At 35.9% G+C, this 121369-nt stretch overlaps 1 protein-coding gene across 1 annotated transcript; it reads right to left on the reverse strand.

The window, feature by feature from the left end:
* Positions 1-36161: 36161 nt before the first annotated feature.
* Positions 36162-111944, reverse strand: LOC112043835 (homeobox protein 10). Its single transcript, XM_024079453.2, has 4 exons — positions 111680-111944; positions 101496-102456; positions 87400-87632; positions 36162-39979 (listed from the first exon to the last, which is right to left on the reverse strand). Exons 2-4 carry the CDS (start codon positions 102319-102321, stop codon positions 39563-39565), a joined length of 1476 nt encoding a protein of 491 aa, XP_023935221.2. The 5' UTR covers positions 102322-102456; positions 111680-111944; the 3' UTR covers positions 36162-39562.
* Positions 111945-121369: the final 9425 nt, after the last annotated feature.

Consider the following 121369-nt stretch of genomic DNA (forward strand, 5'->3'; position numbering starts at 1 on the left):
GTTGTGTTGGTCGACCCCCTGCTAAGTGGAATGAGGACATAAAGCGGGTTGCAGGGAGCCGATGGATGCTGGCGACTAGCGAAGTCCATGCTAGAGGCCTATGTCCAGCAGTGGACGTCCATCGGCTGATAATGATGTTGAGCCGACGTAGCTTATTACTGTACCTTGACCGGATTTACAACTGGCAGCCTTTGCCTAGTTCGTTATCGATAAGAGTAAAAACCGAATATTTACTTGGATAAAATAAATTGAATTGGACGTTGGAAAAGGGCAGCAGAACACAAAAATATCTGTGTAAACTCTTATGTGTTTGAGCTAATCTCCGTAACCCTTCTGACAGATTTTCCTGCGATTTTCACATACTTTATGAAATGGGAATTTAAAGATCCACCATATCACTCCAATGAGGTTGGCGGGTAGGCTAATGTATAATTAAGAAACAGTAGTTGAGAATCGATATGTTATTGATAATCATCGGAAACAACTCTTAACGTCTCTTCGTATCTCAATATCACTTCTTTTCCTTGCAACTTCTCAATCTTCTGAGAATCGAATAAAAAATGGTGTATTTCGTAAGAGTGGAAGCAAAACATTTTACCTAGACTGCTATGGAGAATATTTTAGAATGAGGAGAAAACTGTAAGTATTTAAGTAGATTACCTCTGGAATAGATAAAGAGAAAATTGTCAAGTTCTAAAATGCTAAAGTTTCGTGTGTGCTAGAACAATGACATATAATTTTGATGCATTAGTAGGTTATACGTAGGTACTCGTATCAGTAAGGTGAACCATTACATTTCGTTATTGGAATATTTTACAAATATTTTAATTGTTTATTCATTTATTTGTAAATATTAGCCAATTAGATCATATCGTCATCACTATCAGCCGAGGGACGTCCACTGCTGGACATGGGCCTCTTGCATGAACTTCTAAACACTACGGTCTCGAGCCGCCAGCATCCAGCGGTGCAACCCGATTAATGTCGTAGGTCAAACCAGTGGGGGTTCGACCAACACTTCGCTTTGTTAGATCATATAAAAAGTAATACAAATAAATAAACATTTTATCATTAAAGCTTATCACTTCTAGCAAACCCGTATCACCAAAGCTCCATATAAATCAGTTCCCGCCCTACACCTACTCGTATATAAACATATTGGCTTTATTTCCCGAATCCCACTTCGGTAAGAAATCACATTCCGCCGAATTGCCTAACACACTTGCCCCCAGTTTAAAATGGAGTCATAAATAAAAGGTAGACGCCTTATCGCCGCAACAAATGAAACACCCTGCGCTAGGGCGGGCGGCGACGGCGTCAACTAGATCGGTGTGATCGAAGAATGTAAGTAAAATATTTTCATTCTAAAATATAAAAAAAGTAGAGTCAGCTGTCAACTTCTTCTGTAAGTGTCCAGATGAATACCCATCCATCATGAATCCTACGCAATAAAAAACGTGAAGTACTTATTTCAGCCTCACAACATGTTGGTATCAATCCGAAGGTGATTACTGATGATTCTACAGATATGGGATACCTGAGCCTATGCGTTGACGTGTGCAGTTATTATGTATTCTGTGCTTAAGTCAAAACTTCAGTAAAAACCGGATAACACAGACAACAACCTTAATTCCTTAACCTAAAAATAAAAAGTAGGTAACATAGAATCACCAGAATCTAGTGGATTAGCACTTCTCGTATCGCGGCCTTTACGCTTCTCCATTTCAGATTATGACGCTGAAACTACAGTATATAATATAATAAGTAATAATTATTTATACTTCTAGCGTACGCCCGCGACTTCTTCCGCGTGGAATTTAGTTTTTCACAAATCCCTTGGGAACCATGGATTTTTGCGGGATAAAAAGTAAAAGCCTATGTGTTAATCCATGTTATAATATATTTCAATGCCAAATTTCAGCTAATTCGGCTCAGTAGTCGAGGCGTGAAAGAGTAACAAACATTCATATCATCAAAATCATCAGTTTTTCCAAATCACGGGGAAACCATGATTTTTTTCGGGATAAAAAGTAGCCTATGTGTTAATCAAGAGTAAAATCTATTTCCATTCCAAATTCCAGTCAAATAACCTCAGTAGTAGCGGCGTTAAAGAGTAACAAACATCCAAACAACCATACAAACTTTCGCGTTTATAATATTAGTAGGATGTACTATTATAAATAATTATATACTTTTACTTAAACGCAATTTAGTCTCAATGCATATTTTGGTTCCCGTAAAACAAAAGATCTTCCTAAGTAATGATACAAAAATTATCTCAATAGATAGACTAGGTACATATTATCTTTTCCTCTCCTTGCTGCACATCCCTAGTCACAACAAACGTAAGAACACCCCCGCGCTCACACCAACAACTCACCCCTTCCTTTTCTTACCTACCAGAAAAATTGCCCATCTCTTTTCAACATGAAATAGTAAAACTCTGTTTTACATTTATAAGTACACGCCGCACCGCGTCTTAGGCTGTGAACACACTAGCGATATGTCGCTAGACAAAAAATCACTTTTTTAATGTCCACCAAAGCAACATTTCGCAGTTTATTTAAAGATCCACATCCTAAAATACGCTACTTTTACGTCCGTTTATCTATGGCATATTATGTGAACTAGTCGTAAAAAGTTTAGTTTTGATAGCCTTCTTACTTAGTATATAGAGTGGTCGTTTGTTCTATCAACTATGTATGTAGGTATGTTTAGTATTTATTTCAAAAATATGAAGTCTTTTGCCGTTGCCCTGTAGTGCTAACATGCGATCAACGAGATAATCTCGTGAAGAGAAATAGCAGTGCAACCGGAACTTCCGCTTTCTTTCATTGCGTTGGGATGAAAGAGATGGGACTGGGACAACTCCGCCACCATTGGACGACATTTTGTCTATTTCTCTTCACTTGGTCGCATGTTAGTACTACGCGTGAAGTGAAATCGATTTTGAGAGTACTGTCAAAGTAATATTGACATTGTAAGCGATTAAATTACGTGAAAAACACCGATGCTCTCGCGGCCGAGTTTATTTCAATCCAGTACGTTAATAGTAAATGCCTCGTTGGTTCAGTAGTTAGCCAATGATGTTTCGGATCACAGGGTTTGGTGTTCGAATCTCGGGTCGTGCTTTAAAATAATGGGTTTTACTTTCTTTTAAGAAATTTTTAGTCAAAATTCTCAACGCGGATTTGGGAAATTGGGTGGTTTTACACACCCGTGCTTCGGAGAGGACTTAAAGTCGATTCCGGTCATTATCATTTACATCTGGTAGTGTCTTTTTTTAATATTATCACCTTAAGCCCACCAACCTAAATTGGAGCAGCCACCCCATATTTCTTCTCCTATAAGAAGGGAGGCTTGGTCGTTGAATGGGCAGATTTTTTGAAAATAATAAAATAGGTAATGCTTTTCACCTCACCTCTTCATGAGAACACCGACCCCTATAATTTATTGCTTCCTCAGTTTGACTTTGATATTACAGTAAAATGAATGAAGTGAAGGAATTACATCCAATATCACTACATTCTTCACTACTCATGAACCTCCGAAGGAAGAAGATCTGATTGATTTTATAGTATACTAACGAACGGTAGAGTTATCGATTATATAATAAATGGTACATAATCGAAGAGGACAACACAGCAAACATAGTTCACGTTCGAATTTTTTTTTTTTCTGATGAACGTCAATAAGTTTTAAGACAAAAAGTCGTTAAGCTGTTTTAGTTCTTATAACAATGCTGAAAATTTTCGCGACTGTGATGGAAAATGAACGCAATTTCCATGGTCATGCGGTAAGTTTTCCACTGCACCGTAGACGAGTGGTGCGTCGGTTGCCATGGCAACGGGTTCGCGTCGCGATGTTTGGCGGCGCCTCCTTCGATTGCTTCAAAGGTCTTTCTGATCACTTGCAGTGGAGAGTGGCTGGGTTATGTACTTGTAGGGTTGTCAAAACAAGTATTTTCTAGAAATTTGATTACTTAGATAGATCTATTTTATGAAGAGTCAGGTGTTGTACGAGTAAGATACAAGCAAGTTAGTGTGTAAGAAACATAATATTAGTTTTCTTCATGTGTGCTATTACTTCATGTGTGAAGACGAAAGCGTCAAAATGACTTTTGTTAAAGATATTAAACAGTTATGAGACATTGCGCTTGGCAGATCGAACACTACTTTAGATATCGTGATATACAATAGTAAACTCACCTTAAAAAGGAATCCAGTGCTTTCGGTGTCTACGTCAGTAATACTGCACAGCGTCAAAAATAAATATTGTAGTTAAATGATATTTTCCAAGTAGACTTGTCAAAAGAAGCTTTACTTTTACTAAAATATTGTTGTTCTCGTATTGCCAACCCTGAGCAGGTTCGATAAACGGCGCTAGTGAGACAAATGACGCGACTGTTGGAGTTGGAGATAGCACACACACTAACACACACACTCCGCTTGTAAGACTATCTCACCTGTAGTGTCCTAGGATCTGTTTGGTCGAGTTCCTTTTAAAATTGAAACTCAACTCAAAGTTATTGTTAAGGTTTCGTAAACAAGACAACCTGCCAACCAGCATTAGAGCAGTGTGGCAAATCTGTGTTTTCTCCTCTCTTCTATAAGGAAAGAGCCTGGCTTTGTGGATCGTTCGAATAGACCCGAATAACCGGGTCCGATAAAACTCGAACCTACACTCTCCGGACTCGGAGGCAGAGCTCATATCCACTGGGCTATCACGGCTTTTTTACAATGGTTGAAAACTGAAAATTAAAGTTGCGAGGGTTCCAAATGCGCCTTGGTCCGAGAAGAGCCTACAACTTCACTTAACGTCAGGTGAGACTGTAGGGCTAACTTGTAAGAATAAAAAACTACACATAATAAAAATAAAAATATTTAGACTAATCACACTAACTTTGCGTGATAACAAAAAAAGCATAATACTACGTTTCAAGTCGAGGTAAAATTTAAATGAATTCCTGATTAAATCAATCGTGGTTCACATCCTCGTGTCACTGTGCCAATGGTTTTTGAATTTATTATAATCTCGGACTTCGAAGTTTCGAGTTGATCACCTACAGCCTAATTATGTTAACTTAATGATTAACATCGAAAATATCCGAGTTAATGACTCTACCATCCTCATAAATGTAATTCGATCCTTTTTGAGCCGTAAAGTATTTATGACAACATTTTATGGCATCGATACAAAAACAAAATATTTAGTCATCAATTTTGAATTAACGTTTCGCTTTACGACCCTTCTGACTTAGTTGTGCGATTAGTACTGTGTCCGTGAACAGTCGTGGGTTCAATTGTCAGTACTGGAATAAAATTAAGGCTATTAATAGATATAGCTTATAACAAGCCAAGGTATTTGAATACCTTTGTAGGTTTTTTTTATTGAGAAAGAATACAATGAGGAATTTAAACTAACTAATCCTAATAACTATACAAATCATGCCCACGTGGAATGGTGGCAAGAATACTGGCTGCATTTCCGCGCTGGACAGCCAGGCTGATCCTTTGCGCAGATGAAAATGAGCCAGCCCTTCTGTCACCAGTCGAGGCAACTAGCCGCGGTGAAGATTGCATGTGAAAAAGTATCAAACATCTATAAATCCATACAAATTTTAGCGTATAATATTATGATATCTATACTAATATTATAATTAGGAAAGATTTGATTGTTTGTTTGTTTGCATTGAATAGGCTTTGAAACTACTGAACGGAGCTACACTGTCCCCGAGTGCCATAGGCTATATTTTATCCCCTTACTTCTACGGGAACAGGAACCGCGCGGGTGAAACTGTGTGACGTCTGCTAGTACCTAATAATATACATTATTACTAAACAAAATTCATCTAGGCGAATGCAGCCGCGGAGTACAACTAGTCAAACTAATATTATAAAAAGGCGAAAGTTTGTGTGTAAGTGTGTAAGTATGTTTGTTCCTCTTTTACGCTACGGCTACTGAAGCGATTTGGCTCAAATTTGGAATGGAAATAGATTTTACTCTGGGTTAACACATAGGCTACTTTTTATCCCGGAAAAATCCATGGTTCCCGCGGTATTTGGGCAAAAACTGAATTCCACGCGAACAAAGCGGCGGGCGTCCGCTAGTATCTAATAAACTAAAGGGCTCATCAATCGGATGAGTATTTACGAGGCTTTGTTTCAGTCCGTCACTTTTATAGCGCCTTATACGACGGACATTAACCTATTTGATCTCATACCGTGGGCTTGTGGACTTTTTGTTGTAGACAAATCGATGGGCAGTTAAGAATGTGTCCCCATGTCAGGGGAGTTTATTAAACCTTAACGGCTCCATGGTTATGAAGCCGGCATTCATAACGAGAGGTCGTAAGTTCAATTCTCATGTCGCTGGACTTCTGTAGGTAACTCGTAGAAAAAGCTTTTCGCATATAGAGAAGATTTAAGTCAAGGTACAGTTATGAAGCTGGCCTAAGAAAAGGTCTTTAGCTCGATTCCCCATGTTGGACTATTGACGTACTCCTGTAAGCTTTTCGTTAAATAGAAAAGGACAAATCGAATCAAAATTAAATTCGTTTGTATTAAGTTGTTACAAGAGCTAAGAGTAAGTACTTTTAAAACAAGATTGACTATTTGTAGTGAATCTATCACCGGCTCGGAAGGCTTTTAACACATAAGCTACTTTTTTCCCGAAAAAATCCATGGTTTCCCGAGATTTGTGAAAACTGATGATTTTGATTATATGAATGTTTGTTACTCTTTCACGCCTCAACTACTGAACTGAGTTAGCTGAAATTTGGTATTAAGATATATTATAGACTACTTTTTATCCCGGGAAATCCATGGTCTCCGAGGGATTTGTGAAAAACTAAATTCCACGCGGACGAAGTCGCGGGCGTCCTCTAGTTACATTATAATGCGTGGTTTTACATTACAATTAATGGGTAAATAATCAATCATCTAAAATGTAACACAGCTCAAAAAAGCGTCGTATTTTAAAAACCCTATCGTGTGAACATATACTTGGAAATGCATTTGTTGTATTTGAACCATTTTTTAACGTCCATTAAAAAGATCTCGTGCGAATGAGGGCTTAGGGTTGGATCTTTTTTCTAACTTAATATGGGGCGAACCTCGAAATACCCTTTCCAATAAAAAAAAAATCAAAATCGCACCACTCAGTAAAAAGTTACGCGTTCATACATAAAAAATATACGCGTCCAATTGAGAACCTACTTCCGTTTTTTCGTTGGTTGAAAATCTATATCGCTATTTATCTATAACACCTAAAATCATTGTACAGATTTCAGTATTTTTCTCTCGTCGTTTAACTAACCAAATATTGTTTTAATAACCCTGATTTATTGTGTCAAAGCGTCAATATTTACGACACACGGGCCGACATCGAACCCACGACCCGCTCTATCGCTAAGCTCGACATAAAGAATCTGATTTTAATTAGCTGCGAGTGGGTGCGCGCGTAAATCACTGACGGACAGTCGGACGGATGGACGCAGTAAATCTGTTGCGACGGAGATCACTCACCGGCAGGTAGGTCGACTGGCGAGTGGGCTATTCTACAGTTACGAGTTTGTTAACAAAACATTTCCATGACTGATTTTGTTAATTAACAATGAAATTAAAAAAAAAAACTGCATAGCCCGCAGAGCTAGGCTTTCAACTTTAAAAGAGAGATCTGTAATTATCAAAATGTTTTTTTAGGTTATTGGTGGATGTTGTGTATTTTCTTTTTTCTATTACTTCTGTACACCATAATCTCTATAATAATATTATAAAGAGATTAGAGAAGAAAAGATAATTTGATTGTTTGTTTGTTTGCTCAATGCAAAAATTGGCTCAAAAACTACTAAGTTGAGCCAATTATCACAGAGTACTAAGTAAGGAAGTGGAAAAAAATAGACTTTGATCTCAGGTACCCTAAATATTAACCACCCTTGGTAAAGCCAGTCTTCATGAGAGTCCTCAATCATATACAAAAATGTTTTTTTACAATCCGACTTGTAATCTTGGCTTGATCCAAAGATCCGTTTAACCAGACAAACTGTTCCGCTGTATAATCACACTAATATTATTATCAATGCGAAAGTTTGTGTGTAAGTAATGTATGTAAATGTGTGTGTAAGCGTGTATCTTTGTTCCTCCTTTACACTGCGGCTACTGAAACGATTTGTAATGGAAATAGATTTTACACTGGATTAACACATTACTTTTCATCCCGGAAAAGTCCATGGTTCCCGCTGGATTTGTGAAAAATTTAATTCCACGCAGACGAAGTCGCGGGAGTCCACCAATATAAGTATAGATACGAGTAGATGAACAGATTTGTCAAATAGTTATAGAATGAGCCGTGTAACCGCAGTGTGTGGTCAACGAGTAGGTCGGTGAACATAGAGATGTTTTTATTTTATTGGCCGCAAACTTTATTGAGATTTCACCACAATATCAAAATTTTGCTTTCTGCATTTCCTTATATTCTTAGATAAGCTTTAGACTGAGTGTAATGTAAGATTTGCATAGTTTTAAGTTACCAGGTCCTGGGTCCGAGTCCTGGGCCGGCTAAAAAAAAACTGAGCTGTAAATATTTTTAGTGACAATTCTCAGCCCGGATTTGGGAAGTTGGTGATGTTTCCCATGTGCCTCGGAAAGCACTTAATGCCTGGTGACACATCAATCTCCCTCTCTACATATGTACCCAAAAAATAGGTGTCTGTAAGCATACCTACTGTTAAATTCTCTTTTTCAACAAGAAGAACATCACCAAGCGACTATCTGGAATCGCACTTATACAGATACTAAACTATTATGTCGATTTATAATGAGTCGATGGAAGGGCACTGCTGGACATAGACTTGAAAGGTTTTTTTTTCATTATTATTATTATTTACAAGTTAGTCCTTGACCAATCTCACCTGATGGTAAGTGATGATGCAATCTGAGATGGAAGCGATCTAACTTCTTAGGAGGAGGATAAAAATCCACACCCCTTTCGTTTTCTACACGACATCGTATCGGAACGATAAATCGCTTGGCGGTACCTCTTTGTCGGTATAGTGGAAACCACGGCCGACATCTCCCACCAGCCAGACCTGGACCATTTCAGAAAACCTCAATTGGCTCAGACGAGGATCGTCTTGTATATCCACCGCGCATCTAACTGCGCCACGGAGGCTGTCAAGACGCCATACGCCAGTGTTTTCCGGCCGTTGCAGCACCATATCATACCATGCCATATCTCATACCATAGTTCTAAAGCCACTGAAATAAGCACCCACAAGATGGCAGCTGTAAACAACAGTCGTTGTGCGATGTTTCAATCAATCAATCAGAAGATAAGGCGGCGAGTTTTTACTGGCGCAATCAAATTGAAGACGCCGGACGAATTTATTGTAACCGATGCGTTTGCTTGTAAAGCGATATCGCAATAAACACCCAGCGTACTCGCTGGTCACTACTAACAACATGATTGTCTGTCCGTGCTTAGATTTACACTACGTAATGGAAAGTTGAAAGAACGAGACGTCTTATATACAGGACCATAACCAGGTTATTGGTTTTGGTCCAGAACAAATATTAAAAACCCGATAGTTTACGAGTAATTTCTTATTTTATGAACCCAGGACTGGAGCTTATAAATTATTTTATCTCTGAATTATTGTAGTGCAAAGGTAGTAATTAAATTCTACATGAATTTAATTACTACCTACCTTAAAATTAAAACTTCCTACAATAGAATTCATGATGGTTTTAAAATAAAATAAGAAAATTTTTAGGTTTACTAAGGTATTGTCGCAAATCGCACATTATGATAAAGTTTAAATGCAATAACGGCACATCAATCTTGTCGTTTAACATTATAGTTGATACAGATTGTATTGCTCTTCATAACAACAAATAATTATTTATTTATCATTGTTGGAATTGAATTTATTGATCGTTAATGTTTTACGCACCTAATTTTTATGCTTTGTATCACAATTATAATGAGAATAAAAACATTTTATGAAGAATTAAACTAATTTTGTAAAATGAAGGCCTTGATCACGATCTCAAGATAAAGGATGAAGATTAAGATTAAGAAGATTAATTATGGCCAATTATAGACCCAAGTTCACACTGCCTGCCTAAAATATTTACCTGTAATGCATATACGGCCTATTATTGTAATGTGAACAATCAACACCTAGGTATACCTAGCAACATGTTTTGTGATAACAACGGAGCCGTTCTATATTTTACCTTGAATCCGTCAAAGGGTTAACCTCCTAGAACACATTTTTTGTTTAAATAAAATGTCAAAATATACTGCGTGCGGAAGTAAACACAGAAGCAGAAGAAGACGGGTTACTTGCTAGTATAGTGCAGGCGCAGTTGATTGGCAGTAAAGCGAGGAGCTGCAATAATACGCATAATTGACAATTAGCACACACTCGCGAAGCGGCCGCGGCAGTGCGTTATTACTGCACTATATTATGAACTGAACCACCCTATACCTATAAAATTGCTTTTTAGGGCCCTCTGTCTTGTAACGGGACCTCGCGTGTTGAGGCCCTTATTCGCGTTCTCATATCAAGTTGTAAGTCTGAAGACTTCTGTAGGCGATTATGTTTTGATGTGAATCATCACAGCTTATGATGTGTCAGTCGTCAGAATGACGACGTTTTGCCATATCAATCAGTAAAGTAAAATAAATGTATAGAGGATTATGATTGGAAATGAGTGAGAGTTTTGGGTACTTAGAGAGGATGAATGAAGACTAACAAAATTGATTTAGGGATAAGGCGAAGGGATAAGGGAAGTATTGGAGGGAGAAGGCAAAGGCAAACGTTTCTGGATCCAGGATAATCTTATTAAATACTAGATCAAGAGCATTTTGAACTGATGAACTTGTGTGATAGGATTGACGAGAATAGAATGGAGACGAGTTTCAAGGGAGAAATACAAGGATTGTAGCAATTTGAAGGCCTTTCTCTCTCTCTCTGCCTACCCCTACGGGAATAAGGTATGATGATGTGATATGTGTGTGAGGGAATGAGGAATGCAGTGGCGGATTAGTAGTATTGGCTGTAGGCCCCAAAAAAATTCAAAATGTATTTATTTCAATTAGGCTTAGTTTACAAGCACTTTTGAAAGTTCAGGATTATGTCATAATTTAATTTAATTTAATAGAAATCGAACTTAAAATTAAAATTACGAGGGTTCCGAATGTGCTTTAATCTTTGTGCGTCAAGGTATGAATGTACGTCATTATGTATTCTGCCTATATTAATATGGATATTTTTCGAGGTTTAATAAAACTTGATAACGCCTTTTTAAATCTAATTAACAATTAAACATTACAACATTAATTGATCCACTTGTTGATTGGATGTCTGTGTAAATATAACTGGTCACGGTTTATTCGTGCAATAAAACATATTTATTGCTCTAAAGTTTGATTAAAAGTTAAATTTATTATATTTGCATAACCTCATCACCTGCCTAGCAATAATATAAAACTTAATTAATTGTGTAATTAATTAGTTGTCGTACAGCTGTAAGATGTAAATGAATAGCTACTGTTGTATGACTATAGTCTGGCAAGTTCGTTAATAACACTTCCATGATATGCGGGCGACAGGAGGAAAGACTGCGCAATCTGGTGTGAAAATCGTGCATGTGGGGAAGTGACGTGCATCAGTCGTGGGTTTTCATTCATCGCTACACGCCCCCCGGCCCGCGCGCATCATCGGGAGTGTTACGAACGAAGTTACGAAGCTGTAGTTAACAACGTTACACAGAGGCTTACCGAGGACTAATCGAGACAGTGGCGAAGTCGTATTACCAGCTAGATCCAAAAATCTATCTAGACTTCGCGCCACGAAAGAAGTCCCACGGCTAAAACCTGAACAAAAATTAACAGCGCCTTACACAAATGACAATAAGACCATCATTAAGACATTAGTGCCGCGTCTACGTGACTTGTATGTGGCGCGGAGTCTAACAAATCAATTCTACCAAGTTCTTACCTACTACAACACATGCCTTATTAGTCGATTTTCCATAGTCCCTCTCTTCGGCTCACTGTTGAGCACGAATCTCCTCTCAGAATGAGAGGTTTAGTAGACCAATCACTAAGAAGACAATTCACCCACGCAGAGAATTAAGAAAATTCTCTGGTATTATGCAAGTGATATGTAATTTTTTAAAATGCACTTATCTGAAAAGTTGGAGGTGCACGTCCTGGACCGAATCGAACCTACGCCCTCCGAATCGAAGGCTGAGATCATTCCACCAGGCTATCATAGATCAGAAGAAATATAACATAGCAGTAATATTTTTCTGTACTTAAGCACTTATTTATTTATAAACACATTTAAACTTCGATTTTCTTCAACGTAAAGTGGGCCTAATCATCATCAATGTCCACTGCTGGACATAGGCCTCTTTCATAGACTTCTAAGTTCTAACCGTATCTAACGATCTCGAGCCGCCAGCATCCAGCGGCTCCCTGGAACCCGCTTGATGTCTTTGGATCATCTAGTGGGGGACCTAATCTCTTTAAAGAAACTTTTGAAGTTTAATTTGAAGGAAATTGAAGTTTAAATCTTAATCCATGTTTATAAATATGGCCGAAGTTTATCGTCGTGTTTCGCAAATGTGTTAGTTTAGCCACATTTGCGTTGCGCTACGATTAAAGGTGTCGTCGCACGATAAGCGTTTAACGACCGAGATAGATTTATCGTTTAATTAAGTATTTAAAAATATATTTATATGGGACATTCGTCATAAAAACAACGATAAAACTCGAAAACTTCGACGAGACCACCTTGAGGAGGACATATAAATGAGTGAGTACTTTCTACATATTTGGTGTAGATTGAACTGTGTAGATGTTGACCTATGCTGTTTGTGAGGTTCTAAGCTAATCCTAGGGCGGTTTGTGAATAGACTAGTTGACACTTTTTTTTAAATGGTTTTAAATCTATACTAATATTATAAAGTTGAAGAGTTTGTTTGGTTGAACGCACTAATCTCAGGAACTACTGGTCCGATTTGAAAAATTCTTTCAGTGTTAGATAGACCATTTATCAAGGAAGGCTATAGGCTATAAATTATCCTCGTATTCCTACGGAAACGGGAATCACGCGGGTGAAACAGCGCGGCATCAGCTAGTTGTTCATAAGTGATATCCCAGTGGATATGACCTCTGCCTCTGAGTCCGGAGGGTGTGAGTTCGAATACGGTATGGAATACGGTATGATTTTTTTAACGTTTGTATTAAAAAAAATCATACGCGTAGCATCATCATATTTGTGTTTTAAGTACCTCATAAACTTCATCATTTAATAATCAATTTGAGTTATTTTTTGTTAGAAAAAGTATACATCTAGATTGGTCCCATTTCATTTTCATGAAAATCGGTTAGGTAATTTTGTTTTTAAATCAAAATAATTGAAATACGTCATTGAAGTCAGTTCCATTTTTATGGTAAAACAGATTATTACTATACCTACATCTAGATTGGTCCCATTAAATACCAAAGATGATGACAAAATCCACCACCACAATCCAATCCAAATCCAATACCACAGAAAAAAAAATACCTAAAAAGATGCGCCGTGTGGAAATAAAGCATTAATTAGGAAATCGTAGTGTGCAAGACAGAAGAATGGAACTAACTAATTGGAGAGGGCAAAGAAAGATCCATAAAGAGTTGTGGTGCTAAAGGAAATAAGAAGTAATGCATAGTTAACTAGAGTTTCATTAGTTTAGGTAATTATCCAAAATGTATCAACAACGCATCTTTTTATACGTTACGATTTTTATATGAAATATGCTCGCACTTGACCATGGTCTCAACTGTAAGTGTAGACGTGGCTTAATATGAGTGCGTTTGCTTAGAAGATACCTATTCACATGCCTTCTTGACAAAGATACTTTAATTGTAAGAATCAGTAAGTTACAGATTTCGGGAATTTCAGATCTTTTTATTTTTCGCTAGGAAATGCATTACGCCTTTCTCTTGGTCATATAGCAGACATACGGTATCTCCCAAAGGGTATGTGGGAGTTTCAGACACTTTTTTTTTAAAAAATTAAATTATAGTGTTATTTGAAAATAATCAAAATTTAGTTAAAGCTCTCGCAAAAAGCTGTTTATGAGAGAGGTATTTAAATAAAAATAGGTATGTTATAGACATTGTTGCTTGAAAAAAATGTTAACTATCACAGTTAAACACATTTAAATTAACTATAGGCAATCTTTACTATTGCCCAGCACAATAAGTGCCAGCCAACTTGCTCGCAGGTATTCAAAAAAATTTCGTGTGTGCCTTAAGCTGTGAAAACATGTGTGGAACAGAGCGTAATATGTGTAGAATGAAGCTCGTAATAAGATTACAATTTTGCCAGCTTCTAGTTTATAGAATAAGCCGAATAATGGTTATATATTTATAACCATTATTCGGCTTATTTTAATTTTTTGTTAATAAACTGTTTGTCTGTCACAGGTTGTGTTAAATGGTTACAGGTTCGTTATCTTTACACAGAATTTCAAGTGGTTTGGAGCAATTAGATACAATGAATTTCTGCCATGTCTCAGTACACGACATTACGATTTTTTCACAGGTCAAAAAAATCGTAGGATACAATAGAGCTCGCGTACCTAAGGGTACGCGCACACTGCTCATTTACATGTAATAAAAAGTAGCATTAAAGTGAGGTCGTGATTAATAGCGGATCATGTCTCGGCCGTTAAGGGCGTTATTTATAACATTTTAAAATGTTTTAATGCCTGCCTCGCTGCTCGGCCTCGCTGCCTCGGCATAGCTTTATCGTCTCGACTCGAGGCTCTAAAACGGAATTATTATCAATGTTTTTATTGGTGTCGATGCGTTTGGAATGTGAGGATGAGCTATTGTTGTTTTGGGGGTAAAGATTATTTAAGAAGTCGAACCTTAACTAACTCATCAGGTAAGATGGTATCCGACTCGGTTAATTTGACTAGACCTCTTTGATTCAGAGGGCGTAAGTTCGAATCTGGCCTGCGGCATGCACCTTCAACTTTCAGTTGTGTGAATTTAGAAATTAAATATCACGTGTCTCAAACTATGAAGGAAAAACATCGTGAAAAATATTGCATACCTGAGAATTTTCTTAATTTTCTACATGTCTGAAGTCTGACAATTTTCATTGTGCAGCGTAGAGGATTATTAGCCTAACCCCGCTCATTCTGAGAAGAGACTCGTGTTCAACAGTGAACTGAATATTTTTATTGATTTTTTTTTTATTACTTTACAAATTAGCCCTTGACTACAATCTCACCTGATGCTAAGTTATAAAGCAATCTAAGATGGAAACGAACTAACTTGTTGGCTTAGAGGAGTTGGTTGATTAGGAGGAGGATGAAAATCCACACATTCTACACGCTAAATCGCTTGACCGTACGCCTTTGCCGGTAGGGTGATAACTAGTCACGGTCGAAGCCTTCCACCAGCCAGACATGGAACAATTAAGAAAACCTCAATCGGCCCAGCAGGGAATCGATACCAGGACCTCAGAGACCGTCAAATAAATAGCCGAGCTGGTAATGATATGATACAAAAACAATACGCAAAAAAAACTATTAAATTATCATAAAGGGTAAATCACATTGTACTCATACATCAGAAGAAGTGATAAATAAATGGAATTATAATAATTAGAAGTACAGTTTTGTGTATTTCCAAGTGCATCGTTTAGTAATACAAATACATATCACAATAAGATTAATTAAAAATCATTACAATGATGGAAATATACCAATGATTCAAATAATAAAGTTTGACTTTTGACTTGCCCATAGCTTTTTCTATCAGGCCTAATTTTATCTATAATCGAATCAACCAAATTACAATAATTAAAATAATCTCCTCAAACCGTATCTCAACTCCATCTCAACAGAATAGAGCCCAAGAAAATAAAATTAGACAATAAAAAAATTAAAACGACTAATTTTTACAAGCGTAATTAAGATTCTACATTCGACTCTGAGCCCTATGTTGTTGAGACATAATTTAAAATCGTTTGCTCATTAATAAACACCTCCGCTTAGTGAAATACGGTCGGATGGTATGTTTTATTACTAATATCCAAAAGGCTGTGCAGGGCTTATATCAATGGGGAGCTGCTATGGGGTACTACCAAAGAAGATGACCACAGGGTCCAAGCTAATTTTATTGTTGCCCTTGTATTAACAATGTGCTTTTCTTATCTTTTTATGGCTATGTAGCGAATGACTGTGACTATGTCGGCTTGGAATATTTAATAGGTTTAGTAAGAACTGATACCCTATACTATACCTTTATCAATGTTTATCAAACCAATAGAATTTTTTAAAACCAACTAATGCTTCTAAGGTGCGTCTAAAGAAATAAAATCTCTATTTGTTATTTGTGATATTATAAAGTTTAAAAAAGTTATAAAATATAATAGATACGAGTAGATATAATTAACAAATAAAATGCTGGTTTCGGCATCCAATTATTATTTAAACCCCCTAACGTCCTTAAGTGGTCGGACTCAAATTAGTGAAGCAGTGATTGATTCAGTTGGATTGATGCTGACTTTCTTAGCACAATTAGCTTACTTGTGAAATAGAGAAATATTACTTCTGTTGTCTAAAAATATAGGCCGACAATAATGATATAGTTGCTTAAATTAGAGCTTCGTCGTCTCTTAGGCGGGTAGCTTGCGGGTATATTTTATTAGTAATATCACTGACAATAATCCGTCCGGCTGTCTGTCGAGGCGTCATTAAATCGCCATCGCGCGCCACAATGACATAAATAACGAGGGATTTATTCCTATATTTATTTATTTATATGTTCCATTTATTTATTGCCCGCTGTACGCTCGTCTGTGGTCGGCTTTATACGTTTTAGTGTAATTTTTAGTTATCGATGACTAAATCTAAAAATAATCAAAATCTTAAATTTAATTGTTTATTTTAAAATTTGTTACAACAGATAAAAAACAGTTTGAAGTACCTTACCTTTCTTTATAGACTTCGTCATCAATAAATATGTAGGTAGTAATAAATATTAAGTACATGTTTTTTTTTTAATAAAACCAAACAAAGCCATCGTCGTGACAGATGATGCAAAATCAGAAAATATAAATATCTTTTTCAAAGAAGAAGTCTTTCTTTAGACAAGTTAGACAAGACACTACAAAGCCAAAAATGGTGGTGGCACGTCCCCGTGTCTCGGAGAGTAGGTACGTCCAGTCATCAACCTTATCAAGTCTAGAGGAAAAAACCTTAATAGCTCAACAATAATACATCCGGATTTAACCCGTGAAGTCTTAGATGACGTCACTTGCCTCTTGATCTTGGTCTAACCTAATTGGTCTGATAAAGTTACTATCGGGCGAAGTTGGTAGTGCAACGGCACTGTATTAAGCCGTGACTAGTTACCATCAAACCGACAAAGACGTACTGTTAAGCAACTTACGTTCCGGTACGATATCACGTAGAAACCATCGCAGTTACAGGTCGAATAAACTTGTGCCTCTTTCAAGTAACCGTTATTCCATCTTAGACTGCATCTTCTTCTAAATCAAAGCTGGGTAATGCTCCTCCACTTTTGGCGATTGCCTGCATTATGGGAACACTCCACCATGGACGATTGTGTAGCAGCAATGACTAAATTTGTCCCGCGGGTTACAGATCGTTTCCTTTCGACTTGGCCCTACACTACCAACCGCTCAATTGAATCTTGATTTCTGGTGACGTGGCCAAAGAACTTTACACACATAGGGTCATCATAATTATCAGGAGTAATCGCAGTGAAAAAAATAAAAAAGGCAAGATAAAGTATTCATAATTTACATTAGACATATACCGTTCGTAGGTTCCCCACAAGTGTAACATCGCGTAGATGTCAACAGCATAATGTTTTCCTTCGATATCGTTTTTCGGCCGGAAGCGGATATTTGAACTAAAACAACACGACGAGGCACAAAAATACCTACAGACAGACAGACTTGTTGATGTAACAAAAACGACTCGCTTTTTGTCTGCCTTTTTACATATTAAATTGTCAACGAGTGTTATGGAGATGTAACTCAAAAAACTTGAGATGGGTCCTCATAAAATATGTGCGGTACCTACCTGTTGAAATACCCTATGTTTTACTGTGGGGATTGTACCAAGTACTAAATTAGTCAATCATTGATTGACGAATATTGATTGATTTAATAAATAATTGTATCAAGTGCTAAATTAGTCGATCATCGAGATTGACCAATATTGATTGATTTAATAAAATAGTAATTGTATCAAATACTAAATATTACAAGTATTAAAAGTACAATATTAGTCAATCATTGATTGACTAATATTGATAGTTTTACTAAATAGTTCAGCCTTAATATAATATCTCCACTTTTGTAGGGCGATTCAAAACTGAAAATAGTCCATTGGACTATTATCCGGACTTAGAATAAAGAAAATAAATGGAAAAACTAACTTCATTTATTAAACGGAATATGAGACTCTCAGACTCCTCAAGATTACCAGTACCTCAAGATTCATACCTACCCAGACTAATTACTGGACGAACAAGGCGATTAATAGACACATAGAGAAGAATAATAATAGCGTCCATAGAGCGAATCACAAGGTAGGTATAGAAGCGGCAACTGAACCTCATTAACTTGGTATCCCGCGCATCCGGTGCGTTGTGGCCCACTGGACACAATGGCGCACGTAATTTAAATCTCTCCAAAAGACCAATAAATCGACTATTAATAACATCATCCCAAGAAACTCACTGTTAAAATTCAACTAAATACAACTAAGGCCTGCGACAGACGAGCGTTTTTATTTTCGCCCGACAATAGTCTGTCGTTATTGTAAGCTAAGGACTTTCGCTAAGAAGCAAGAAGGGTTATTGAATATTGATAACACATTTAACATGAAAAACATTTCCATTAACGATGTTAATTCATATTAAAGGCAAAAGCAATAAAATTAATTGGTAAATCTATAATTTTTTATGGTAGTGTGTACTATGTGTTACTATAAAGGAATATTGTGACACTGTTACATACTTAACAAAGTCCTCCAATATTTTAGAATAAACCTAGTTATACGATAGACATAAATCGCTAGACTGTGTTAGACCTTTTAGTTACACATTAAAATGCTAACGGCCATAATATCCCTTATTACTATAACTTTAAGAGTTATAAAGGCGGTAAAAATGTATGATTATAGCGGTTTTATAATCCTCCAATAAAAAATGCGGTCAACATAACCGGTAGCCGAAAAGGATTAACTTTAGGTTTTGATTCAATAGCGCTGACGTGTTTGTTAGTGATGTGCAACTTTATTACGTGACTCTATCGATAAAATGTACAATTACCACCTAGAACTCTAGCTCTAGAATAGTCAAGTTAATTAAGAAAGTCCTACCTTAGGTATCTTCCTGATCGTGTCTGTGCTGTAGGCTCCTGAATGGGGCAGCAGTAACATCGGGCGACCGCAGAAGCTCCGTCAGAGTCCGAAAAATAGGGTAAATCTTATCTTGTTAAGTGAATCTCTTGTGAAAATGTTATTTTAAAATGCAAATGTTTCACATTTTTCTGAAAAACTCGTGTTTTACACCATATATCGTGAAACCAAGTGATTAAATAACGTCAAAGCTTATTATCATTCACAATTCATGTAATTTTTATCCAACTACCAAGAAGGATTAATTAATTTACTTGCAGTTATGTAAATATGTAGTTATTTCTGTATCAATATTTTTTATTGTGTATGATCAAAATCATAGCCAAGATTTAATCGATATTGTTAATTTTATCGACGTTTATAGTAAGTATTTATGACACCCCTAAACTACAAAAATAATTATAAATGATTGTAACATCATTAGCGCGGTCAAAGTCGTTCCGTCCCCTTCTATCCTCTCTCCTTGTCCCACACGTCAGTCAAAGTGTAACGTTAGACGGTGTTGTTGTAAGCCGAGAGCGGTGGTATTTTGTATTATTTGTGTAATTTTAGGGGAATTTTTCGGGAACCGGTGATACAGGATGATCCTTTTCCTGACAGATTTTCAGCTGAAATCAGCACCGAGTATTTTACGTGTATATTTTTGCAATCATCATCGTTGTTAGCCTAATTTAAGGCTCACTACTCCTAATAGGAGAGGGGGTGTGGGGCTAAAACCCACCACGCTGCTCCAATCCGAGTTGGTGGGCTTAGGAAGATATTTTTATAATAGATATATATTTTTTTATAGACAAGATATATCCTGGTGACTCGCTTGATGTCGTCAGACTACCTGGTAGAGGGTCGACCAACACTGCGCTTTTTAGTGCGGGGTCGCCATTCACCTTGAGACTCCAACGTTCATCGGCTCTTCAAAGTATGTGCCCCGCCCATTGCCACTTCAGCTTCGTGACTTTTTGAGTTAATGAAAATTTGCAATGCACGTCATTGCTGAGCTGTACCTAGTACCTAAAGTAAAACTAGGTTCATACCTTGGGACCCAGATATAGTTATTTTTATTAAGTAAACTTTTGGTATATCATATCAGAAATTGAAATAAAATGCATTCGTTAGAAGTCGGTTCCGTAATTTTTCACTCGAATAATGGTGTAATAGCCCAGTGGATATGACCTCTGCCTCCGATTCCGGAGAGTGTTGGTTCGAATCCGGTCCGGGGCAAGTACCTCCAACTTTTCAGTTGTGTGCATTTTAAGAAATTAAATATCACGTGTCTCAAACGGTGAAGAAAAACACCGTCAGGAATTCTCCATACCAGAGAATTTTCTTAATTCTCGTCGTGTGTGAAGTCTGCCAATCCAAATTGGGCCAGCTTGGTGGACTATTGGCCTAACCCGTCTCATTCTGAGAGGAGACTCGAGCTCGCAGTGAGCCGAATATGGGTTGATAATAATGAATGGTGTTACAGATACTCGTATACGAGTACATTATGTATAGTAAAATGTACTGATTGTAGCACTATATATGAATAAAAGCATTTCTTTTTTCTTTTCTCTCTTTTTGGCTGGAATACATAAACTAACCTAATTTTTTTTAACTTTACCTACTCGTTTTTACCAGGGTCTTAGAAACACAATAACATAATAATGTATTTTGATTTCATAATAGTGTTTCAGGAGCTACAATGTCTTAAAGGGTAAATAACTGTATTTTATTTTCGTATTCCCAGGGAAATCGCAACTACGCGAGTGAAACCGCAGAGCATATGCTTTGAATAATAACAAATAAATATAGTGATATAAAAATATATTGATTGGCAATAAACCACTCAGCAATAAAACCATTTCCACCTTGACGTATTACATAAAACTTTTACACACCAATTAAACTAAATTACTCGAAGTATCACAAAGGCTCGTACGCCACAAACCACCCTATACTGCTCGCGTCCATTCATCCATGTTTTTTCTGCATACCTGCAACTTCCTTCCTACAACTATCCATTACCATGAATGGAATTCCATGGCTTTTGACAGTTAAATGGCCGTCTTGACACCTTTACAAATTACATAAACTCCCCTTATTTCGATGTAATAAGGTTGAGAATTGCTTTACGAATTTTCTGAACCGACAAATCTGTATTGACGTAACCAACTTATATTTTTCGTCTAATAAAATTCACCTAGCACCCTAAGATAGAAGTAATAAGGTTGTAATTACTATGAATAGTTGTATATTACTGTTTGCAGTTGATTGGGAGGTAAGTGAGGATCATTGTTGATCGGTGCCACGCTGTCTGCGACGGTCGTTTTTGTAAGATTTTTTGCCTCCAAAAATATATCCAATTTGTTTAATGATGCTTGATGACATCTTAGCTCGGTGACTGCAGGACTAATGACTTGAAGAATTTATACAGAGTTTAAAGTTCATTCGAAAATTATAATTTATTATTTTTACATTTAAATGGTAAAGAGGTTTTAAATGGTTAAGGTATAATTATGTTGATTTTAGATATGTTTTCGTCGTACGTAGATACACGGTTTACCGGAAATATAAAAAGCATATTATAAATAGTGAAACAATTACGGTTCTAAGTTACGAGTAGTTATTACTTACCTTCCACTAAATATTTGAAACTTTTAGATAAGGTTTAATAAAATAATTGAAAAATAATATTTATCAATAAGCTTATAAAAAAAATAAGAATTTTTAATAACAGTTCAGTGGTGTAAAATCGTAACATAATTTCATTCGATTTTATAATAATGTGTTAGTTATGATGTAAATACATAATTATGTACTTATAAAAATATAAAAATGGAAAAGTTAACATAAAAATTGTATAGTTAATCATTTGCAATGAGACCCCCTTCACACAAACTTATACGATATACAAAATTAATTTCTCGCGCACACATAATCCAGTTATAATGGCACTCCTTTGAATGGCAATAAAATTAAACGTGTCACGAAACAGACAAAATTAATCCTCGGCTCCATTACAAAATAGAAATCGAAGCTCCATTCAATCGGAAAACATTAAAAGTTAAGCCAGTAATGGCAACAATATCCGTCAATTTGCCGGTTTTTTTCGAAAGCACAACCATCCGCTCGGCAACTAATAGTGCAAAACTCCATCAACCCAAAATGACATATATTAACAGCAGAAATAAAAGCTATAATTCCTTGAACATCTACTATAGTACAATTCAAACTTTAGTGTTCCCTGTACCCCATTTCCTTCGAGACACAATAAGGCTTTATACAAAGCGTTGGACCGGAAACGGTTCTGTGATAAAAGTCATTTTTTTCACTCACTCAATAGAGTAAGTCCATTGACGGTTACTAGTTTAAATGTCGCGTAAAATAAGTTTTTTTTTTAAATCGCAGTTGTTACGTGTTATTGACAGCACTTCGGAGATTCGGGATATTATGGAAAGTATAATGGTAAGAAGATATACTTTTGGCCATTTATTTGGGGCTGTTGTGAGCAATGCTTTGTAACCCGATTTCCTGAGTTCGATTTCCAGTATAATATGATGTTTTCTAAATGAGCCTCTAAATAAGTTACCCAACTTTGTCTTATAGTTTGACGGACCAAGCAGATTTCCCCTTGATGGTAATGGGATAACCATCGCCTTTAAACAACCTTTTACGAGTATAAATGCTGCCTTGTATACATCAACTTAAAACAGCAAACCAGCAAAGCTGACAAATCATATCTCCAGTCACCAGTAGCTTCGTAGCAACCCTTCAAAAAACACAGTTGAATATCCTAAAGCAGGGTTGCCATGGTACTAAGCCATTATATACTATAGAAAATACATACTAAAGTCAATGTCAACCAGTTCACGTGTTGCTGTACGCTTAAAGGTATCACTAACTGACCACATAGACACTGAGCATGCAAACTCCAATTGGAGGCGACCAATATTTGCGGAATAAATAAATACGTTTTATAACAAGGACTAGGACAATAATATTAGCCCTTGCAATATCACCACGGTCCAAAATCCATGATTGGCTACTTACTTAAGGTCAAACTCAATAATTGGCTGCTTACTTATGGCCAAACTCTATAATAGGCTACTTACTTATGGTCAAACTCTATAATTGACTACTTATGGTAGGAGCATGGGTTGACAAACTTTCAACTTAAATGCGGTATATCTGATTATCACAAGCTCTTTTTCTATTCCTATCAAATAAATGTTAAGATAATGTGGTGTATCTAATCATCTTGTCACAAGCAATTAGCGGTAGACGGATACAGTCACGGTATGTATTTTATAAGTAACAGTCGCGGATGACAGACAAACTGCCGTCCTAACTAAACACTGCTTGTTGTGACAGCGCTAATGCGAGTGACGTCATTGTTGCACGTGGGATATTCATGTCAATTATATAGACTACAGGCCCGTGGTAAAAATTGATGGGTCCACGAGGAGATATTTTTAGAAAGCTACAGGGTCATGAAATGGTGCTCCACAAAGCCGGATTTTCTTTTTGTTTTCGATAAGTGTAGATGTGGCCTTGGAAGGAACGCTTGCCAAGATAGCTATTCACTCTCATCTCAAAGATGGTTGTGAGAATTAGGGAATACTGACTTTAGAAGAATGTTCCATACCCTAGCCATGCGTATAAGAAACGAAGAAGCAAATCTCTTCGTATGAGTTTTATGGATGTCAATGACATGGGTATGGAAACCCTGCGTCTTGCAGTGCAATGGTAAAAAGGTGACGGGATCCCAGCTCAAATAGCTCATGTGCAAGTGAAAAAAGACACTCTTCAAAAATAGACTGCCTTCTCTAGGCACCCACTTAAAACATGACTAATTCTCACTCCCAATAATTTTCACCTACAACTTGCATGATAACAGGCGAGACTAATGACCCGGTTCATAGAGGGAGAGAAAACATGAGATAATAACAGAGTGAAAGAGACAAGAGATACGAAAATAATAAAACATCATCAATAAACTGCCGACCAACTTTTAATATTTATACACCACCGCACTAACTCGACTTGTTTTATTTATATGCATTTAGGGTTCCACTGGAAAATACCACTAATAATTAATTAAGCATTTTATTATGTTTTCTAAATATGGTGAAAAAAGTGACTACTATACAAAGTGTTTTACTAAATATTACCGTAACTTACGTAACAATAATAAAAACATTTCGGAACCATCAAAATTTCCAGCACTTTCAGCACTTTTGAACCCCAACGACAATCGGCTCTTCGAACAATGTGCCCTGCCTATTGCCACTTTCGCCAAATTCGCGATTCGTTGAGCTATGTCAGTGACTTTGGTTCTTTTGCGGATCTTCTTTCTGATTCGATCACGCGGAGAAATTCCAAGCATAGCTTGCTCCAACGCTCGCTGAGTGACTTTGACATTGTTACTATTGTACCTACATCACCATTACATTTGATAATTTCCGTCACAGAATCAAACCTTGCTCACCACCTTTCATTGACATTCGAACAGCGATGGAATCCACTCTCCTACAGATTAGAAGGGTTTATTTAGTTAGTTAGTAGTTTAGTTAGAAGGGTGTGAATTTGCCGTAGAATTGAAACACACCCATTTTACTATTCAACCACCACTTTACTATTTAGTATACGGAACCCCGTCGCACGGAGTCAGCTCTCGCTACATCAACACCGGTAGCTGACAATGAAGCTCATTTATCAGCGCGGCTTAGCTCCCGTCTGGCCGCGCCGCTACCTGCGCCGTAATGACTTCACACTTTATGTTTATCTGATGTACCCACATCTCAATAACTCCCATATTAGACACTTTTGACGATAGCCGCAGGCTTCGACATTTGAAATGCCCTAGGCTTGGCGATATGATTTCTATGGTAGGTATTCTGTCTTATTGGACTCCATGTTGAGGTCAATAAGGTCTCAGGGGCCTGGGTTTGAGTTCCTGGGCCGCGCTATGTGGTATTGAGCTTTTCTGTCTTTCAAGAAAAGTAAAAATTCTCAGGCTGGAGAGAAGTTGGTCTTGTTACACCTCGTGCATCGGAAAGCAAGTTAAGCAGTTGGCTCCGGTTATATTTTCAAAAAACTTGAAAAATAATAAAATAAAGTGTACCCTTCCTATTGCAGGGCTTTTAAGTGCAAATTCCAAGCAACAAAAACAACAAACAAAAAGGTGGTCATGGTCTCCAACCGTCAAGCGAAATATTACTGAACCGACTATGGGAACAACAATGGTTGATACAACATTACACTATGACAGTTCTTTATTGCTCACAATCTCGTTAGTAAGGTCCAAGAATTTTGACACTATTTTCTTTCAGCTTTCAGTAGGTTATCGTCAACTGTGTAAGTTGTAAGCAGTGGCGTAGCGTGCCTTAGAGAGGCCCTGTATCAAAATTTGTTGGGGGGCCCAAATAAAAGTTAACGCTTACTCACAAAGAAAGCAAAAATTCTCGGTTAAAATAAATATGACAGTGACTAATCCTATGTAGGATACATTTGTCATTTCTGAAGTGAAAACTCTGCAGTTTTTCATGTTTCTTTTCCCGGGGAGCATCAGATTAAGTGAGATTGTAGATTACATTTTACTAATTATTGCTTTAACACGTAAGGGGCCCCTGTAGTCCGGGGAGCCCGTATCATTGATATGGCTGTTACGGTGGTAACGCCCCTGGTTGTAAGCCCCGGCTATTATCATAAACATCTAATAAGATGATCAAGTGCTAAACATTATATAACCCTATACCCGATAACCCAAATTGAAGTAACGAGGTGAATCTAAGATCCACTCTACTTTAATCCGGACTCTATAAAAAATGTCATTAAGCCACGATCCGTAGCCACTTCAATACACAAAATATAGAATGCAAACTGTGGTCTTATCGCTTAGTTTTCGCGAGTCTATCAAGATTGTTGTCAGCTTCGAAGCATTCAACCTATGGCTTATTAACAATCGTTCATATTTCACGCTCAGTCGCCATAAAACGTTCAATTTAATAGGAATTAAAGCGACAGGTAGCGGGAGGCAACTAAACAAATATCTTTGTGTACGGTTGGTACTCGTATGGTGTAACAATAAGAGGCTGGATGTTAATAAGCTGCTTGCGAGGATCGTTTCATGCAGTTAAGCTGTGTGGGGCGGTTACATGGTGCTGATATAATTTAAAGGACAGCATTAAACTAAAAGGTTTAGATGGGTATCGTGGTGTTGAAAGTTACCATGATCTAAACCATTTAAAGCCTCAACGGTAAGAGTGGTCGGACTCATCACCGAGGGGTGGTGGTTCAATCCCCGCCCCGTTGGTCTATCATCGTACCCATTCTTAGCTAAGTCTTTCCCGACTTATTGGAGGGGTATGGGAATATTGGTCATATTATACAATATATAATATATAACGTGGAAATGACTAAATTCCACTTCTGATTATTGAAGGAAGACTAAATCACACAGGTTGACTACCTGCCCTATGATAGTTAATCCTGGTTTACATATGATAGTATCAGCGCTATATATACTTGATCACAATTGTAAAAAGAGGGTGGTAGACCTGTAGTAATAAGTTATGCGATCGTTCCGGTGATGATTGATAGTATTAATTTGTGTATTTTGCCAACCCTGGCAAAATGCCTATAGAACCTAATTGAGACATACCACGATAGCAATGCACAGTATTCAATATCGTATTCCAACGAGAAAGGGAATAACAGGGTGAAATGGCAGGATTCTGCGAGTAGGTACGAAAGGAAGGTATGTAAAAGTAGGTAAATAATATCAGCAGCATGTAATCCCAAGGCACTGCCAGTAGCCAGTTAGCGATACCTCAATGGCGCGTAAACAAATATATTTATTTAATAAGTTTTTATTGCTCTAAGCCGCTCATAACTTATCCGCGTAAGAAGATCAGCGCAGGCTGCGCGAGCGAGCCTATCTCATGCCTTCTGCTGGTAAACGCTGCTTTATGAACAGACAAATGTGTATGTACCAACTAACTATGAAAAATTCAAAGGTTGTTAGTTATTCATTTTCTTAACAATAGAAGATGAAATGTTGCTTAGAAAATAATTTTCAGTAAGTTTCCCTAATGTATGTAAAAATAAGTAAATATTAGTAATATGAATATTTTTTGATTCGCTCCCTGTATCTCATCCCATTCCTAAAATAAACTATAGATGATTGATAATTCAGTAAATCTTATTATCAGCCTATTTGACTACACTTAAATAATTTGTAACCTAAAGGTCGCCATTGACGGTCAATTATTCTCACGTTTCTGAAAAGCAAACGACAGTACACCAACACACGATCAATTATAGTCGTGGGTGCTACAGACACGTGAGAATAATTGACCGTTTGTAGCTAGCACTAGAAAGATACGTTTCATTTAGGAGAGAAGATTAATTGGATTTTAGACCCAACATATTGCTCCAATACAGTTGACGGGCTCGGCTACATAATGATTCTTTTTGTAATACAGCTTATGTGCAACCAATTATTTTTTCCATGATTTAGGATTTGACACAATTACTCCAAAATCACATATTTTGTGGACAAATAAGTAAATCACCAAAACTGTCACTCACACGCGTCAATCACACATTAGCAAATCGCATTACGTGCAAATATCAATTGTGTAGACTTTACATTATTCAATACCAACTTACCCATTCAGTTGGAACCTTTAAATTTATACCTTAATGCTTTTAAAATAGAGGTGAATACAACTGTTTATTGATATAGTTTTGCAACCATGTTATTTTTGTAACTATGTGTAGAAAAATAGACTTTATTCAATGTTGTTAAAGGTTATACTGAAGGTAAGATAGGTGGTTTTGAGTCTTATGCAGTGACAATGACACAGACGTGAAAAGTGGCGATCTATTACAAATAATCGGCTCCGGGACGTGTTGGGTGAATGGGATCAGCGCAGGAGTCGAACCTGCACTAATCCTGAGCATGCTCTGCGCTCTATTCAGTATAGTGTCAGAGCAATAACATCTGTTAAGATTATTGAAAGTAATAAGTCGCCCATCGGGTTTGCTTGACTTGGGAATTGCTAAAAGTAAAAACGTTTTAACCGATATCTAAATAAGATATACGTTTAATTCCAGTTATATGTTTATGTATGACAACCATGGTGATGGGATACGTTTCCAAGTCAGAGGTTTTTTTTTTAATATTCATTGGATTTTTTGTACTTTAGGATGTGTAGACATTTTTCTGAGATAATTTTAGGGTATTCATAGAATACTATTATTATTTATAATACTAACCCAGTTGACCTATGCCTTCGATTTGGAGGGCGTAGGTTCGAATCCGGTCCGGGGTATGCACCTCAAGCTTTTCAGTGCATTTTAAGAAATTAAATATCACGTATCTCAACCGGTGAAGGAAAAACATCCTGAGTGTGAATTTTCTTAATTCTCTACGTGTGTGAAGTCTGTCAATCCGCATTGGGCCAGCGTGGTGGACTAAGGCCTAACCCCTCTCATTCTGAAAGGCGACTAGTGCTCAACAGTGAGCCGAATGTGGAATGTTAATGATGACAAGTGGATAAGTAGACAGTGCGATCTCCCCAAGTGGAAAACCATAGTGTACAGAATCGCAGAACATACAAGAAACACGACCTAGACTCTGTTTCCTTATGCCTGACACTGTCAATTTGAGGCGTACCCATTTATGTTTGACTATTGACTAGTAATTCTCATGTGCCATTTCACCGACCTCTGCCCTTGGTCAAAGTGACAATCATAGCGGAAGAACCTCATATAATAAAAGGACGCACAATCATGTAGAAAATATCACTAAAAAACTGGCCAATTTTGCTTTGACAGTTATAGAATTATTGATCAAAATATCATACCTAAAGGCCTTTAAATATAGTCCAATATTCAATAAAATCCCAAATTCAGAGCAAATTCAACCTTAAGAATTGAGTGTAAGGTTGAATTTGCAAATGCGACTACTTGAATTGAGTGCCAAGAGAAGAACGATTATATGTGAGTAGTAAGACAAAGAAAATCCCATTATTCAATTACATAAGTAATATACTTACCTAATTTAATCAAAAACATAGTCAATGATCATTTTAAAGTTGTTTTCGCTTTAATAAAAAAAAATATTAATAAATCTAATACCTACATAAAATTCTCGTGTCATAGTCAATTGTCAATAGAGATTTAGTGGCAAGTGATTGCCGCTTTTCTGATCTGACAAAGACTCGAATCTTAGACAATTCAGTTAAAAGTAAAACATACGACTGTTCCAGAAAGGTACAAACCAGACAAGCATGAAACTTTAAATGGTTTTTTTATCAACAATTAGCAAACGACACCATCTGTCGGGTAGCGGGTTCGAATCCGCATTGAAACTGTAACGACGCGGCACAGATTGTGTGACAAATAACGCATTTATGCCTTATTTAATAGTAAAGCGTATTGTCCACGAGAGGCAATCGCTCGAACATCTGTAATTGTAAAGGTGTAAACTCGTTGATCTGGAAAATCTGATTTTATCGTTATGTTATTTGGCTTTGGCATATTGGGGTTTATTTTTGTAGTTTTTTGATTTTGGGGTGATAACTGATATATTACGTCGTTAATGTTACAAATAAGGGTACTATAACTTGAACTTTATTTAAATCTCTGAGGCTCTCTCTCTTTACGGCCTCCGTGGCGCAGTGATATGCGCGATGGATTTACAAGACGAAGGTCCTGGGCTCGAACCCCGGCTGGGCTGATTAAGGTTGCGACACTGCGCCACGGAGGCCGGCATTGGGCTAGCTCGAGTCTCCTCTCATTCTGAGAGGAGACTCGGAGACTTGAGAGGTTATACTTAATCAATTGCACATTTAAATAATCCCTAAAGAGAAATTAAGTTATGTACATATAACATTTGGTACCTAACCAATACTCGCGCATAATCTATTCAAACAATTTTCGCGCACCCAAATCAATACACAAATGTCTTACCTTTTATGGTAACAAAGTGTGGCCGCATTTGAGCCCTTAAGCTAAGGTTTACACGACCCTTATCAGCCTCTCGGCCACATTACCGGCTAATCGACAGGCGAAGGGCCCGTGAGTTATATGGCCGGCTAATGAACACCGCTATTTGTTCTAAGGGCCCTGAAAATGTGCCCTTTTTCAGACCTTGCGATTTGTTTACCACTTCGCTAAGTAGATTAATATTATAAAGAAATGAAATTTGTGCTACGTTATTTGTGAGTTGCTATATTTTATCTAAGAGCAGTGATAGCCCAGTGGATATGACCTCTGCCACCGATTCCGGAGGGTGTGCACCTCCAACTTTTCAGTTGTGTGCATTCTAAGAAATTAAATATCACGTGTCTCAATCGGTGAAGGAAAACATCGTGAGGAAACCTGCACACCAGAGAACTGTCTTAATTATCTGCGTGTGTGAAGTCTGCCAATCCGCAATGGGCCTTACCCCTCTCATTCTGAGAGGAGACTCGAGCTCAGTAGTGAGCCGAATAAGGGTTGATGACGACGACGATATTTTATCCCCGTATTCAAAGGAGTAAAACCACGGGGCGTCAGCGAGTCATGAATAAAGAAAGTTTTAAATGTAGAATATTGAATAGTAGGTACCTACTTATAGATTTACTGTGTGGTAGTTTATTGTGAATCAATTGGATTTATTTTGGTATTAATTTATAACTGTTTTAATCGACGTTATCTACGTTTCACAATTTCTGATAAAAACAGACAAATTAAAAAAAAAACAAAACTATTCAGGTGGGACAAATATACGTACCTATAGAGTACCTCTTCTTCAAAACCGGAGCAACCTCAGGAGATCAAACTGTGACAATATCTACGGGTCAGAAGAGACTTGTCTTTCATTCATCATCATTATCAGCCGATGGAAGTCCACTGCTGGACATAGGCCTCTTACATGGACCTTCAAGCACATCGGTCTCGAGCCACGAGCATCCAGCGGCTCCCAGCAACCCGCTTGATATCCTCGGTCCACCTGATGGGTGACTAATTGTCTTTAGCTTTACTTAATTTAGCAAAATACATCAAAAGACGTTTATTTTGAATCGACATTACATTTGGTTATTTTTTATTAGACTGCAAATTTAATTAACAAAAAATTAAAACTGTGAGGGTTTCCAAAGCGCGGTTAGTAAGTACGAGTGTAAGAAGCATTTTTTTATCAGGATCTCACAGAACACTTATAACATTTTAACGAAATTATATCAAACTTACATCAAATCTACGTTCAATCTAAAATGAGCATCTAAATCTAAATCAAGGCTAAATTCAGTCTAGATTATAATCTAATTGGCAATAACATCTCAGCGCTAGAGCGGGGGTGGGGGTGGTGGAGGAGGCGGGTGCAAAGTAATCAACAATTTAAAATTGGGGCTAATCCTACGCTTGCCGTAATCGTGGACGATCACTCAAGATTCTGAGGACTTGGAGTGTGTGCACACCGCGCTATTTTTATGAGACATGTTGGGTAAGAATCTTCATAGATTAAAATAAAAGTGATAATAAAAGTTTGACGGCCTCCGTGGCGCAGTGGTGTGCGCGGTGGATTTACAAGACGGAGGTACTGGGTTCGATCCCCGGCTGGGCGATTGAAGTTTTCTTAATTAGTCCAGGTCTGGTTGGTGAGAGGCTTCGGCCGGGGCTAGTTACCACCCTATCGACAAAGACGTACCGCCAAGCGATTTAGCGTTTCGGTACGATGTCGTGTAGAATCCGAAAAGATTGTGGATTTCCTACTCCTAACAAGTTAGCCCGCTTCCATCTTAGACTGCATCATCACTTACCATCAGGTGAGATTGTAGTCAAGGGCTAACTTGTGGAGAATAAAAAAAAGATCTTAGAAGAAAAGAAAATGAATGATAGTTTTTTCTTTTCCTGTATGATGACTCTCGTTTAGGCAAGGGTATTCAACCTTTGGCAATAGTTCCAACAGGTTCACTCTCTATCGCAGTTGGTAGTGCTGTGCTCATCAGAGAGGACTTACTCCTGGAGGAGGAGTTATTCCTGCCGTCAAGAAGCAGTGTTGTGACTTGTCTGGAGGGCCTGGTTGGTGACACATGAGGCTCAACACCTTCGCCTCAGGTTGATGGACACAGGGCAGCACTTTGTAGGACGTATTCCTCGCATGCCCTGTGGATTGTCACTCTGTGTATGTAATGGTATACTTACTATTCGGTGGACCACCCGCTTGGCTGGGATAAAGACACAAGTTTTACTGGACTAATATTAGTCCAGTAAAAACTTGCTTCGGTAGGATCTCTACTACACTTTTATAGACTACAAGCCCTTGAACAAAAATTACATGTGAAATAACCCAACGTGAATAACTCTTAGAAGGCTGTCACTATATCAGAAAATAACTCTGAGCCGTCATTTCTGAGCGGTAGTACGCGAGTGAATGGACATTTTCAGGTACAAATGATGAATTACGACTAATTATAATTGTACGGCTTTGTTATAGTGTTAAAGATGATTAAAAATAAACAACGGCATAGTGTTCAGAGTTATTTTCTGATACAGTAAGCCTTCTAAGCGTTATTCACGTTAGTTCATTTTACAGATAATTTTTGTTCAAGGGCTTGTAGTCTGTTATTTTTTTTAAATTTACCAAAATCGCATATGTGTGCAAAACTTCTAAGGTGTTTGTTTTACGAACGCGGGACAAATTGACGCGTCAAAGCGTTTGTCTCTCTCCAACGAGCCTATTTCGTATCTCCCATCTCGTTCCAACTAAATAACGAACAACAAACATAATCCACGAATAATGGCGAGCGCTGCCGATCCCCGGATTATTTCGAATCATTTGTTGGTGAGATTTGTTCAAATTGTTCAAATGTTGTTCAAATTGCCGTAACTGATGTCTCGAGAATTGAATTTATTCATTTGTTAGAACCGTGATAGCCCAGTGGCTCAGAATACAGAAAAACACTTTCTGTATTCTGTGCCCAGTGGATATGACCTTTGCCTCCGATTCCGAAAGATTCGGAATATATACGATACGATACGGCAATGTACCTCCATCTTTTTTTAGATATTTGAGATATTTATTTACTTAGCATCCATGCACTAACAAACTAATACATAAGCTTAGCATGCATGATACATGGGGCCCTGTCAGGGCATTGCTAAAAATAATAATGTTACATGCTATATGAGATAAAGACAAAATTAAAATAAGATAAAAATGAAGTAGAAACTTGAGCGGAACATTTATAGAATTAAATTAGAATGTTCAAGATTTTAAATAATATAAATGTCAGGTATAGTAATGTCATAATAGTAGATTAATTAACGCTAATAAAATTAAATAAACATATCCACTCAATTACAATTGTCAAAATAATGGGATAAATGAGCAATGTCCAAGTTTTAAAATAAAATAATGTCCAAGTTTTAAAATAAAATATCAATAAATTTTTAGTTATTTATAAATTGATAGTTTCAAAATTTGTAGGCTGTCGTGCTCTTGAGGTCTTGGATAAATATAGTCAGGTTTTAAATTGTAAAAACTCATCTAATTTATAGAAACAGTTATTTATAAGCCATTTCTTAAGTTTCTGCTTAAATGTCTTATCATTATTTTCCTCTGTGATATATTTCGGGATTTTATTATAAATTTTTATCGATCGGTGTAATGGTCCACTGTTCGACATTTTAAGTTTATAGTTAGGGTATATCATTTTACTTTTCAGTTGTGTGCATTTTAGAAATTAAATATCACGTGTCTCAAACAGTGAAGGATAACATCGTGAGGAAACCTGCATACCTGATAATTCTTAATTCTCTGGGTATATGTGAAGTCTGCCAATCGTGGTGCGCCAGCGTGGTGGACTGCTAGCCTAACCCATCTCATCGGGCGATGTAGACGTTCATCATGGCAGAGATTCTAGATGACATCACCATGCTCGAAAACCGCAGCAGAGTTTCTCAACAGGTGGGCCTGAAAATGAGCCTCATTCAAAAAAACTTCACTATATCTTTTCGACCGAAATTCCTCAGTGCCTGAAGACTGAAGAAAATGTCTCTGAACAGTGCGTGTTGCCAGTGACGACCTACTTATGATTCCGAGACTTGTCGCTGTGGGCCTCATAAGAAGGCTCAGAGTCACACAGCAGGCGATGGAACGAGCTATGCTTGGAGTATCTCTGTGTAATCGAATCAAAAATTAGGAGATTCGCAGAACAGTGACGGACATAGCTCAACGAAGCTTTTAAGCTTTTTTTCTAGCTTTTTTTTGTTTGTATTTATTAATTATGTTTATCCTATGACATTGTAAAGATTATTATTATATTATTAATTATTATTATTTGACATAAGTACTCGTACCTGCACAGATTGTAATTTTTTACTTGTTCTAATTTTTATTTTTTGATTAATCATCTGCTATTGAATTCATTTTTTTTTCTATATTTTGTTAATAGTATTTGTAATGTAAACTGTTGTATGCCAGAAATGGCTGAATACATTAGAATGTATGTGTTCTCAGCAATAAATAAATAAATAAAATAAATAAACGAGCCGCAAAGCTGAAACAGCCGATGGACGTTGGGATCCCAAGGTGCAATGGCGACCCCGCACTAGAAAGAGCAATGTTGGTCTACTCTCCAGGTGGACTGACGACATCAAGCGATTCGCAGGGATTCGCCGGTTTCAGGCGGCTCAGGATCGTGATGATTGGAAATCCCTACAAAAGGCCTGCAGTGGACGTCCATCGGCTGATCGGATAATGATGATAATGTGTCTATAGATAAATAGCCACAACACCAAAAAAGCTATTCGGTTCCATGCTGACTCGTAATTTGAAAGAGGTTGATTTAGTTCATCCAACCTAGATATCCGGCAAAAGTACCTTTAAGTTATTTCTGTACCTTTAAGTTAACTGAAATTTCTTTCAGTTTTTTTTTTTACCTTAAAATCTGTAAAACATAAATTGCATATTACTAGTGGCGACATCTAGCTTTTCGACAAAGTACTGACACATAACTTGTGGTAAGGTGTATCATAAGCTTTGTAGTTTAATGAAGAATGCATAGATGGCGCGCAACCAAACGTGTCAAATTAATGTTTTATTTATTCAATAGATGGCGTTGCATTAAAATAAAATTCATAGTCCTTGAAAATAGTTTCAAATTAATTTCATGTTTCAGGACTACGATAGAAAGAAAATAAATCTGATTTTTTTTTTCGTTTAAGTAAATTCTCTTGGCCAGAAAGATATTTAATACAGCAGTTAAGTAGTTAAATTAACCTGCCTATTTCCCCCAATGAGAGAGTCAAGTTATTTGATCCAATGATTTTTGGCTACGAGTTACGAGCCACGGCTCGTAATATATGTGGTAATAATGTTTGACTAATTTTATCGATCATTTACAGGTGATAGTGATAATAAACGGGCCGGGACTGACGAATTCGGGAGCTCTCCGAGGCACAGGGGTGTGTAAGGTGTGTTATCACCAATTTCCCAACTCTTGGGTGAAAATTTCTTAGAATATGAAAAAGGAAGATAAGCTCAGTATTTCATAGCTCGACCCAGAACTCGAATCCAGGGCTTTATGATCCAAAACCCTATGGGCTTACCACTGGGCCAACTAGGCTGTTGTTTAATAATTAATAAATAAATAATTAACTGTGTTCAACATCAATCAAAGCAGTACACAAATAAAACACAGAAAATATGAAAAACTATTGTATTTTTCAATCCGTTTTCTCTAACACTAAGCTACAATCTTAATCACTCTCCGAAATCTCCTACTTTCAGCAGTTCAATAAATAATTTACAATTTTTGTCTTATTTCTATAGGAAGCAAAATTATTCTTATTTGATATAGTCGTCACCTTACTGCAGCTTTTGGCCACACCAGACTAAAGACTGTCGTGCGACAAAAATGTCTTAATGTGACTTTTAAAAAAAAATCTTAATGCGAATATTTTTTTTTTAAATATAAATAACACTGATTTGTATACTTTAAAGAACTAATCGGAAGTATGCAAGACAAATAATATTTTCTTAAACCATTCCACAAACTTATAAAGTACCTATACAAATGCAATGTGTAGGTTGAATATGTTGAATTCGGGCGAGCTTAGATAGCGAAGGATATCGATGCTCACCATCATATTATAAGACATTTTATGTACATTTTAATAGCTAAAAGAAATGAAGTTTACATTACATAAAACAATGTAAAAGGTTCCTGAAGTGACGAAGGGCCTCGTATGGTTTTCGAAACGACGTTGTATCACATGATTTTAGCCGTTTTTTTTAATTAATTAATATTATTTAAAGATGAGTATTTTGTCGCGCCACATTATGGATTCTTACATTCAAAAGTCGTCTTCTAGCAGTAAGGTAACGTTTACTCTATTGATATTGTTTTTGTATGAAGATCAGACATATGAAATATTTATAATTGGTAGACCAATTAGCACAAAAACGTTACAATTATGAACATATGTATCTAATAATACTTTAAATAAAAGCTAAATACAATGCCGTTTTTTAACTGGGATCTACATTAGTCAGGAAACTTTAACGCTTTTGTTGTAAAAACAAAATTTGCACTAATGCGACAAAACAGTGCAGTATGAGTTATAGCCACATACTCTAATAGAGGAGTTTATTTTTTGTGCTAATTGGATGACAGACCAAATTAATTAATAAATAAAATGATACACAATTCGAGTAAATAATTAAAGAAAGTTGTGCTTAAACAATGTTCGTAAAATCACTAACAAAATAAAACAACGCATTAATTCACTATGACATTATATTGGACTATAAATCCTTATATTTAAAGATATGTCACAATTGACATGGCTTATTAGGTACGATAATGGCATAGAAAATCAAAGCGCTAATGTTACAACTAAACTATATACAAAGTAAAAAATATTATTACTATTGAAGTCAACACAGACTGACGTTATAATAAAATTATTATATATTATTATATACATTGCTGTCGAAGTTATTTTAAATCACACAAAAATATCGTAACATCTACTAGCAGAGCTACCAATGAGAGAGATACGAAAGCCTAAAGTTATATAGAGGCTATAGTTTATATAACCCTTATACAGCTCTATGAGTCTCTTTGTGCTAGTACAGCTTTATTGGCTCCTATGGCAATAAAAATATTAAAAAAATCTGCTAGTTTCACACATAAAAATAGTATTGCACAAAAATGAAGCTTTTTAATTTGACAAACTAAAAAGCAACGTAAATATTATAGACTTATCTGTTTAATGAGTGTATTGTATGATCTTAATATACTATTCTGAATCTGAAAATACTATTACGTTGGTATTTTAGTTATTTGTCTGAGTCTTAACGACAAATATAATGTCTAATTATTATTTACTTATTATAACAGTATGTTGAAAGGACTTTGCAACTTTAAATGAGAAGAGCCTGCGTATAGCTTTGGCACTATGTAAGAAAAACATAGAGAAGGTATCTTAGCTGGGAATCTTCGTACTTATATTATTTTTGAAGATCAACTTAAAAATATATACAGAAGGTACATAAACTGGTAATATTTGCACACTATTGAAGGTTATGTTGTATAACATAATAAAAAAAGATTTAATTTATTTCTCATAAGTTGGCGCCACTTCTTACCCAACATAAGAGTAAGCCTTTTGATGACCACGCTGGGTCAAATAATCGATTTCCAAAATACTGCCGTACTATGTACCTGTAGGTATACATATATTATTATTAGTAAAAAATAAGCAGTTATAGTAATTAATTCTTCAAGACAAATTGTCGCATGTTTGCTGTGGCATATTGAGTTGTAAGTATCTTGATTATTTTTATCTGGTAATTTTTTTAACCTACTTTTTTGGGTTTGTGTATATAAATGTACGCAAGAAATAGTTCTTTCGTTTCATAGACCGGTACGGGTACAAATATCTACTAGGGAAAAATAGCATACATATATAGATACTCAGTATATTTCTTTTCTCATCAATGAAATCCTCAAAAAAAAGGTTTAGTTTGTCAAGGTAAATTATTTCAAAACCTAGTTTTGTGTTCGACTATCTTTTGCCTTTGAGTTTTTATCTTTGGGTAACTAATGAATATTCATTGGTTACCCATAGATTACTTTAATCTATCTAAGAAGAAAAAAAGTATATTATACTCGTATACATCTCATGTAGTTTTACATTTTAGTAGGTATTAAAATGAATCAATTTATAAACAAAGTGCATAATGAAAATTATGATAATATGCAAAAGTATTTATACAATTGTGTAGTTTAATTGAGTTCTTTTAAAGCTCTATGTCCACCGCCGACAATTATTTTTCATTGTAGGCCAACAGTAGCTTGTACTAAGCAAAGATGCAAAAAATAAACCTAAAGGATATTCCATGCCAAGGTATTAATTGCAAAGGGAAACTTCGTTTTTTCCGGAACTTTGTTAGGCGGTTGACACACAGCTTTACAGTAACATTTGCAATCACACTCACGCTTACAAAAGTAACCTATCAGAGATCGTTCCAGGGGGCGTAACATGTATTCCATATTTGTAGTTATGATCTATCATCAGAGTTGTGGAGGTCATAGCTCGTCATTGCCACTCGGCAACCGACTTGCTTCCTTCGTGATAGCTTGCGAGCGAGTTGATCCGTATAAATTCATAGAGCAGTACAACGCTCGAGACGAAGCGGTGCAAGTTTAGTGTAAGGTTATGGGCTAAATTGACTTTTTACTTTTTTTGAAGAGAAAAAAAACGAAAAAGCCTAAATTTATAGTTAGTCTATACAACGGGCAAATTATATTATATTAAACTAAGAGGTCGCTTATGACTCCGTTCGCTTGTACTTTTGTTTTCACAACTCAGGAACCGTGGATTTTTTCGATGTAAAAAGTAGCATTTGTTTAATTCAGGGTCTAAATCTAAAGCTAAAGGGTCTATTCCTCAGCCAAATCAGTCCTACAGTTGCGGTGTAATGTGAAGGTGTAATAATCTTTCACTTTCGCCTTTTGTTAAAAACCTTTGCTATCTCTTTTAAAAAATACACGCCAGGCCCCCAGACCATCGTACAATATAATTAACAAAAAATAAGTTAAATTTTACATTTCCACCTCTCTGGAGTCATACTTCTCTTTCACCTCTTCGGGAGTGAAACTCTTCACCGACACAGCTTCCGAGAGATCTGTACTCGATAGTTTATTCGTTATCTTCGTAATCGATATCCTACTTTCTATATCATTCGAGTCGCATATCGATTCTAGAACGACCCCCTTCTCTACTTTCCTAGGTTTTGGTATCTGTGGTAGGGGCACTTTTTGTGGAGTGTTTCTTAATTTTTCACTAAGTATTTTATTGCACGTTTTCTTGGACATGTCCAGGGCCAGCGGGTCTTGTACTTCCTCAGTCTTCTCTTCTGCGTTTGGCTTGTTTTGCTGTTTTATTTCTGCTACTTCTGCGTTTGATAAATTGTCCTTCTTCTTCCATTTTGTTCTTCTGTTTTGGAACCATATTTTTACCTGGAATATAGAAATTTTACTGTTAGAAATAGGTTTATAAACATTACTTTATACTTATTCAAATTAAAATAATGAACATCAAACGCATGAATTATGTAGGCTAGTAATACCGAATGTGTTTTGTTATAATTTTGTAAAACATAAAACCTTAATTAGTAATACCGACAAACATTTGTATGTATGTCAACAATATGTGTATTTCAATGTATCAATGTACGAATGATCGATTCCTATAGTGACTAGTGATGTCCAACAAAACCAAATTAAATTCTATCGATGGAAAGCTTGCCTTATAAAAGTAGTGATTATTTACTGTTGTTATTTTTTTGTATACAACATAACAGCATTATGTTGCATGAAAATTTGCTGTTTTAGGGTGATATGTTTGGCTCTGTAACGATCACTGTCTAATATTCATGATAATGACCGGACCGGGAGGTTGAATATACTCATCGACCGCACGGAGGTGTTCTTTACTTGATTAAGCTTATCACAAAATTAAAATTAAAAGTATCGTTATTCTTTTTTGGAATAAAATTACATTCTGACATATGTATTTAGAATATATTTTAATTTATAAAGATATTTCGTGCAAGAACAAAATAATAACATAACATAATGAAAAAACCTAAACAGTTTTTCAGAATTTCTTGTACGACATTGTTTATCCTATTTCCAATTTTCTTTAATTAGTTTCATTCCGTTTTTTTTCCAATACTGCGTATATAACAGATGATCATCAATCATTTTCATCGATAACAATTAATGTCCATCACTATAACGCACCGATACAATTAGCGCGGCTTTGACATGTTGCACACAACCATTGTATCTCCCCTCCCGCTTCCTCCCCGCACAAACATGCGCCGTCTCGCTCTTACACAGCGCTAATGCGCAATCAATAATAATTATCTTCGTGTTTGCGACCAAGTGGATTGCATTGTGTTGTAATTTGAAGGTGTATTGAGTGTGACCATGCAATTGTGTTATGCGAGACAGTCCTGTCATATTTAGTAATGTAAGAGTATTTTTGTGTAAAGTAATGCTTTTTAACCATAATTATATTGGTTATTTTTTTGCATTATTGAAAGTAGCAATGACGTAAACTAAACATAAAGAAATGTATTGTGCTCAGAATAATTACACATTCCAAACACACTTGATAACTTCAGTCTGTAAAGAAAGCCGCAATAATGTCTGCTACACTAGCTTTGATATTGAATTAAAAATGCAGATACATCTACCTGATTGTATGAAAAAAATATATTTGAGGTTTTAATTCATTTAAACTTGAACTTTTAAAGCCACATCAATTTGAGAAAATATTATCATTTCGTTCGTTCGTTTTCACCCCCATTTGTTAGCCGAGATTCATTTTTGATGTAAAACATTTTTTGCGCTAATAATTACAAAATAATATACATTTGCCAGGTATATATGGTTCAAGTTTTTGTCAATTTTTATTTAGCGTTAGTGTTACCCATAAAAGTAATTCAGAAACAAATACCGACTACCTACTGGCGTTATATCTAAATGAAATTAGTTTTTAGAGCGTCTTGTAAGGTAATTTCCACATTCACGTTTTGAATGCTAAAACAAGTTTGAAAATACGTAAAAATGTATGTTGTACGCGGACAGTCCTTTATAACACAAAAACTAGTCCCCCCTACCGCTGTAGCCTCTGACCGCAGCAGGTCACATGTCACATGTTAGCGGATTAATTTGCGAGCCAATTACCCGGAAGTGCGCCATCATGCGTCACGGCGCGTCACTATCTGTCACCGGAAGTAGATGTATTTATTTATTTATTAGGTCATAAGAAAAGATCATCAACATACACTCCCGACTTCAATGCTTCCTATAGAGATAGATGCCCTAAAATGGCCTTTACAATTTGGACAATAACAAAACAATAGACAACGTTTCTTCTGTAACAACCAATATTTGCACAGTATCTTCGTTGGCGAAAACGATTTTCTTGATTTATTAAGTCATCCGTACTCGGATTCTAACTGCGGTCACGGGGATGTCAGGACTAAAGACTCATATACTCAGCTCATCAACTCCATCCGCGTGGAATTCAGTTTTTCACAAATCCCGTAGGAAAAATTGATTTTTCCGGGATTAAAAGTAATTCATGGTATTATTTATCTTCCTTTAAAATTTCAGCCAATTCGGTTCAAAAGTTGCGTCGATAAAGAGTAACAAACATCCATACGAACTTTCGCGTTTACGAGTACAAAATTAGTAAGATCAAACCTTTTAATCCGGATAATAACTATACTAATCACAAAAATATACTGTAGCGGCATTAGGATTTGGTGTACTCCCAACGTCGCTTCAAACTAATTAATTTCCAATCATTAGATATGCAAGAATATCTCAAGCGTCTGCCTCAACGTTATCCGAACACGATGGATGGGTCAGCTACACTAAATATTAGCTCACAGGCATGGGAAATAGATGGATATCGATAAGTCAAAGTCAAAATTCATTTATTTCAATTACAGTTTAGACTTAGATTACAAGCACTTGTGTAATGTCATAAAATATAAATATCGTCATTTTTAATATGATTTAATATCAGATAAAAAAATACGCTCAAAAATAATCTACTTGTAAATATGTTTTCTGTGGCGTAACTAACAAAACAACAACAAACTACGCTGTTTACCAGTACCTATTTAGTCCTACTTGTTTATAGATCTTTCTTATAAAACCTCCGTAACAGCTGTGTTAATTATAATAATAAACGCTTCTAATTATATCTTTACCTTATAGGTACCTAAATATGTTTTTAAAACTTAATATGAATTATTAATAGTTATATTAATTGTTTTGGTATATTTTTATTCTGTATATCTTGTATTAAAACAACGAGACATCTATCAACATACAACATCTTGCGGCTGTGTGAAATGCTTTTCAAATACTTATCTATGATCAAATCATGCGACAGTTTGGTTCACAAAATAATAATTAATAATTCTAAATCAAAATTATTTTAATAATAGTTTACTTAAGATAATGTAATGAATACTTAAGATAGTTTAATTCAAATTCACTTATTTCACGTTACGATAGTGTCTACAAGCATTTTTGAAACCTCAAGTTTGTTGAATTTCTACTAAAGATTCGGAAGGCAGTTTAATCTTTACGAAATAGTTTTAGTTAAGTCACAAATAAACATTCGTCTGAAAAATCGTCACATCGATGAAAGCTTATCGATATAAAATGTCCCATCACTAAGCTTATCTCCATTCCGATCGGAGTCGATGACTAAAGGCTCGTTAATCTAACAATTATTCATTGAAGACCGACTTGGCGTCAAGAGGGCCCAATCGATGTAGCCCGTCCTTGTCTCTCGCACGCTAATCCTTGCAGAGTGACAGGGAGCGATTGTTGAGACTTGTTACAATAAAGGTGGTTAAATCTTCATTGTTTAGTTTTCTTTTATGTCGGGATATAAAGGTGTTACTTTTTGGCTGACATAAAAATTATTGGATTATATAGAAAGGCTCAAGAGCTAAGAAATTGAGTGTTTTCTTATTAAGACTAGCTTAAGCCCGCGGTTTGGCTTGCTGTTATACAGTTCTTGATAATCTTTATGTATAGTGGACGGCCTTCTGAAATTATTTTTCTATTCCTTGGGAATACTATTTTTATTCGAAGGTTTCCCTTTGTTTTACTATATATCTACCTTTGACGTGTATGCTGAACTTCATAGTGATCAGAATGTCTTACTGTTATATACCACCATACCAACATATACTTAAAGTGTTTTTCAGATAGCATGAGTACGGTGACAGTTGCCTTATGACGTTCATAATATGTACTATTATCGTGAATCGCGGCAAACTTTCAAGTGTGAAACGAACTGTCATAATAGAACAAAGGGAAACCTTCGAAAAAAATAGTATTCCGTATAAGGTAACAAACTTTGGTGTTATAGGCACCTAAGTAATATATGAATCACAAGATGATTAAATGATTTACGTTAATGTATATAGGCAAAAATAAACTTATGTGTCTGTAATTTATTGAAAACCTAACCTCTATAGGTCGGAACATAAAGACAAAAATAACTATAAGTACCCACTTTGTAGGTTGAGAAAACGGAAGCTAGAAGGTCATTCCATAACTTCACAATAGAGCCGAAACGTTTCATACCTGATTCGCATTACTGTGTCTGTGATATTATTCGAATAAGCCGAACAATATCAATTGACCGAACCGTCAAAACACAAAATATCGTATAGTAATGCGAATATAATATTAGTGTACCAAAAATAATAGTTTGAACAGCGGTAAATCATCGATAATTTAAATTGGTATTCACATGTAATGCCTATTAACGGCGCGACTAATGAGCTGAAATAATGCTCTGCTGAATATAATGCGCCACCGCTCTATGGCTGCTGGATGTGACACGACACGACACACTATGTTTATTAAACTAGCCACCAACGGTCCGTTATGGTCACGTGCCTGCAGCACTGCTGGCATGACAGCTCGACTTGAAGCAACAATCGCGAACAACATACTATGACTTAGCACGGTAGAGAAGTCTATGTTTTTAGCCAAACTACAAACAAACTAGAGAAGTCTATGTTTTAACAAAAACTCATAATTATATATTCTGAATGATGATATTTTCTGAAGACTATAATATTCAATAAACAAAAATAAAAATAATTAGTCTACGTTAGTCCAGCGGTATTAATTACATATTCCTGCCATCTGAATCGATGGTAGTAGAATTATTCGTCACTACAAACGAATAGATCTGACGTTTTAAAAGTGCTTGTAAACTGAACCTATTCGAATAAATGCATTTTGAATTTGAGTAATATTTTACAAGCGTTTTGACCCGCGTAGTTCCCGATCCTGTTAAATTATAGCTTATGACACTCACAAATAACGTGGCTTCAAAGAATTTTCAAAAACGATTCAGTTGATTATTCGTACAATGCCACTTAATTTTACCTCTTTTTTATTAAAGATTGTTTTTCTGATTGTGTGAGTGCCAAAGCCTCCATAATGGGATAGCAGGGGTTTTGAGCGATCGCAGAAGCATCATCTGATTGGATCCGAAGGCTAAAGAAGAGAAAGGGAACAACTCTCTGAGTGCGTTTCCTGTGAGACTCGGGCCTCGGCTTAGAGAGCCGTTCTTTATAGATATTTTTTTTTGTTTTCTTCAGAAATTATCAGAAGTGGGATGAGTACAGTGTTGTCTCTTCCAGCGGCTGTATGTCGCGCGTTTGATCGCTGAAACGTTATTACGGGCGCAGTTAAACAGACGGATTACCCTCCGCACTCCGCACTCCGCACTCCGCAACAGAGCGAGTTATTATTCATATCTTGTTGAAAATATTCACTTTAATGAAGCTTAATGCGCAGATGTGATACTCTACTGTTCATGGATCCTACAGGGGTCGATGTCGAACAATTTTGATTTTATTGATACTTCTTTTATAATTACCTTTGTTATATATAGATGTAAGTAGGTAAGTGTCATAGCTAAGATATTCTTTAAATAAGCATAATAATGTGTTCGAAATTGGAGCTACATGTATAGTCTATTCTATATCTTTCTTTAACTCTCTGTTACCCTGGTACCTACTTTGACACTGTGCGCGTTTTTTTTTTGTAGAAATTAATATAAGGTCTCTCTGGCGATAGGCTTTGGCCGTCGGCTAGTTACCACCCTACCGGCAAAGACGTACCACCAAGCGACTTAGCATTCTGGCATTCTCGAGCGATGCCGCGTAGAAACCGTCAAAGTTATGGGTAGAATATAATTGTACCTCTTCATAGTTAGGCAAGGCAAGGACTAATTTGACATTAAATAAAAAAAAAATTGCGGGGTACATAAATGAGAAGGCCTTGATTTAGACAGCTGGTTTAGATTATGATTAGGCGGTGGTACTGCAAGTAAACACGGTTAACCGGTGACGTCACGCGGCGCGATCAAAGGCTTACCGTTCGACAAGCTATACGCGGCCGAGAGTTAATTACGATGACAATTATGTGTCGCCGCTGATTACATTGTGTAGCCTGCATGTATTAGCTGCTACAACATGTTACACGAGCTGCGAGGGTCAGACCTTTGGCATGTTACTCACAAATCACAGCAGAAATGCCTACCGAACCTGTACTTTTGTTATTAGTCCAGTGGTAAGCCTATATGGTTTCGGATCTCGAGTTGATGGGTTAGATTTTCGGGTGGGGTATGAAATAATCCTTATAATATTTCTATAGGAGCTTTTGTTTTTGCTGGAAGTTCTCAATCAGTCCAGGGTTTGTAAGTTGGTGGCGCCTCGAAACGCTCGTTAAACTGTCCTTCCCCGTCATTGATATCTGATTATGATCATTCATACCTTACATTAGCCATTACCATTCATTAGCCCACCAAACCGCTTCAGAACAGCGTGGTGTGTTCATCGCCTGTTAGCAGCTTGGCCCTGTAGAGGGTCGTTTAAGTAGGCTGATATTGCATGATTTACGAGTATAGTAGGTCTTTATAGTTATTAAATTATATGTAGGTACACTATGCCACATATTATAGGTTTTCTAGATTAAACTAAAATCTATACTAATATTATAAAGTTGAAGAGTTTGTTTGTCTACTCGAACGCGCTAATCTCAGGAACTACTGGTCGGATTTGAAAAATTCTTTCAGTGTTAGATGCCCATTTATCGAGCAAGGCTATAGGCTATATATTATCCCCGTATTCCTACGGGAACGGGAACCACGCGGGTGAAACCGCGCGGCGTCAGCTAATAAAACATATTAACCATAATGGTTTTTTGGATCAATGAAGAATTACAATATAAAATTCGCTTATCGCTTCAACTGTCGCTCTTGTGACGAGGTCATAGCCCAGCAATCAACTTTGACATATCTTGAACACTGCATTACATAATAATATATTATAAGCCGTGTCATTTAATATGAACATTAAGTGTTTTCAGATTCTTTGATTTGCAGAGTTCGAACAGTGCGTATTGCCAGTGATGACCTATGGTCCTATGGATCTAAGACTTGGTCGCTAACTATGGGCCTAATATGAGGGCTCAGAGTCATTTAGCGGGCGATGAAGCGAGCTATATATTTCTGCTTGATCGAGACAGCGACATAGCTCAGACTCGCAAAGCTGAAATGTATTGCATTTCAGCTTTGCGAGTCAGGGCACATAGTTGGAAGAGTAGTAATTATAATATAGTCGTGTGATTTAATCAATATATAAAATCTTTATGTCAGGTATTAAATTAGTAGCTTTAATTATTAAGATTGGACTGTGTTCATAAATTATCCGAAGAAAACCGAATTCCACGCGTACAAATTTACGATCGTCCAGCATAACATAACAAAACAGCACAGCATAACTTAACAAAGTAAAATTAAAAATTCTGATTAACCCCCACTCGTTTATAATTTTACTAGAATGATTTTGATCCAGAATAGCTTTAATTAGATAATGTTTGTTGTTCCAACCGCACTAACCAAATCGGTCTAACCGCTATGAGCTAATATACAAACATAAATATACACAAGTCAAAAATCGTTGGAGCTTTATAATATTTCAAATCAAATCAAGTTATTACAGGTAGGTATTATAGGTAGGAGACTTTGTCTAATGTACTTTTAAATATATTACAATACTCTCATAAAGGCCTATACTATAAAAGGTATACAGAAGACGGATCTTAGATTCATAACTCCAATGCGTGGTGGTGGGAGTACTAATAATGATTATGGTTGTAGTTATCGATATTACTTACATAAATAATATGCTAGTAGCATACGTCTACGGCTAGCTTGTGAAGAGTAAAAGACATTGTCGACCAATACCGGAGGAGTTGAAATATCGTCCCAACGCAACGAAAGAGATCTATATTTTCGATTGCACCACTATTTTGCGATATTTGCCTCTCTTTTTTCTATTATCTCGTCTCCAGGTATGTTGTGGTGCGGTCTCAACCCTCAGTGATCTTTTCGCATGGCACGAGTTATATTCAATACACAATAATCGCAGTAATACAGTAGAGCAAGTAATTACATCCGCGGTGTATTAGCGTCAGATCAATGGATTACGGGCTGACACGAGCGCCTTAAGAGGCTTAGCAGCAGCTTCATATTATTGTGATTATGTTAACTAACGCTGGACTGGCTGAGTGGTTTGACAGGTGGGAGGCTTCGGCCGTGGCTAGTACCATCAAGTGATTAAGCGTTCCGGTACGATGTCGTGTAGACACCGAAAGGGGTGTGAATTTTAAATCTTACGTCTAACAAGTTAGTCCACTTTCATCTTAGACTGCATCATCACTTACCAGTAGGTGAGATTGTAGTAAAGCGCTAACTTATAAAGAAAAAAAATGATTAGTGGTAGAGCTTTTTGGGACTGAGATTGTCCGAGGAAGTACTAGCATATTGCTTCCAATCTGAAGGCTGTGCTTTCAGTTGAAGTTACAGCTTCATGAAGCTAGGCTGCAAAACCCAAAGATTCTCATACACGGACGTAAGCCCGGGATATGTAAACACAACCAGCGACACAAAAAAAGAAAAAAATATATATAATTTCACCTGTACATTCCATCAAGTGTGTAGGTAACAGTAATAACAAGCACTTTAAATGTAAGTACTTTATAAATTAGATGTGTGACACTTCTAATTGGATGATAATAACAAAATGAAGTGCGAATTGGTTTTTGGAAAGACAAAAAAATTACAGAATATTCTCAATGTTCAATGCAAGTTCAAACATATCGTAAGCCGACGAACTTGTATGAAAGGATTAATGAAAAATGTAGAAAAAAAAATATATAAGGGTCTTAGCAAATGAAAGGACGTGTTTTCTGCCCCTACAGGATTGAGACATGATCTATGTTTATTTGTAAAATGGACTGAAAGTACAGATATTGTATTTGTTTGACCCCTCACATTAGGTACAGTGTATTTAACATAGCGTATACCTACAATGTAACGAGTATGTGTATGCAGTATGTGGTAGGAACAGGTTTTGCTAATTAGCAAAGCATGTTATAAGCGCACGTGGCCGCTAAACGCTTCTGGCGATATTCGAAAAATACATTAATGGCAGACGACGTAGGTACTCTTATCTGTCTGAAAAACCCTTGGTAGGGAATTCGCTGTCACCGGGGACCCGCCCCGACACGAGTGTATAATCAGAAGACCATAATTTTTTTAAATTTTATTAATTGCCATTCCAATACTTTTTGTATATCTTGTATCTTGTGTAGGTGATATTTTTTAAATAAGTAAGTATTCAGAGTTAAATAACAACTTATCGTACACTCGTAAGTAGCTACGATAAGTTGTTATTTAGGAAAGTCAAAAAAAAAGGTTCGCGCGAAAAACATAACCCTTCTTGCAGTCGAAGAAAAATATTTAGGATTACGAGTAAATTGCTTTATAGGAATCCTTCACACTCAATAATATTCTGAAAATTAAAATGAATATTGCGTATTTCGTGCGATTTTTCGAACAGTAAGCCTTAATCCTTACTCGTGTCTCGTAATTATTACTTTCATATTAGGTTATACGCCGTAGTACGACTGTGGCACGGTAATATTATAAGTACTTAGATACACAATTTAGTGCCGTGATAGACTAGTGGATATAACCTCTGCCTCGGATTTCGGAGGGTCTGGGTTCGAATCTAGTCTAGGACATGCACCTCCAACTTTTTAGTTGTGTGCATTTTAAGAAATTAAATATCACGTGTCTCAAACGGTAAAGGAAAAACATTGTGAGGAAACCTGCATACTAGAGAATTTTCTTAATTCTCTGCGTGTGTGAAGTCCACCAATCCGCATTGGGCCAGCGTGGTGGACTATTGGCCTAACCCCTCTCATTGGGTTGATACTGATGATGATGATGACACAATTTAGTAACTGTGGCAATCTTTTCCTATAGATTAAGAGCGTGTGATAGTTAGATCATCCTCATTTGAAAGCTGAAACCAGACTTCAGATCTTTATCATCTGAGTCTGAATGTTTGTGAGCTCATGCTCATACCATAGTAACTACGGTAGACAATGAAGAGTTTGAACCGTTGTAGCTTTGGGAGATACCAGGATTCAAGGGTAGGTAGGTACATAATACAGAACCGTTTACGAAATCTAAGTAGGTTTTTTTTTAAGCAACTCAGCGCTTGACTACAAATTAAGCCTGATGGTAAGCATTCTTTTTTTGTATTATCGTCAGAGTTAGCACGGAACTGCATGGCATTACATTATGCTAACTGCCTCTAGGGTATTTCCCTTTTCTTTTTCTCCTCTTTTTCCTTTTCTTCCTTTCTTATCATTATTTTCCCGAGCATTTGTGCATATTTCTGCTCGCTTTCAGAAATATGCACAAATGATCAGGAAAATAATGATAAGCATTTATGATGGTAAGCATTTATTGATGGTAAGCATTAATGCGGTCTAAGTTAGAACGCGCTTACCTAAAAGATGCCTATTCACTCTTGTTTTGAAGGTGTTCCAATTATAAGTGTCAGGTACAAGTATACTCGTATAAACAACCGTTTAAATACAAAGTGTATTTCTTATATTCTCACCGACATTTATGAGAAATCTTATCACAATCGTCGTTGCAACAAATTATCCCGTTCCTACTGGGTTTTGAATCCAGGACTTCCTATTTGCAAAGCTATCAATACACCGCATAAGAGAGCTGGTTAAATCGCATGTTGTATACCCTTGAAGTAGCTTTGATGTGAGCAGACAGTGGGTAGAACATAATTTATTAATTCCGCTCCATTTGTTAGGTGGAGTGCTTTTACGTCTACTTGAGAACTTGGCAAATAAACAGCTCGCCATTTAGACAGGTACGAACATGCTTTAGCTCAATCGAAGTGGGGCCGCCATTTCATATCTATTTATTTTATTGTAGACCTGTCACAGTCAGATATTCCTCAATTTAGAAAGGTTGAAAGTTCCAGCCTATGTTCCTACCATAGGTAAGTATCATCATCGTCATCATTCACAACCCATAATCGGTTCACTGTTGAGCACGAGTCTACTCTCAGAATGAGAAGGGTTAGGCCTTAATCCACCGCAGCCCGCACGCTGGCCCAATGCGGATTGGCAGACTTCACACACTTAGAGAATTAAGAAAATTCTCAGGGACGCAGGTTTCCTCACGATGACTTTCCTTCACCGTTTGAGACAAGTGATATTTCATTTCGTAAAATGCATATCGAATTGAAGGCAGAGGTAACAACCAATAACAGATGTGAATGACCGGAATGATGATTGATGGCTCACCGTGCTCTTCGAAGCACGAGGTTGTAATGCCAGTACCTACCACCTATAGGTATCACCCAACTCTTGGCGTAGAGTAGCTTAGGGGATACTTTAGTTAGGGATATTTCGACAAATTCACATGAGTTTTAGTCATTTTAATATTAAAAACAATTTAGCTAAATAATTAGCAAAGTCACTGAACTACTACTACTGAACGGATTTGCATGCGGTTTTCACCAATAGATAGAATTATTCATAAGAAAGGTTTACGCATATAGTTTGTCAAAGAATAGTGTAAATCGATTGAAATATGACGATTATTGTTGGACATGTCGGAAAAACCAACCCTTCGTAACATAAACGTACTTACTGAAGGGCGGGAAAAGTCGCAGATGTTTTTTTTTTTATTCTTTACAAGGTATACCTTGACTACAATCACACCTGATGGTAAGTGATGATTCAGTCTAAGATGGAAGCGGGATAACTTGTTAGGAGGAGGAAGAAAATCCATACCACTTTCAGTTTCTACACGACATCGTACCGGAACGCTAAATTGCTTGGCGGTACGTCTTTGTCGGTAGGGTGGTAACTAGCCACGGCCGAAGCTTCCCACCAGCCAGACCTGGACCAATTAAGAAAACCTCAATCGGCCCAGCAGGGGATCGAACCCAGGACTTCCGTCTTGTAAATCCACCGCGCATACCACTGCGCCACGGAGGCCGTCGAAAATTTTGCTAGTATTATAAATAGGTATCTAACTTTTAAGTATGTTGCGACAAAAAACCTTTCAAGGAAACTTTTCTAAGACTTGAAGCTCAAATTAAATATGAACGCAGTGGAGAGTTGGCAAGTAGTGAAGCGTGCGGTAGACGCAGGTAGCGGCGCACAGCAAGAGGAATAAATAAGTAGAGATAACATCAAAGCCCCGCGAGATGAGCGCCGGATGCTGCATGCTGCAGCTCTCAATACCATACCAGATATAGGAGCACTGGATCAGACACAGAAAAAACACCATTATTTTTTGTTCAGTACCACCTTGAACAATATTTGTACGTATAGTGCTTGCCCTAGTTATAAATCTTCTGTGCGCCACTGCTTTACGATTGGGTACGACATAAGTCCAGTTGTTGGGAATCGTACCCATTATTTTAAGGTTTAGTAAAATAATGGGTAAGCAAAGGAAACTAATGTTACAAAGATTAAATTTTTGTTTGTTTGTTTTTTACAATAGACTCCAAAATTACTGATCCGACTTTAAAATTGCTTTTGCTAATGGAAAGCTACATTATCAAACAGTAATATAGGCTATATTTTATTACTATATTACCCATGGGAATGGAAGTATGCCAGTGAGACCGCGAGGGACTGCTAAGCCTAGATAATAAGTGTAACATTACACGTTTGCGTCTCGGGACGTTCGACAGAAGTGATAACTTAAGCCTGCTACCGTATGGGTGAGAGAAAGGGAAGCCAGACAGAGTGAAGCCGTAACGCGTTACGTTAGAAAGCGGTATACCCTTCCATAAAAAGTTATCATTTCTAAAACGCGTGTTTTAGACCACACAAATGAAGTAAAACTTCTAACTCGCCCTATAAACGTCCGTTCGCCTCGTTCGATTATATTATTCGTAACGCATTCACCAACTTACTCTCCAAGCATGCGTAAACTAGTTTTACTTCAAAAACTACTTTCTATTTACTACTAGAGAACCTAGTATTCTTGTCACCATTCCACGTGGGCATGATTTGTATAGTTATTAGGATAAGTTAGCTTAAGTTCCTTATTGTATTCTTTCTCAATAAAAAAAAAGAGAACCTAATACCTATACCTATAAGATAACTCTGCCAGTTAGAGTAGGTAGGTACATAAAGAATAGCTCTGCCAGTTCCAGCAGCTTGTAGGCCACTACCTTAGCATTTGCAAGTGCATGCGCTTGGCACGGCCCTGGCGCGACTGGCACTTGGCAACACACCAAATTATATATGAAATGGACCGCTTAATAAAACGCCACTTCCTTTGTACACAAGGTTTGACGTGCGCCATATTTATCGGATTTCCCTAATGGCGGCAATTGGCTGGAACATTCGGACAAGGGATATCTGGAGCTAAAAGTTATGCTTCCTTTTAAACGCAAGCAGTTGTGGTTCCTTTGTAACGCAAATTCGAATTTTAAGCACGCTTAGTTTACAGGCACTTTCGAGGTTAGCGAGGTCAAGTTATGTGGTTATTATCATTATCAACCTATATTCGGCTCACTGCTGAGCTCGAATCTCTTCTCAGAATGAGAGGGGTTAGGCCAATAGTCCACCGCGCTGGCCCAATGCGGATTGGCAGACTTCACACACGCATATAATTAAGAAAATTCTCTGGTATGCAGGTTTCCTCACGATGTTTTCCTTCACCGTATGAGACACGTGATATTCAAATTCTTAAAATGCACACAACTGAAAAGATTCGAACCCACATCCTCCGGAATCGGAGGCAGAGGTCATATCCACTGGGCTATCACGGCTCTATGTGGTTATGGTGATAAATAAAGTTGAAAACTTAAAATTAAAGTTACGAGGGTTCTAAATGCGACTTTTATGCTTTTATAACATCTCTTCCAGGAAAGGACTTCCGTTTGCTTATTTCCGCCATTGCTGTGTTCAGGACTGTGTACATGTTATATGTAGGTACGCTTTAGGTAGGCACTTTATATCGTCGCGAACGGCATGATGTCATGCACTATGCGACCAACACACGATCAGTTTTATCGGATGTCCTGCCGTCTGTGGCCATCATTATAGAACATGTTCTTCATACCCTGCAAATGTTAGGTAGGTACTCTGATAATATAGAGTTACTAGCTGACGCCGCGAGGTTTTACCCGTGTGGTTCCCGTTCCCGTAAGAAAACAGGGATAATATATAGCCTTCCTCAATAAATGGGCTATCTAACACAGAAAGAATTTTTCCAATCGGACCAGTAGTTCCTGAGATTAGCGCGTTCAATCAAACAAACAAAAAAACAAACTCTTCAGCTTTATAATATTAGGATAGATAGACGATATTTTTCTAAATAACATCAGCGAAGCGATTAAATTTTAAAATAATATGATACCGGTATCAACAAACAGCTCTAACAAACCAACAACAAAGTCGACTAAGTTTAAAAATATCAACAACAATTAACACATCATCAACCTATAGAGAAAAACCTCTATCTAAAACCGCAATAAAGTTGACGAATACAGAATTAATCGTCATTTTAAAACTCGAATTCATGAATAGCAAACTAAAACATGCGCGCGCGCAGGCACGCCATTGGTCGACGCTATCTAGGTCACGGAATACCGCGCGCTGATTGGCTGCTGATTTCGCAATAATATTTTGGCAGGAAATCAACAAGGCGGAGTTTGTTTGATGATATGTTTTCCGTCAAAATGTTACCAATGATATATTAAAAAAACTGTAGATATGTCACCGCCATGTTTCGAAGCGATAAGATATTTCAGCTTTCATTACTATATTACGTATGTATAGGTACGTATTGTCACTAATATCATACAGGCGAATATGAGTTTGTCTATCACACTTTCACGTATTAACTACTCTACGGATACATATGTCATCAGGATACTTTATATTCCTTTATAGGATTCGTCTAAAAAGAAAACTTTGTTCCCAAGGAATAAAAATATAACTTTGACACGTTCATCATGCTTTAAATTAATTGACAAAGTTTATGGACTAAGCTGTGATAGCCCAGTGGATATGACCTCTGCCTCCGATTCCGGAGGGTGTGGGTTCGAATCCGACCCGGGGCATGCACCTCCAACTTTTCAGTTGTGTGTATATTAATAAATTTAATATCACGTGTCTCAAACGTATGGAAACCTGCATTCCAGAGAATTTTTATTAATTCTCAGCGTGTGTGAAGTCCGCTAATCCGCATTGGGCCAGCGTGGTGGACTGAGGCCTAACCCCTCTCATTCTGAGAGGAGACTCGAGCTCAGCAGTGAGCCGAAAATGGGTTGATAATGAAAATGGACTAACGGACCTAGGGGACACCCTAGGGCAGCGACGTTCGAGTGAAATTTATTTTTTAGGAACTGCAAATTATTCAGGGATATAACCTTGTGATTTGCTTTATAATTATACTAGCTGATGCCGCGTGGTTTCACCCGCGTGGTTCCCGTTCCCGTGGGAATACCGGGATAATATATAGCCTATAGCCTTCATCGATAAATGGACTATCTAACACTGAAAGAATTTTTCAAATCGGACCAGTAGTTCCTGAGATTAGCGCGTTCAATCAAACAAACAAACAAACAAACAAACTCTTCAGCTTTATTATATTAGTATAGATTTATCTACTAAAATTCAGCTAAATTATTTCACCGTTTTTACCATGAAAAGATAACGGTCAGACAAATGGACTTACTTTCGTTGCTTACCTGTTTATTTATATAGGTATACTCGTATGTATGGATTTATTAAATAAAATTATTGACTGCCTACTGCTCATGCTCTGGAGTTGAGAAAAATTATAATTAATTAAACAACCTAGATATTAAGAACTTTGTACAGAAATTAGCGCATAAACAGATAAACCCTACATATGCTATAAGTGAGTTTGTTCTTTTGATTTTGACGAATTTTCGTACAATAGAATTTTGGGGACGACTACATTTGGTTGGAGAAAATGTACGTAGAAATAATTGAAATCTATACTAATATTATAAATCTGAAGAGTTTGTTTGTTTGATTGAACGCGCTAATCTCAGGAACTACTGGTCCGATTTGAAAAATTATTTCAGTGTTTTTTTAGATAGCCCATTTACCGAAGAAGGTTATAAGCTATCAATTATTTCCGTATTCTTACGGGAACGGGAACCACGCGGGTGAAAACGCGCCTCGTCAGCTAGTAATATATAAAGCTGAAAAGTTTGTTTGTTTGAACGCGCTAATCTCAGGAACTACTGGTCTGATTTGAAAAATTATTTCAGTGTTAGATAGCCCATTTATCGAGGAAGGCTATATATTATATATTAACCCCGTATTCCTACGGAAACGGGAACCACGCGTCAGCTAGTATTGAATAAATTTAAATATAAAATGCAATGTGATTCAAGTTTTTTTCACATTATAACCATTTAAAAAAAAATTTAAACCACTGATCGTTCAGATATTTAGTATAATGGCTGCAACAAAAGCTGGAACAACTAAGGCCGAAGTCCACCAATTAAGCAGCGCTATCAAACGCAGCCGCAATTAACGCTAAGTAAACGAATAGCGCGCGTGTATCATCAATTAAGGCGCGTGTTACCGCATTTTTATGCAAATGCTGCGCGCCGGTGGTCCCGGGTTCACAGCCCGGTGTTGTCGCAGTGTCTACATTATGTACGATACTCAGTGGCGGATTTACAAACGACATTATACACCTTAAGTACATTTTTAGCAAAAGTTAATGAGTGGGCTTAGACACTTTTCATTTAAGGGAAAAAGGATGATAAGATCAAGGATAGTGATCCTATAACTTCAGTGTCTTAATCAGAAATGTCTAGATGGACCAGTATTAACATAATAATACTGCCGCCTCTATGAAATTTGATACTTCAATTCACAATTATAACTATTAATTTATTTTTGACATTAAATATGCAACTTTTAATATTCTAGTACTGTACTTACTTACTATTAAAAAATATTTTTATTTAATTTTAAAAATTCTTATATAATTATAGCCTGCTGAGCATGCTTAGCCTGCTGGTAAGACCACCACTGCCTTAACTTACAAATATTAACGTTTTTTTGGAAACGTTTTAATAAAAGCTTTGTGGAGTTCTCTAGAGAAAGACCAGACACAATATAATTAATTTATTAGTAAGAGCGATAAGTTTGTTAGTAAAATTTAACAGGTCTAGAATGCACTTTTATGTAATCACGTCTCAAAAAAATATGAAAATAAGTTTTTCAATCTAGTAATAATCAACGATAATGAACTATTTAAGAACATTAAAAAAAAGTATCAACCAGCCTATTGAAGACCATTTAAAAAAAGTGTCAACTAGCCTATTAATATGGACAGATATCATGATAGTTGTGTTGTTAGTAGGTTATCGTGGGCCATTTGATTGGTCCATCAACTAGAAAAGGTCTCAGCTCAACCGCTGAGCATCTAGAGTGCAGACACTCAGCGCTGAGTAGCCAGACCCAATTAGCGTCCACTAGTTATCGTCCACTCATCAGCGTCCACTGCTTGTTTCTTTGCGCTATTTACAGCTAAGAGCACCGAAATTTGGCTCCGCGATGGCCATTTGCCGATTTTTAATTGCATATTTTGTAATGGCGCTAACGAGAAGCTGCGCCTTCCCCGCCTGTATCTCTATCTACCCTCTATTTATATGTATCTGTAGACAATAGATATAATTTAACCTCTAAGAATAAATATAGGTAATCCATTTGGAATGTTGAATCAACTATTATTGTTCCGATAGTTCTTTCAGTCAATGGTCCTATAGCGAAAAGCTTCAACCATCACCTTAAGAAGCTTTCGCTTAACTGTTGGATCAAGAGTCGGATTCATAAGGCAGTGATTATTGAGACGGCGCGTATTGTGAGGAGGTTCCTCACTCTGGAGCCCTGACCACCGGTTGCTTGGGCACTCAAATGTCCCGCAGCGGGAGGGTTAAATTTTTTTTTATAAGTTTTTAACATTTTTTTTTATATTTTGTATGTATAACATTGATAAAAATTAAAAAAAGGAGAAATAAATAAATGAGAGAGAATAAAAATTTTTTTAGACAACTAGAAGTTTGTAGTGGTTAATTGTGAAATGGAAATTTAGCTAAGAAACAATTAATTATTGATTAAAATCAATAAACGAATGAAACTTTAGAAGTAACTTTAATTTTACAGAGCGGTACTGCGGGTCAAATTGACCCTGTAATAAGGGGAATACCACAAAACCTTGACTTCTTGAATATATTCATCTCCGTTTAATACTAAGCCAATTTCAAGTCATGCTTTACCGTGACTGAACCGAGAGCAAAAAAGAAACTAGCTACAAGTTCCACCAACGACCTAAGATAAACACCTCAAAACTCAGCTACATTGCAACGAATAGCGGATACGCTCACAACAATCCGGGCATATCCGCCGTATCCGCATCCGCAGACATCCGCCGCATCCGCACCCACAGACATCCGCAACATCCGCAACATCCGCGGCGATCGATCAACCGCACGTCAATCACGTATCTGCGGTGCTTAGGAACGCGGTCACACAATTACAACGTGTCGGTTAGTGAATTATAGCTAGCTAGCGTCAATAGAGTAGTTGACTCATATATATAATTCAATATAAACAATATTAATTTCGTATTAATTAAACATGGAAGTAGGGTCCGAAATATATCGGTATTATTTAATAAAAGTTAAGGATTCCATCATCATTGTCAACCCATATTTGGCTAACTGCTAAACACGAGTCTCCACTTAAAACGAGAGAGGTTAGGCCAATAGTCCATTACGCTGGTCCAATGCGGATTGGCAGACTGCAGGTTTCCTCGCGATGTTTTCCTTCACCGTTTGAGACACGTGATATTTAATTTCTTAAAAAAAAAATTATTCAAATCGGTCGGTTCGAGTAATCAGGTAACATACATACAAAAAAAATACATACATACAGACGAATTGAGAACCTCCTCCTTTTTTTGAAGTCGGTTAAAAATGCACACAACTGAAAAGTTGGAGGTGCATGCCTCGGACCAGATTTGAACCCACACCCTGCGGAATCGGAGGCAGAGGTCATACCGCTGGGCTATCACGGCTCTAATACCTACATACTTTGTTTTTTTAAATAATTTCAAAATATTCAAAATATTGTTACATTATATCTTTCTACACTAACTATTACTGTCTACATTAAAAATTAATATTTTATTATTATAGTAGTTCATACAAAAACAAAATCGTTAATGACTTGACTTGACTTGAGATTTCCCAATGTGAGTCACACCTTTTGCAGTTACTGAAAGACTGATCAACACTACGATTAAGTAAGCCGCTAAAGTAACTTTTGATTAATTTTAAAAGAAATGAATACTTTATGAATACCAATCTTAAAATAAAAGAGTCGTTTTCCTGCAAACCGTTTGAAACACTGATCAATTTGCCAAGATTCGACCCCCCCGCGCACACCTTCCCTCCCTCCTTTCGCACCCCGCAGCGAATGCTGAGTTACGAGTACAGTGTAATTTGATCCCTGTAACACTTACTTTATTACGTCAAAAGGAATCGCTGCCCTAGGGTTGTCAACATTCGTAAAAAATTTTTTTTTTTCACCACGTGATCTGAACCGCGTACCTATTCTTGTGGGAATAAAATATAGTCATGTTCATCAGGGATAATGTAGTTCTAATTGTGAATGAATTTCTCATGCAATGCAACAAACAAACAATGAAATGTTTCCTTCTTACAATATTAGTAAAGACAAAATAGATACTTCTGTACACAGCATATTATAAAACAAACTCGCTTTCCGCCGTCTGTACCAACGTTTAGATAACTAAACTACGCAACGGATTTTACTGCAGGTTTCATCATTAAATTGAGTCCAGAAGGCCTATAAGTTATATGAAATTCGTGGAAAATAATGTGTCTTACATTATTTTCCACGAAGGCGTTCATTAGTAATACATATTTTATTTGATGTGACTTTTCGTCTACTTTGTAATTTAACCTTTCCAAAATATTTTGTAATTTTTTCACCATAAATCGACATAGCGACAACCCTATTAATCCCCGTAATAGACACAATTTAAACGGCAAGTCATCATTAAAATAAAAGCGTAGGTAACTCGCCCCGGCCTCCCCCGGGCGTGCGCTATCACCATCGAGGGGAGACCGGGGTCCGACGCACCGTGTATTGTTCGCGGGCAATTATTGTAGGGTGACTTCATTAGAGGTTTGGAAAGCTTTTGCAAACTACTTTGCGAATTTTTGATCATTACAAATATCACGTTATTTCCCTTCACTATGCACCTTTTATATTATTGTATGATTAAATAAATATAAACATTGTAGTGTGTGTGTACTTAACATCTCAAAGAGGCTGTCCACCACCTGTCTTCAGAGGATCCTCGAGTACTTCGGCCACATTGCCAGGAGAGAAGGAGATAGCTTAGAGAAACTAGTGATCACTGGCAAAGTGGAAAGAAATATACCTCGAGGACGTAGCCCGATGCGTTTGTCCGACCAAATCCGCGCCACTCTCGACACTAAAGTACACGAGTCTCTACCAGTCCCGAAAAGCCGAGCCACATGGCGCGACGTCGTGAAGAAGCAGGCTTGCGTCACGACCCTCAGTAATGAGAAATACGACGCATAGAGGAGTGAGTGTATCAACATCTTATACTCTCTGATATCCTGGTATCCTGGTATCCTGGTAATCCTCTTTACGTGACGATTTGTACAATGACCATGGTACCACCATGCTCATTTCACCCGCCAAGGTCTGCTCTGTCACGGTCGAAGCCAGAAGGCTTTGCCGTTGTAATATCTATGTCTCGTCAGGCGATAGGCGTATAATTGTAAAAGCTACTTTCTTTCTGATTGTAGTGTCGTAGGCTCCTTAATGGAACCTCAGTGGCGTTATATCAAGGGTTTTGAGCGAGCGCAAGAGCATTGCTTGATTTGGTCGACTCCCCACCAGGTGGACCGATGTCATCAAGCGAGTCGCAGGGATTTGCTGGATGCAGGATCGTGATGTTTGGAAGTCCCTACAAAAGGCCTGCCAGTGAAAGTCCATCAACTGATTTGATGATGATGATGATGAACGCACATCGAAAGCCAAACGGACTTTCCAGAAAAGATCAACTATAACTAACACGTAGCATGGAATGTTATGTTGGTATTAACATGTATCAATAACATTTTTCAAGAAATACTAAAATACACGCGAGTGCGGATCAAATCGTCATTTGATCTGAGCAGATCCGCTCCGAAGTCCGAACATCACAACACGTCGCAGGCGAGTGTTTCGCGGAACCGTGTGTCGACAGCGAGACACGAGGCTTAGAAGAATCCGATCTTGTGTGCTGAGTATGTATAAATATGTAAAGCTTGTGCTACACTGCACTTGGAAACACGACGTTAAAGCTTTAAAATTGAATCTTACGTTATCTGAAAGATTCATTCCTCGATATATTTTTTTCACAAGGTAACATAAGCCCAATCCAATTTAGGTCCCTACTCGTATCAATATCAACCTATATTCGGCTCACTGCTAAGCTCGAGTCTCCTCGAAGGAGTCCAGAATGAGAGGGGTAAGGAAAATAGTCCACCATCGCTGGCCCAATGCGGATTGGCAGACATCACACCCGCAGAGAATTAAGAAAATTCTCTGGTATGCGGGTTTGCTCACGATGTTTTTACTTCACCGTTTGAGACACGTGAAATTTAATTTCTTAAAATGCACACAATCGATTAGATCGTGATCTACTCGTATACCTATGCAGACATTTTAATTTTTAAATTTTTTTTTCTCATAAAATACACATTCGTATTGCCTTTAGAGTAAAAAACTTTGTTGCCTCTTACAAGTACCGGTATGCATTCAATATACGAGGATTATGGTTTTCAAAGTCAAAATCAGTAAAAGTATTCTTGCAAAAGTATGCATGTCTGTAACAAATCCCACTCGGAAAATCATTTAGTAAGTTTTTAATTTTAGTTGACAAATTAAAAAAAAATTTAACATCTCATAAGAAAATCAAAATTGCTATTAAATGCTAAAATAATGTTATAAAGAGGTAAATTGGTATTGTAGGGGGTATTCTGGGTTTACTAAATCTACTTTAAAAGTTCTTTTACTACTAGAGAGTCACATTATTTGTGAGTGTCATAGGCTATATAGTATTCCCGTATTCTCACAGGAACGGAAACTACGCGGGTGCTAGTAATAGATATTTTATTTAACTATGATATTATGTCTCTCTGTACATTATTAACACTAGTGAAGCTCTATACGAACAAACTTTAACACAAAACCCGTTTAGCACTCGGCTTAACTATTTTCAGTTGATAAATCACGTTGACACTTCAAAGTAAATAAAATTATTTTCTAATCATCACCAGACATAGCTTAGCTTTGCGTGGACACTCAGCTCAACGTTTCACCTCGCCTATACTGTCGAATGTAATTTGACAAGCGTTGGTCCGTTAATAGCTGTTTTCTCGCTACAACTATGTATGCATCTTCTCGTGAAATATGTTGGGATTTTCAACACTTTATTTTATATTCACGCTAGGAATAGCCTTTCGTCGTAGTGATTAGGTGATTATGAAGTGTTTGGGAGAACATCACTACAAGCAAAACTAAGTGTAGTATTTATCTGTCTGTTGAACGGATTTACATCCAGTATACACTAATAGACAGTGATTTATGAAGAGGCATTTAGGCATACGTAAAATATTGTTTTCCGTTATCTACAAAAATCAAACTTATTTATCTGAAGTAGGCTTCTATAAAAGCATTTTTGAAAGTCAAGTCTATTAGTGTGTAGGTACTAGGTGGTCTTTGGTACTAAAATATTATTTGATGGATTTTCATTCTGAGAAAAAATATAAAGATTTTTTGGGTGATTGAGTGAGTGAATGAGTCGGGTGACGTTGTATCACGTGAGTTTTAGTCGTGTTCCATAATAAATTAATACAAATGGATGATGTTTTTTTACATTATCTATCTTCTGTACTAATATTATAAAGTTTGTTTGTTTGGTTGAACGCGCTTATCGCAAGAACTAGTGGCCCGATTTAAAAATTCTTTCAGTGTTAGATAGCCCATTTATCATGGAAGACTATAGGCTATAATTTATCCCCGTATTCTTGCGGGAACAAGAACCATGCGTGTAAAACCGCGCGGTGGTCTATACTAGTCTGAAATATAATAGGGCTTAAAGTATGAAATTGCCGTTTTATTGCAATAGGTTTTTTGAATTGACATAGAATGTTCATGGTTTGAGGTTTTCGAATTCGAATGAAACTTTTTTCAAATGGTTTCTATGATGTTCTTTTTTTAAAAAATGTGAAACATTTGAATATCGGCTTTCAATTGTTTTTGTTATTTAATTTAGACATGTAAGTGTAAGTGTTGAAGAGGGGTCTACTAATGAACGCACCGTGCGATTTTGGTTTAAACGCTTTCGTGATGGAAATTTCGACTTAAAGAATGAGCCACGAGGAAGACCGCCCACACAGGTGAAAAACGATGAATTAAGAGAGATAGTGGAAGCCGATCCTAGTCAAACTACCCAGGAATTAACGGCATGGTTTAACGTTACCTTACCCACAATATTGACTAACTTGCGTCAAATCAATAAAATAAAAAAATACGAAAAATGGGTGCCTCATGATTTGACTGATTTGCAAAAAGAAACGCGTGTTGAAACTTGTGTTGCCTTGTTGGCCCGGTACAGAAATGAAGGAATATCGAATTGTAACATGTGATGAAAAGTGGATTCTTTATGATAACCGGAAAAGAAAAATGCAATGGCTAACCCCAGGTCAAATGCAATAAAATGGTAATGGTAACTGTTTGGTGGTCTTAGCATGGTGTTATTCACTATAGTTTTCTCCTATCTGGTCAAGCAATAACGGCAGATATCTATTGTGGCGAACTCCGAACCGTGTTGACAAAACTAGCAGTTAAACAGCCCCGACTCATGAATCGATCTTCACCATTATTGCTCCACGACAACGCGAGAAACCATTTTAACCCTTCAGGAACTGCAGTTAGAAACTATTCGTCATCCTCCGTATTCACCAGACCTTGCTCCAACGGACTACCATTTTTTTTCGTGATTTGGACAATTATCTACGTGACAAGAAGTTTTCTTCCCAGGAGGCAGTACAAAAAGCGTTCACACAGTTTGTGCAGTCTTGATCGTCGGAGTTCTATCGCAAAGGCATTAATGACCTTTCCATTAGATGGCAGCAATGTATAGATAATAATGGCAACTATTTTGATGAAATAAATTTGTTAAAAATTAAAAAATAAACAATTTAGATTTTCAGTACAAATCGGCAATTTCATACTTTAACCCCTAATATTTACGAAGCTGATTACTTTTAGACTACATAAAACAACACTGTCATTCAATGTACAAGAACCAGGGGATATGGTCATAATTCGTGACCATGTGGTCAGGAATTGATTTTCCCGGTTCAAGGATTTTCGACGCCAATCGCTCGATGTAGTCACCCTTGTGGCATGCGTGTTAAGACAATCTCCCAACTTAGACTTATCATACTAATGAGTTATTACGAGATATAAATATATCTGTCATCAGTCCGCCAGTGATACATGACCACTTACCGCGAAGTGCACCGCCGCAGTTAATTTCGAGTTACGAGCCGCCTACAACTTTAATTTTTTTTTTATTATTATCTACAAGTTAGTCCATGACTACAATCTTGATGATGCAATCTAAGATAGAATCTGGCTAACTTGTTAGGAGAGATGAAAATCCCTTACGGTTTCTACACGACATCGTAACGGAACGCTTAATCGCTTGGAGATACGCCTTGGTCGATAGGATGGTAACTAGCTACAGCCGAAGCTTCCCACGAGCCCGTCCTGGACCAATTAAGAAAACCGCAATCGGCCCAGCCGGGGATCGAACCCAGTACCTCCGTCTTGTAAGTCCACCGCACACACTACTGCACCCCGGAGGTCATCTACTCACCCTGTGAGTCTTTACTCATACTGTCATGATAGAGTACTTCTTTTCTCGAACTCTCTGACGCAGTCAGTAGTGCAGTGGTTCTCAACAGAGAAACCCTGGGTTCGATTTCTAGCTCGGGTCAGTTCAGGATTAAATATTCATTTCTAAATTGGCTCAGGTCTAGTCTGGTGGTAGGCTTCGGCCGTAGCTAGTTACTACCTTACAGGCTAAGGCGTACCGCCAAGCGATTTAGACTGATTAAACCGCTAGGTCTTTAATCACTTTAGACCAATATAGACCTAGGACTCAAACCCAGGGCCCACGGGGTCGGACTATAAGATACTGAGCTATTTTATTGTAACAAATCAGTTTAATTGGTGTTACACCTCGTAGAGCACCCGGTTGTTAACATAACATCTGATCTAGACCGTTAAGAAAACATTATCACACAAAACCCGCCAACCTGCATTGAAATAACATGGCGAGTCTTAGCTCCATACCCCCTCACCTATAACGAAGGAGGTCACTTGTAATGGGTAGTTAAACTAATGATGAATATTTCAATATTAACACCCATTTCAAATATGATAATATCCCCCATAATGTGATCGCGTAGTCCATCACCCAAACCCTTTGATCTCTTGCGCAAACAAACCACAATCACATAAAAGCTTCGCCAAAGTACCATTTTCCTTTGAAACCTAAACCTTTTGCTAAAATGCATAACATTATTCCTACAATACCAACAAACCATTCTGAACTCTATAAACAATTAATAAAGTCTATATTACTCTTCGTCGATTTAAATGCATGACTTTAGACATCAATCAAAGTCATCAAACTATTATGGACTTTATATTTATGATGGTACAGTCTGTTTCTCGTTGTGTGTGTCAGATTGAGTCCGGTATATTTGACACAAAGTGTAATTGGCGCGAAATGGGCTGGGCCGTATACAGGTTGATTCAAAATGTGTCAAACAGAAGCTTCAGCTATTGCTCCGCCGCTGGGCCACGGGCTTGTCTCATAAGCGAATGGTAAGAACTACAAACATATTTTCATATCGAGTTAATAGTTGACGATTAAAAATGAAATAATGATAAACTATTGAGACATACGCAATTTAAAATGACACATCCTGTGGTAAATCCATACTTCGCACTATTATAATAAACGCGAAAATTTTTATGTTTTTTTCTTTTTCACGCAAATTTGGTTAAAACTAAAATTAGTATCCGGCCTCTGTAGGTGCTAAAGTGAGTTTGTTTGTTACGCTTTCAAACCTAAACCACATAACCGATTTCAGAAATTCTTTTTCCAACGGCAATCTCCTTGATAAGCGAGTATAAGTTCTTTTTTATTCTTTACAAGTTAGCCCTTGAGTACAATCTCACCTGATGGTAAGTGATGATGCAGTCTAAGATGGAAGTGGGCTTGTTAGGGGGAGGATGAAGTTCACACCCCTTTCGGATTCTATATGACATCGTACCGGAACGCTAAATGGCTTGGCGGTACGTCTTTGTCGGTAGGGTGGTAACTAGCTACAACCAAAGCTTCCCACCAGCTAGACCTGGACCAATTAAGAAAACCTCAATCGGCCCAACCGGAGATCGAACTCAGAACCTCCGTCTAGTAAATCCACCATCCATTGCCCCACGGAGGCCGTTAATAAGTTATATTTTATCCCTGTTTTCCCACAGGAACAAGAAACACGCAATTGAAACTACAGAATGTCCGATAGTTTCCATATGAATAAAGCAGTATCTGCTGCAGAAATTATACTCATAACTTTAAAACTCAATATCAATGTATTAAATTGCAGAAAAGCTAGAATTAAATATCGTATTTTAACTCTAATGTTAGGAGTGCATTTTCCATAATATAATTTAATTTATTTATCAATGGCATCATATCATCATATCATGTTCCTATTATTATCTAAAAAATTCTAGTCAACTATTATTTTCTAGTTTTACGAACACAAACTTACAGAAGTTCAACTCTTATAGAAGACGCAGCCGTGGCCCGACGATGGGGTCGTTAGCACGGACGGTGTATCGTTTCCGACTCGCTCTCAATAGCGTGTGATTCGCAGACGTTTATAATTAAACATAACATTATTATGAACGTAGGAGCTCATCTGACTATTTAAAAAAAAGAAATATTCATCCATAATTTCAATAGCATACAAAGCTTTTTCCTGTCATCATCATCATTATCAACCCATATTCGGCTCACTGCTGAGTTCGAGTCTCCTCTCAGAATGAGACGGGGTTTATTTGGACTGGCAGACTTCACACACGCAGAGTCGTGAGGAAACTTAAATACTGGAGAATTTTCTTAATTATCTGAATGTGTCAAGTTTGCCAATCTGCATTGGACAAGCGTGGTCTATTAGTCTTCATTCTAAGAAGAGACTCGTGCTCAACAGTGAGCCGAATATGGGTTGATAATGATGAGAACTTCATAGCCTTTGAGACTCGAACCCAAAATCGTGTGATCCGAAGTCAGATAGGCTAATCAATGGATCAACTAGGCAACTAGGCTTGTTTTATGTTATTTTTTTAAAAAGAAATACTATTTCAAAGGTTGGCCGGAAAATAGTAATTGATACCTTAACGTGGACGAAGCCGGGACGCGTTGCTAGCTAGAGATAAATAAAGCACGCTGTAAGTAGATACATTGCAGTAATGGTCGAATAAATCACAGGCAATCATATAAGTGAGCGGCTGTTCTAGCGCAGAGCAGTGGCTGGGCCACGTGCTCCAGCTGTGAGGCGTCTTCACACTCACAGTATATCGAGCGGATTGTTAAGGCGTCGACACACATATCTATTAAACGCTGGGGTGGTTTGCTGGATGTAGTACAAATTAACATACGGGCGGGTTGCTGGCTATAGTACATACTCTATCTCTACTCTAGATGTAACATTGTAGTAATGACCAATTAAAACACAAGCTGTAAGGCCCCTTCACACTCGCACTCGTAATCGTATTCGTATTATACCACGTGGTTGATTAAGGCATCTAAACACTTTCCCATAGTAATGAATAAGTCAGTGATACGCAAAGTGATCTATATCGATTATCGATGACAAACTATAGGAGGTATCTTTTAAACAAAGTAAGTCCAAATGACTTTATTTTTAGGGCCAGCCCAGCAACTACCTTTGGGAATTCTAATAAATAAAATTAGGAGCTGGGTTCAACTCCTGGGCTAAAAATGTTGAGCGTTTCTTTTTTCCACAACTCGCAGTGACAGATTAGTTTTGTGAAGTTGGTTGTATGGTACTAAAGTACATTAACATCTGATAGTGATTGTTACACAGTCATCCAAACACCCTAAACCCGCTAACCAGCATTAAAGCATCATGGTGGGCCTAGTTCTACATCACCTTTGCTATAAGGCGGGGTTTTGCCCTGCCATCAAAAATATTCAGTACTAGCAGATGCTTCGCTGTTTCACCTGCATATTCAAGTTCCTGTGGGAATACGCAAATATAAATATTGCTTATGACACTAAAAAACGTGGCTTTCCATTGATAAAATAATTTCCAGTTTAGTAGGTCCAGAGATTACCCCAATATTATAATGAGAGGTAAGTTCACTAATAATATTAGTATGTACTATAGATTAAAAATAAGCCGCTAATAACATGGTGACTATAAATAAGCTCAAAGTAACTTACATGTACGAGTTAGTAATGAACTGACTGAAGGTTATAAAACTACGCTACGGGGCCTTAAATCACAAATACAACTCAATCGTAAACAATTGCAGCAAACGTCATTATTCCCAGTCTTTATGACATCGCCCGTCGCTTATTAAAAGACCAATTTAACCCATTATGCCGCCATAAAAGCGTTTATCATCCTGTTTTGTCGCCGCCTCTTTCCCTCCTACGCGGATGACTCTGTCCGTCTCTTTCGCTCGGCGGGAGGAATACTGCTGAATATGGTTTACGAGATTCCTAAGTGAAGGGAGTGTTTTCAAAATTGTTAGGGAATGACAGCGTAAGGGATGTGATGGAAAAGATAATGTGTCGATAAAATTAAAATAAATACCTACAAAGAAATAAAAATAAGTACATTATTTTTTTTTAATAAAATAAATACGTTTTAATGTTTTTTAAATTTAAATTATTGAAGTCTTTTTCATTTTATGATGCACACCGTCGTTACATGTATGCCAATACTAATCCTACTACTACTATAGAAAACTGAGTGTTGTATTTCATTGCAAATTTTAACTCAGTACTGTTGCAATGACGCTTGTTTATATATCTAATGAAGAATTGTTCAAAAACTCTACAATTTAAGTAATTATTTTTTTAATTTTAATCCTTGTTTTTTTGTATTAAATTTCTACTTAAAACTTAAAAAAATTAATTTCTAATAAAACGACACTACACGAAATATTTAGCACCGAAGTTGCTTATCAAAATATCTACGGTGTTGAATATCTTTTTGGTCAATGTTCCTGGTTACGTATGATGGCCAATAGCAGATAAGAATCGTCCAGAAAAACAACTTCGTTCTGTACATTGCCTTGCCATTGCCAAACTTCGTTGTGTACATTGCCCACACTTTAAAGCGTTTAAAAAGTCAACGAAACTTATTTCTAAACCTGATGAAATTTATTTTAAACATATTGAAATAAATTCTATAACTTCCTTTTAAACCAACAGCTATGAATATATTTTATTCTAAAATATAATAATAATTTACTAGAAATGAACGTAGGAAATGAACTGTAAATGTCCAGCGAAAAAGTGTTAGTTTAAAGTTATTAATAACATAATAAACATGTCTACTGTATAGAGCATAATCATAATTTCCAGAACTAGAGATCTATATCCAAAAGTAGCAATTAATAAAACGTGTTGGAACATCAAGATGTTATTCAGAGACCATTAAACCTCAATTATGAGAATAAACATCGACAAACATCTTCATACAACACTAGCGCCTAAATAAGTACGGCGAGGCAACATTACATTTGCGATCAAGATATTTACGTTTGAGCTTTATGCGATAAGAAATAGGAGTTGTTTTACGTTTGTGCGATGTAACGTTAGGTTTGCGTTTCGCTAAGTGGTCGATGAGTGCTCTTGTGATTTTATTTGATTGTTTATTTGTGTGATTCGCTCGCAGTAGGAAATTAAAGCTTATGCGGGGTTATCGAGCCTCGGGCGATGGCGATTATGCGAAAGGTTAAATCGGGATCGACTTGTTTGTACTCACTGTGTACTTGTGGTCCTGAGATATTTTCTTATTGAAGTTATTTTGGAAGGATTCTTTTCACTGTGCCACATAATAGAGTGGATACCGTATGTTTGATCATTGAAAAGATTGTCCTCAAAATAGAACAATTAAAGGAATATAATGAAAGGAAGGATATTTCCTATGATTTCCATAATTACCCATTCACCCAGCAAATAATTTCTAATAATATAACTACTGACGAGTAAGTATAGCATTAGATATTTTGTACACATCCTGTATAACACGTACTTCAAATCTATTTAAAAAGCATCCATTGATCGCTGCTCTAAATGTCAAGCCAAAATACATTCTATGTATAGATTATTAAATGGGATGGCGACTTTGCCAAAACGTTGTGTCATCCAAAATAAATGGATTCGTTTAGCTGCTGTGTAGCGAGTATACAGGGTGTTCCGCAAACACCGCCTAGCAGAGACTAAGAAGACGTTATTCAAGGTCTATCAAAATTGTTATTTGTAATTTAATGTACGCGAATTGTTCCTTGTAAATATCATGTAAATATCATGTTCATAGTAAATATGATTGAGCTTTAACCTGACCTACTGACGACCCTTTGACCGAGGTGGATATAATTATCACAGAAAACTATAAAATGTAATTTTAAATTTCTTTTAATTTCTTTAAAATGTTAAATTTCTCACCACAAACCATCACAGCATAACAAAGGTGACAAAGTCAAAGTCAAAAATTAATTTATTTCAGTTAAGCTTTATTTGCAAGCTCAATTACAAAAGTGAGTAGATAATGGTGATAATTAAAGTCGAAAAATTAAAGTTATGGAGGTTCCAAACGCGCCTTGATCGGAGAAAACCCCACAACAAATTCAGCCTGGGATTTTTTTGTTTATCACCATTTTATAATATATTTTTTAATTATTTTTGAAACGCATGACTGGCTACTTTTGTACCTGATCATACAGATCTTATCATTTCCGTTTACTTTGTTTATCGCTAACCCTAACTCTACACTCTATATGAATTAACTAAAAATATTTTAAAAATAACAACACCCTGTATGTGATCACATTCGCTAAGTGTATTTAATGCACAATAAAACTAAGATCAAAGTGCGTCCACACAGCGACATATATAAAAAAAACAATTTCAGTTTTGAATTACGTTTAAGTGGCGTTAAACGACACCAATCAGTAGTGATTTAGCGTTCCAGTACGACTAATATTTTTAGAAATCAAACTAACTTTTGTGTTTCCCACTATAGTGATATAGACAAACAGATCGTATTATGTGTGTAATTTATAGGAAGAGACCTCGAAAGTAATAGATATTCTAAACTTCTATTTAATAAAGGCTTATTCAGTAATTTTAATTTATATCATCACCAGCCTCAAACCAGTTATTGCATAGGACCTGTCTAGCTTGACGTTACTTTTCTACGATTATCAACGAGCAACTGGTAATCTATCTATACTAATCTATAGTAATATATAAAGCTGAAGAATTTGTTTGTTTGATTGAACGCGCTAATCTCAGGTACTACTGGTCCGATTTGAAAAATTCTTTCAGTGTTAGATAGCTCATTTATCGAGGAAGATTACATTACAATGTACGATTCTTACACGTTGTAAGATACCTAATGGGTATCCATAATTTTCGGTGTTTCACGCTATGGTACTGATACTAATGTAGAATTAACTTTCTAACATCAACTACCTATAGGTTCGGTGGTTAGACAATTCGACTTTCTTTTTTATTCTTTACAAGTTAGCCCTTGACTACAATCTCACCTGATGGTAAGTGATGATGCAATCTAAGATGGAAGCGAGCTAACTTGTTAGGAGGAGGATGAAATCTAAACCCCTTTCGGTTTCTACTCGACGTCGTATCGGAACGCTAAATCGCTTGGCGGTACGTCTTTGTGGTAACTAGGCACGGCCAAAGCCTCCCACCAGCCAGACCTGGACCAATTAAGAAAATCTCAATCGGTCCAGCCGGGGATCGAACCCAGGACCTCCGTCTTGTAAGTCTACTGCGCATATCAATGCGCCACGGAGGCCGTCAAAAATACGGGTAATGACGTTCAATGTTCGACTACAGGATACGTCGTAACCGAACATGAATTAACTAATGTGGTATGGAATGAAATGTACTCTTTGTAAAACTAAAATGTGAATAAATGTTCGTTTTCTTTCTTTCTTTTCACTAAAAGTCCATAGGTATAAACCACGGGTCACACATCTGACGTTTGCCCAAACGCCATTAAACCCCCTGTCCGCTGTAGCTAACTTATGGCCACTAAAATATGTTTATGTCTTTATTCCTCGGCCACACTTAATTAATATGCTATTAAGAAGTGTATTTCAACTATGGAATAATAATTTTTTCGACTTGAAAAAAAAATGTATCCAGGATAACAATATTGTGAGATTGTGGTTACATAAAACAGTAGAGTCATTCATTTGGCTTAGTTTGTTGTGGAATTCTACTAACACTCACCTCTATAAAAAACACAATTACTCTATAAAAAGAATTTAATTAACTTATGTAATAAAATTAAAAGAGAGAAGTTAATTTTGTACAGTAGGTAGGATCATCTGATGGAATACAAGTTCCCCCTTAGCTTCAAAATATTCTTATTAAAAACGCAGCTAAGTCCATCCATTTAGAACAGTGATTCCCAAAGTCTATATCGACCCCTAGGGGTCTATGACAACCTGCAAGGGGTCTACGTCAGCGAAAAAAAATTTGGGGGTCCGTGAAGTGGAAATGGGGGTCTACGATAGTGGATCTTAACACATACACTGATAGTTCCCATTTACTTACATCGTACTATCTTATATCTTTGTTATTAAAGCATCAGGTTCATCCTTCTCACTAAAAATATTGACCTATTGCTTATGTTATTTTATTTATAGTTTATTTTATGTTTATTTAATGTTACGTCTGTAATGTAATGTAATGTAATGTAATGTAATGTCACTTACCATCAGGTGAGATTGTAGTCATGGGCTAACTTGTAAAGAATAAAAAAAAACGTATATTTTACATAACAGATACAAAATTTGATTTTGAGTAGTTTTAATTTAAATTCAATTAATAAATGTATAAATTAACATGGGTTTTTATATTAAGTTTATAACACTAAACTTCACTACAGTTAGAAATTTACAGGAAATCAATATCAGGTAATTAGGGGGTCTACCCAACACGTAAAAACATGGCAAGGGGTCTACGACACGAAAAAGTTTGGGGAACTCTGATTTAGAAGATACGATATCACAAATAAATAACCTCATAAACCTCCTATTTTTATCATGGGTTAGTAAGAAAATCTCCGGATGCCAAATATTACTAAGAATAAAAAACCTTTTACAAAAAAATAATTACGGTCCTATCCTATCCTCTCATCCCTTCATCCATAAAGTAAATAGGCCGGGCAATTAAAATTGTCACTATTACTCACCCGGGATTACCATGAGGATGAAGCGACTGAAGTATGAGGGTAGTTGAAGATGTATCTTAATCCGTCAAACAACACATTAAATGCAGAAGGAAAAAATATTACTAATATGAATACAATAACATCGGTGTAGGGTTACCATGAGCAGTGATAGCCCAGTGGATATGACCTCTGCCTCCGATTCCGGAGGGTGTGGGTTCGAATCCTGTCCGGGGCATGCACCTCCAACTTTTTAGTTGTGTGCATTTTAAGAAATTAAATATCACGTGTCTCAATCGGTGAAGGAAAACATCGTGAGGAAACCTGCATACCAGAGAATTATCTTCATTCTCTGCGTGTGTGAAGTCTGCCAATCCGCATTGGGCCAGCGTGGTGGACTATTGGCCTAACCCCTCTCATTCTGAGAGGAGACTCGAGCTCAGCAGTGAGCCGAATATGGGTTGATGACGACGAGGGTTACCATACCAATCAAATTGAGAACCTCCGACTCTTTTGAAGTCGGTTAAAACAATGTGTGTTTAATGACAAGTTAGCCTTATAGTCAGGAATCCGTACTACTACGATTTAGGGTTCCGCATACATACATGCCGCGTAGAAACCGTCATAGGTATAGGTAGAATAAACGTACCTCTTCCAAATTGGCATTTAACATCAGCGATCGCAGTATAATAGTCAGGGATCCGTAAAACATTTTTACACCTGATTACAAACAAGTTAATTTTTCGTGAGTAGCTTCATCTCGATAAGATGAACAACTTTTTTATTTACGAAAATTCTTGATTCTGGTAGCTAACTGAGTTACCAGAGTAAAATCTATTTCCATTCCAATCAACCAAATTCGTTCAGTAGTTGCGACGTTAAGTATCCAAACAAACATCTATACAAACTTTCGCGTTTATAATAGTACTTAAAATTTCTTTGGCACACGCTATATTATTTAAACTTTGCTTTACTTTTGTTTAATTAGATACTTTGATTTCTACGACCTATATTTTTGAATAAATTTAAGACGAGAGTGTAATGTAATAATATTGTAATAAAATAAAAATAAATAAAAAAAAAAACATTGTGAAAGAAGGTCATTAATTTAGAATGTCTCTCATTTATTGAACGTATGGTCACACGAAGCGCGCCGGTAGCCCTCACATAGTATAGGGCATAAATCAAAAGTGGAATTTGAAGTCGTCCGGGAGTCGGCTTCCTAAAATTAAATCGTCGACTTTTTTGCGTCGGGCGGCTTAGGGCAAACACAGTCTACAGACACCACACGCTAAACAAGCAAGTAAGTACAATCGATGGTGTTTACGTACAAAAGCCATGACGAAAGTGACAATTTATTATTGCACTAGCAGACGCTGGATATATACAGAATATTATAAAGCTGAAGAGTTTGTTTGTTTGTTTGATTGAACGCGCTAATCTCAGAAACTACTGGTCCGATTTAAAGAATTAATTCAGTATTAGATAGCCCATTTATCGAGGAAGGCTATAGGCTATATATTATCCCCATATTCCTACGGGAACGGGAACCACGCGGGTGAAACCGCGCGGCTTCAGCTAGTGCGGAGATAAAATTTAGCCTATGGCACTCGGGGATAGTGATGCTTCTCAACAAAGAAATAATTTTTCAAATCGGTTTAGTAGTTTCAGAGCCTATTCAATGTAAACAGACACACAAACAATCAAATTTTTCCTCTTTTTAATATTAACAAATTTATAAATAGCTGAATGAATATAGCGTAATCATAGGTACCTATCTACTGGGTGTGACGACAAGAATGTCTCTCGTTTGGCGTAGCTCTAACGAATCTTTGAGGAATAAATAACTTAAATTAATCAAATATATTTAGTTAATATGCCAAGGGTCCCCAGTTCGACGCTCGGGTCCATCAAAACTTATTTCCATGGTTTATGTTGGTCATAAACACACTAATTAGATGGACATAAATTATTACTGAAGCATCTAAAAACTTAAGCCAGTATTTCCTATATCCCCTTTTTTACTGCAATTCGATTGCGAAGTAACATTTCTATTAGCAGTATCGTACAGAAACGAAAATTCGGTTAGCGGTACGTCTTTGTACTCTATACAGCTCGTGCGGATCAACTTGACAAGTGGCTCGAATGTTTGTACTGTGTTTAAAAGCCAGTTGTCAAGTTAATGCTCACAAGTTATACATAAAGTTTCATTCGCAAATAATAGTATAACCGCACACGAGGAAACTTAAATTACGGTAAAAAAGCTGAAACCCGAGTTTTCAAAGTTTTTAGGTTTCGAACTTTTTTATAATCTTACCAGTAAAATAAATCTGGATTGGAGGCGCCATAAGCACCTGCCTACTACTTTTAGCAGCCTGTGTTTAGTATGTTAGTAAAATAAATTAATTCCTTATTTTATCGTAATATAGTGAGTTTTTGTTATATTTCTTCTCAGGCTAATAATGGAATAACTGTTCAAAAGCATCTTGGGCCCGAGAACAAAATATTTATTGAAGACCATGAGTACCAACTGTTAAAATTTTATGTATGTGAAATTCGGCTCTGAGATTTTTTTTTTACATAATAAAAACTATTAGGCTGGGGCAATTATTGCAGAAAAAATAAAGGAAACTAAATTGCCTTGTCGGATAATAATTTTCAGGTGGAATAGTTATCGGAGGCACCAAAATCTGAGCGATGGCATGGAAGGAAAACGTCCCACCACCATTGGTTCTTCTCATTCAAAATCTTATCCGATTCGCCATGAATATCACATACTCAAGGACTATTAGTTACTTTGGAATTTATAACATCAATCTCGAAGACATTAATTAAAATTTAAAAAGCCTTAATTCGATTTTCCAGCTAATCCTACGCACAAAAAGTCAATGTTTAGAGTCGAGAGCGAACACGGGTCCGATATAAATCCGATCCTATAAAAAGAGGTTGTAGCGCAAACAAGGGCCGAATAGATCCCCCGCGGAGACCTCCGGCCAGGGTGACCATGCTGCTAAATTAAAAAAGGACTTTGTTCGATTTAAGAAAAATATTTTATTAATTTTATTATAATTTGTCTATATTTTGATGTCAACTGTTTTATCTGCGTTACATATTAATATACGGCTACTGTTAAATTTTTTTAATTTTTTTATATTACTTAATTTATTTTTATTGAGAAAGAATACCTTATAATCCTAATAACTATACAAATCATGCCCACGCGGAATGGTGGCGAGAATACTGGCTGTATTTCCGCGATGGACAGCCAGGCCGATCCTTTGCCCAAAAAATGAGCCAGCCCTTATATCACCAGTCGAGGCAACTAATCAAATAAATAAAAAATCCTCGCTTTCATTTGATTTTCATTGCTCAGTATCTCAGTCATGTATTTTAGATGTGAGATTGTTTCACATTGAAAAAGTAAGTAAAATTCATTAGTACCTACTTTGTTTTTAATTTAGGTTAAACTTTTACATACATAGGAAATTTCTGTGTATATTAAATGTACACACACTGTAAACAAAGTTCTGGACTTGTGACCACAAAATTAATAAAGAATTCTTTTTCAACTTGTTATAGAGTCCTCTTCCCTGCTCATGTTTTGTCCCTGCCTAGAAAAATTTGTCATGAACCCACTAAAGCAGCTAATCATACAGGCTGCTACAGATATCTGTTACAGGCTGCAGTTCTCGCGAAGCCAACTTTTAAAGCAGACTATAGAGAGATTTTGCTGGTATTCCACTCGCACACTTCTACGGCATATAAACTACAAATTCAATTTGAAATTAAAATAGACTATAACCTGAATTAACACATAGCCAATTTTTTTAACCAAAAAATCCATGATTCCCAAGGGATTTGTGAAAAAAATTCACGTGGACGAAGGCGTGGGCGTCTTTTAGCATTACATGATCGCAATGATTACCAGTTTTTTGAAGTCAGTTAAAAGGGATGTATAATTTTAATCCAAGAAAGTAAAACGTAAGCACTGGTCACCCTAGTTTCCAAGTGTGCTTAATGAGGCGGTCCCGTTTGATGGCCCGATCGGCTCTCCATCCATCAAACTTTAATGGCGGCATGTTTATTAATTTAAATTACGTATCCAATGGCCGACGTAATCGACGATTTGGCGGTTATAAAATAAAGTACCCGCTCACTAAGTAGGGATGTCAAAACCGCTTAGCGTATCGTCGATAATTGTGATATGAACTATCGCACTCGTTATTGGGTATGATAAAGAAATTAAAGGTTTCGATCATTGAATCGAGTGCTGTAATTAAGCAATAATTTACTAATTTATCGAGATTATTATTTTTTACGGTTAATTCGAAAACCATTCCTATATAGCAGTTAACTAATGATGATATGATGCCTGATCTTTATTGGATTTTTATATAATATTCTGTTATATAATATAAAAAACTTATATAAAATTCCAACAAAAATCAGGCAAACCGTACTTACGTAGGTACTTTGCAAAATTTCAATGTGTGTAGCTAACTGACTATTTATTACAATTAAAAAATAAAAAACTGATAGGTATACTTACTTACCAATACAAACTTTCTACAATTATAAATGCAAATGTGAATTTATTTTACAATTAACTAATAATGATTGTTTTGTTCTATCATAAAGAAATTAACGTTTTTATGAAAGTACCCATGCGGATTGACTTATTCTTAACTTGACGATTTATATCCAAAAGTCTATTAGTGAAAACCGCTTTAAAATCCATACCATCCTTTCGAATCTATCGACAAATTTACCGAAAAATTAACTGAAAAAAAGACAAAAGACAAAGACAATAAAATTAAAAGACAAATCCCTTCTACATCTATCTAGGTAGACGTAGAAGGGCTTTGTTTTATAATATTATGTAAATCTTAGAGAATCTGAGATGTAGATATAGATAAAAACTTGTTTGTAGATTAAATCAAAACCGATTAAAATCGTAATCGATCCATCTTTATCTCTAATGCATTGATCAACTCGATGCTATAACGACATTCAAGCATCTTGGTCATTCGTCAAATGTGTCACACTCGTCAGACGCCACGGAAACGCTGTAAGGATCTTTGTCATTGCTCAAATGTGTCAGAGAAGGCCAAGATGTCACGCTCGTCAGACACAGCAAGGCTGTACGCATCAAGTATGTAAATGTCTTGTCCGCTCCGGAGTCCGGTCGGGCGGCCATTAGCCATCGGCACTCGCGATTGGTGTTTATTAATTTATATTGGCCCCCCGACGGTCAATCGACCGGCTACACAACGACCCATTTAGTGGCTGTTAGCTAACTAACCGGAACGCAGGGCTGCCACCTTTCTACCAATTCGGGTGATAACGTATAATTAACAGCTACTATTCAGTGGCGTAGCGTGATTTGGAGGGGCCCTGTAACTAAAACTAGTTGAGGGGCCCAAAGATAGAGTAAAGATTTACATACAAAGGAACCAAAAAAACATGCTCGCTTAAAATAAATTTGACAGTGATTTATTTAACCTACAATGTAGAATGTTTCCAACTTTTGGGCCCACGGGGCAGAAAACTGTTTTTTTTTACTTTTGTCATTTCTAAAGCAAAAACTCTGCAGTTTATTTTGTCGGGAGGCGTCAGATTAAGTGAGATTGTGGAGTACATTTTACTAATTTTTGCATTCACACGTTGGGGTCCTTGTAGTCCGGAGGCCCCGTATAATTGATACGGCTCATACGACAGTAGCTACGTTCCTGCTTTTATTAGATGTTGATTATAATGAACGGGACCGACTGCTTGACATGCTCTCCGAGGCACTGACTTAAAACTACGAGCTGTGAAATTTTATTTTATTTTATTTTATAGATTTATTTGTAATCAACAGCGTAACAGTAGGTACATAATTATTAGATTACATACATTTTGCAAAAAAATTCTTAGAAGAAAGAAAATCTCAGTAAGCATTACCAGATTTCGTACCCAGGACCACGTGCCACAAAGGCTAACCACAGGAACAGTGACCAGTTTCCTGTCTGCCATACAAAAAATCAGTTTCCTGAGAAGAAGAAATTAATGAAAGAAAATGTTTCTTTCGCTGTAATTCATTAATTTAATTTATTCTATTTTTGTTATAAAAGAAATAATTCTTCCATGAATATTTCAAGGTTGTCGGTCTTATAGTTTACAAATTTCTCGCGATCGAAGTCACGGGCGTCCGCTAATCAATTCAATCTTCACCAAATAGTGTAACAATTTAATCAAGTTCTAAGTTACACCGACTCCAATTTCCCGTCGCGTGGCAACCCTGACTTAACTTGTGTTCGATCTCTGTGTTATTAATCCATTACGACTGCTTCCCAAGCTAAAATAAACTTTATTGTGTTTACATAGAGTTACGTTTTGGTTAAACTATCGGGCTAATAGGAATTATTTCTGAAATTCGGTTCAAAGGCCCATCTATTTGTTCTCGGATTAAGCTGATCGCGCATTAGTACACATCGAAAAATTTTAATCGAACAGATAAAAAAAAAATACTGCTGTCACTTAATACCGTAATACTTTGATGTATTCAAAGGTATAACGGTAGGTAGAATAAACTGGGCTTTTTTTAATTAGAGCCTTAAAATTTTAGACTAAATTTACTTATCATCAGGTTCTGATTGCAATCAAATACAAACTAGTTGTATAAAAACAATGTTTGCATACAATTTATATAACACTAGCAGACGCCGTGCGTTTCACCTGCGTAGTTCCCGTTCCAGTAGGAATACGGGGATAAAATATAGCCTTATATATGTTAGGATTAAGCAAACTAGATTCATAATTATATCACATTTTTATTTTCATGCTGGCAACTTTGTTTTTAAATGATCTCTCAGTTGTCATTCTGTGATTGGTTGACGCCGGTTGAAGTAAAATGGCGGGAACCAATCAGATTTATTTTATCCAAGCTTGAAAGCTACAACTTGACAGAAGACATTATTGTTTTCATGTTGGCGGTCGATTATTCTCTGTTGAGCGAATCACGAGTTAAGTCGAGTAGAATTGAAACAGTTTTATAACCAACATCTTTGAAAAGAGCTACTGTAGAGTTTCTTATCGATTCTTCTCTGCAATGTCTGCAATTCCGAATCGAGAGTAGTTTCACCACCAATAGAAATATCATAAAGTAATTGAAATAAAAGAAGGTATTCAAACAATCAAGAAGTTATTATTACCTGAATCCTGAGTACGCCTACATATATTAATAGAATATAGCCTTCCTCAATAAATGGGCTATCTTACACTGATAGACCGATTTGAAAATTTTTCAAATCTTCAGTTTCTGAGATTAGCGCGTTCAATCAAACAAACAAACAAACAAACTCTTCAGCTTTATAATATTAGTATAGATACCTACCTGCATGTTTTATTTTTACGTAATGTAACGTATTAGTAAAAGAATTACTGCATTATCTAATAATTAAAAAACAATATAAGAATAATACTGAAAGTTTACACAAATTCATGTCTTCTCTAACAAAAACCAAAATATACCGCATAAAGTAAGAAATATAATGAATGATGATCTAACTTCGACAGCTTGAGCTACGATCTATCTGAGCTTGATCTATCTCTGTCTAACACGATACTACACGATAGAGAGAGATAAAGATGAACTTGAAACTCACACTATCGAATTTCACAAGCATCGTTTTCGTTACAGAATTGCGCTACCTCGAGCGCTACTGACTTGTGTAGGTGGTACAAATAAATACAATAAATATGCGGTGGGTAAAGTAGATGTGCGTGCAGCTTTAGAGCGCCATCTATTTGTTTTCGGATTACGAATAGCATATCAAATGATAGCCGTCATGCGGGCGGTCGAAAATGTGATTTATTATAATGGTAATTGGAGTTAAAATTGCGCGAATGAATTACGCACGTAATTAAATTACACCTCATAGCGCTGTAATTGTCTATTGTGACTCTGTTTAGTTTACGGTTTTATTGTTTGACGATTAACAGTTTTAGGGATATGTTAATAACGTGAATTAGTGCTATGATATACGGTTTAAAATCGCATGAACAAATGCGATGGTAATTTGGGCTTCTGCTTCATTGTGTGTGTTGCAACTACTGCTTTATTGAAACGATGAAGATAACACGGTTTTTTAAAAGGGCTCGTCAACTCGTATTGGAGGAGAGTAGTGGGTCTAGGCTCCATATCCCCTCGCATATAAGGATAAGGCCCTGCATGGAAAATAGGCTGAAATTTAATGTTTTTAAAAAGAAAAATCTGAAACTTAAAATTACTTACCTAGAAGATATCTAGCAAATGAAAAGCTTAACTAATTATTATGAATAATGTTTTATGTTGTTTTTATAGGATTTAAAAATTAGACACACCAGGCTATTTCAATGCGGGTTGGTGGACTTGAAATGTTTGATTCTATAACGATCAATAAAATGGTAATGATAACAACCGGGATCGATGCACGTCTTAAAATGCTTAAAACTTCGAGCTTCTTCGAGGATTACTTCTCGAACTTTTTTAAAAAGATAATCTTTTTGACATGAAAATGGAACCGACTTCAAAGACATATTTCAGTTATTGAAATGAAAAGAAATGTTATCATGAAAATGAAATGAGACTAATCTGGAAGTATACTTACTCTTTGAAACAAAAAAAGAATATTCAAAGTTGGTTAATAAATGACGAAGTTATGAGGTAACATTAATAAACATTGAAAAAAAAACATACGTGTTGAATTGAAAACCTCCTTAACCACAATACAACCACAATATTTCATAGCTTGATCAAAACTTGAACCAAAGATCCCATGATCAAAACACTATAGGCTAACCCTTGAACCAACGTAGCAGCATGCGTTTGCTAATTGATGTGTATGAAACTATGAAGTCGAGGGCTATAGCTAGTTTGACAGTGACAGTAGCGGGTGAGAGAGCATTCGCCGCGGGGGACGGCAAAAACAGTGTCATTAATGACATATGCTGCGTCACATCTACAGGGTGATTTTAATGTTTATTGATAAGTGCTGATCCTTCACCGGTCATGTACGTCCCGTCGGACTATGAGAATTAAGAAAAAGAGAGTGCACCTGTGTTTGCTCACACACTTGTACACTATGATATCTCCTGCGTATATGGTAATCACATCATGAAATTGGCCAACGTGGCCGAAAAAAAAAACAATTCGGTTGGGAGCACATCATTACTATTATAAATAGAAATACCAACCTATAAGAATGTCAAGTCCATACTGATATTAAAAATGCGAAAGCAAGTCTGTGTGTCTGTTACAGCTCTTCATAGCTAAATTTGACCTGGCAGCAGAGCATAGGCTACTTTTTATCATAAAAAAATACTACAAACATTCAAACCCGATCACTTACATTAAGTTTCAATTATAAGTAAATAAAGAAGTACTTGAATATTGCCAGCAGGCAAATTCACTAACTTTGACATGTACGAAAATGAGATTCTATGAACAAATGTCATCCGGTGCCTACTGACAACCGTTCGTGGATATCATACAGTTGACATTTCTGATTTTTTTAATAGGTTGTTAATAAAGACTTTTGATGGGACGATGATATTAAAAAAATTGCAGGCCCACAATGGCTTCAAATCGCTATAGACCGGGGTTCCAGCAAAATATAGTTTTTTTTAAATAAATACCATAGAATAGTTACATATTAATTTTTAAAAGTAGGTAAGTGTCACAAAATTGTATATAAGTACTGGAAATAAAAGGCTTTTTTTTATTTTATTTTTTTATAATAAAGACTAAATTAGTGAATAGGCCAGCTGAGAGCTGTAACCAATTTATCAATAAAATATCACTTCCTACCCTATTAATCCCATACATGTTATTACAGAATAGAAAGCTAACTAAAACACATCAAATTAAAATCACCCTCTATCTTCAAATCCTCGGGGATTACATTTTCTAAATCACAACAAAATGACTCAATTCAAAATATTGGTCAAACTAAAAAGGACTCTATGATTTATGCAGCAAAGTTTATAACTAGTTGCGTCGACAGATTTGTCTCGTGTTTAAATATAGGGTGAGTCAATTAGCGTCGCCATAATGGGTGTATAGAATAACATAAGATGCAGACAAACAGACAAGCAGTCTGAAGATAATATTAGTAAATTAACAAGTGGCATTCTATATGTTACAGTTGGTATCTAAAAGTAGTAGACAATTAAATTAAATGAAATAGACATTAATCTCGTTAATCCAATGATTTAGCCTATAAGTTTTGGTTCACCAGGACCTGGATTCGAGGCCGAGTGGGAAAATTAGTTGTGTTATACCCCGTGTCGATGGACGTGCACAGCTGGATATAGGCCTCTTGCATAGACTTCCAAACACTTTGATGGCCTCCGTGGCGCGGTGGATTTACATGACGGAGGTTCTGGGTTCGATCCCCAGCTGGGCCTATTGAGGTTTTCTTAATTGGTCAAGGTCTGGCTGGTGGGAGGCTTTGGCCGTGGCTAGTTACCACCCTACAGACAAAGACGTACCGCCAAGCGCCAAGTACCTTACACTATCCAAGTTTGTACCAATCAAAATGAAGAACTTTTATACAAACTTGCGAAAGTCTAAACTTCTTTAATCCGGCCCTGTCGCAAAATTGGTTTGTAAAAGTTATCCACCAACTATAAAGTGTCTTTCTGCTAAACAAGTTTGGAGCATAAAAGATGAAGGACTTGCTTTCAAACTTGCGTGAGCCTTTAGACCTCCTTAATTCGGCCCTGTCGCTAAATTCGTTTGTAATGATGATACCTCGTGTCTCGGCAGTGACTATTATTAACCGATAGAGTGATCATTGCAAACATTATGATCATTTCACGCATCCATCGGAGCATTAAAGCCTTTCCTTACAGGACAAAGACAGCAGTCTTACAATGAGGTAAAAATCTATACTAATATTATAAAGCTGAAGAGTTTGTTTGTTTGAATGCGCTAATCTCAGGAACTACTGATCCGATTTAAAAAATTCTTTCAGTGTTAGATAGCCCATTTATCGAGGAAGGCTATAGGCTATATATTATTTCCGTATTCATACTGTAACGAGAACCACGCGGGTGAAACCGTGCGGCGTCACCTAGTAGGTTAATAATGGTGATGGTAGTTTGTGTGTATTAGTTATATGAACAGTTATTAATTGATGCGGTGTCGCGGTGTCTCGGCGCGGTGTCGGCCGCTGACACAGCTCTAATTAGTGTCGCCATCTGCGGCGCGTCACGGGGGACGCCGCGCGATAGTATAATTATCTCGCGTGATGCTGCTTAAGTGGGTCGCGGTACACGCCACGAGAGACTGGCGATTCTTAGTACTCCAAGTGATCACTCAGTTAATGATTACTTGAGATGCTAAATGAAAGAAAGATTGATTGATTTTGATTCTTCGTTACCTAGATGAGAATATTCTCCCTGTTTCTGTTTGGGAACAGAAATACAAATACCTAAACGCGTATACACTCCAAATTCCACCCATCTTTTGTGTCAGTCGCAAAATATTTATTAATTATATATTGTATACGGGACACGATTCCAGTATAATAAACGAGTAATAATTTCGTAAAAGTGTTGAATTTTATTAAAATACTTCCTAAATTTTATAATTATTTTTCCTTAAAAACTCGCTTGTAAAATGTATTAATGTCTATAAATTAAAATTTCAATCCAAATTAATTGACGTAGGTTTGAATTGTCAAGTTTGCTCGTTTGGTGTGAGCCTCGAAAAGTAGGTTCAATTGAACATAGCCAGCAAGAAACTCAAAAAGTGCTTTTCAAAAATAACTACAATTCACAATACATTTCTATCAGAAATAATAAATTCATTCTCCATTATGTAAGAAGCCGAAACAAAAGTTTCCAAGCATTACGATCATTAAAAAATCATCAATTACTATGATTTTACAAATGTATTTTAACACTACAATCATTCATGTATATGAGTAAGTAAGTACATAACTCGCTGTTGTCGTAATAGTGATATTGATAATAATAAACTCGCTGTCGCTTATGAATTAAAAGTGATCAACACAAACGCACAGCTGGCGGCTCAGCACTTCATTTAGTAGAGATTTCGAAGAATTCCGCGCGACACACGCCCATTTGGTGGCGCGAGGGAATTTGTCAACACTTGGGTGCATTTAACTGAACGCACAGCAGCTTAGATCCGCTGTCCTAAAGCTTATGAAGATGGCGGGTGTTCTAAATTTAAAATTTCACGCATTAACGCTAACTTCAATAATTGACTTTACTTTTTTTTTATTTTAGTCATTTACGTCACCTTTGAATCAGAGAAGATTTTAAAGACCTTTAGGGCAAGAGTGATTAGGTATACTAGGTAACACCATGGTTTTCGTCTTAGTTTACAGGTAAATGTTAGACACACATTTACACCTACTGTAAACTATGACGAAAACCATGATCTAGCATAGAAAAGGTAATTCTATTTCCAGTTAGTTAAAGGCATAAATGTATTTTAGGTTTTGCCCATTCCAAATGAGGGTTAAACTAGCTTCGAGAATATCGTTACGTCATTTGATATGAAGTTAGAATATTTTGCTACAGCTTTATGATTTAACTTAATAATCAACAACGACATGTTTTTTTACATTTTATGCTTGTTACAGCAAATATATTAAACATTACGTAAATAACAAAACAACTCGACAATGACTTGCAGAATTTTATGTAGATTCATTGTTCTCAATTATGTATTTAGTTTTGCTTTTTTCTAATCCTCTACAGTTTATGACTTCGACCATTCTAACTCACTTGCTACATTGAAGAGTTTAATTTGGTGAGATTTCTTAGAAGCGCGCCGCGAGAGGCGTTGTCCTATTAAAATATGATCGTTAATTAATTTATATCAAAGTGATATATTTTCTACTGATGGACGATATTACTAATGGTTGACTCATTAGTAATCTAATGTATAAAATTCTCGTGTTGCTGTTTTTGTGACCTAGCTCCTCCGAAACGGCTGGATCGATTTTTATGAAATTTTGTGTGCATATCGGGTCTGAGAATCGGCCAACATCTATTTTTCATAGCCGTAAGTAAAAAAATTATACATGAGGTAAAACAAAGTATGCCGGGTCATCTAGTATAATATATACAGGGTGCTCGGGAGTATTTGCCGTAACTCTAGCGTTATTATCTTTAATAATAGTGTGTTACATGGATAGTCGGTATTATTTGAATTACTTTTAATGTCAATAGTCAATATTCATTTATTTTAATTAGGCTTAATTTACAAGCATTTTCGAAATTTGAGGTATTGATATTATAAAATAATGGTGATAATAATTAGTCGTAAACTTAAAATTAAATTTACGAGGGTTCCAAACGCCTTGGTCTGAGAAGAGCCGACAACAAACTCAGCCAGGTTTTTTTAGTTTATCACCATTTAACAATAGGTATATAAGTAGCCAGTCATGTAATACATTATGTTATTTCCAAGCTTTTTTGTCGTTTAAGCACTTTTCTATATTATATATGAAATCACATATTTTTTTGTAGTAAATAAAATATTAGTTATGCAGTTCAGTTCCTATAAGTGGTCTCGTTAATACCTTGAAGTTATGGAAAATACTCCCGAGCACACTATATTTTTTTATTTATTTATAATTTATTATAGCCTGGTTATTTATTTATTACTATTATTGTAGTAGTAATAGAGCACCCTGTATAGTATATACAAAATTCTCAAGTCGCGACGTTTCTTACCAAGCTTATAGAAAAACTTACTTGCGTCTCGGTGACGTTCAGCAGCTTGGCCATATCAGCTCTCTCGCCAGAAGACAGGTACTTCTTCACCTCGAACAGCTTCTCCAGCTCGAAGATCTGTCTGCCGGTGAAGGTGGTGCGCGCCTTCTTGCGCCGCCCCAGCTCCTCGCCTTCCTCGCTGGTCATGGAGCCTTCCCCGCCCAGCGGCGAACGGACCGAGTCAGTGGACTTCTTGCGTTTCATGTGTTTTGTATCTGTAATAAGTAGTTTTTTGTTATTGATTTCACCCGCGTGGTTCCCGTTCCTGTAGGAATACGGAGATAAAGCCTATAGCATCCGGGGATAGTGAAGCTTCCCAACAGTGACAGAAAATTTTCAAATCGGTTCAATAGTTTCAGTTTTCTTTATAATATAGTTTTACGTAGTTTTTTCATAATTAAATATAAATATTCCCAGGAATTTTAAAGATACTCGTAGGTATCTAAGTTATGCGAATTAGGAAACACACTTAGATAAGGCTGTTCTAAATCTTAGACATTGCGAAAAATTAAAACGCAAAGTTTTCGCAGAGTATACAGTGGCGCGCACCTCATACATGCATAAAGGTTTTGCATACGCTAAGAAATTTCTTAATTCTTATTAAATTCAGATTTTTCCAGTTTCTTACTAGTGCATACCCTGATCGACAAACTTATGCACGCCAATGGGTATACGTTCCGTAAATGTGAACGTATACCTACTCTATGAATATGGAAAGATATTTTATATGGGACTATAGAGGATACGTTCGGCAATATGTGCAATTAAAGTTTGATTTTGCAGATTTTACGTCAATTTCGGAATACAGACATTCGTCGGAATACGGACAGTCAGATGTCAGACATCTTTAGCGCGTTTGTGTTGCAATTTATGAATGAAAAGGCAAATAAATTTATGAGTGAAAACGCAAAGGAAGCGTGAATAAGGAGCTTGTAGGTATTGTATAACGTTGATAGTTGATACCATAGAACATAGGTTGAGCTCTTTACTTCTCATATCCGTGTTTCATACAATTAGACACACTTCTCTAGAAGCTACCACATCTGACTGCATTGCCATCTTGACACTGTAATGGCTCATAATGGCAGTTATCGTGATACATTGGGTATAATTCCTGCAACACCGCCGTATATCTCATTACGCAAATGTGTTTCCTCCGCCAAATCATAACAGTAACTCAAAGATCAATAAGACACCCCTATTCTGAAAGCGCGCGAAATTGCTGTAATTAACCGCTGTAAACACTCGATAAATCCATGCCGCTTTAGGGTTGTCACCGTTGCTACTCAAAAATCATTTATTTTTAAGTATTGACATACCATATCTTTAAAACGTTATTCTTTCTTTCCCACCGACTAATCGAAAAACTTGTGTGAGAAGGCATTAGGTACAGGTAGTTTAACAGGCGGGAATCTTACCATAAACCCATCGAATTTGATCTCACTCTACACTCTCTAACCGAGAAACTATTGATTCTTAAATGGAGGAAATTATATTGCGAGTTTAGTATCGATTTGTTCGAGCTCAATACATAGATGAAACCCTGTGATAAACTATTTTTACGATTACAATTCTTCCATTTAGAACCAGTTCTTTTTTGGATGAAAGGTACGTTATGATTGACTTATGACATTTCCTGTACATTGATAAAGTTCTTCATATGGACTTTTAAAATTACTTTACTTTTGTTCTCCAAACAACGTGTATGTATGCTGATACGTTAATCAGAAACAAATAAACTTGTTCTAAAACAGACAAATCAATTCACAGTTATAAGATTTTATAATTAAAATGCAACTTAAAGTCGTTGTTGCCAACCCTACCGGAGAGCGTCAAAGTACGCTATCAAGTCAACCCGCCCTTTTAGCTCGCGTTCGACGGCAATTAAAATATTTGGCGACGGAACAAGTATGTAATGTCGAGCGCGCACAAAATAGACCCCGCAGTATACAATACAGCCTATAGGCCCATTCATGTTTACAATGTATGGCATCTGTAACGAGCTATATAAATAACACGACAGCTTGACAAACATCTAACCTATACACTTTGTAAAACAAAAATCTCTACCGCGTTTATCTGTCTGTCTGTTTGCAATAAATTCGATAACTAATGAACGGATTTTCATATTATTTTCACCAATAGGTAGAAAGAGGTTTAGCTATACATTGAGAAAGATTTAGGTACCTATACATATAATTTTCCAAGGTGTCGTGTAAATCAAAATCAAAAATGTTTCGAAATATATTAAATTATTATTAATATCTAAATATCAGACTAGCTTCTTATCTGCGATTTTAATAAAACAATCCAGCAAAAGCCGGCAGAATTATTATTGCCAGCAAAAGCCGAATATCAAATCGGTCATTTGATTGGTCATATCAAATCAAATCAAATTCGGTCTAGTAGGTAAGTACCTACTTGACGTTCGAATAAATCGTCAAGTATACCTACAATCTAAAGATACAGATAGACATTAAGTCTAACACACAGACAAATTAGTATAAGTGCTACTTATTATGCCTCAATTTTCGGTAAAGTAAAGGTAGGTAAAGCCAACAAAACCACAACTATTGTGAACAAAGAAATTATTGTTGTGTAAAACTTCGATATAATCTGTTAATACCAATAAATACTCAATTATGCAATAATTAAAATAATAACACAAACATGATAATGTAAATAATGAATAAGAACAGCGCACATCGCTTAATTATTCAGCGAATGACAATGCGCGCTGACTCCGCCCGTGTCGTGGACGTGGGAGATACGAGATACTGTTACGGGCGGGGATACAGTAGCCCCGCTTGCGCTTATCAGCCTATTTTAACTGCACACTACAAGGCCAGATATCCCTCTAAATAGAAAAGGACATATGAAGCGTAGACCCACCACGTTGCTCCATTGAGGGCTAATAGTAACAACCAGGACCCACCGGTGGTGTAACACCGCGAACTTTCCAACTCCAACTAAGACTTTTTACTGACATAGAAGAATGAAAAGCTGTGTAAGTATTCCATGACCCGACCTGGGATTTGAACCCAGGACCTCGGGATCTAAAACTGCACGCTGCACAGGCACAGCGAGACAGATGCGTTTTACCGTCCGCTACACCTTCAGCCAATAGACGATCAGTGCAGGACGTAGACCTTTTAAAAAGACTTCCAAATACCACGGTCTTACCCGCTACCTAAAAGAAAAACCAATTATTTTGAACTCTAAATCGGCACGCAACATTATACATTAACGTGTATTTGAAATTATATATTTTAAAGAATTATTATTTTTTACCATTTCTATTTTTCATGTAGTACTCGTATATAATAAATCGCGTCGCTTACGAGCGTAGTCTCAGCCGTATCATCATCGCTGACGCAGCGATGTAAAGAATCACACGTCGCATTAACAACCGTTCCCGGAATTGTCTCACATTCTGTTATGAGAGTCGGCATCGCACTTTATCTTATTGTTCTCTAATTACTTTCTAGGGTTCCCTAGTGACACAAAGAAACATTTATATTACAATCGTCCACTTTAAAAGTTAATTATTTCTTCAATTTGATTGCTTCCTTGCATGGAATCGAATCCAGGATCTGTCGAATAAAATTCGATTCGATTGGATTCGATTCCTAACTTGAAATATTATGCGATGTTAGGGACATCACATTTTGATAAATGTCGGATAGTTAAGAGATCTATTTAAAAGCTTTCTTTTCATCTATACAGATTTGTATTTTTATATGTAATGAATAATCTCACAAACTACTGGACTGATTTGAAAAATTCTTTCACCAATGAAAAGCTACATTATAAGGGAGTAACATAGGCTATATTTTATCCCTCATAAAAGGGAGTAAAACCGGCCCCTAATTTTCAAAATTTTGAATATTAAGAGCCAAGATAAGGTCTGGGTGGAAAGGAGATGAGATAAGATGTGATAATGTTAAGTGGAAGATTAAAAATATAAGCAATTAAAAATTATAACCAAATGGGGCGTTAATAAATCAATTAAAACAGGTACAACTCACAAAATAAAGTCATTAAATACCGACCGATAAAAAAATAATTAACAGCCCACCATAAGAATGCAAAAAAGAAGTTAATAGCCCAATAGTAATTGCTAGCATCAATCGCTACAATTATTTACATTTCCCAACGGCTATAAATCGCAGGCGAAGCGCGCTTTGATGTCTGCGGTGGCCTTAATGTCACTTGTTTTAGATTTCATGTAAATTGTTATTTATGTATCACTTTAATGGAGGACTAATTCGAGGATTGTGAAAACAAGCTTTATGGGGAAAATAATGGCGTTCCATAGTTGATGCTAATGTTTTCTTGGTGACGGCTTTATTTATTCTTTCGAAGCTTTCTTGTGATGCTGGTTGGTTTTATGCCTTTCTCCATTTGTATTATTTTTTCGTCAAAGATTTTAATCGCAGATGTGACAGTGCTTTATTGTTTAATTCAAAGGTTTAATTACACTCGGTTAAGTCATTCACAGATTAGTATAGTATCTAAGTATATGCCCCGTCTATGCTACCAGCTTTGCAACTCGTAGAGCTATGTCTGTAACTTTGGTTCTTAGGATCTCCTCATTTATGATTCGATCATAAATGAGGAGATCCTAAGAATCCCCCGACTTTGAACATTCTTATGAGGTTCATAGTTAGCGACCAAATCTCAGATCCATGGGCAAAACAATACAATTATTTCAAGACTAACCTCATCAGACACTGAGAAATTCCAGACGAAAAATGTCTCTTAATTTAAATATGTAAACTCATTATCATATTGTGAACGGTCTAATTGCCGTGACTATAATAAAATGGTTACAGAACACCACATAAGAGTGTCCTTCGCGGAAGCAATTAAGGGATAACCCCCACAGACTACTCAAGCACATGGTGTTCGTATCCCATTGTTTATTCTATAAACACCATGAATGTTGACTCTCCGCTGCGGAGAAAGTAGATACGGTGTGTTTTTTCCACTGAACTATTAACGCATCCGTTTGATTATTTTAACACGATTTTTGTAAACCACACCTGCTGGTCTGATTCACTAATTTGATCTTTATTAACAACTTATTAAAATAATCATCAAATCCACTGAGAAATGTTATCTACATAGTATATGATTATATGATATCCACGAAGGGTTGTCAGTAGACACCGGGTGAGATTTGTTACTTAGAATCTCAATTTTGTGTATATCAACCAACATACGTCAAAGTTAGAGCAAACAAAACTATAAAAATAGTTTTGAAATGGATCAAAATTAAATGAGAAGAGAGGTTCTGAAACAAACTCTCGGCAAGAAACAGTAGTTAGTTAGTACACGTAGTATCGGACGCCATAGACGCAAAGTTCATAAATCATATTTTATTTTACAGTAATTTATATAATTTACTAAACTTTGATTAATAAAAATAAAGACTGAAATCGCCCGATTATAATTCTTTTGAAAATATGGAATAATTCAGTTAAATCCTTCTAATATTATAATCGCGAAAGTTTGTATGGATGTTTGGACATTTGTTACTCTTAACGCCGCTACTACTGAAGCGATTTGGCTGAAATTTGGAATGGAAATAGTTTTTACTCTGGATTACCACATAGGCCGGAAATATCCCGGAAAATCTATGGTTTCAGCGCGATTTGTGAAAAACTGAATTCCACGCGAACGAAGTTGCGGGCGTCCGCTAATAGTAGTAGTATTTTTCATAAGAATAGGTTTTTTCACCCATGTACGTTTTTAAACAAACATTAATACCTAGTTTCTTTTTTATTTGCCGGGCGCTTTCAGTATCTACTTTCAGTAACCAAACTCTAGCATCTTATAAGTAGTAGTTGTATAAGAAAAAACTAGGGCTTCTTTAAATATTTCTCCGAATAGGCTCATTTGATTACATGGTACGTCATGTCTGATGAGAAGGCAGCTTAAGAGTGAAAGAGTCAGCTATATTTCCGCTATAAATTTGCCAAAACCATTCTAACACCGGCTGCTTTTCATCTTTGAGCGTATAATCTGTGAAAGAAATTTATTCTTCCCCTGTTTTAGTGTCTTTTTTCGGTTTTAGTGTATTTAGTGTATCACGTGGTTTTAATTATTTATTACTAACAACTCGCCCTGACTTCACACGACATTTTAAATTAGTATAAAAACATCATGAATTATTTTCGTGTATTCAAGCTTGTTTTTTAAGATACATTTTCTTTGTAAGTAGGTGATGTTACAAAATGATGATCAACCTAAAGTTTAGCAGAATTTATTAAAGCAAAGTATTAACTACAATCTTCTTATGTACCTATGTAATTCTTTGTTTTATTCTTAAATTATTAAAAGTTCGTGGAAATGTAACGGGCATTATTTACTCCGGACAAAATAGAAATTCAATGTGTTGGGAATCTCTAACCATATCTAGAAATACTTTAAGTTACTATTATACTTCGTTTTTAAAAGAAATAGAAATAGTTTTGTGTTACAGAGACAACTTTAAGGGGGTAGGTATCTATATGAAGAAGTTTTTATGAAAGGTTTTTTTACGCGGACGTAGCCGCGGGTTGGCACTTATACTTAAGTACTCGTAAAAGCAAGTAATTTTACGAGTATACATAAGTAAGTATACTCATGTATACTTAAGTACTTTTACGAGTAAAAAAAGAAAATCACAAAACAAGTGCCGTCTTTGAATACTGAGAAATCTCTCGGGCCTAAGATAACACTAAGTCCACAGGGTTGCCGACCCTCTAAAAGTAGACCCATCACCCTAATCTCAAGTCACTGCAAGCTTTAATAGACTCCAATAAAACAAACATACAATTTGCCGTCTTCCAACAACCCTTATCTTCGATTTTCAACCTTATTTATATAGCTGTTGCGAATCTGATTGGTTTTATGAGCTGTTATTTGCGTCTGCTAAGTATAATTTGAACGTCCGAGCAATAAGCTATCGGAGTACAGCTGCGTCCAGGGTTGTCAACTCGCCAATTTATTTATAGACAATAAATTTATTCGGATTATTTCTGACGCGTTAATATGGGTTTGCGTCAATGACACTGCTGTAAATTGATGGTGATAAAATTAGGGCCGCTAATATGGCGCGTGCGCGTAGCTAACTAATTAATATTAATTGCTCTCTGCCGTAGAGGCTAATGCGTTTGAGATTTTAAAACGCTTTACGTGTGTCCACTTAATCTTTATGTTAAGTAGGTTTGGGTTTTGTTTTGTGGGTATAATCTACTCGTAGTTAATAGATTAATTCATTAGAAAATTGATGAAAAACTAGAGATAGAGTTGAAGCGTAGCAGAGTTTCAAATAGGTAGAATGACGTTGGCTATAACTAATTGAAATATAACTCCTAGAATCGGCTTAGTTAGAAGACTCTTCTACTAACTGTAACATCAGACTAGCTCCTTGGTTTTTAAAGATACTTAAGCAAATACGAGGTAAAAATGTATACCGAGATCATCAGAACGTCAAGAAATAATATGTACTTAAGTTTATTTAATAGTAGTATTTTCAGACTTATTTTACGTTACATCCAGTAACGTAGGCAGGCGGTCTACGATATACGGTCTGAATTCGCCTACTGACTGGCGTATAGACATAATACAGGGTATAGATGCGCTACTGGTGAATAACAAACCTAAAAATATATGTTATATACTCTTTAATTAACTAACTATACTTATAACCAATCAATCAATCAATTAATCAATATTCATTTATTTCAAATAGGCTTATTTTACAAGTTATTAATTAGTCGAAAACTTAAAATTAAAGTTACGAGGTTTTTTAAAGTCGCCTTGGTCCGAGAAGAGCTCAAAACAAACTCAGCCAGGTTTTTCCTTTCTTAGTTTATCACCATTTAACAATAGGTGTATATACGTAGCCTGTCATGTAGGTAATGCATTTCATTTCCAAGCAATTTTGTCGTTTACATAATCATTAACACTATAATACGACTTTTCCATCCATAAGCTTGCGTTTAATAAAAACTTTAAACTTATTGATAGACTTGCCAGTGGTTTCGTGTGGCAGTTTATTATAACCTTAAAAAAATTACTATTTTTTTGTAACCCAGTGTGGTGTGGACCTGATATAAAAGCCTGTACTTTAGAGTCAGAGTATCACAGCCCTGACATCCGATAGTATTTGCTACAAGTTTCGCGCAGTTAATTTGTCCAGCTTGTTTAGACTGAGTCGCGCACACTGCGTTTTATACTTAAGTGTGCAGCAGGAGTTAAATATAGACAATCGTTAATGGTATCTCCTTTAATTAGAATTAAAACTGTGAAATACACTTTCAAAACTGTGAGACAATTATTCTAATACTAGCGGCCTGGGACTTCATTCGAATGAAATAAAATTTTTCACAAATCCCTCGGAAACCATGGATTTTGTCGGAATTAAAAGTTCATGTATCCATTCCAAATTTCAGCCAAATCGCTTCAGTAGTGGCAGCGTAAAAGAGGAACAAACATACTTACACACAAACTTTCGCCTTTATAATAATAGTGTGATATATAAGTAAGCAAGTAGCTACTCGTAGAAGTGTTTGATAGTCTAGTCTAGTGGATAGCCAGTGCCGGATTAAGATCGCTTGATGTTCTAAGCAATGTTCTTCCGTGGGCCCCCCTATACGGAAAACCCGTCAATTTCAAGTTGTTATTAATATATTATGTTGTATGTGTGTTGTGTATGCTGTTACTAGCTGTTTATTAATTACGATCTCCGAGTGCTGACGACGAATGCCGGTGTGCGGAAAAATTCAATCGAGTTCATGTCACACTGTTAAGTTACATTAAGAAATGTTAGAAAAATTATATTTAAATAAATAATAAAATAAAAAGCGTGGATATTGAAATTGCTTTAATTTTCATGTACTCGTTTATTTGTCGATCGTCTCTTACTTGTTTGAGCTTTAGTGTTTTACTAGTAAAGCCCTTCCATTTGATACCCATATTGAAGAAGTTGGGAGAAAAAATGTAATATGCTATTTTGTGTTGGCGACCATCTTGGATTTAAAAATCATATATAATCGTTTAATACGCGTATATTGGCAGTTATGACAAAATATATTGTCCACCACCATTTTGTGTCGGCGGTTATATTGGACCAATTTTCATCAAACATAAACTTTCGACTTTCGCCTTTCAAACAAAAAAAGAACCAAATCATAATCGGTTCATCCGTTCGGAAGCTACGATGCCAGACACAGACACACTCATCAAAATGAGGCAGGTTTGGCCCCACAGTCTCTTAGTCCATAATAGCCAACCTACAATTTCGATTCGACTCTTCGCGACACCCGCACACTGTATGATGACATCGCCATTAAACGCGACAATAAAGCCAGTCCCAAACATCACAATAAAAGATAAGTCGCTAACAATAAAGCGAGTTAAGGCCGTTTCACACTCACATTATACAGTAGTGACTGTTTTGTTTGTCTAGTTTAATTTATACTACGAAACAGGTCCAAGCTTAGAGCCCCAGATTCACCATTACTATGATTTAATGGCTCACAAAAAAAAACCTAGTGTTAAAGAGAACAAATCTGGAGCTTTGACCCACCACGCTTTTCAAAAGGAAAAAATGGAACCCTGAGGATAACGTTGTTGTCTGTCCGTCTAACGTGCGGTATTGCGTTGAAATGAAAACCATATACTCACTCTACTACAATCCCTAGAACCTGTGAATAATATCAAACTTCTAAGTAAACTGAAAAAAGTAACACGTTTGTCGTCAGAGCTGCTTAATCATTCTTTCTATTTATTACCTACACCATTTTTTAGGCAAAGTGTAAAGCTAAAATAATGATGATAATCCTGCAGTTTTTACATTAACTCTGCGATATCTGGGTGCCCCGATCAATTTTTACAAACGCATGCACTGAGGAATTAGTGTGAAACGTCTCTTATAGCCACAAGTCTGAGCGACGATGAAATAGCGTAGAGCTTTAAACGACCAATCAATAAAACTAATTATGCCGCATAAACAATTCTCTTCAAACAAACCATGCTGCACTAGTGATGTGCCTGACGAGTGTCGAGTCCCCATCTATTGAAACAAACAAAGATTTTGTATTTTTTGTTGTTAGTTCGTTTTATTGAATCTTTTCTATATAACGATTTAACAAAACCGCGTTTATCTGGTAACTTCCAAACTACTTTTATAAAAAGCAACTATGTTTTATGCACTATGGTCAGGTTTAATTTCAATATGTATGTAGTAAAATAGTATAGATTATTGTTTTTAATAAATAAATAAATAAAAAGTGAAACAATCAATTCAAACTGGCAATTACTAGAAAAGTTGCGAATTATATGAACCTCTCAGAAGAGAAACTAAACTTTATTTGATTTTGAATTGCGGCATGTACCTATTATGCTATCGTTTGAATATTATGACATTCTAGTATTATATATAAATTATATATATTATAGATAAACTAAATGTCTAACAATTTTTAATTTTTTTTTTAAGTAAGCTTGTAATAACTTTACAAGCTTACTTAAAAAACCTTGTAAAATCAGCACTACTAGATTTAAAACATTTCAAGTCCTTCGTGTTTAAGACCATTAGGTGTATGGTGGCTGTGGGTCAACATACTTTGATGCCGATCACTTGACCCTTTTTCGAGCATTTAAGCATTAAATTACAGACGTTTAAGGCATATTATAATCATTATCAGATTACACTCTCATAATCTTTGTTCCAAAATGTAAATTTTATCAAAATTCATCTTGCGAATGACGCGTCTCGTCACTAAATGTTTATTTTTAAATTTTTTTTTAAATAATTACGTGCTTATGTAAATTTACAAGCATTCATAGACTGTTTTTCTTAAGTGCTAAATAGAAGATTTCATTAATCATTTGCTATTCGCAGTATGGCTGTGCGTTGATTATGTCAGCTATTCAGTTTTAAAAATGTAGATATACGTATAAATAATTAACTTAACAATAAAATTCTAGACAATATTTTTAAATAACTTTAATAAAACACACTTCTTACAACTTCATATTGAAGTCAATATTAAAATCAAATTAATTTATTTTAAATGAACAACATGGAAAGTCAAGTCTGTCAGTGAATAGTTACGGTGATCTACGTAACTGTATGAAACTTAGCAATTGGTCCACCTTGGTAAAGAGCAATCTTTTATGTGCAGTAGACAGCAATTACATGAATTCCAATTTCCAACATCGATATCGACAGGTGAAGATACCGCAGTGACATCCCTAGTCCACATGCATCCAGTGTACATTAATATCATTACGCGGCCAAAAATACAAGAGCAGCACATCGAGCTCTTTCGACTAATTGATTGTGATTTACAACTTCTCCGGTTTATAGCACATCAACGTTTAAATCCACTAAGACATAAATCAATACCACTGCTATAGAAAAAGTGGCTCTGTAATTAAAGCAATACGTCACATTTTAAATTGAAGATGTTTTAGAGATACGTTGGAATGGACGAGAGGGTTCTATGGTGACCTCCCAGCCACAAGGTTCGTGGAATGATTTGTTTATTTGTGAGCGTGTGTGGGATTTTTTGATGATTATATCGTTTACTTGGGGTGTAATTGTTTGGAGCGAACTTTTTTTGGATAATATAGACAAGGGCTTTGTAATGAAGACAAGGGCCTAAAGAGAGTGACAATGCTAGAATAGTAATTTCCAAAAATTCATAAGGAGTTCTGATTATTTACCGTATAATATCTGTGATTCTTACTCTGCATCATGCCGTAATGTTTAATCATTTACGTACGTACGTATGGTTGAGTGGTTACGTAAATGGCTGAAACCTATGAACAGACTTCGGTCAAATCAGAAAATATAAAACCTTGAATTAACCTTTCTACAGCTGACGATCAAACCCAGCACAGTACAGTATCACGTGACTTTTAGCCGTTTTTATACATATATAAAAAAAATTAGTACAGTCTCAGTTGTAAGCTATTTTTAGTCGAAAAATAGCTTACGATAGTCGAATTCAGGACCGATTTCTCAACGGTTCAAGCTGACTATGTTCAGTGTGCTAAGATGTCGAATGCCAACGTATCCAATGAACTACTACTCCGGGCTAAAAAAAATTACTAAACATTTTTTAGAAGAAAGAAAAGCTCAGCATTTTATAGCCTGACCCAGGACTCGAACCGTGATCCCAAGACTAAGAAACTATTGAATCGACTAATGGTCCAAGATCCGACATAATTAATATATACTCTCATCTGTTATTTATTTGGGATGAGAAATAAATAATACAAAAAAAAATTACCGTATATTTCATACAACATCTAGGAAACCGTGAACTAGATCAAAGGCAACTTAATACAGTAAAATTAAGCATAAAATGATTTGACATATTAGACAACTAAATAACTGATGAGGGTATTTGTTCATTAATTAATTGTTTATATCTCGCAATTCCATAGTTGCTGTGTGAAAGCAGGCAATTTTAACGTTTTCAATTCTGTTGGGTATATTATTTTAACTAGTATGCGATTTTTATTAATTAGGCAAAGAAGGAAGTGGATTTAATAAATTGAATAAAACACGCGGGAACCATGGACTTTTCGAGATGAAAAGTAACCTATGTGTTAATTCATAGTAAAATCTATTCCATTTCAAATTTCAGCCAAATCGTTTCAGTCGCCGCAGCATAAAGGAGGAACAAACATACTTACACACACACAAACTTTTAGCTGTATAATGTATAATTAAGTGTGATATGTCAATGTGAAAATTTTCTATAATTTATTTCTTATCCCAAATAAATGACAGATGAGGGTATATATCCTTATGCCGGATCTTGTACTATAAATAATTTTGGTAGATCTAACGTATTACTACTAAACAGTATTTCCAATGACCAATTGACCGTAATTGTGAAGCATACACTGTTCTACGAGGTTTATTTATACGACCGCTATAAAGCGACGGACGTCCAATCGATGACCTATTAAGTGCTTATAGCTTTATTCGAGTCGATTTAATCGGTTCAAACGATCGAGTTAATAAGTATTGCGATTTACATCAAAGCGGATGCGTTTAAGCGAAACCATGTTTATTTATGTATACGTTATGCCAGCGAAGTTTGAGTGCCCACTGTTTATTAAGTCTACCGTAGCATACATTGCGTGACGAATATGTATTTTAGATATAGATGCTCTAAGATAGGCTCCAATCGGCAATCTATACTTGGAAATTGACGTGTGATTTTTATAAAGAACAATAATATAATTACTGTTGCTTGCTGATTAACTACAGTCAGTACTTCATGACGGAATTATGAAAAAACATTTCGCGATAGGGATGATGATGATCATTGGTCATCCCTAAAACTTCAAAAAATTCTTCAGAATAAAATATTAACCCGGATGGGAACTTAGTGGTTCAACTTCCGTCGGTTACGGTAGTTATTAACATCTGATAGGTAGTGGTCGTTAAAGCCCACCAACCAGCATTGAAGCAGCGTAGTGGAACTAAGCTCCATATACCCTGTACTATAAGGACTAAAGCCACTAAAATAGGCTAATAATGATGATGTCGTCGTCTATTGAAACGTCATTCTAGTTAACAGATGCCTTCTTTCATTTGCTCTGGCCATCAGGTTGACCTCTTAGCTTTTTCTTTCTACTTTTCCTACCGCAATAAACATTATATTAACAGTAGTAAATATTGCATTGTGCAGATGCAGTACCTACTCATTGCATTTTCTTTGATTAATATGATAAGACAAATTTATTGCGATTCCACTAGGAATTTCATGAATGCCAAGCTTTGAATGTTAACGATAATTGTGAAGGTAAATATGCGAACAAAATGTAAGTGAGACAAATTATACTTAAAGACAAAAAATGCCTAAATGTTTCATGCGCGTAGTGCCCGTTGCTGTGAGAATACGGGGGTATATTTTACATGACACTTACAAGAAACGTGGCTTTCTATTAGCAAAAGGATTTTTTAAAGACGATTCAGTAGATCCAGAGATTACTTTACGTACAACTTACAAAGTTTACATCTTTATGATATTAGTGTAGATACATATAAGAGTACATACCTCTGTTAAACTTATCTTCGTCCCCAGCAGGGCTCCACGCTGGCGAATCCTTGGGCTTGGGCACGGAAAGATTCAGCGGCTGCTCGTCACTCTTGAAGGGGTACACTTTGTCATAATCACTGTTACTAGTTCTAACACCGCGTTGCAGCAACTGCTCTTGCAGCTTATTCTTTTGCACACTGAGACTAACCTTCCTCTCCGTCATATCCCTCGGCACTTGTGTACTCTTCTCTTTATAGTTAAAAGTCTTTTTGATCGCAAAATTTCGCTTCACATTCATTAATTGACTCACCGTCGACCGTTGCTCTTTCACCTCTCCAGATATACCTAAAATGTATTCTATGGTGTGAGGTGTAGGCTTTTTGGGAGGTTTGCCATAAACGTGCGGATGCCATGACGGTTCGCCGCTTTCTTCTCTATCACTGTTTAAATTACTGTTCTCTTCTTGTATGGCACTCTCTTCTACACATCTTTCTAACTGGTTTCTATTTATATAGGAATCGTGTGTACTTTCATCGCATCTATCATCAATATTCGTATCATCTGTAACATCGTCAGCGATGACCAGTTCTTCCTCTTTATCGTCCTCATCGACGTTGATATTTTCATCTCTCTCATCTCTTTCGTCTCTACCTTCGAGAGATAACCTATCTACGTCATCTCCATAGTACTCCGTGTAGTTATCAGCGGAATAGCTGTGAGATATCAACCTATCGGCTTGCGTAATTAAGCTCGGCGTCACGTAATTCGACACGACAGTTTGCATCTCTCCAGTGTCTTTAGTGTGTATCGGTTTTCCGTCTTGTTCTGCGTTCATGTGTATCATTTAATCGCGAATTTTACGAGAATAGTCGCGCATGTTTGTTTTTATGATTGAATTAACGTTTAATAGCCCCCGCGGGGTCGAGTGGTCGGCGTTTGATGTCGGATGCTGCTTTGAAGTCCCGCGTTCTGCCGCTTCCTGTAACAAACGGACGGTTTGAGTCTAATTGAGTGAGTAAGCTCTTATTGACTAGGGCTGCGTTGGTCTATTTTGGTTTAATGCGTTCTGCGTTTTATTGTGATCCTATTCGTGGACAATATTGATCGTTGGAGGTAAATTAAGTTACAATAAGACAAACTTACTTGGAGTTTGTTTTATTTGGTTGTTTATTATGAGGATAACTTTAAATTGACCTTATTCGTCTCGTCTATTATTACTTGATCTGTCGATTTTATTAATTATTATCTCATTATTTTAATATTAATATCCCGGTTTGCGTTTCAATGCTACTTTAAGAACATACCTCTACCTACCATTAACAAGTTGGACTGATTCAAATTAATTGGAGACCTATTCGTACTTTTTGTTGTCCATCCTTAAGGCTCATAGGGAAGACGGCTTTAACTCAAAGAGGAGCTGGAACACCAGACCAGGGAATCAAAGTTTCCCCCCGTGGACTTAGCCAGGTGAGGAGGCTTACTCGAGATTCATACCCACTCTACGACACCTTTAAACCGAGTATGACTCACACATCACCGTATATGTAGAGACAACAATTCAGCAAAATTTCATATCATTACTATCAATTGCTTAAGAACATAAAGGTAAAACGACAAAAAAAACGGTTATTTATATAGAAGAAATTAATCCTATTTCTCTTTGTATTGAGCCACAATATAAAAGTCTCTCTTCACTTCCCTAATCCCTGTTTTCGTTCACAAACGTGCCCTATCTGGCGCAGCTCATTGCTCACGTAATATTCACCCCTCGAATTGTCCGCGATTCACCCCCGACCATCCCTTTGTACAGGGCTATCAATGGGCAAATTAAAATAATTACACCAACTTAAATATTTTTTATTTTGAACTAGCAGATCTAACAGACTTGTCCTGTTCAAAATGTGTTTATTGCAGCTATGAAAAACGAGTTAATTACGATAAATTGATTTTCGTGACCTTTATTTATCCTTGAAAAACTTACGACGCTTACACATTTTATGATACTTTTGAGACGGCTTCAGAACATCAATATTTTTTTTATTTTTTATTCTTTACAAGTTAGCCCTTGACTACAATCTCACCTGATGGTAAGTGATGATGCAATCTAAGATGGAAACGGGCTAACTTGTTAGGAGGAGGATGAAATCTACACTCCTTTCGGTTTCTACAAAAAAAAACAACAATTCTACAATTATTTACCTATGTATTTGTTTATTTATCGCGCATACACTTAAAATGAATATTTTTACGAGTTTTCAGCTTATTATCTCTCGTTCTGAGGTTGACCTCTTTATTTTCCTTATTTGGCAAGCCTATGATAGAGAAAGCATGTAAAACATTATTAATATAAAGATGATAAAATATCTCACGTCCTAATATCATAAAGAACAACCTATCTACTATATCTACTATTAGTAAATACCTCGTCAAAATGGCAATGATAAAAACCTGCCAAAAATAATTGTAACAAAACAAAACGCGCATTTCATGAACAATTAAGTTATCGAATCAAGAATTCTATTTTCTGCAAAACTACATCATGATGTAATAAACAATCGAATCATTTTTATGTTTCAACCGACGAAAAAATACTGGTCTAATTTAAATCGATTATTTCAAGTTAGTGGCAGCCCTGTTGTACATGTTGTACGCTCACCGCACGCACACAAACACACAATATCATAACTGAGTGCTGATTGATTTTTATTGGCGATGTAGGGCTGGCTCAATGGTTTTTACAACTATTACCTACATTTTACAATTCAGGTGGGAATTATCATATGCGGAATTAAAATATAACTTTACTAAGGCTCTTTCCGCACTTTATTCGAGAATTCTCGATAGAATTTGTGTTTGGCTATGGTTTAAATTGAACCTTAATAGAACTCAGAACTTATTAGCTAATATTACACCTATAGCCGAAGACAAGAGTCTTAGAAGAATGCGTTGCCAATGACGACCAACGGATCGGTCGGTCGGGACTCATTAAGAATGCTGAAAGTCATTCAGCGGGCGATGGAGCGAGCGATCTTGAAAAATCATAATTTCATCATATTATCAGCTATTATGGAACGAAACACGAAAGATGTGAGCTCTAAATTCATCTATATCTCTGTCTGCCTTACGGCTACCCATTAGGCGCGAACTTTGCTATCCCGGTTTGCAATACTAGTGCTGAAAATCATATTTTCTTCAATAGCGCTAGACTGAATCGCAGTTTGAGTTTAAAATTCATCTGTATCTCTCTTTGTCTAATACGAATACCCAAACAACGATTCATTAGACGTGAGCTTAATCAGATGCCCCAGTTTGCACTACTAGTGCTAAAAAATCATATTTTCTTCTATAGCGCAATTCTGAAACGCAGTTTGAGTTTCGAATACATCTATATCTTTCTCTAAGTAAAACGACTATTCTACGCGCGTTTAATCACATGCCGGTTTGCGTCACTGGATTCAGGGTTAAAAAATGATAATTTAATCGGTTTCCTGTAGCAACCCTAGTAGAGCTTAATTGAAACAAAGCCCGCTGTCAACCATCATATCGCAGTGGGCACATTCTCGTACGAGCGCTAACGATCGCCTGCACAGTGCACTACACGCGGACACTGTTGGAATCCTCGACACGAGAGAATGCCATGTCAATTTGTATCGAAACCATTTTACATATTCGAAACGGCTGTATTCAATGAAAGAATTGCATTTATAGGATAGAAGCAAAATTTGCGGAAGTTCATCATGATTATATAATGATTTATTTATTTTGCTATCATCGTGCAATTGCACGTTGTAGAGTCAACATCTCCTGAGGATGCTCCGGATTCGGGGTGAAACGTACGTAGAGAGTATTTTGTCGGACCTGGGTGACGTCGTCGCATGGGTTCGACGACTTTTCACGGATGATAGCAAAATAAATAAAATCATTATAAAGAATTGCATTTTTTACATAATTACAATGATCTAGTTACTCTGATAATAGCAAAACAAAACAAGTTGTTTGATAGTTGAGCCTGGGAGAGTCAACATTTTATAAAAGTTAAAAGTTTCCATGCATTAAACCATGCTTAGAGCCGTGATAGCCCAGAGGATAAGACCTCTGCCTCCGATTCTGGAGGGTGTAGGTTCGAATCCGGTCCGGGGCATGCGTCTCCAAGTTCTCAGTTCAAAGTTCAGCTTCTCTCAAACGGTGAACGAAAACATCGTAAGGAAACCTGCACACCAGAGAATTTTCTTAATTCTCTATGTGTATGAAGTCTGCCAATCCATATTGGGCCAGCGTGGTGGACTATTGGCCTAACCCCTTGCATTCTGAGAGGAGACTCGAGATCAGCAGTGAGCCGAATATGGTTTGATAATGATGATGATACCATACTTAGTTAGTTAACTATGGAGTTTCACCGTGATGGAGGTAGGTTTCAAGGGTCTAATCTCTCAATATGTAAAACGTGTTTTTTTACAGGATATCAATAGTAATGATTTCCGCAGTCATCAGTAACTATACATTCGCTACCTTTTTCTAGAGACTAAATCTTTAATCGTGTTTTTCACGAATCTATGTGACTTGCGACTGGAAAAATGATTTGTCATATTATAATTTAAATTAGAAATATATTAAACAAAAATATATGCTTTGTACTTTGACAGTTGAAGGTCTAGAAGTTCCCTTTACTTTTGACTCGAATATATTCAAGTTGTAGGTGGTAGAGAAAACAGAAGCTGAATAAGTGAATAGCTCATAGTGTGAATCAAGAATGAGGAACTAAAATGTTTTTTACGCATCGATTACTTTAGGACACATAACCCAGTCCTATAAGATTAACCAATCATAATATAAGCCTGAAATTCTTAAGTGAAAAGAAGGAACTAGATTGAAAATTTGTCTGAGTCTCTCTAATAAAATTGTGTTTGTAACTGACAGGCAACCTTTGAGTAAATGCTCAAAAATTCTGAATTTAATTTTGTAATCGCACTTACAGGGTCTAGTTAACCCCCTATAATTGGGAATAGAATAATTTAATGGCTAATAGTTATAGAAAAATTGGATAGACACAAATGCAAAACAACTTAATAAATGGCAAATCTAGTAAGTTGTACGGTTACTGCGATCTATGTAAACGGAACCAAAGAGAATATTACAATTTACCTTCCAGCCATAACATATCAGATCGGTAGTCAATAAAGCCATAGAGATGTATCTATGGCTAGATTGTAATATTAATCGATACGGCCGTACAATGTTGCGGAAATCCTTACCCGACGTGTGTGGGCCCTTTGATATTACCGACCAAGTTTTACATAACGCCAGGAATCTAATGCTGAACGAAAATCCACCTTAACCCGTGGAAATAGAGTGGTGTAAGTTAAATTGGGAAGCAAATTAGTTTTGATGTGATAATAATTTTAATAGACGACGACGGAAGTCGCGAGTAGCGAATCAAAACGTGGTATCATGACAGTTTTCAAAGCTTTAGGTTTAATAGTTACATTTCCTGGATTATGTGTGTTTTTTATTTATAATCTGCTCTTTGATTTTCGTTATTTACACGTCGTTTGGTTTTGGGAACAGGATATCTGGTCGGAGATCTTAGATTGCGTGGTGACATGATGGCAACTAAATTATTGTTTTAATTAATTACTATTGCGGTATTTCAAAGTGTTAGCTCGTCATCGATTGAGATGATTATGCGGATAATTTATTCGAGTTTTAATACATTAGAACCTAACTTGAATTAACCAACTGTCTGCCTTGAAGGGAGATGCAAGAAATTGAGCTATAGAGTTTTGATTTTGCGAGGGCTTTTCACTTATTAGGGCATATTTTTAAGGATATAGTTAAGTCAACCGAAAGATAAAGTTGAGTCAACCGATATTGTTCCGATAGTCGTTTCAGTCAATGGTCTTATGGCGAAAAGCTACGATCAACACCTTAAAAGATTTCGTTTGGCTGTTGGATCAAGGGTTCAACACAGAAGGTTGTAATCCTTGAGACAGCGCTTATTGTGAACGTTCCTCGCCCTGGAGCCCTGACCGCCGTTAGCTTGAGCACTCATAAACCTTCACCAATAAATGTTATGGAAAATAACAAGTTGCTTAAATGGGGGAAGATTTTTCCTTTTGCTTTTTGAAAATCTGTCATTTGAGTTTATACGAAATCGCAGGTGTATGCTAGTTTACCGATTGCCTTTATCCCCGTGACGTATTTAATTCTTGTTAACAATACGCAATTAATCCCTCTAATGTAGCCATGTAATTAATATGAAATGTTCCGATAAGATTAACAATTAATTAATAGCGATTAACTGTACCAAACAAGGCACTTATCTTTTCTACGCCTAATTTATTATACAAATGTTTTCTTTATATAAATGACATGGCCATTTACAATATTTCAAAAATTGAAAACAAATGATTTTTTTTATAAAATAGCTGATCTGGGTAAACGACATGCCTACCTAATAAATACATCCATTAAACAGATGGGTGAAGGTCGTTTCTAATAGATCTTGAACTATATTACTAGTTTAAGGGATCAAACCCATGATCTCTCAGTGATGAGTCCGTTTAACAGCAGAGGAAAATGTAGTTGATGATTCAAACACAGATTAAAGAATAATAGGCAGATAGAGCGTACAGAACACGGCAGAACAGGGATGCATACAAAAACGAATTCAATTTCGAGTAAAGTTTCAACATTATTCAAGAAAAATTACGTCTTAAGTTTTTAAATATTTTAAAAATCTGTTCATAAAAACAAAAAAAATATGATGCAGTATTTTTTAATGGCAATTTTTGATTATTATGATATCGATTTACGTAATTGTTGTTAGTGTTAAATCTTGAAATACAAATTATGAAAAAAGCTTGTATATGCGGATATCAAGGAGACGCGTGACGTTTTTTTTTATTGGTTTCACCGACCTCACCGCACTGCTTGTATAGACTCATTCTGTATCATTCTTTATTCTGTGGTTCAAATAAGTTAAATTGATTTATCAGCAATTCAAACTACCTGACCTACAGTTTTAATAAGTGTCAGCTGACAGCGCACTTCCATTGACGTCATGATATTGTCTCACACAATAAGGTCGCGGCATGATTCGATTACGCGACAATTGCTTTAATTTTCGAAACAATTGATTAATTAACCGATCATGTCTGATAAACTACGACAAAAGTTACATGTATGTCGGTGTTATCTAATTAAAGTTTGATAGGAAAAATTTTATAGTTTGTACTAATTGAACGAAAACCTGCCGTACCCAGACATGCTTGGATATGATTGCACTATATAACTGTTTATTTAAATATTGTTAAATGGTGATAAATAAAGCCTGGCCTGTTTTGTTGTGGGCTCGTACCTAGGAGCTGTTTAAGCGAATTTTATTTCCAAGCTTTTTTATTTATAGTACTAATATTATAAGAGGCAAATTTTATCTTTATCTGTATTTTTAGAGGTAAACCCTGAAAATTCTTCCAGTAATTCTTTCCCGTAAGAATACACGTATAAAATATAGCCCATGGCACTCATAAATTAGGATATTAGTAAAATCAATTCAGATGTTCCTAAGATTACCCCCTACAATACCAAAAAATGTATATTTTTAAAATATTAGTATAGATGAACACTACAATAGAAAGTTTCTATATAATATTGCGTTTACCACTAGAATAAATAATTATGTCAAAAACTATTTTTGTAGTTGAAAGTTTGGACTCCTGAAACCTGCTACCTTCCAAAACCATAATGCCGCTTTAACTCCACAATTGGTTACCATATTTATGATAGCAGGAGTTGTCTATTTCTCGCAAGCTCAGACGAATTACCATAAAACCTGCCTCCCTAGACGTTATCCCTCTGTCAAAAGTTTATGATTACGAATTTTAACAAAGTGAAACATCGATTGAATCGATCATTAATTGATAGATTGAATCGATGTTTCATGGTGTTAACATTACATGTGTGTGTATTACGATTTATATTTATTGGTGTTAAATATTTTCAATGAGTGGGCTTACCTCGACCCTCTCAAAAAACGACAGACTATTTTGTTGGTGAATATGAGATACAAGTCTATAGGTCTGAGATCGCTAGTTATTAAATATAATTTTGTATTATTTGGTAGCTTACTGAGCAGGCTTTTTACCACCTACAGTTGAAGAATTATAAGATATAGACGAACAAGATGTTAAGCAACTTTTGCTAGTTTGAAGTAAAAGAACACTTCAAAAAATTGTTTATAAATTGAATGGTTTTCTTGATTTAAATAATTACAATACTAGTTAAATCTGTGTTGTTAACTTAATTGCTTGTTAAATTAAGAAATGAAAAATTTAAAATTGCACTTCTGAAGAGGTAACAAATTATTTGAACTGACAAAAAAATCTTCGAGCAAGAATGAATTAAGTTTTTATTGTAAACTAGCGGACGCACGTGAAAGTCGATGTAAACTTTCAACTACTCCTACCCTACCCCCTACCCTACCTTACCCTACCCATTAAGGCTACACACGCGACGGAAGCTTAAAAAATGGAGTAACTTCTCCCGTTTTCCCAACATTTCCCTTCACTGCCCTGCTCCTATTGATTGTAGCGTGATGAGAAGTATACTATAACCTGCACAGAAGTATGAAGAATAATTGTACCTAGTTTCGTTAAAATCCGTCGGTTAGTTTTTGTTTCTATAACGAACATACAGACAGACGAAAATTTTGCTGATTGCATTTTTGGCATCAGTATCGATCACTAATCACCCCCTGATAGTTATTTTGGAAATATATTTCATGTACTGAATTAACCTCTCTACCTACAGATTTATTATAAGTATAGATAAGCAATAAACAAGTCTCGTTGGTTCGCCTATCTGGTTTCTGGTATAATTCTGGGTAGGCGGGCTATGAGAGACAAAATTTTTTTTCTTCTTAGAATTTTCAGTTAAAAATTCTCAAATGTGTTGGGAAATTGGTGTTGTTACACTCCCGTGCCTCAAAGAGTAAGTGCCAAAGTGTCGGTCCAAGTTATTATCATTAGTATCTGATAGTGGTTGTTAATTAATTTAGCATTATCAGCCTATTAAGCCTGCCAACCCTCATTGGGGTATCGTGGTGGGTCTAAGCTCCATATCCCCTCTCCTATAAGGAGGGAAACCTGGCCCTAATATAAAATTATAACGATGATAGAATAAAGAAAGTCTCATGAGAAAGGAAAATTTAAAATATATAGATAATGAAAACACAAATAGGTAGGTACTAGTTACATTAAATTTTAAACCTACTTCATTTTGCAAATATGTATTATAGGTACGATTATATATTATTAGGTATTTATCTAACTATATTTTGTTATTTTATTTGAGCGTAAGTAGGTACTTATATCTTTATGCATTTATTTTACAAGATTTTAAAAAGAACGCTTATTCAGTTTAGATTTCCTGAAAAACGTTTTTCTTGGAAGATTTATACTGTGTAGTGTAATAGTCTTTGTGTATTTAATTATTAGTTTATTTAGTCGGTACGTATAAGTTTGGTTCAAGTATTTCTTCGGTTATTATTACGTTTATAATTAACTAACCGACGCCACGCGGTTTTACCTGCGTAGTTCCCGTCCCCGTAAGAATACGGTGATAAAATATAGCCTATGACACTCACTAATAAATGGTTTTCTAATGATAAACGAATTTTCAAAATCGGTTCAGTAGATACAGAGATACATACCCCCTAGACACAAACTTTACCTCTTTATTATATTAAATATAGATAATTTATAAACCTACTTAGAGGTTTATAAAATACCGAAAGGGATTACCGATATCAACCTACCTAAGGTCGCGTTTAATCTTTTATAATTCCTAACCATTCAACAATAATCAATCAATTTGATTACTCGATAAACGCTGTTTGCGACCAATATCTCTCTTCCAACGATCATTTTATTAGATAAAAAATATAATTAAGAATCTATTGTGTACAAAACAATAAACATGTATAATTTACCTGAATTTACTTGTAAATTAAATAAATAATTAATTAAGTAAAATTATAAAATATAAAGCACTATAATCTACTATTTAAATATAAAAAAGTTAATTTAAAACAAGTAGTTAAGTTTGATAAATATATCTATGAAAGTTTTAAAGAACAAAAAATTAATGTCTTAATTTATATCTGTTGCCTATAAAAAACCTAATCTAATATATGGATTACTCACCCGACCGGTCCTGTATCCGTATCCAATCACATTACACCAAAAAAGAACCCAATTATAAAAGGTCACAGATTAAGAAACGTTTAAAAACAATCAATGATAATAATCACGTCAATTAATCGTTTCCGAACGTACTCGTAATGTCAACGCATTGTGGCGGGAACAATGGCCGTTCACGGAACCGCTCGCGAGCGAAAGTAAACGAGCGAATAAGCGGCGAGCGTGTGTGTGAGCGCGCTTGTGTGAGCGACAGAGCTGTTAACGCGACGATCCTCACAGTTAGACTAACTCACATCCAAATCGCTTAATTTTATGAGTTGTTGCCTTCTCCACCCCTCGGTGCGGTGCCTGACGTAACATTTGCGCGACGTTCCGTTTATAGCTGCGGACATTTAAGTGATAGTTACGGAAATAAATAATCAGTGTGTATTGTTAACTAGATTTGGGCTTCGCTATGATTGTCAATGTCGATTTTATTAACCAATTTTATGCGAAAAAGGCATCTAATATATATTTTTCTATCTGAAAGTAGCGAACACCCGCGACTTCGTCCGCCCTTAGACCTCCTTAATCCGACTCTTTCGCAAAATCCGTTCTTACCTGACGTCTACTGACTGTAAACTACCTCCCTGCAAAATTTCAACTTTGTGCGTCAAGCTGTTTTAGAGATTTTGTGATTTTGCTCATTTTTCTTTATTTATTCCTTTTGTAATCGTTCCATGAAAGTGCAACTAACAAACAAGCTCATATTAATTTGTATATAATTATAATTTTAGTAAGACACATGTATAAGATGTTTTTTTAAAGAGCAACTTTGTGTTTTTTATTTTATAATTTGAATAGAACTGGTAGTAGAAACACTCCAGGCTACTATATGTATTATACTCTAATTTAGTCGATGCGTTATTATTCTACTGACAGTTAATTACTCGTAGTTATGACTAATTATGATTATTTTTCAAAGCTTCGATTTTACGAGCTTTAGAATAATCAAATGTTGAACTCATGTCATAGTAATAATGTAGATATAAAGCATTTCAAAAGTAAGTGGTAACTTATACTTATCTAATAAAGAATATTTAGGTATTTTCAGTATTGATTATTGATATGAGTTTTAATCCTCTCTAATACCTCGTAATATATTGTATGCACTAGGTAAGGTGGTCATACGATAATAACTTGTATTTTTTTCAATACAAAATTCAAGAACATTGCACTATCAGCAGGCTTATTCACTATATTTGATGTATGCAAGTCGCATTAGGAAATTGAGATTCTGTGTTACAAATGTCATGTGGATATCTTACTGTAGGTAAATGAAATTTTGTCAATTGTTTTGTTGTTTATTTTAATAGGTTGATAATAAGGACCAAAATAGTGACCGGTTTTAGTCAAAGTCAGATTTAGTCTTTCGATGAGTTACTTAACAACGAATTTTTCAGCATTGTATTTTGTTTTAATAATGTTGCTATGCAAATCACCGATGTGTTACAAAAATATATAGATTATTGATTCTCCTGTACGAAAAACATATCGTAATCATAAAAATCATAGATAATTTTTGACTATTTTTTAAATATGTAATTAATAAAGATAATCACTATAAAATTGAGATTTTAATCGGTCTGACGTTATCATCGTCTCTTAAATGTGGAATCGTAGATTTGTAAACACACCCGCGTATGACACATTCCTTCGTATCAAACCATTTAATGTACTGTATGATAGTATTTATCACAAAGGCATAAAATGATAGCAATTGAACAATTTCCAATTACTGATATCATTCGTGGATTGCTGTGGTATTGAGGCGTTCGTACAATTTGTTGATATCAATTTGGTGTTTTGATCTTCTGATAAGATATATTAATATGATAAAAAATGTAACATGATAAACTTGAACACAATAATTAATTTCAAGAATATACGAGTAGTTTTCATTATGATTCTATTGTAGAAACGTAAACTTCGTGTTGACACCTTATTTTTATTTTAAGTGTGTTGTTTATCTAAGTAATTATTATTTATTATCGATCAGGGAATTTCCTGTAAGCAACTTAGTGTAATAGGTGGTATCTTTTAATCTATTAATAATCATAATCCTTCATTAATATTTGCTAAATTCATTTTTAAAAGAAAATGTAGTTTATTTCGATCAATCCCTAAAACGTATTAAAATTTGGATTTAAAAATTTTGTAATGGTTAATAAGTAATAGAGCTGTATACAAAACTCGCTAAAAATGTGTGTTTTTCTAACTTATCTATCTTTATAAAAATAATGTATTTTTTGCAACTCTGAATATAACAATTTTGGCTTAGCTCTTTATGATTTTTAAAGATTATCGTTAGTTCGTTTGTTTTAAATACTACTTATAAAAAAATTATTATCTAGAGAAACAAAAACCTGAATTAAAAAATTACAATTATTTTTACCACACAAGTTCGTTTGTATTTTAGTTCCATACGCTTGAGAAAACAGTAATTTAGAAATCACTGACAGACACTTCCATTTTATTTATATGTACATATTGATCTATTCATATTCGTATTTTTCACTGTTAAAATCATAACCCTTCTTTTAGGCTTAAACATGGTCGGTTAAAAATAAAGCTTATTCGATACGGCACGACAAAGTCACCCCGCGGGAGGCATTTAGCGCCGGTACAGTAGCAATAACTCAGCTCAGGAAATCACGTCATCGCTCTATTACAGCGCGCACACATGCAAGAGACACACACATGCGCACGGCTCGCGTCCGACGGAGGGATGAAAGGTTCGAACGAACATGGAGAGATTTTTTTTAAATTTTTTACTCAAGAAATCTTTTTCTTTGTTTTTGCTTGATTTTCGCTTCAGAGATTTGTATGAAGTTATTTGTTATTGAAAATAATATCATCTGGATTCCGCACTTTGGAATCACAGAGAGGATTGCTTCAAAGATATGTATGGCATCTTGTGAAATTCATTTTTTTCAACCCATATTCGGCTCACTGCTGAGCTCGAGTCGAGTATAATTCCTAACCATTCAACAATAATCAATCAATTTGATTACTCGATAAACGCTGTTTGCGACCAATATCTCTCTTCCAACGATCATTTTATTAGATAAAAAATATAATTAAGAATCTATTGTGTACAAAACAATAAACATGTATAATTTACCTGAATTTACTTGTAAATTAAATAAATAATTAATTAAGTAAAATTATAAAATATAAAGCACTATAATCTACTATTTAAATATAAAAAAGTTAATTTAAAACAAGTAGTTAAGTTTGATAAATATATCTATGAAAGTTTTAAAGAACAAAAAATTAATGTCTTAATTTATATCTGTTGCCTATAAAAAACCTAATCTAATATATGGATTACTCACCCGACCGGTCCTGTATCCGTATCCAATCACATTACACCAAAAAAGAACCCAATTATAAAAGGTCACAGATTAAGAAACGTTTAAAAACAATCAATGATAATAATCACGTCAATTAATCGTTTCCGAACGTACTCGTAATGTCAACGCATTGTGGCGGGAACAATGGCCGTTCACGGAACCGCTCGCGAGCGAAAGTAAACGAGCGAATAAGCGGCGAGCGTGTGTGTGAGCGCGCTTGTGTGAGCGACAGAGCTGTTAACGCGACGATCCTCACAGTTAGACTAACTCACATCCAAATCGCTTAATTTTATGAGTTGTTGCCTTCTCCACCCCTCGGTGCGGTGCCTGACGTAACATTTGCGCGACGTTCCGTTTATAGCTGCGGACATTTAAGTGATAGTTACGGAAATAAATAATCAGTGTGTATTGTTAACTAGATTTGGGCTTCGCTATGATTGTCAATGTCGATTTTATTAACCAATTTTATGCGAAAAAGGCATCTAATATATATTTTTCTATCTGAAAGTAGCGAACACCCGCGACTTCGTCCGCCCTTAGACCTCCTTAATCCGACTCTTTCGCAAAATCCGTTCTTACCTGACGTCTACTGACTGTAAACTACCTCCCTGCAAAATTTCAACTTTGTGCGTCAAGCTGTTTTAGAGATTTTGTGATTTTGCTCATTTTTCTTTATTTATTCCTTTTGTAATCGTTCCATGAAAGTGCAACTAACAAACAAGCTCATATTAATTTGTATATAATTATAATTTTAGTAAGACACATGTATAAGATGTTTTTTTAAAGAGCAACTTTGTGTTTTTTATTTTATAATTTGAATAGAACTGGTAGTAGAAACACTCCAGGCTACTATATGTATTATACTCTAATTTAGTCGATGCGTTATTATTCTACTGACAGTTAATTACTCGTAGTTATGACTAATTATGATTATTTTTCAAAGCTTCGATTTTACGAGCTTTAGAATAATCAAATGTTGAACTCATGTCATAGTAATAATGTAGATATAAAGCATTTCAAAAGTAAGTGGTAACTTATACTTATCTAATAAAGAATATTTAGGTATTTTCAGTATTGATTATTGATATGAGTTTTAATCCTCTCTAATACCTCGTAATATATTGTATGCACTAGGTAAGGTGGTCATACGATAATAACTTGTATTTTTTTCAATACAAAATTCAAGAACATTGCACTATCAGCAGGCTTATTCACTATATTTGATGTATGCAAGTCGCATTAGGAAATTGAGATTCTGTGTTACAAATGTCATGTGGATATCTTACTGTAGGTAAATGAAATTTTGTCAATTGTTTTGTTGTTTATTTTAATAGGTTGATAATAAGGACCAAAATAGTGACCGGTTTTAGTCAAAGTCAGATTTAGTCTTTCGATGAGTTACTTAACAACGAATTTTTCAGCATTGTATTTTGTTTTAATAATGTTGCTATGCAAATCACCGATGTGTTACAAAAATATATAGATTATTGATTCTCCTGTACGAAAAACATATCGTAATCATAAAAATCATAGATAATTTTTGACTATTTTTTAAATATGTAATTAATAAAGATAATCACTATAAAATTGAGATTTTAATCGGTCTGACGTTATCATCGTCTCTTAAATGTGGAATCGTAGATTTGTAAACACACCCGCGTATGACACATTCCTTCGTATCAAACCATTTAATGTACTGTATGATAGTATTTATCACAAAGGCATAAAATGATAGCAATTGAACAATTTCCAATTACTGATATCATTCGTGGATTGCTGTGGTATTGAGGCGTTCGTACAATTTGTTGATATCAATTTGGTGTTTTGATCTTCTGATAAGATATATTAATATGATAAAAAATGTAACATGATAAACTTGAACACAATAATTAATTTCAAGAATATACGAGTAGTTTTCATTATGATTCTATTGTAGAAACGTAAACTTCGTGTTGACACCTTATTTTTATTTTAAGTGTGTTGTTTATCTAAGTAATTATTATTTATTATCGATCAGGGAATTTCCTGTAAGCAACTTAGTGTAATAGGTGGTATCTTTTAATCTATTAATAATCATAATCCTTCATTAATATTTGCTAAATTCATTTTTAAAAGAAAATGTAGTTTATTTCGATCAATCCCTAAAACGTATTAAAATTTGGATTTAAAAATTTTGTAATGGTTAATAAGTAATAGAGCTGTATACAAAACTCGCTAAAAATGTGTGTTTTTCTAACTTATCTATCTTTATAAAAATAATGTATTTTTTGCAACTCTGAATATAACAATTTTGGCTTAGCTCTTTATGATTTTTAAAGATTATCGTTAGTTCGTTTGTTTTAAATACTACTTATAAAAAAATTATTATCTAGAGAAACAAAAACCTGAATTAAAAAATTACAATTATTTTTACCACACAAGTTCGTTTGTATTTTAGTTCCATACGCTTGAGAAAACAGTAATTTAGAAATCACTGACAGACACTTCCATTTTATTTATATGTACATATTGATCTATTCATATTCGTATTTTTCACTGTTAAAATCATAACCCTTCTTTTAGGCTTAAACATGGTCGGTTAAAAATAAAGCTTATTCGATACGGCACGACAAAGTCACCCCGCGGGAGGCATTTAGCGCCGGTACAGTAGCAATAACTCAGCTCAGGAAATCACGTCATCGCTCTATTACAGCGCGCACACATGCAAGAGACACACACATGCGCACGGCTCGCGTCCGACGGAGGGATGAAAGGTTCGAACGAACATGGAGAGATTTTTTTTAAATTTTTTACTCAAGAAATCTTTTTCTTTGTTTTTGCTTGATTTTCGCTTCAGAGATTTGTATGAAGTTATTTGTTATTGAAAATAATATCATCTGGATTCCGCACTTTGGAATCACAGAGAGGATTGCTTCAAAGATATGTATGGCATCTTGTGAAATTCATTTTTTTCAACCCATATTCGGCTCACTGCTGAGCTCGAGTCGAGTATAATTCCTAACCATTCAACAATAATCAATCAATTTGATTACTCGATAAACGCTGTTTGCGACCAATATCTCTCTTCCAACGATCATTTTATTAGATAAAAAATATAATTAAGAATCTATTGTGTACAAAACAATAAACATGTATAATTTACCTGAATTTACTTGTAAATTAAATAAATAATTAATTAAGTAAAATTATAAAATATAAAGCACTATAATCTACTATTTAAATATAAAAAAGTTAATTTAAAACAAGTAGTTAAGTTTGATAAATATATCTATGAAAGTTTTAAAGAACAAAAAATTAATGTCTTAATTTATATCTGTTGCCTATAAAAAACCTAATCTAATATATGGATTACTCACCCGACCGGTCCTGTATCCGTATCCAATCACATTACACCAAAAAAGAACCCAATTATAAAAGGTCACAGATTAAGAAACGTTTAAAAACAATCAATGATAATAATCACGTCAATTAATCGTTTCCGAACGTACTCGTAATGTCAACGCATTGTGGCGGGAACAATGGCCGTTCACGGAACCGCTCGCGAGCGAAAGTAAACGAGCGAATAAGCGGCGAGCGTGTGTGTGAGCGCGCTTGTGTGAGCGACAGAGCTGTTAACGCGACGATCCTCACAGTTAGACTAACTCACATCCAAATCGCTTAATTTTATGAGTTGTTGCCTTCTCCACCCCTCGGTGCGGTGCCTGACGTAACATTTGCGCGACGTTCCGTTTATAGCTGCGGACATTTAAGTGATAGTTACGGAAATAAATAATCAGTGTGTATTGTTAACTAGATTTGGGCTTCGCTATGATTGTCAATGTCGATTTTATTAACCAATTTTATGCGAAAAAGGCATCTAATATATATTTTTCTATCTGAAAGTAGCGAACACCCGCGACTTCGTCCGCCCTTAGACCTCCTTAATCCGACTCTTTCGCAAAATCCGTTCTTACCTGACGTCTACTGACTGTAAACTACCTCCCTGCAAAATTTCAACTTTGTGCGTCAAGCTGTTTTAGAGATTTTGTGATTTTGCTCATTTTTCTTTATTTATTCCTTTTGTAATCGTTCCATGAAAGTGCAACTAACAAACAAGCTCATATTAATTTGTATATAATTATAATTTTAGTAAGACACATGTATAAGATGTTTTTTTAAAGAGCAACTTTGTGTTTTTTATTTTATAATTTGAATAGAACTGGTAGTAGAAACACTCCAGGCTACTATATGTATTATACTCTAATTTAGTCGATGCGTTATTATTCTACTGACAGTTAATTACTCGTAGTTATGACTAATTATGATTATTTTTCAAAGCTTCGATTTTACGAGCTTTAGAATAATCAAATGTTGAACTCATGTCATAGTAATAATGTAGATATAAAGCATTTCAAAAGTAAGTGGTAACTTATACTTATCTAATAAAGAATATTTAGGTATTTTCAGTATTGATTATTGATATGAGTTTTAATCCTCTCTAATACCTCGTAATATATTGTATGCACTAGGTAAGGTGGTCATACGATAATAACTTGTATTTTTTTCAATACAAAATTCAAGAACATTGCACTATCAGCAGGCTTATTCACTATATTTGATGTATGCAAGTCGCATTAGGAAATTGAGATTCTGTGTTACAAATGTCATGTGGATATCTTACTGTAGGTAAATGAAATTTTGTCAATTGTTTTGTTGTTTATTTTAATAGGTTGATAATAAGGACCAAAATAGTGACCGGTTTTAGTCAAAGTCAGATTTAGTCTTTCGATGAGTTACTTAACAACGAATTTTTCAGCATTGTATTTTGTTTTAATAATGTTGCTATGCAAATCACCGATGTGTTACAAAAATATATAGATTATTGATTCTCCTGTACGAAAAACATATCGTAATCATAAAAATCATAGATAATTTTTGACTATTTTTTAAATATGTAATTAATAAAGATAATCACTATAAAATTGAGATTTTAATCGGTCTGACGTTATCATCGTCTCTTAAATGTGGAATCGTAGATTTGTAAACACACCCGCGTATGACACATTCCTTCGTATCAAACCATTTAATGTACTGTATGATAGTATTTATCACAAAGGCATAAAATGATAGCAATTGAACAATTTCCAATTACTGATATCATTCGTGGATTGCTGTGGTATTGAGGCGTTCGTACAATTTGTTGATATCAATTTGGTGTTTTGATCTTCTGATAAGATATATTAATATGATAAAAAATGTAACATGATAAACTTGAACACAATAATTAATTTCAAGAATATACGAGTAGTTTTCATTATGATTCTATTGTAGAAACGTAAACTTCGTGTTGACACCTTATTTTTATTTTAAGTGTGTTGTTTATCTAAGTAATTATTATTTATTATCGATCAGGGAATTTCCTGTAAGCAACTTAGTGTAATAGGTGGTATCTTTTAATCTATTAATAATCATAATCCTTCATTAATATTTGCTAAATTCATTTTTAAAAGAAAATGTAGTTTATTTCGATCAATCCCTAAAACGTATTAAAATTTGGATTTAAAAATTTTGTAATGGTTAATAAGTAATAGAGCTGTATACAAAACTCGCTAAAAATGTGTGTTTTTCTAACTTATCTATCTTTATAAAAATAATGTATTTTTTGCAACTCTGAATATAACAATTTTGGCTTAGCTCTTTATGATTTTTAAAGATTATCGTTAGTTCGTTTGTTTTAAATACTACTTATAAAAAAATTATTATCTAGAGAAACAAAAACCTGAATTAAAAAATTACAATTATTTTTACCACACAAGTTCGTTTGTATTTTAGTTCCATACGCTTGAGAAAACAGTAATTTAGAAATCACTGACAGACACTTCCATTTTATTTATATGTACATATTGATCTATTCATATTCGTATTTTTCACTGTTAAAATCATAACCCTTCTTTTAGGCTTAAACATGGTCGGTTAAAAATAAAGCTTATTCGATACGGCACGACAAAGTCACCCCGCGGGAGGCATTTAGCGCCGGTACAGTAGCAATAACTCAGCTCAGGAAATCACGTCATCGCTCTATTACAGCGCGCACACATGCAAGAGACACACACATGCGCACGGCTCGCGTCCGACGGAGGGATGAAAGGTTCGAACGAACATGGAGAGATTTTTTTTAAATTTTTTACTCAAGAAATCTTTTTCTTTGTTTTTGCTTGATTTTCGCTTCAGAGATTTGTATGAAGTTATTTGTTATTGAAAATAATATCATCTGGATTCCGCACTTTGGAATCACAGAGAGGATTGCTTCAAAGATATG

The sequence above is a fragment of the Bicyclus anynana genome, chromosome 22 (genome assembly GCF_947172395.1).
Source record: "Bicyclus anynana chromosome 22, ilBicAnyn1.1, whole genome shotgun sequence".
Taxonomy (NCBI): Eukaryota; Metazoa; Arthropoda; class Insecta; order Lepidoptera; family Nymphalidae; genus Bicyclus; species Bicyclus anynana.

What these genes read in the sequence shown, in the direction of transcription:
- LOC112043835 (XM_024079453.2), bottom strand. Translation starts at nt 102,321, where the DNA reads ATGATACACATGAACGCAGAACAAGACGGAAAACCGATACACACTAAA. An exon ending in CGAAGATAAGTTTAACAGAG is followed by an intron (nt 87,633 to 101,495) that starts GTATGTACTCTT and finishes TACTTATTACAG; the next exon opens with ATACAAAACACATGAAACGC. An exon ending in TGAACGTCACCGAGACGCAA is followed by an intron (nt 39,980 to 87,399) that starts GTAAGTTTTTCT and finishes TCTATATTCCAG; the next exon opens with GTAAAAATATGGTTCCAAAA.